This window comes from Battus philenor, unplaced genomic scaffold, assembly GCF_028537555.1.
Source record: "Battus philenor isolate CCGP_79_NKW_IND1 unplaced genomic scaffold, ilBatPhil1.0.hap1 SCAF_9, whole genome shotgun sequence".
NCBI lineage: Eukaryota > Metazoa > Arthropoda > Insecta > Lepidoptera > Papilionidae > Battus > Battus philenor.
This window is the reverse complement of record NW_027181759.1, coordinates 5350179-5494357: the sequence shown is the minus strand read 5'-3', so window position 1 is coordinate 5494357 and position 144179 is coordinate 5350179. Positions and strand designations below refer to the sequence as shown.

Below are 144179 nucleotides of genomic sequence, written 5' to 3'. Positions count from 1 at the left end.
GAAATCGCTTTCCAATATGACTGCCCGTTTTATTAATAATATATTTATTTAATTATTAATAATTTATTATTAATAATTTGTGTTTGCGTTTTAATAATAATTTGTGTATAACTGTAATGAGTGTAAAGTTATATTGTGCGTACAAGTGATAGTCGCCTACTGAGGTATGTGAAATAAAGAAAATAATCATAATTTACTCACCCAATTTTCGTTTGTTATGGTTATCCGAAGACTTATCTGTTTTTAAATATTTCGTGTATGTTGTCAATCACATCCTTCTTCGTCGCTCGCATATCTCAGGCGATAACTAACACTTCCGTGACGACCTATAAACATAATTTATTTATTTTAAATATCGATGATATTTCTTTAATTTTACACTAAAAGAACTTTATCCAGTGACATTTGATTGTCATAAATAAATATATTGAAATAATCTTACAATAAAAAGGGTGAAGGCCTACTTGTTATCGCAGAACAAACTTTAGTGGCATTATGATTAACTAATAGTAACTATTTTTTGGCAGAAACACCATTTTGTTATACATTAATGCTTGCATACTGTTTCTTTGAAATATAACAACGAACAGAACAATTTTAGCTGATTCGCCTCAAATACGCATTTTGTCTAGTAAGAATTAGCTTTAACTATTCAAGTTTTAGCATTGGTTAAATCTGATTTTAACAAAAACTAATGTGTTTAATAAAAAAATGGTTTTTGCGATAACATTTATTCAGGAGACAAATATAAAGGATGAGGATCGTTGTAAGCTTAAATATTTGAAATTACAATCCGCTTTAAACATTTTGAACGGTGAACAAATAGTCTTTGTGCAATCTAGGCTTAAAAAAGCACTTAAAATCACAATCCCATTTTACCTTTGTATCCCAAGCACGAAAGTATGTTAAAATTATTCTTTTTGTACAGTCTTTGAAGGTAAAAGGTCAAAGTTTTCTTTGCTTTATAACGTAAACATTTAACATCATTATACATGAATACATGAAGTATATACAGGCATGAGTGGACGGTATGTGGTCATATAGAGTTATTACTTATTGCTGACAAATACTTTACATTCACTGCTTTAAAGCTTTTATAAAGAGATGAATGTATAACTCATTTATCAACTAAAATCTTTAACATATTTACACTATGAAACTCTATAGGAATGCTACAGGCCAATAACTTTTGCAGTATAAAGTCTGCAAGGACAGACATTAATTTAAATATGTAGTAATCTTAATTTTGTTAACGCATTTTCTCATTATGTTATCGTTAAGTTATTTATTATTTTTGAAATCATTGGTGTTTGTATAGTGTGTACCATACAGTAATTGACAGCCAATGAGATATGCATTCACCCCCTTGAAGCTTTTACACCTATAATCAATCACCACCATTCATAATTTATGTCATTTACTTCACCAATTTTGATCAAGTATATTTTAGGAAAATACATCTTACATAGTTTGAGTCAACTAGTGACAGATTAATGATTAAATCGTTTAACTTATATATTTCAATTTTCTTACCGTTATCCTTTTGACATTTACGGGTTCACCGCGATAAGAAATAATTAAAAGTTCCTAAACTTATTTTGATCAACTAAGTTTGAATCCCCCTCTGGAAATTCTTCTCAAGTCATCGCTTTATTTGTTCAACGGGATTTGAAGACCGCCAAGCTTATAGATAAGTTAGGCTGACGCCTCATAGAGAGTCCGGGAAACCGACTTGGACAGTAACTCAAATTACTTTTAATATTTCCATACGAGGACGCAGTACGACTCAATCAGTTGCAATTTTATGATTGTACTTGGTATGGACGCCGACATTTATTCGATAGTACACGACTAGTATCTGCTACACTAGTAACTATCAGAATTGATAGTATTATTTACAATTTTTAATACCTTTAATTATTTGTTACCATTTATTTTATTGAAAACAAATATAAATGTTTTATAACTTTTTCCCTCTATATTTTATATTTTTTTAATAATTAAGCAAAGTAACAAATTAAAATGAAACTCACTATGTCAACGCTTTAATGTCTCTGAATTCATGTTATCTGAGTGCAAAGCAACTCCCACTTGGCAAAACTAATTAAGAGCGGTGCCAAACGAGGCCAGATCCTTTAGTCAAAGATGTTTGTGTACAGTGTAATTACTTCCTTTCAAAGTTTAAATGGGATAAAGATTCCTTTCAAACTGTTATTATGAAATATCGAAACGCTTCTAGTACCATAACAACTTCCTTTGTTTAATGTTAAGTTATTTGCTGTCATTGATGACTTGTAATTGATCAATTTTAAATCATCGAAGTTTAAAGCTTGATAGGTATATAGATACCATAGGATTTAATATTAGAACTTTTTTGTAAACCATAGACAATAAACAGAGGGACAAAAACAATTCATAAGGTATAATAACAGGTTTAATACGTGTTTATTAATTAATCAAAATACATAGAGATCGTATGCTTCATTGTCTCTAAGTATACAACATTTCTCAGCAGAGCAGTAGTAGCTCAGCTGTAGAGGATTGTGATGTGCGACCCCAGGTCGTGAGTTCGATTCTCGGAATATAATCTAATATAACTCACACTTTGTTAATTTTATGGGATAGCCACTGCTCACAAACAAATTTCTCTGCCATATTGCGACCGCCAACTCGCTTGTCAAGCATGTCGACGTAGTATGTCCCCCATAGATATTTTTGGCGAATGCCTATGCCTTACAGTGGGTATGTGGCTTGTAGTGAAAGCTGAAGGGTATATAAAAGCATATAAGCCTTTTAGACATTTTTTTATCTTATTCTGTATTCAAAGTAGTGATCAGTTTGGCAATAGGTATCGGTTCAATTTGGAAAAGGATTGTTTTAGTATCTTTACTCTCTTACAACCGTTCTGGACCGATAAATTGAAGTAAAATGTAGTTTTGTACATTATTTTATAATTTGTATAATTATACAATGAATGTGTATATATATAAACATGTGTCTGTATATCCATATCCAAAAATATTTAGGAATTCTAACCGTAAAATTATCTGTCGGTATCCAGTAGTAGCATTTTAATTATCTAAATTAAAGATAGCTTTAAACAGACACTTACTTTAAAGATGATAGAAAATAAATATAAAGTACGAAACGTTTTCTGTAAGATTGAAACAACAGTATTTTCTCTTTTACCGTCAGTCACGTATTCAACAGGTACTCGCTTTTCTATGTAACTTCGGAGACAATACGAAACGGTACAATGAACAATAAAAATACTAAACATGCTGTCTCAACTTGTTTAAGAAATGTAGAGGTTTTTACAAGCGCTGCCATTTTTAGGTCTTCTAAAAATGCAAATAGTATTTTTATTTCAAGTTTAGAACAAAGTATAATCTTTCGAATGCGTTAATTGAAAATGTAGTATGTTATAATCGTTCAATACTAAAAACGTTCTAACATTACCAAAAAATCACAGTAAATATATTAAGAGCACTCAATTTAGGTGTGGTCGTTGTAAGAACAAGTACAAATCCGGCTCTAAAGTAAAGTGATTAATGATTAAAGCGTAGAACGCTAACGTAACTATTGTTTTGACTAGTTGTTTGATATTGAATGAATTATGCTTCGACTAGAAGCTGGAAACTAAAGTTGAAAATGAAAATCCATCGAGTATTTAGTTTAAACGATAAATTATTATATCTATAAATTAATTTTAGGATGTTAAAGGCACCAATGGTATCGTAGGCTTTAAATTAGTAAAACGAAACTACTTTTAATTATATTGATATAATAAGAAGTAACACCTGATGCCCACGATAGGAATTAACTTAATTACACCTGCAATATATACATATATATAAATAACATACATATATATATATATATATATATATATATATATGTGTATATATGCATATATACGTGTGTGTGTGTGTGTTGTAGCTTTGTATCACCACAACCAGATATTATTTTGAACGTAATCAAACTTTTGTGTAGTTGTGGTTCTGAATATAAAACATAATAATTTGGAAAACGCAATATATATTCATGTGTAGCCAAAACTCGATTTATAATAGTAAAGAACAGAATTTGAAATTTTAACATTATACCACGTACATATGATAATGTAAAAGATTTTAGTGAAGATTGCCTAATGTTACGTTTTTATACATATGCAGATAAAAGCCTTCTTTTCAGACTCCAACGAAAGTATAAGGAGTAGCGAGCACAACTTAATATACAAAAGTGGTAGAGGGAGTGCGACTCGATCAGAGTAACAGGAGCACCTTATCGAAGCAAAAAATTCAACCACGGAAAAAGTTTTAGTTTGTTCATGAAAGAATCTCTTACTTTAAGTTTTTTAGACTAAAGGTAAAACAACCTTTGGCTATCCTAGAAGATAAAAGGGGTGTCAGCTGCGAAGAAGTTGATGATAAGGGCCTTTCTACTTCACCAAAAACGAACCAGTGGAGGGTAGCTTCATGAAATGATCAGGTGTTGCTGTATATATGGTGTGTTACGGTTTTCATTTGTTGTGTAAAAGACCAAAAACATTTGATGTAATTTATAAAAGAAACAATTTAAAACGCGAACCGCCACTGGAAATCTCATTGAACGGATAAGAAAGAATCTTCTTCGATAAGTTTATATTTAGAAAGCTGATTAATTTTCATAAATACTCTATCACTCGCATCACCTTACATCAATCTCAATACGGAAATCACTTGATGACAGTTTGCAAAACAAAAAAAAAAACAAATCAAATAAGTTAGTAAGGATAAAGAGTTCTTTCTACCGATGACCAAAACAAATAACAATTGCCAAAATGAATAGTCTTTTCACACAGCTCTAAAGATAGTAACACTACTTAGTTATTAACCAAGGTCGAAATCGGTCAAGGGAAAGCCGAAAACTAACTAGGTAAATTATTAAGACCCATTTTAAATTAACTGACTCTTACGTATGTTTATTATTTAACAAATATAACATATATAGACCAAGAAGATTCAAGTAGATTTACTTAATACGCATGGAAAAAATCACGGCTAAGGAATAATTTACTTAGGCCTAAATTGAAAATTTTGGTGTGAAAGTTTTCGTTTAACCTAATTTATGTTTTGCGTAGATAAAATCTCGCATTCCTGCAACGAAGGGTAATGTCGCACTTTTAGTAAACAAAATTCCTACGACACTCCACGAACATTGCTGTAAGACGTACCCTTAGAATTTTTTCACAGGTCCGCAGTCCCGTCGACGACGGCCGCCGACGCAGTTCAGACTAAGAGGAGAAAAAATTTCCCTTACGCCTTCCAAGTAAAGGACCACCGAAAGCTTTCGCACCTCCCTTGTCGGTCTCTTCCAGGTCTTCACCTAACGCAAGCAACATATTCCCTGGAGCCCGATAAAAGCTGTAGTGACTCTTTAAAAACCATGTAACAAATCTGGTCCATGGCACCGCCGCCACTCAAAATTCAATTGTGAAAGACGATTGTCGTCCAAAACCCAACAAAAACAAAGGATAATTTGAGTTCTGTAATTTTCTTCTTCAACTTCACTGCGAAAGCAAGATAGACGCTTCAATTTCTGCTCCACAGTTCATGTACTGGCAACTGAAATGTGCTCGTTCAAAGCGTTCGCCTCCGGTAAGCCGGTCGTGCAGGATCTTCTTAGTTTCACCCTTAGTGACCAGGATATTACGGCTCCTCCTCATGGCATATGGGGATTGGTTGAGGACGGAAAAGTCAAATTGATATTTAACTTAATCTTACAGAGAAAAAAAATATTGTCACCATATTTGTCATAATATTTCTATAACAAATTTATCAAAGTAAAAGAAATAAGAACACAATGAAATAGTTTATTTCTTTACTATTATAGGTTATAGAAAACTTAGTTTTTTCCGGATCTATCTTAGACTAATTATAAATTTATTTTCAATATTTTTCTTTCGTCATTTACAGTTTGCTTTTATATTCAGTTATCATGTTTTTAACTTTTTAATTAAGGAAAAGTAGTCGAAGCTTAATTTTTTTAAAATGTCTCAGATAAAGGTAAATTTTATTCTGCCTTGCCAGAGCCTAATTAAGAGTTTCTGTTAACAATGAATAAAACTTATTAAGGTCCACGGATAGTAAGCTGCGACTAATTAATATCGTCGAGTAGATATAAAAGTCGAGAGCTAATTATTAATTAATTTCTTGTTCATCCTTACGTCTTATCCTTTTCATCTGTTTTTCAATTTATTTGATTAATTTACTATATCAATAAGGTCTAAACTAGCAAATCAGCCCGTAAATATTCTCTTATAAGAGACCTTAAAATTTAAGGTGTTTTAGAAAGAGAAAAATGGAACTTATTTGTAAAATCAACAAATCAAAAAGTAAATGACTGTTTTGTATATTTAGCTTCAACTATAAAACTTAATATTTTTATAACCAGGTGCATCAGAATTTTAATGTTTATAGTTCTTGATTGTACCATTTTAAAGGTAGAAGCCTTTTGGTGTTGTTTTCTAAGTAAATAAACATTTCTGTTCTATGTACATTTTGAAATAAATAGAATTTTAGTAAACAATTTGTAAAACAATAAAATGATTACTTTACACGACAAGGAACCAATTAGTTTTTAATTGATTGTGAAACTAATTGTTCTGTAAAACACTCTTCGGAGAACAATTAATAGTTTCTCTTCCAATCTACGCTTCGTAACTTAAACATTGTAACTGAGATGTACCTATTTTAGCATTGAGATAACAGTATATTCGAGAAGTTTTTCCAGAAGGTTAACTTTATAGATAAAACTTATTAACGACGTTACAGTCTACCTGAAAATTTGTTTTATAAAATCTTTGATTGTTCTAATGATATATATTCAACCAATACTTTATTCATCTATTAACATATACATTTATATACTATGATCATATGTGTACGTTATAGAAGAACATTGGAAGAACCCGATTTCATATAAATTTGATTCTAAATCAAATTGAGCTCATCTGTTATTGTTCCAAACTCGTCTCAAAAAGATTCTACAACATACAGGCGGTATATTTGGTTTTTTGTTTTTTTTTTTTGGTTTACTTTCTCAATATCTTTTATACTGTAGTATAGGTATCATGTCACTTAAATTTACTTTCCAATAATTTTTTTTTTAATATTTTGTTGTGTAATCATCTTAAATTTGTTACATGATATTTCATAGACGTAATGTAATTAGGAGTATATAGTAATAGCATAGAAAAAAAAGTAACTATTTCTAACAGAAAGTATAAAAAAAGAAAAGGGTATAATAAAGCAATCTCTATTTATAGCTTATGAATAATATGAGTAGAAACATTAAAAAGATTTAATTTAAATGTATATATTTGTTCTAAAATAATATTTTTTTAATTTTATTAGTTAAGGTTTCGTATAACGTAAATGTTCTCTACTTCGAAGTCAGAATGACACATTTTGGACCGGATATAAATTTTCCTTCACTTCGTATTATGTAACATGAGATATTAAGCTCCTATGATTCTACATAGTGGGATTTTTGTACCTGAATGGAAATTTTGTTAGTAATACACATTATTTGCAGGATGATTAGTTATACATATAAAAGCTATGTAAATACACTCTTTTCAAAAATAAATCCTATCACAATTAAAAAAAAAACGTTATTTAAAATTTAAAAAGTGTTTTCTTAATTCGGATGACTAAATATTAAAACTAATAATAATGTACTATCTGTCCTAGCAAACTTTATTCTGCTAGAAGTTATTGCACTGTAGCACTCCAATAGAAAATGTAAATTGTTACAATAAATTACAAAGTGATCACTTCGTACAGAATAATTTTAAATAGGTGTATATGCTTTAAACCTTTTTACTGACAAATAAGCTTTCATACCTTTCAAGCTTGTGCACCTATAACCAAACATTCTTTATATAAAGATGATTATACTAAACTTAAGATCTGGACACGCGAAACTAATATCAACTAAAAACATTCTCAAAGTTGAATTGCTCATTAGGAATTTTAATGTCTACTGCGTTCAAATTACATTGTTAAAAGCAAATATAAAACACGTAGACTGTATACCAGAGTTAACGAGCATAATAGTGAAGTACGTTGTCTTCACAGACAGAATTTTTAATAATTACTTTTTATTTCTGTATAATATGCTTCCATATTTTAGAGTACAGGCTTTAAGTTGCAAAAACATAAATTTTTAATCTAGAGTCACGTTTACACAACGTGGTTTATAAAATGTTTTGTCTCACTCCATGCAAGCCCACAGACGCACAATGAGCAATTGAGAGGGCCAAATAAAGAGACTTATAGACTACTGAAAAGGACCGATATAGCTCAGTGAATCGGTATGTTGGAGTGGAAGAAAGCAAGCCACGTAGCACATAGAACAGATAGCTGGCTACAGCTGGATAAGGCCCTAGGCCTAGGTTCGAGAATTAATACTTCGGCCCGGGAAACCCAACGTAAGACGTCTGCCCGCAAGGTAGGCAGGCGACCATTTTAAGGTCCTCGGAAGACACTGGACGCAGACCGCTTCTTACCGGTGCTATTGGAAATCTCTTGGCCCATGTCTAGTCGTGAAAGTCTTTGGATAATATTATAATAATGATGATTACGTGAAGAGTAGTTGAATCATTTTTTTCCCTCAATTGCAACTGACAATTTTAAAACACGTATATTAAAAAATAATCTCATTAGTGGTTGACGAGACCAAGTAGATAATTGATCCAGACTTTTAACATTTCCACGCAGTAATAGAAAAGCAATACTTAACTAGTCTAACACAAGTATGACAGTATTTTAAATAATGAAAGTAAAAAAGATATCCTTAGAAAATATTTCTGTTCGTATTGACTTAAGACTTCATTGTGTAATAAGGATTGTCATATATAATAATGACGAGTGCTTACAGTTGAATTAATGCGTACTGAAGAATTTTTATCTTCACGTGAATGCCCCTATTTAGGACATATCAACCCTTGTCATCGCCAAATCGACCGGGTTTTCACCCGCTTATACTATTTCGAATAGCTTCCGATATTTCTTTACTTTAAGGAAAATATAACGCAATAAAATAATATTTCTTAAATAATATATTAAGTTTAAGAAGATCTGACGTTTGATATACGAGAGACTTTTATTAAACCATTAAAAAGCAGAATTATACTCCCTCATCTAATAAATTGAAGAAAATAGTATTTATCGATAAAAGATTTGTGGATTGACCAGTTGCTGCGGATCTAAATATATCAGTTAGTTCGTGAATTTTGTTTTTTACCAATTATTTATGCATGAGACGGGTTATTGCAAAATTTAGCAAAATTTCTCAATTTAGACTCGCGACGAATAATAAGTTTATTTTATTATTTATTACTGTGGTTTACGGTATGTACGGTATGATGTGAAAACTCAATAATTCCAATGAGTCATGACCAAAAAAGCGCACCAATTTCGGTTAAAAGATTTTGCACAATTTCCAACCACAGACAAAATGTATGTCCGTAGATAATTAAATTAAAAAAAAACTTTTTTAGAAAAAAAAACCTCATATATTATGACGCAGTATATAAGAGATAACAAAATTATTATCAAAAAGATAAACATTATGAGCGGGAAATTATTGAAGATTATTCGACAGTGACTAGGATTTTCCAAGATAAAATATTAACAATTTAAAAAATTATAATCCGCAAAGTCAATAACATATTAAAAGTAAGACTATGACACATGCAGATAAAATAAGCATTTCAAAACTATTTTCCTAATTTTGCATTTAAGCAAAAACGCAGAGGGTAGCATATATATAATAGAACAACTGTAGTTAATTATAGGTAACTAACATATTCGTTATATGTTCAAACAGATACAGACTAAAAATAGGATGGACCAACACAAACATCTTTTATTTTTAATCTATCACGTCTTTAGAATTGTGACTAAATAAGCATTACAGATCCAGAGTGTGTTTTCCTGAATGAAATGACGCTGCAGTATCTCAGATCTGCAGAATACTACTAATATCATGATTTAAATTAATGTATGATAATATTTTTTCATCCTATACTCTTATTTGATCTTAATGGAATAATTTGCGGATGCCAATGTTTCTGTTCAAAATAACATAAGAAAATTATGAATATTTTTATTAGACCAATGAATTGAATTACGCTACAATATCGACTGCCTAAAATCTCTTAGGGCGTCATTAAAAACAAACCGATTTAAAGTCAATTCTGTGAGAAACATCGCGTCGTTATTTCGATTGAAAAAATCGAAACGCTAAAACGAAAATCTTCGCTCGTTGCCCAGTCATCAGACACATTAGCCAATATCCGTTCGCGAACGAACCTTCAGATCGACAATTACAGTTCCATTTCCATGTTCTGCTTTCGAATTCCTTTCGTAAGGCTAAAATTTAAAGTAGCGTTATGTCTTTTATAGGAGCGTATGTGTTCTTCATATTTTTTTTAGTTAATGCCTCAGGAAGGTTTTAATTTACATTGGTCTTGTTTTGTCGAGAGCACCTAGAAAACGAGTTGCTGTATATATACAAGGTAACTGTAAATTGTGTAACTCATTTGTAAGCAAAAAGACTAAAGCTTTTATACTTATTTTCAATTTATTACTAAGATTAAAAATGGATAAAAGAGTTCTTATATATATGACTGACCGCAGTAGCTTTGGACACGTCCCGATAGATGATGTCAGTAGTCGATTACCTAGCGCTACACCTGTAGTCGCACAAAAGGACACTACTCCTTTGAGCAATTAAACTCTGCAAGTGCAAACACACCCTCAACAATAACCACTCCACTGACGAATACTCTCCGCACGAAACTTCCCTTCCGTTCCGTGAACTCATTTCTGATGAAGCTCTTAAAACCTTAGGCCTAACAGCAAAAACATCACAGAAACAATACAAACGAGCAATTAACTATTAAGAAATTGGGCGTTCATTCGTAGCAACAGTGTTTCAGAAGATTGATTAAAACTAGATTCATAACTTACAGATACAGGTAATAATAATTTTGTATCTAATTAAAAACATCGTGTATAATACTTTTTATATTGAACAAGATAAGCGGGTCAATTTTTACTCTATTTCTAAGTAAGATAATTATTTTGTCACACTGTCTACAGTAGGACCTTTGCTTTTTTGACGAAAAATGGAATATTGTAAATATTATGTATAAAAAACATTAAAAAGTGAATATTAAATTTGCTGAAACACTTATAACAAAGGCTTAGTTCTGTGGTTTGAATAAAGCAGAATTTCGCTATTTCGGAATTTCTCACGAAGTATAGATTTTTATTACGAATATGTCCTATTTGACTGTAATACTACAAAATTGATTTTTACCTTAAAGTGAATGTCACAAAAGCTGCACAAATCTTGGGATTTATAAGTTTTATATAGAGAAAATATAGTGATAGAAAATAAGCTTACCGAATACCAAAATAACTTAAACAAGTCCAAAACATTAAAGTGTTTTTTTGTGGACAGAATGACTTTGTTGTTTCAGCCCATAGAGGTCCATTGCAAGACATATTCCTTCCTCAAAGTTATCTATGGGGGGATATAACATAATCGCCGTGCTTGGCAGGCGGGTTGAAGATCGTAGTGTGCTGTTATGGTACTTAAAAAACGCTGGTGCCCACTGGTACTCAAAGTGTGAATTATTTTGAATTAGACTATTCCTGGCCAAAGTGGGGGGGGGAGTTACTTTTAGTTAGTTAATAAAATTTAACTCTCCTTAAATAAAAATACGCGAGATGGAAAATTTTATAACAAAAAGGGCATATTCAATACCCTACGGTTACATAATATAATACAAAAAACTTTTAATGACATTCGGGAACGACGCTTGGCCTACATATAAAACAGGTTTCAAATATAAACCTACTTGTACCTACAATTTTCATTTGTTTTTAGTTTATACTTACGTAAAGCTTTGGTAGTTTATTGTATAAAAGTTAGGTGAAATTAGTAGTAATAAAAGAAATTGGTAATAATTAGTAAAATTGTATAAGTAGTAAGAAAAATACGTTATCTTTTATATGTTTTGGCATTAAACTATATTAGTAAGTAAAAACTTATATCGCTTTGTACTTAAGCCTTTACATTTACTTCTTTATTCGTTATATATGTTCCGAACACACATATTAATATGAATATAATGAAGGGCAACATTGCCCTTAAGCCTGTACACTATTGCAGGTTTTACACCAAGACGACAATATATTACGATAGATTATAACAATTATATTGTAGTTCTAGTCATTCTTATACAAATATGCGTATAGATACTTGCATTGTAAGCCCATGGAACAATTTATTTGTCAACCCTAGTGAAGCAAGATCTCTACACGCCTGATAAGCACGCCCCAGCCCTCGTCGAGAACGGCCCAATTTTCTACGGCAATGCATTTTTAGCACCTTCCTTTGATAGTGTATCGAAATATTTAAAACCGCTTTTGAAGCACCATTACCAGAAGCTTACGTACTTGCCTCGAGAGGTCTTTGTTGTTAAGATGTTTGACCTTGGTCGGAGTAACAGCTTTAATTCGGTCTTGAGAAATGCTGTTTTTAATATGAACAGTTATGTTTTTTAAAAGTAGAATAACAATAATTAAATAGTTATTTAATATCCCACCAATACTTTATTATTCAACGAACGAAGAACTTTTCTTGTTACAAATAAAACTAGTATACGTAAAAGAAAGACTGTTGTGTAAAGTAAGCCGCATGACTATTTCGTACGAAATGGTACAATGGAATGCATGTATTTTTTAAAAATACTAGGCTATTTTTACATCTACAGGAATTATATCACGAAGGCTTCCCTCAAACGCGAGGTGCATGAGTGGCTCGTTCGGACGATTTCTATTAACATCATCCTGTTGCATTTTTGGCCATACACTGGTTACATTGTTGGTCAGTTACACCAATACAAAAAATTTAAAAATGGAACAGCTATTTTTAAATGGCTCACTATATATATATGGTAAATGACGAATAAATTTTATTAAAATCGAATTTATGATCATCATAATCTCTTATATAATCAAATATACAGCTGCTTGTACGGCTCTCACGTATCAATAGTTATTGTTTATCAGCAATTAATCTCATATTATCTGCCAATATCAATTTCGCCAGCGGATCATATAGACCGATATTAACATTTAATATACATAACCATATTAGTTGAATGGATATTATTTTCCTATTTATTACTATATATAATATTAAGTGTTGATCCAATCTAAAATAATCACAAGAATAAACGTCACATAGCCTGCTGATGTAAAATAAAAATGTTTTTAAGGTCAGTAGAGTCCATGGACCATAATTATACTGCAATTAACAAGATATTAAAATTATTACGTGCGCAATTAAATTCTCGCTGTTCGTAAATAGATGGCTCTTGCAGTAAATTTTAGTCGATTTTGACATATCCAAAACGTCATGAATCATTGAATTAAAAAACGGGAAAACGTTTATTTTCAATAGTCTGTAACTTCTTTAACAATTTAGAAGACAGTCGCAAAAGAAATATTTTGTAAGTATTTGTGAAAGATAAATAATATCCTACTAATCAAAGTGCATAGTATTTTTATGCAAAATGAAAGAAGTACAAAGAATAGCAGAAAATGTACAAATTATTAATCGAAAATTCAATAGATACTTAACCACTGTCTGCATTTCGTTGAGAAAGTTAACGAACACAAAGTATAACAGAGTCTAAATTTTTATAATGCTATTCCAAAAGAATTATATACACCAAAAACTCAATACATAGTAAAACATTATTTCCTTTTTTTAAGAATATTAACCAGTACAAATATCACAGTAAAAATCTAAATTCCTAAAAAGTCCTGTAGACAAAAAACTTTTCAGATACGAAAATATTACATTAATTTTTAGAAGATGTTGAGTATTTTTTGTGATACTATTCCTAAATAATAATTTATACCAATAACTCGATAATTACATTAACATCATCTACATATATTAAGAAAGCTTAATAATTACCATCACCAGGTAAAAGTTAAGAAAATAATGTAAACAATTATTTACGCGAAAAAAAATTTGCCCGGTTTAATCCACTTTGGATTTAGAGACTACGAATGTCGAACTTAGTTTCAATTAAATTTCGTACCTGACGCTAATAAAATCGTATTCACTCGGAGCATGCCGAAGTAGTTTACAATTTGCATCGTAACTAGTATTTGTGGTTTGTGCATAAGACACAGACACAGATGTATCTATGACGTAATATCCTAATTTCTAATTCGATTTTGATGAGAAATCCCGAGCATAGCCCTTTTCTTCTTCTATTCATGGCTCGTTGGGTGACCATGAGCTTTTCGTTAAGACCCGAGGAGCGAGACAAAGTTTCTTTGTCATAATTTATCACAGGTAACACAAATTTATTCTAGAACTTACGTCTTACACTTGGGGATATTAGACGAAAATATGTTCAGTAGTTGCCCTAACGCTGCCCAGTCGAGTTGGATTGAGCGACTTTACTTTTCCTCAAAGGTGGTCGCCTAATGCTCCGCATGTAGACCCGTTATCTCCACTTTAGTATTTTAAAGTCCCAGCGGTCATCTGTTCTGCGCTCTATCTGACCTGCATACCACAACTTCACTTCGTTCGTCTACGGATATCCTCATTCCTGATTAGATCTAGCAGCACTTCCTGTGACTTGTTGAACAACTGTGAGCTTGCTAATAGAAAAATAAATTAGCGACAGACAATTAATCTCATAGTATCTTCAAAATATGAATTTTTGGTAACAAGATTTTCTTGAATTTTACAGAAAATATCAACTTATTTAATATTAAAAAGCAAGTTGAACAATGTTAAACTAAATTTCACTTAAATCCGTACCTGACGCGTACAGTATTACATTCAGTGGTGAGTCCAGAGCATGCTCTAGGAGTAACAGTTTGCATGTTAAGCAGTATTTGAGGTTGCTGCATAAGTAGTTTTACCTCAACACTGCACACAATTTTGCGCTCACTATAGTTGCTCACACGAAACTCGTTTCTGGTTAGAGGTTTTTTTTTTTACTAGAAACAAATTGAAATATACTGACAACTAAGTAAATGCCGATTTGTTCTAGATTTTATTACTTAAAATAAACTTGACCACAACCTGTAGGTATTTTACATTTTGCTAGATATTTTTATCCAACTCTCGGATAACTTTATAATTCAGCGCTCGTAAAAAAGTGATTCGTGTCTGTAAAAATCTGATTAAGTTAAATTTTGCAACGGAATCATCGTTGTAAGATTTACCATAAAGGGGGTTGAGCATCAAAAAAAGTGCTAGTCCGCTAGCGAGCAGGGCTATATTGTGGAGCCGGTAGACGCGGTGTGGGTCCACCTCTGGATCTCTTAGTCTGGGAAATTCGCTACAAGTGGGCAGCCCAATATCGGTCAGCGTGGCATTCGTTGCCTCCTCCATTGATCGCTTATGCCTTACCGTGAGCCTCGCTTGGCGGGCAAGAAAAACAATAAGAACATCAATTTCCAACCAACATTCACAATTTTTTGCCGAGTGATCAATATTTTAATCAATTAAACGGATAACCCCATTTACCGTAATTATTATCTGTATGTTATACATTAAAATTATGTGACTAAATCAGTATTAGAACGTAAAAGAAGAGAAATTACGAAAATTTATCATTAAAGCAATTTTGATGAAGATGTTATTAGACAAACGTTCGTTATCTGATTTTTATAATGTTACGACTGTTAACATACTTTTACCGCTTATCTCAATGTTAAGGATAATTGCATCTTTTTCATGCTATTACATCGTAAAGTTTTATGATAAGACGGAGTATTCTCAAACGTTCTATATTCAAAAATTTCAAATTACTTTAAATTATATAGTTTGGTGTACAGCTTAAAAATATAAGGTTTATTTTATTAGTAATTGAAAAAGCTGAAATTATAGATTATTCAGGAAACATTGCGGAGATTTTCCTACCAATATGTAATTCAAATGATACTCTGAGAACATGACACTGATTTAAGTTATGTTTAATCTTAATATCAACATTTAATTTCTTTGATATCACCGACAAAGTGCTGACAATAATAAGAGAGGAAAAGATTGACTAAATTCTGTAAATTTATTGTACATGTAGACATTTAGTTAAACAAAAAATAATTTTACAGTACAATATAAATTACTTATAAACAGGTTTCATCTAAAGTATGTTGTATCAAGTATGTTCAACCGAAATCCATAATTTGATTTATTTAATAAAATTATTTGTTTAAGTTTCTGTACTATTTAATAAAAGTACTAAACAAGGTCAAAATTATAGCATGCCGAATATTATATAATTTAATATTTTAGTTTCTTTTTTTTAAAAAAAAAAAAGAATTTTTTTACTTTTTTCTAATTCAAAAATTTTTATATCATCTAAATCACATAAAAGTACATTAAATCTCTTTTATTCATTACCTTTAAAAGTCGTGTCGCTACAAATTTACTTAACAGCGGTAAGGATTATTAGCAACAAGTTTATACAATGCCGTAATTAAGTAACAAAAACTTAACCATAAGTATGTAAATTAATCTCAGCGTAGAGATTCGTGTACACGCTGCCGGAATATCTAATAGACAAGTCGACCCGGCCTGAAGGTATCACTAATTATTAATTAAGCCAACTCACCCTACATCCACTTGCAATATCCCGATAACATACGTTGTAAATTCAAGTCTAATTCTCTTGTTAACTTTTACATTAATATAAGAATTCTTGACCATTATAATAAATCTGGAAACAAAGCTTTGGGTTTTCTCTTTTTTTTTGCTTTCCAGTGGTCGTTTGTCAGCTTGCATGATGATAAGAATAATACATTACCTTTCATCTTCATTAGCTTTAAATTCAAGTCATGTTAATCTAACTTGGCTTTTGCGCCATATTAATGACCTATCTGCAATATAAACTAGAATTTGAAATATCATTGACATTCTAAGGCCAAATTTAACTATGATATCAAAATTACTGATATGTACGCTTTGCTTATGTTAAAGACATGTATCTTCACGTAAATTCTTTTTTATTATTTTAGGATTTATAACGTACACACCGTAAATATTGTATTTATGAACATTTTTATTTCATAAAGCTAAAAAGTAATATAATTTTTGTCTTGTATCAATTTGTATGCCAATATTAGTCCGTAACATATTGAACGTATTTCTTTCAGCCTTTATGTCACAAATTTTTTATGCTATACTTATAAAATACTTATAATGTCATAATATTGGAAAACTTTTCATAAGCAAATCTTAAACTGTAATAATTTTATATACGTACATGTCCTGGTTTGATTTTAAAATAATGAATAAGTAATCACGTCTTACAATCGCCGGTTGCTGTGATTTTTAATGAAGAGTATATATTGTCGGCATTTTAAATAAACAGTAAGCAAGAAGCTGCAAGATGCGGGCAGTACGAGACCGATTATCATGGCTACTTCTGACAGAGGTCTATGATATGCAGTTGATAATAATCTGCTGATATACTGCTGACATAAATGAAGAAGAAAGACTTCGTAAGAAAACCAATAAGTTTTAGGAACAACATTTTAAAATATACGTACCATTTACCAATGGAAACCAGGTCTCGTAGAACTGTAGAACTGTGTCTTAGAGGATGATAATATCGCAACAGAGACATTAAAAAGCAACGTGTATAAATTCCTACACTGTATACCTTATTCTTACGCATTAGAATAAATATATGAGGAACCACAGTAATTCCATTTCAACAAAATACTGTCACATTCTGAATACAATAACCTCAATACAATGATATCCTAAACAATACGGAGCTCGTAGAAAATATCAAATTTCAAAGTAAACCGTAATGGAAATTCACCCATTGTTGATTAAAATCGATAGATATTTCTCTAATTTTGTTTTGGAGATAATCCTTTCTCGAAACTTAATGAAGACCCGAGTACAACATTCAAAACGAACACGAAAAGGATTTATTATTTATGAACACGTAAAAGTTTCTTTAAATATTCGGATAAAATAGATTTTTTTTGAAAAATAAATTATAAATCCTTAATCAAAATCTGTACTGTGCTTTAATACTTACAGATATTATTACCAATAGTCCATCATTGACTACAATTTTTTCTCATCTTTCTGGCAGAGTTCTTTTTTTTTATGACCCCCGCTATTGGGGGCCTCTCGTACCCCTATTTATGGTGGGATAGGGACTTTATTAGCATTTAATTTATTCACTTAATTATTTTATTTTCATTCTCTTCTCTTTCTTTCTTTACATAATCTTTCATTCTGTTCTTTTATACCACAATTCTGCTTTCTTTCCCTTTTGCTCTGTTTTACCATTTTTTCATCCTCTTTTCATTTTACATTTTCTTAATTTCTAGTTTTGTTGTATCACATTTTTATCTTTATCTTTATCACAGTTTAATATTATTTATTTTAACATATCTTTTTTGTTTTTGTTTTTGTTTGTTGATGCCTAACTTTTATTTTTTTCTATTGCATATTGTATAATTCTTTTGCAATAACCGAGGAATTCTTTCATGGTTTCTTTTCCGCCTATCAGGGAGGGTATTGTCTCCTCCCTGATTTCAACGTCTGGCAGAGTTCGAATATCATCACTATAAAAGTGTTCACCTTTTAAGGCACTGCTGACGGCAGTCAGATCATGTGTCATCGATCGGCATAAATAATAACCGAAACAACGAAAAAAAATAGTTCCGAAAGTATTACTATATTTATTTAAATTTAAAATAAAATAATAAATTAGGGCCATCAACAATGGCAGCTAATACAACTCCAGGTAAACGCTCACAATTTGTAATTTACGAGTACACAGAGTAATCGGGTAAACCGATTTTTAAGCCAATTTTCAATTACCATGTGTAAAGTAAAGTACCTTTTTCTATTGGAATGCGACATGCCTCTAACTTCTTGAAATACAAAGTCTGCAGGAAAGACAGCAAGCAATAAATAAAATTAATTTGTAGTAATAGGAACTTAGAAAACGCTTTATTCAATAAATTATAATTGCATTATTTACTATGCCTGAAACAAATTATTTTTGAATAGAGTGTACTCATTTATTGAAAACTAAACATTTTCTTATTTAAAGCTTTTACACCTATAATCAATTAACCCGTTTATGCAGACATTGCTAAACAAAGAAGGAAAACATCATGTAGAAATCAGCATATTCTACGACCCTAAACTCAAGAGGTCGTGATATCCACCGAACCGCACTTTGCCCTTGTGGTGGATTACGGCTTTCCCTCTGTCCGAAGGGTCGATTGTGGAAGAACATAACAAAGCTTGTAGAATCAATATACAATAAAGGTACTAGTTATATAGTTTATGTACTGTATTACACCATCCATTGATTCCATGAATATGAAATATTCAAAATTATATTTGATATTCCATCAATTTCTCATCAATTCAAAGTCGGAAATAAATATACACTTTAAACAGTATAAAGTCAATCAAAAGTTAAGGCTTACTTTTATATGCGGGGCTAGGATCTTCTATAAGGAGAAATAATAAAACTTTATGTTAGTACCTAAAAGTATTTGTGTAAAGTTCTCTTACATGACTAGTTAGTAGACAAAGTTGTGATTTAGGTGTTTTTTTTCAATCGGGCTTATGAATCAACCGATTGAAAAACAATATATTTATAACGTCTTTGTAGATTGATATATTTCGTTATAAATTCTAGGTGTATATTTAAAAAATGTAATATATAATAATATCCATATAATTTGTAATTAACTGTTATTTAAACGTCAATGTAATTTTAAAATCAAATGCGACACGAATTATAATAATAGCCTTTATTTAACTTTATTATCTTATTCAAATAATCCTTTTGTACGAATCCACATTGTCGATGTGTTGTTGGATAGTTAGAACTTTGTTTAGCACGCTCGTTGTTATTTATTCAGCGGGTCTAAAGCAGGAAATTTCACGGGCACTGTATTTATTCTGGCGAGTGAATGCAGGCAAATGATGCGCGGGTACGTAAATCTCTTCAAGCTTCGTTCGCCACATTTACATAGAAAATAGTGTTTTGATAGTTCAATATAAAGCATGGAGATAGAATATCTTAGCCATGGCTTATGAAAGTATGAGAAGGGGATTTTTATTAGAGCGGATCCTCTCCGATCCTTGTGCTTGCGTTGATGAGCATTACGTGACTTAGCAGTTTAATGGATACTAATAAATTCATAACTAAATTAGTCACCACACGTAAAGAGTAAATTTAATATTCTGAGGTTTCAAATTTATTTCTCATTTTGAAACTATGATTATTTCTATTCTGAGTAAATTTTTGTTATAGTTAAATGCTTTTAAGGCATATTCCATTCCTTGACTTTTGTTTTATATTGATTCTACGATATAAATTCATATATAAACATATCATATATCACACAATACATTAAATTAGTTCCAAAATGTTACATACAAAGATTGATAGTATAGACAAAATAATCAACTTTTTAGCCGTAGAAGGTAGATGTCCTATGGTTAGCTGGATATAGAACTCCTCAAATTTCCAATAAAGCCAATTGAAGGCAGTCTGCATCCAGCTTCTTTGGACAAAAAAGTCATAATTATTTGGATTTATTTAGATTATAGGTATATAATCTACGCTGCTCTTGCCAGTCCATGGTCTAAAAAACCTTAAGGCTGCAGTGGACACCTATTCTGAGCACTTCCACTTCAACCTGGCAATCCGCTGGGCTTTTTCAGTTATTTTTGATCGTCTACGAACCTGCCTTTCCTGATTTCCTCTTATCAGTCTGCCTATAAACCGAAATAGAAGTTTACGTTTTGATTTCAAAAGAGCAGATGTATTACATTTATTAACACATAATATTAAGACGGCTCTGTACGGTAATAAGTAATGCAATAAATACTATATTTCATTTTTCTGTTAAAATATATTTAAGTTGATTTAACATTGATATTGACATTTAGCATTCTGTATTTTTATGCATAAAATATTAGTTTATCTTTGTATCTACGGACCCATCTTATGTGAACCATGACATAGCCATAAAAGCAGAGGCATAATTAGTAAATCGATATATATATATATATATATATATATATATATATATATATATATACATATTTATTATTCTTAGTAAGGTAAGGGAGTGGTTCACTTCTAGTAATAACAAAGTAATAACGTTCTTTAAATTTGGACTGGAGAAGCAATACGCATTCAAAGATAAATATTATTATTCTGTGAAAATCTGAGAAGGTTATAAAAGTCATTATATATCTCTTCCTTTAAATTCGTACGTTTAAATGATCTCTATTTTACTAAAAGATGAGTAATTACTTTTTCCTCATAAGTAACAGTATGTTTATCTTTTATCTTTCATCTTCATTCTTATCAAAGCAAAAAAATATATATATCTTTCTTTTTTAATTCATTGATTATATATCTTTATGTCTGGTAGTTTTAATAACGATTAGGGGTTTCCAAAGAAATCCGTAGACTGATTAGATAAAATACACAACGTCGTGGGTTTTTGTTATCTAATCATAGTGACAAAATAATTAAAACTTTACGTGCAGATATTCCTATGAGTCCATTTAAGCACGTGTTCTGTGTGTGTTTTTTGTAGTGATAAAATAAAAATATGTTTCAATTTTTAATTGTATGGTACACGCTATACAATTATCAATGGTTTCAAAAGTGATAAATAATGTTAATGATAATATAAGAGGGACCGAAAAGTAATGTCGCTTTCTCAAGTTAAATTCAAAAGACTACATTTTTAACGTGTGTTTATTTCTAATCAACAATATATTCACCATTATCTACAACCATCTAGTATACAAATTCATTTTTTTTTTAATTTCAATGCCGGAGCGGTAAAAATCAATCGGTTTTTCTGTAAAATATGTCTACAGGAACGACATTACTTTCCGGTCCCCCTAATACATTAAGAAAATGTATTTTCAAAATAAAGATCATTACATATTGAAATTATTATTGCTAACATTCCTGCAGACTTTTTACTGCCAGAACATTTTGGCCAGTCGCATTTAATTTTCGCAATAACCACTTTATACAGGTTGATTAGAAATATGTGTAGAAGCTTTAAAACTTTGTGTTAGTAAATGGTAAGTACATTTACCTCTTTAAATATCCTACACAATTAACCAATCATCCTGTATATGTATAGTTTCCATTGTAGAACATTTTCCATAGAATGAATAAATATATTATACAATAAAATTGAAAAATACTTGACTATTATAAAACGATTTGAATATATATTTACGATGATGTAGATGTTGTGTTTGTGCCTTAATTAATATACACGTGTATTTCAAAATCCTTATTCGTGTAATTTTAATTTGAACTAATTTAGTAATACTTTTTCCTTTTTCTATCGTACTGGCTCTAAGTAATCACAAAGGCGAATTTTCATATGACTCTTATGACTTATTTCTTATAGCGCTTATTTTAAAATTCTTTCAGAACACGATGAAATTTTGTATTCATAATCAAAAGTCATCAAATAATCTAGTATTATGCTTATCTCGTCATGCGATAAGAACGTAAAAACCCTCTTTATTGGAACGCGTAACGCTTGTATTGACCTTCTTACTGTCAATAATTTTTAAAAATTACTATTTTATTTTGTACTTAACATATACGCAAGCTCACAGTTATTAAACGATATATGAAGTGGTCTGTGCTAAGGATTTCTCTACGAGGAAAAGGGATTGAGGAAATTCTTAAATGAACGAAAGCAACCGCCTTAGCAGCGGATTCATAGCGTAGCAGTGGGCAGGCCAAATAGCGAGCAAAAGTGATAGTCGCTTGGGGCCTTACAGTTCCGGAGGGTCAACACACCAGCCGCGGTGGAGAGGTTACCTTGGTAAAGCCATCTATTTGATACCAATCATTTATTATTCTTATTATTAACTATGGGAAATATCTCAAAGCTTTGTGGTTTTGGGTATGGGTTTAAGTAATAGTTTAAGCATCTTTACCTAAATCAACTAATAACAAAGGGTAAATAAACCCGGACTAAAAAGCTGATCTCGTACTGCGATTAAATTTCTAACCACAGAGTGAAATTCCTTTATAGTGACGATTAACATTTGGGGTTTATTATCGTGTTGTTGGACCTTTTCGTCGTCCTTTGTGATAGATTCTTGAAATATTGTTTTAGAACCGCATAATAAGTCATCGTACTGTGTATATATGTTATATGTGTGTGTGTGCGTGTGTGTACATACTTTGTTTTCAGAGATTTAGACAGCGAATCTTATTCATGAATTAAAATTACGAAACGAAATAATAATGATGATATAATCATCCATTTTGATGAATTATGGTGTAATAGTATAAACATCATCATTTTTTCAGCTGCAAAACGTCTACACTGGCCATAGGTTTTCTTCATATATTTTAAATAAGAACGCTTGGAAGCGCCTAACATGCTATAGTTTTAATTATTGTACTAGTAAAACTTAAAAAAAAAAACATGCTATTAATACCAATGGTTCAATCTCGCAGCGATATTAAAATTTAAAACAGATATTTTTAGATGTTATTAATATAAGGTACACATAGTCTAAACTATCTTAAATCTTAAGTCCAAAAGTTTTCACTTAATCAAGTATATCTGATACTCTGAACTACTTTGTTTATTAATAGTTAATGGAATTTACTTCAACCTTAATGCAGAACACGTGAACATCGACCCTTAATGGTAATATAGTTTCATTATATTATAATAAAATATTTATTTATTCGTATAATGGATTGGCTTTCTGAGAACTACTTCAAGCCTATTAATAAAAACATTGCTTTTCTTCTGAGTGATTTTTGATTATATTTCCAAGTAAGTGTTTCGACAATATTACCCCTGTAAAAGCTTTTCAGTAGGAAAGTTTAGCTTTGTTTTGTGAAAAGTTTTGGTTAGTTTGTCGGCGGTATTGTTCGGTGTTTAAAACTTCAGGTAAACAAGTGAAAAAATCCGCCTTTATGTTAACATGTTTGTATTTGATGTTATATTATTTATGTATCGTGACATTTTATACTACATTCAGTCGCAAAAACTTCGCGATATTTTTTTAAAATTATTTATTTGATTAACTATAAGAAACGTAACTGTTATAGATTCAAAATAATTACAGAGTTTTACAGAGAATTAGACAACTTAATAATAAAAAGTAACCTTGTGGCTCATGCTCATGATTTTTATTTCAAATTAGCTAAATACTAGGTCTTTTATAACTTGTAACCGTAGTTAATAATTCCTGTATAAAATTTAAAATAACATTATAATGATAATTTTTTAACAAAGTTAAGGTACTAAAATAACACTATATAGAAACCATATCTATAGAAAGAATAGAAAAACAATACCTCTTTTTTTTATCTTAAGAACTACTAGGTTTTATGTAAATACTAAATAGATATAAATAGTAAATTATTTATTTACGTAAGTACGAACTTATGTATCGAGAAAACCAATTAAAAATCTTTAAAAACTGCTTAATCTCTTTTAAAATAAGTATTTTTCCTGAACCTGCGATGAAAAATATGAACACACTCGTATTCGCAGTTAACATAGCACTACAAACGAGAAGCTCTTTTAATAAACATTTTTCTCTGAATAAATTGGCAGCACTCGTGTACTAAGGACATCGTATACTTAAAAACAGAAAACAAAATGAAACGATCTCTAAAAGATTTTTTCTAAGCATTTTTCTTAATTGTAAGTTATTTAATTAGCGATCAAGTTTCCTTTTTGGACATGAAAGTATTGACTTTCATATTGATTTACAAATCACGTTGGTGCTAGACAACTGAAGCGATTTGTTTACTAACATATTGAAGATCGTTTCAAGAATCTAATCCACAATCCGATTAGATTTTAAAACAGAAAACGTTATGTATATATTATTATGTACAATAATTATTTATGTCGTCGTTTAAGTCTTTAGAGGTCCACTATAATGCATAGGCCTACCCCTAAAGAATAATATGGGTGGATATACTATAATCGCAATACTTGGGAGGCGGGTTCGCGATCGCAGTATTGTATTAAGTGAATTATATTACATTGTATCGCATAAATCGAATCCGCGACCTACAATGGAAAGTGTCAGTCCTGTACCATTGTGGCCTCACTTTTCAATTTATTTTTGTATTTATTTTATAATGTGGTCAAAAACAAACAAAGTGAATTATGCAAATAATCATAGTAATTTGAATACCCAGTTTGCTACACATATGAACTTCGCACTACGCAAGACCGAGTATTGCTAAACTTTGTTTATCATCAACCGCTAACAACAGCGTTTGTTGAAAATGTATTCAATCATGCCCCGCAATTGTTGTATTCACAGTTCTCTTGAATTCTGAAATCAGATGTACATATATACATTTATGAGCGGAATCTATCAATTGTATGACAGTAATTGAAAATTTAAATGAACAAATACATGGTCTAGAGATAAAAATATGCGTAGAGAAATATTTGTTTAATGATGAAAAATAGTAAAAGGTAAAAAAAAAAGTAAAAGGTTCACTGGACGAAGCAAACATTAAAATCTTAAATAACTAATTTAACAAAACAATAAAACCTACTGTGCTTTCCATGACTAGTTAAAGAAACCTTTAGTAACTAAGAAAATTACAATACAAGCAGCGCTACCAAAGATTTTTCTTCCATTACTTAATTATATATTTATGTATTTAAATAAGTTTTTCGTATCAACAGTATTACATTCGTATACCAACACGTACACAGTTTGATTCAATTACAGAAAAAAATAGTGAAAATTTTTATAACAATACATAGGCAATACACATACGATAACCTGGTCATCGTGCATAAGAATATAGTATAGTACAACATAAATAGCCAAGTATATAAATAAGGACAAGAAATAAAAATAACCCTTGTATTACATTTTTCAGGGCTCCATAGATTCAACTCTTTCGCGGAAAACTAAGGTCGGTTTTACATTGCACTCCATTTTAATAACTCTGAATTATAATGTTCTGAATTAAAAACGTTTATTGGACAAATATATCACGTAATGATGCCTGACCTAAGGTTGAAAAACTTAGGCCTTCGAACTCAGGAACAATATTAAAACTCACAGAAAAGAATGGAAAAAATTTTTTAGGTGTAAAATTGAAAGATAAGTTAAAGAATGTTAACATTGGCACGGATGGACTGAATGGAAGTGGGAAGGTTACTTAGCTCGTTATAGGGACAATAGATGGACTAACGTCAGGGCCAAAAAAGAACAACCAAAGGGAGGTAAGGACAAAGAAACGTGGCATGCCTTAGAAGGTTTTTATCCGAACACGCATATGAAACAAATAATCAAAAATTAAATTTCTCAATCATTTAAATTTAATTCAATAATAACTTAAATTAGAATATAATTAAATTATAATGTAAGTAATTAACATCGGCTTCATGTTATATTGCAAAAACGTACGCAATTAAAGAAAAGCTTTATTTTTATTATTACTAGACAAAATTATGTAAAAAAAATGAATCTAATCAAAACAAAAGACAGGTGAACGAGCTATCTCCGCATCATAAAGTGCTCTAAGACTGACCCAATTTTTTATAATTTTATCAACACCTATTAGTATTGAAATATTCGCTTCTTACTTAAATTATAAACATATAGCTCATTTTCGTAAAAATTATCTATATATTAACGCCTTCTAAGCTTTTTTATTTATTTCCAACCAACTTACATCACTTTATCAATATCAAAAAAGTATATTAATTTTTTTTCTATTGGGATGTCTGGTCTGTCTGGGAATAATCTGAATTTTGTACGTGCTTTTTCTTACTATATTACCTTAATATACAAAAAACCATTCATTTTTGGATACGGTGTACTATTCATTAACTGACTGCAAATGAACTATATTTTAACTACCTACACCCTTTTTCACCTATTTCTTCGTACTCTATATTGAACGGGATTAAATTTTAATTGTGATTAATAAAAAGAAAACATGTGACAGTATCAGCAAATATTTTACGTGTAAATATTAATATTGCTATATTTATGTGTAATTCAAAATCATTTGGAACAGCAAGATATTTTATTGTACAAAGCCAGAGATGATGAACTCTTTGTTCATTACGCTATGATTTCAAAACTAAACTCTTTCCATTATAAAAAACCGAACGCAAAGAAAACACGAAGTGATGCACATATTTAATTATGCATTTGTTCATGTGTGTTTATTGCGCGGCCTTCTTTGACACGTCTATAAATACCGTTGTATTGACAATGGTCTTTTTGAATGCAAATGTAAAACGGAAACGTTCTATCGTGTATTTTCTCAGTAAACTTTACAGTATTTCCGTAAAATATTGTCTTTATAACGTAAATGCTTGTATGAACTTAAACTGTTGTATATTTTAACGACAAGTTCTTCTTTATTTTCGCATGCATAATTTTACTTAATATGTTTATTAAAACCGGCAAAAGAATCCTATCTGTCGTAAAATATTTACCTTATATATCAATTTAAACAGTTTAGACCAGTATTCACAAGTACGCGGAATTGAACCCGCGATTTGTGGTAAAATATCAGAACTAATTCACTAGGCTAACACCATTGCTCTACACTATTCACAAGTGGTCTGCTTACGAGTATATTGACAAGTGCGATAAACAATTCAATCAAAACAATTACATACTTTGTCTAGGTTGTAAGGCGATCCTTCTTATACGACCCGTTGCTAGAAGTTTTGTGTTGTCGAAGATATTTAGTAGTTCTACCTGTCCATTAAATAATGCTTGATAATAAATTAATAACACATATCTTGTCAATCGTTATTATCATTTTAGCTGTGAAACATCTATTGCTAGACATAGAAAGATTTTAAGAGATTTTCAATTTTACTGGTTAGAACATATTCTGACGATCTGTATCTACAAATTCTTTCAACTTGTCTGTGGACGAGGTATCCACTTCAGAATCTTTAAACCGCAGCAGCAATCTGTATTTTTAGCGTAGCGATTTATAAAAACTAGAACAATTTAATTGGCGCCCAGACAATTGCCCATTGAATACACTTGAACGATTACATTCACCAATTGTTAAAAGTATTATTTCAATCGTTTCTATTTGTGAACACTTAAATTAAACATACCTAGCCGTTCGTCATATCATTCGTAGACGTCGCTATTTTAAACGAAGATGTACAATTTTCATCAACATCGTAATAATTTCAGCCGTAGGACATCCACTACTGAACACAGGTCTCTCTTATGGATTTCTTATAAAACCTTTTGGCACCAACCTGCATAATATAGTTTTCTTTAAAAAATATATAAAAAAAAATAAAGAATATACATATATATATATAATAATAAATTAACAGCTATCGTTTTTCGACATGACCAATTGGAAGCGGCTTGCATACAGCGTCTTCTTAAAAACCTTAGGGTTTGTCCATGGTTTAGAAGCTAAAGATCCCATTCGTTCTGTGCGCTGGCCCTACCACCATTACTTCAACTTGGCAATTCCCTGGGCACTGTTAATTTCGTTCGTTTACGGATCCTCCCTTTTTCCCTTATATTCGATCCAAGAGCATAAATAAGAGCAATATAATAAATATTAATAATTTATTCTGATCGATGCCTAAATCAGAATATCTAATGTCATAAGTTAGGTTCGTAATTTGTGCATTGAAAGGTTACCTTCTGGGCTATGTTGATTACTGGTTCATCTCATTTATTCCGTTTAATGTAAATATTAATAATAACAATAAACACTTTATTCTGGTATTTACTTTAGTATTACTTTATTATACTAGTTATGGTAGTAAAAACTTAATTAATAGAATAAAAATCTAATGGCGGTCCATTAGAAAGTACCTATCTATGCTTAGGAGACGGGCCTTGTCTAAAATTTTATTGTCTTATCTTAAGTTACCTTTTTTCAACAAAAATCTTCCTTTAGTTTAATTGCCTCTTCCCATTTGTTTAACACATTTTATTGTTAACACCAGTCTTCCAGGGTTTTTCTTGCCTTCCACAGGATACGATTTCGTCATTATTTGGCTCTATTTTCCTTCTTTGTCTCATATCATCTGTCATCTCATCTCAATTTCTGTGTTTCTTAGTATATTCTTGTATTATATCCGAGAATTTCGTTTTGGTATGAAATTATAGTTTCCGATTCTATATTTCGTATTACTTGAGGTGTTCTCCTCCATAGCCATCTAGCTTTTAGCAAATCTTTCTCTTAACACATATCTCGTAGTACTTTTTAATTCTTTTTTAACTTAGTTAAAGTTCATGATCTTCTGAAAAGGCGAGCGTAAATAATTTTCAAAAATTGTAAATAATCAACATAAAGTTAACAAATCTATAACAAACTTCTGTAATGGAATATAAACTGAGTAGTTCAATATTGGTTAACTGTATTAGAATAAGTAATATAGGTTTCTGATTTCAAGGATTACTTCTTATTCTGAAATAAGCTTTATTCTCAAGTAATAAGATTGATGACGGCTTAAATAAAAACATACTATAAACACTACGGCGATAAATTATGCGTGCGAAATAGAAATAGTTTTTACAATTTTATCACTTATTGCATTGGTACATGTGTTCAGTACTACCGCAGTTAATTCTTGTTTACCGGGTATACACGAATTAACAAAATGATAACAAACGGGTAAATAGTTAACAAGAATAAGGTAAATAACTCCAGTTCTAATGAATAACAATACATTTAACATATCATATGTGCAGTTCGTACTATATACTACTTATAGATTAGGAGAATCACTAGGGAATCGACTACAAAATCAAGGTCGCGGGTAGACCCTATATATATGCGGCCAACGCTAGACCGATCAACGAGACGACGTTTGGAGGAAGTCTATGCCTTGCAGTGGGCGTATATCGGATGACATGATGATAATTATGATGACTTCAGAACTAAACTAAATTTTCAGCAATGTTTCATTAGCAGAAACTTGTGCTGAAACAGTAACTTTGTAGCCGTTAAAGTTTCAGGATAATAAAGTTATGACTTTGTTGTATTTCTATATATGCCGAAAATTAGTTAACAGATTTGTGTAACGTTTTTAGACAGTAAATGCGACAGAATATTTTTCTTGGAATACAAAATAAGGCATTTTTAAAGCTAGAATCCAATTTAAAATTTCACTAATTGTAGGGAAATATAGGCGCCCGTTCTTTTATATTGATCAAAGTACTTACCATTCAAATACATTAATTATTATGACGGTTATCATAATTTCTGCTGCAGGACTTCGATTATTAGACATAGGCCACCCCATAGTTTTCCCATAGATCCGTTGTTTCTACTATAGAACACACACAGCAGCTATTCGTTCTGCACAGTATGTGACCTGCCCACTGGAACTTTAACTTACCAATTCCCAAGGCTCTATTGGTTACTGTCGTTCGTCTAAAGATTCCATCTTACCCATTCTATTTGATCCTATAGAGAAATCCCAAGCATAAATAATAGCAATATCATAATGATAATTAATTTGTTTTGACAAACGCCTAAACTATTATATAAATATATTATAAGTTACGTTGACAATTGTAGTATTGAATAGTTCCAACAAAATGATTTCCCGTGCCAACGAGCACATGTAGAACCTTCAGGTAACCGATATAAAGAAAGTTCATTCACCTGTTACGGTCACCTATGTGATAATTTAATTATGACTTTTATCTTGTAGTTTTTCCTTGGAATGTGCGAGAGGTACGTGTCAAGTTCACGTGACAGTAATAACTGTTTTGGTAATTTTTTTTAAAGTTTTGTATTGGAAATGTAAATAACTGAAAACCCAACACGAATGAATCAAGATGCCTAAAAGATAACGTTAATCAAGCTATGAAAATTAAATACATTTTACCATTAATAACTCAAAAACGGCTTGACCAATTTTCAATGATAATTTATTTTAAGAGTCGGAAAAGAGTTATAAGCATTATAACATGATATTTATTAATAAAAAATATGTAAATTTTAAATAACGAAATTTATTTATTCATTGACAATCGGGAAGAATTTCACAGAGATAGTTAGTTTTTTTTTTATAAAAGACAAAGATAAAAAGTCTATGCCATTTGTTTGCTAATCAATCTACTGTGTTCATTCAAGAAATGAAAATATTAAGAACAACATCTCTTTGCCAACATGCTCTTCCATTGTCTACCCTGACCCATAGTACCATTCCATGCGTACTACAAACAATCAATTGTTGTTGCAATAAGAATTACAATCGTGTAAACAATTCATCTGATAGTAAGAAATGATCTACTCAACTAACGATAGAAAATAAAAATTTTATGTTTTCATAATACAGATTAGGAATTGTCTCTTATATTCGGCCAAATTTAAAAATCTATTCAACTTACAATGGTTACATCTCTTGTTGACGTCAAGTTAAGTTTTCTACCTGTTCGAATAATAAACGCTTCGGACTTGAGAGGAACTATTAAAAGATACTCGGATGAACATTTTTTTGATGAATATTTTAATTAAATATTTAATAAATGAAATAGTCTGCAGACAAACACGTCTTTTCCTTAGCGTTCTATCTACTCTGAGTCATACAATATATATTGTAGTAACTCACAAACCTTTTTTAAGAAGTTTTTGAATCTCTCTGCACGGGTAAAGAATCATTTTGCGATTTAATTGAAAAATTATATTTAAAACATTTAGAGATAGCAACAGACAAACCGATTTTTTTAAAACAGGTCTTGATGTGACTTAGGTACAATACAGTTAGATTCATCTTCTTGTTCTATCATGTTTTCAGGGCGTTGAATATGACGACGTGTACCAGTTATGCTTCATGGCTTCATATTACAACTTATCTATGTTAACAGCGTACGATATGTATATCAGATAACACAACACGCATTATTGTTAAGCTTATCTCTTCGATATAATCGTAAAGAAACTAAAATACATCAAAACCGGCAATGCTAATTAATATTGTATTTACCTTTACCGCTGCAAACGCTGGATCATGTTTGATAAAAATATCTCTATATTTTTTCTCTGGTCATTGTTCGAATGTTTCGTATTATCACCATCATCATAATTATACAATGGCTTCCCCCACAGGTTTCCAATAAGACCGGAAGCGCCCTAAATTTAGCGTCTTCCTACGACCGGAATAAGGTCGTTTGTACATCTTTATGTAATTGTTCTACGCTGGGCTTGCCGATCCGTGATTTCTCCTCCAGATGCTTGAGTCCCTGCAGCCATACGTTCTACGCGCTGTAAGACCTCCCATCTGCTACTTCAACTTGCCAAGCCTATGTTGATTACACTCATTCGTCGTCTCGTTTTCGTTCTGCGGTTCTCCTCATTTCTAATCCGCGGTCTCCAAAACAAATTTTTTCACACAACTAAATTATTTATTTTATTTTACTTAAAAAAAATTATTACAATTTTTACCATTGTAATTTACTTTTAAGTTTAAAATAAAGATATAATATTTGGATAAATGTCTATCTGCGATTGCTTTACAATCTATCTGCGATTGCTATATGATTAAGAAATTATAGATGTGACTTCGATGAGTTAAGAAAAGAACTAGCAAGTGTAGTTTTACGTCTCACCCGTACGAGGTGGAATACCTCACCAAAACTGATATAGAATTGTACAAGATAATTTATAAAATATTCTTTTTAGAGCCACATTGGTATAGATGATTATACGTTAAGCTACTGTCTAGTAAAATATGCTTTGCGGAATTCTTAAATTGAAAATGTATTTCATTGAACTTACCGCTCATCGAAGTAAAATTCATGACTTGTCCGTTACTTCCTTAAAAAGTAATTACTTTATAAAGTTAACGTTAGGGGCTAATTCCTATAATTAACAATGCCTAATTGTAATTAACTGTTTAAGGGGATATTACTGATCCATAACAGAAGCTTAAACCACGGGACTCTCCTATGTGTTAAGGTATTTTCTTTAATTTGTTTATTTTTATTTATTTATTTCGTTGACACGTAATAGTGGGTTTCTTATATAAATATACTACCATTCAAAACTATTTTCGAATAATAAATGTAAGGGCGTTTAGTTTAGCTTGTAACAAGCGCAATATTAACCGTTGACGTTACCTTCATCCATCTTTAATAAGGAATCATTGTTGCTTGAGGACAAAGATGAAAAGCTTTGTTACGAGTAATTGGATTCCATTGTTACTCTTACCTTAGGAAATATAGTAGCTAGCATATATACCATTAAAGAAGCTGTTTTTACGGTGTTTTCACAATAATCACATCTATTCGTATTACGTTCCACTTTGAAAAATACTAAAATAGACCAATTTTATAGACACTGCAATCTAATTGAGGTACTCTGTAATGGAATTTCAAACCCTCATCTTAAAATACTATATATTTTACGTGCTCTAATTTGAGTGAAGCCCAAATGCATTCTTTGAATTTTATTTAGAGGAAATTCATTCTGAAATAGAAAACCTAAACCCTCTAATTCCATACTTCAATTTAAAATGCAAGGGTATGACGTTTAGAAACGCGCTTTGGTCTAAAATTTCATTCCAGATCTAACAATTTATTCTCTAGCTTTATTTTTAATTAAAAATCCTTTACACTTTATTAGCATAATTTTGCGGGTTTTTCTAAAAAAAAAATTTTTTTCAATTATAACAATAAAGCCGCCAAAATGACTGTTTTGATCATTTAGTCATTTCGTTCACCTAATGGGGGGATTACCCACGCCGCATCTACCGGCTCCTGGTCGACACTCGAGAACCTTGCAGTTCCAACGGCCGTCAAGTGCAGGAAGGATGTGCCCACAGACAAGCAAATCTTTTTAAATTTGATGCTTTTGTGAATCTGTTAATTGGGCATACTAGTTAAATATTTCGTCAAGCAATATCTGTTTTTAATAATTTATATTTTAATTGACCTTTCACTGGTATTAATAGATGTTTAAATTATTAGAGAGCGGATTTTGTTTTATAAATATAGCAACATTGAATACCATTAAAACATTGGCAACAATCGGACAATACTTTCATAGCAAAATCTCACACCGTATACTTTACACAATGAAACAACCTACATGTTTAATGTCCCATCAAATCAATCTAGCCTATTTCGCTACGTACTCGCGGTTTAAAAATTTTACATGTTCTGTATTGAAATTATTTGCCATGTAGTAATATTCTTTCATTATTATTTTTTATTATTAAAACTAAAAGTCTTCATAATTGTAACTCAAAAGGCATTGTAACATTCACATACAGGATGATTGGTTGCAGGTATTAAAAAGTTTGAAAGGGTAAATACTTTTGTCACTTTTTCACTTTTATACTACATCTGTCAGCCAAAAATCCTTAAAGCTTTTACCCCGATAGGATTTCCCCACGAAAAAGGCCAATAACTAAACGTTTATTTGACGTACTAAGTTTGTACAGACAAGTAGTAAGCAATAATGAATTTTAATTAACCTAAATTACTGGACACCGGGGGTCCTCCGAGTACCTTCACAGGTTCAAGCTCAAGGAGGACCCATCGTGTTTTTGTGAACCTGGCGTGGACCAGACCGCCCAGTCCCGCGTTCGGAGGACTCCGTGTGGAATCCGAATGCCGGTTAGGCGCAAAGATCGATGAGGCCACGTTCACCTTCATTTTGGAGGATAAGAAAGGAAGAGAGCGCTTCCTCAGCTTCTGTAGGGTTGTAGTTAATAGTGCAATAAAAAAAATTAAGTGGTAAACACATAATGTGAAATGAAAATGTAAATAGAAATGAAAATAAATAAAAACTATAGTAGGAATAAATTAAATGTCAACAAACGAATTGTGATGTTAAAGCTGTGATAAATATAGCTATAAGAAAGTAAATATACAAAATATGTGATAAAATTGTTAATAGTAATAGACTGCAAACCGCAGTGATTGAGGAAGGAAAAGTAAATAAAAAAGTCCCTGTTCCACTCCAGATAGGGGGAAAGAGAGGTCCCCAATAAAGAGGGCCAATAAAATATATATAAATAAAATAAAAATATAAAAATGTAAATAGAAAAACATTAAATGTAAAGATATTTTGTTCAAATTCACTTTGTCATTGTTTCAAGTAGTATATTTATATATACTAATGCTATAGAAAGATGAACACGAACAATAAGGAATTGGAATTTGTTATTATAATAACATATGCATTACTGAAATAAATCGTCGTCAGTTATTCTGGCATTCGATTTTAATGCATTACAAACTGCATAGGTAACTTGATAGGAGGCGTTCGTTGTATCACAGATAATTGTTAATAAATCATATGACCGATACAAAGTTAACAGTCCGATGACCCTTTCATTTCTTCTATTGTTATATATTATTAGAAAGTTATAATAGTATTGTATAAAATAACACAAATTTTAAAAAATTAAGGAAAGTAAAATAAAAATAGTCAAATGGAATTATAATAATTAAAATTTCAAGAAATGTGGCCAGGAAGGGGAAGTGATGCATGAATGTAATGTATATAATTGCTGTAAGAATGATAGAGAATATAAACGACGAAAGAAGAAAGAAAGAGAAAAATTGTGAAGGATGAGAGAGAGAGAGAGAGGGAGAGAGAGAGACAAAATAGGAAAGTTTATAAAATATATGTCCCAAAAATACGATAAGGTAACACAATGTCCCCAATAACGGGGGCCGTAAAAAACAGGACTACCTTATATGTGACTGATATCTTGTACGCGTCCGCATATATATACATAACACCTGACTTTTATTTTCCTCGCCATCAAAGAAGGAACAAATACATAAACGAATGCACGCCGTCACCCGTATAACGCGTATAAAATTAGGCGATACTTAGGATTAGGAGTATCAGAGCTTGTATTCTATAAAGAAAATCATAGAGAATAAAGAAAATCTATCGCCAAAAAGTATTCCTGAGTATTAGTTTGGGGGCGTTATACCTAGTCTATTTACAAGGCTAATGATACTTACCATATAAGTCTCAAGGTGACAAAAATAGATATGGACTTACAGAAAATTGCGACAGAAGGCTTGACCTACAATTACCATCATTACGCCCACTAAAAAAAGGTTCCATTACTTTAAATCATATATTCACGAATTTCAGTATTTAGACTATAATAAATTTTCAATATAGTTTTATTATTTTACATCAACATTTTGAATACTCTGCTATTAATAAATCGCACACAAACATGCGAGATTTTTAGTTACATATACTCTATAAAAACATGCAATGCACAAACACACTCTTCATATACAAATTGTCATTACACGCCTTTTAAATATACATAACATTAAGTAAACAGTATGAATAAACAAATGATTCACCATTTAAATATATGTCGGAATATTTAAACATTATGCTAGTAGTAAAGGAACGCCGTACAAGGTATAACTAAATATATGCAGTATATATCACATGATTAAGTTTGTACAAATTATATTACTAGTAACATTTAAAATAGTATTTATAACAGTCTTTAAAGTTATATCTATTATACGATCTAACATCTGTTAGGTGGATCCCACCACTGTCTAAAGTTTTTGTATATCGAAGTTTTTTTCACTAAATCTTCCTCATTGAGAATTGAACAAAATCTACAGTAGTCGTCGGTTTCTACACTTTCAAATCTCCTATGATATGTGTAATGATTTTTCCATCGGAAATAATCAGCGTACTTCACCGAATCGTTGATTAATTCATTCATCTTGTCTGCTAATTTTTCAGCGCCAAGTTCCCTTGCGTTTAAATATATACCGTCTGGCATAAATCTGAAACAAATAACATATTTGTCTCTACGGTATTTCATTCCTATAATTATAAAAAATATTATTTCAAATAATAACACAGATCAAGTTCGATTTAACTACGAACGTAAAATAAATAAATAGTTTAGTTATTCTAATTTCATAGTTTTTATTGTACTGTTATGTTCCCATAAAGAGATACGACGTTTTTAATACTGGAAAATATTTATCATATAATATCTCGCTTTTGGCAACATGCCTGAATACCATTCGATATTAAAGGCATTTAGCACTTGACTTAAATAATGCTATAAAAATATATAGTCACATTAACGTAATGAACGATTGAAAATTCATAACAGATTTATCATCTTTCGCAATGTTAATAATAAGGAAAAATCAATAGATCGTTATCTAAATGCAAATGTTATTTAAAAATAAAAATACCTTGTATAATTAGCGCCTCCGTAAACAATTGGAATGGCATCATGTTTTAATGCGTGCAGCAATTTTTCAGTAACATAATCCTCGCTAAAAGAATTTTCAAATGATAAATAAAAATAATAATCCTTTTCAATTAGCTTATTACATTCGTCTTCTTTATCCCGTCCACATTTTAATGGTCCGCACTGACCATAAATATCTACATTCAAATCATATTTTTTTAGATGCTCTTGCAATTCCTTGACGAACCTTTCGCGCCCACTTCTGGAATAGCAGTTCGATACAAACCAAGCAGCTGCTTTAGATTTTGTTTCTAATTTAGTTTTAAATTCATCTTTCACAGGATCCATTTCCTGTAATTTCGGCCAATGCATAATTGTTTTCGGACCTATGATTTTATTTTCTTTATCACGAATCACAATATATCCCCATTTAGCTTCGGATTGTAATTTATATGTCCAAGTCCAGTTAAAGAATCCATCGAATTTATTAGAACACACTGGATAATTATCAGCCGATTCAATAGTTGCGAATACAAATTTCTGATGAGGAGATCTTTTAGTCGGCAAATTATGTTGATTCATCCTTATGACTTCCGGTCCGGCAAACGCAATGACGTCAAATTTATCATATTCACCTAGATAAGACCTATCCCCTGTGACATAGCAGTTCGTATACGTGCAATTCCTTTCAATAAAACCATTGCGGCCTTCACCCATGTACACAAACGGCACGTTTTTAGAAGAGGTCCATCGCAGTATATACTTCATTTCTAACTCACTCGATACCGTTGTTTTACTTTCATAAGTTTTGACATCATATTCTATAACTTTATCTATCAAATTATCAATTTTATTACCTATTTCGTGTATTTTAGTATTGATCAAAATATTTTCGCGAGTGTACCTCAGATCTTTCAACGATAAATATAAAAACACTAAAACGGAAACCATTGTGCAACCAAAAAATAATTTTATGTAAATATTATTTCTCATTTTGATATTTTATTCCGGGGCGTTTGTTGTAACGTATAAGCGCACGCGCGTGCACCTTGCGCGACCGACCATATAGTCACTGATATAAAAAAAGTTAACACAAAATCACATATCTAATCGCGGGACATACTTTCTCACGCAAAATATTTTAGCTTTTCATATTTTCAACGAGATAAACCTCTGTTTTGGATGATGTTATTTAGCTAATCATTATTTTAAAAAAATTGTTTAGCTAATAATTTAAATGAATTTGAGCACCAATATAAATGATTATTTTTTTTTAGCGTGGCATATCTAAAAATACGGTCGTTTTTTATAAATAAATAAACAAACATACAATAAGATTCATTATGCAAACATATGTTCTCTGTGTCTTTTTTCTGGTTGATAATAAAAAAAATATATAATAATAATTTAATGTATGTGATCAATGCAAGGAATCGTAGCAGTATAATTTAATCAGGGATTACTAAGTCGATGTCGAGACTCCTTAGGGTCAAATTGGTTTCCAGGTGATCGACACAACACGTTTAGACTTTTTTAATATTTTTAAAACAGTTGAGAACGATATTTACGAAGTATTAAAAGTTTTCCCTATATATTCACTGACTTATTTCAACATTATTGTTTAATTAATTCATATTTCCTCATTAACGACATCGATTTCAATATTCAAACGATGAATCAAAACTTAAACGAATAAAATTATATGCCATTTTGCCTAGGTGTTTAATGTTATTCAACAAAGGTCAAAAAAAGTTGTAAATTAATACTATACTTCGCTATGTAAATCAAATATCATCGTTTCGGACCACAGACGCTCGCTGCAAGGCATAGGCCTTTCTGAAAGATATCTATGGGGGGTATACCATCACTACGCTTGGCAGGCGGGTTGACGATCACAATGTGATATTATAGAACGTAGAGGACGCTCCTGCATCCTTACGTTAACTTTATTTGTGAACAATGGCAATTCTGTACAATTAATGCACAATATGCAAATTATATAGTATTGTATCCCGGGAAAAGAACCCACGATCTACGATCGCTAGTCAAATTCCTCTAATGCTGGGCTTTCACTGCTTATAAAATCAATAATGTAACAACGAATCAAATATATCTCTATATTATAATTTGCTCTCACTTAGGTGCTTTAACAATTAAGTTTTTTTTTTAATTTTTACTTAGTTCACAATTTGGCTTAAAATGTAATAATTTCAGGTCTTTTCAGGAACACTAAAATGCTACGTATAGCCTGGTAAAAAAAGTCGAAATGAATTGAAATCCTTGACAAACATTGTTATTTTAAAATGTGGAAATGTAAACATATAAATAAATTGTAAGATGGGTGTTTGTAAGGAACTGTCCTTGCTTTAAATAGGAGATAGACGGTTCCGACGAATGCATCAGTGGTATAATCACGTAATTGTAGAGCTGAAGCGACTGTTTTTACTAACACGCGTCTGTAACGCGCTTGAATATATTGCCTTATGCATAATATGAAAATATTTTCCCATGTTCTCAATTCTTATGATTCAAAAATTTTACAAGGCTGTTTGAGTATACATTAACAACAATGAAATGAAAGTTTTATTGTTTATTTGACTGAACAAATAGAATTTTGTATTACACATATGATAAGAGTATAAAATTTTATATTATAAATATGTCTTTGACCTTGCCTTCCTTCGAAAATCCTACATTTTTATTCCCGTATTTGAAACCTTTTTTGGGTTTTTTTTTTCATGTAAAAACTTTCATACGTTAGGAACAATTTAGTTTCCTTTTTTACTTTTCTGATATGAAGCTGTCAGTAACAGAATAGAAAATTAATTTTGAAAAAAATTCTGACGAGTATATATAACAATTGAATTGAATTTTATAAGAAAAGTACATAGTTCTAATATAGTTAATTATAATTGAATTTACCTTCGGCAAAAGGCCATTGTAAAGAAATGAATACGTGATTTGACAGATATATCAATAGCTGAGTTTCAAATTATCGAGGACGTCTTAGTAAATATCCTTCAATACATACGTACTCTATCTGTGATTTTGTACGATTCCCCAAAGAATATTTCAATAACTCTAATCACAAAAGAGTCTCACTATCGATCAATAGGCTTTTAATATAATCTAATCAGATATCAGCAGTAAAATTAAACAAACAATTCCGTTAACATCGCCACTAGATATCAAAACTAATGTTAGCTCGAGGATAAAAAATTAAAAGCAATCGACCGGATCTGTATATATTGTATTGTATTGTATTGTTTCTGAAGAAGTTGTTGCTGTTAGCCTTGCGGCTTTTACAGCTTCATCTGTATGAGTTCACGGAACGGAGGGGTCCGTGAACTTTAAAACTTAACAAAGTTTGAGTGTCGGAACTCGTATCATGGACGGTGGTGAGACTTATGGAGAGCGACGAAGATGATGCTCAGGAACACGGGAACAACCTAGGAACAACCTGGTCGGCCCCTCGAAGACACAGTCGGTCGCGGTCATGCTGGCCGGTAGAACGCACGGTTAGTGCGCGTGTATAATCAATGTTGCTGAAGTGTGATGCATGAAGAGTTGTGTAATAACGGCAGCGTGGACCACTCGGCAATCTAAGGTAGGATACTGATCCTATCTCGGATCGCCCACGCTGTTCGCGGCGGCGACGCCAGAAGGCCGGCGTCGTTTCTTTTTTGGACGGTGTGAAGTGTTGCGTCTGATTTTAGTACTTCGCACGCGTGTTTTCGTGCGGTGAGAGGTTGACGGCGGAGTAGATGATGCTGTGGGGGAGTTCTTGCTTGTGGAGCTGCGAATGTCTGAGGGGTGTGGTGTCAGGTGAGTGGGTTGAGTGAACCCTATGATTGGATCTGTGAGGACATCTTTAGGACGTCTCACGAGGTTTCTGAAAGAGGAGCCGGGGTTGTAGCGAGTTGAACTCGCAATGAGCGGGTTGGGGTGGGCAGAGGCCTTCTCAAAGTATGCTTTAGAGCATGCTTGGAAGAACTCTTGCACGGTTTCTAATTTGAGGTCACTGTGGATATCTATGTTGCGTTGGAACCATCTAGCACCAGTGACAAGTCTGGTGAAGCGATTCTGCAGCAACTGTAGGGGACGTAGGATATGAGATGGAGCGTGGGCGAATACTACGCTTGCATAGGCGAAGACTGGCCTTATGCAAGTTTTGTAGAGGAGGAGCTTGTGTCTGAGGGACAACTTGCTTGAAGGGTTGAGGAGGGGGTATAATCTGAATAATATCATGCGGGCTTTATTAGCCACTTGTTTCGCATAAATTTGGAAACTCATCCTAGTGTCAAAGGTGACACCTAGGTATTTAACCGATTTAGACCAGGGGATGGGACGATCATAGAGGGAGATTACTCCCGGGTTGTGACCTTGTCTGGGTTTGGTACGACGGGACAGCTTGAAGACGATCGCCTGACTTTTGTCAGGGTTCACGTCAATACGCCACTTGCGAAACCAATCGCCCAGCTGATTGGTTGCACTTTGGAGGTGGCGTGTTTGTGTGGTGGGGAATATGCCTGTGGCGAAGAGAGCGGTGTCGTCCGCGAACAGGGCTAGTTGAACATTGGGGTGGGTGGGGATGTCACTAGTGTATAGTGAGAAGAGTAAGGGGGATAAGCAGGAGCCCTGAGGGACGCCAGCTTTGAGAGGGCGGAGGGAGGAAAAAGTACCGTCTAGTTTGTATCTAAAGGTACGATTCGACAGAAAGGCTTCGATGATCTTGACGAGCCTATCTGGCACACCTATTTTCCACAGCTTATATAATAAGCTGTTGTGCCAGACCTTGTCGAATGCCTTAGCGATATCAAAGAACACCGCACTTGTGACAAGGGAGCGGGGCCTTGCGAAGCCATCTAAGATGTGTTCCGTAAGTCTGTGTGCTTGGTGCACACAAGAATGGTGGGGGCGGAACCCGAACTGTTCGTCGGGTATGAGACGGAGGTCATGTGCAACTTTCTGGAGGCGCTTAAGAAGTAAGCGCTCGAATAGCTTACCTAGAGTACTCAGTAAGCTAATGGGTCGGTAGGAGGACGGGAGGTTGGGGGGTTTTTTGGGCTTTTTGATCCCTATTACGACTGCTTCTTTCCAGGTGTCTGGGAAGGTGCAGCTCGATATTAGGGAGTTAAATATTGCCACTAATAGAATGATTAGGTGGGGGGGAAGGATCTTTAACATTTTATTTGAGATGCCATCGGGGCCTGGAGCTGATTTGTTTTTGAGCCCCTTGATTAGATCAGTGACCTCGTCGGGGGTTACAGGGGTGATATTTGGGCCAGTGTGAGGTTTTATCAGCCGTTTTTTAACGGTGATGTTGACCTCACGTCTATGTTGAGGGTTCACAGGGGTGGATGAGAGTGTGCATTGGTTCTCCATGCTGTCTGCCAAACATTCAACCTTATCGATGTCATCGAATGCTAAGGAGTTGTCGGAGTCGCGAACAAGGGGTGGGGTGGGGACTGTTTTGTCTGCTTTGATACCTCGGGTCAGCTTCCAGAAGGCGACATGTGAAGGCTCGAGGTCTCCGAGCAGCGTGTCCCACTTTTTGTTTCTGTAATCCGCCAGCTGTTTTTTGACCAGCCTTTGTAATTTGCGGAGACGAAGTTTATTTTCGTCGGTCCTATATTTGTCGTAGAGCCTCAGTGCTCTATTTTTGGTTCTAATGAGCCGTCGAATATTGTCCGGAAGAGCGTTGACAAAATCGTTTTTGACAACTATCGTCCGGGAGCAATCTTCGGCGGCTGATTGAATATGGTCAGTGAGAGAGTGAATCGCCTGGAGTGCTTCAACTGGCGAGTTGAAAGAGTCAGGTATACTATCGAGATGCTGGGAGTTCATATCCTTGAGTTTAGACTCAAGTTTATGCCAGTTAACGCTAGTTTTGGTCACAGGGACTTCACTAGAGAACTGGCCCAGTTTTAATAAGACGGGTCTGTGGTCAGAGTCAAGTTCGTGAAGCACATCGAACGATCTGACTAGAAGTGCGACATTTTTGAAAAGGGCTAGGTCAATGGTAGATGGCCTATGATGGGGGTTATGAGTGGGGAAACGTGTGGGAGTGGGAGGAGCCATTATGGCAAAATTAAGCTCATAAGAGAGTTTAAGGAGCTTGCTTCCTTTTGCATCGGTACGACCACGGTCCCAGCTGTCATGTTTGCAGTTGAAGTCGCCTGCTATCAGTACAGCTGGACCCATAGTAGTGAGTATTTGTAGGTCAGAAGTGACCAGTGGTTTGCTACCTGAAAGATAGGCGGAAACTAGAATAAGAGGAGGATGACCTGAGAGTGTAAGTCTGCAGGCTGAGACCTCTAGGCTAGTAAGGGAAGGGGAGATAAGGGGAGTGCATTGGAGGGACCTTTTGTAGTAGATCAAGGTCCCTCCTCCTCTGTTGGGAATCCTATCATTTCTTACTAACTGATAGTTAGCTATTTTAGGGTCAGCTATGGAGGGCTTGAGGTGCGTTTCTTGCAGTAATAAAACATCAATGTTATGTTTCATTAGGAAGAAAGCGATCTCGTCTTTTTTAGTAGCGAAGCCATCGATGTTGACGAAGGCGACAGCTATGGAGGAGGGTTTGATTCGACCTTTAAACTCAAGCATGGCGACGTCAAACAAGAGACCAAAGGATGCGGATCAGTGTCCGTGTGGGTGTGGAGGAGGACTTACGGGAAGTCTTCCTCGATGGCCCTAATGAGGTGTTCGTACGCGGCTAAGACGAGTAATTTCGAGGCACCTTTGGCGGCTTTGAATTTAGCCGCAAATTCGAGTATGTCACGAGTGTTAACTCGTGACAGAAATGCACCGAGGAACGCAAGGTCGTTCTCGTTGCTGGTGGGCCTCGCTTGTTGCGAGGGGAGGACCTTGACGGGGGCAGCGGGCATGGGGCGAGGCTGAGGGGCAGAAGGCCTCTCATTAGGGGGAGAGACAGTTGCAACGCGGGGGGGGTAGAGGGGCTTTGCCCATGCTGAGACGGGCGAGGGAGGGGGAGGGGGGAGTGGGCGGGGAGTGGGGCGGGGGCCGCGGGTGGGGGGGGCCGGAGGGCCACGCGGGTTGTGTCCCCGAGGAGGGCCCGCCGGGCGCCGCTTGGGGGCCCGCCGGGCGCCGCTTGGGGGCCCGGGTGCACCCGCGGTAATTAGCGGGATGACCGGAGGACTGACATAGGACGCAAGCCGGTGGATCCGTAGCGTCACTTTGGCGTGTGCAGTCCTGGGTACCGTGGTCTCCCAGGCACTTGACACACCTTGGTCGTGCGTAACAGTTGCGGGCCGAGTGGCCGTATAATTGGCAGCGGTGGCACTGCCCGACGAGTCCCTTCTTGTGGGGGGCTTCAAAAGTAAGTCCCGTGAGGGAGCATACTCTTTTCACCTCAAACAGTTTCTTGCCCTCTGCTGAGAGCTCAACCGCAAGCATTAGAAGGGGTATGGGTTTTTTAGTGCGCGCGCTTGTCATGCGCTTGGCACTGATCATAGGGATGCCTTGCTTAGCAAGGTCATCCAGTACGGCATCGGTGGAAACTTCCACCGGGATGCCCCGAACAACTACTCGGAGGATACGTTCCTCCGGGAGGGCGAACGTGTGGAACGAGAGTCCCACAGTTCTGAGGTGCTTTGTTAGCACCCTGAAGTCATCCACCGATGAGAGGTGAATGCGAATACCTTGAGCGGTATTCTGTGCTTTCGGGCACGTGATGTTGTGGCTATCTAGCCACGATGAAAGGTTGGTCCAGGCACTTTTGTCCTGGAGGACGATGGGGGGGGGGCTTCACCGATGTGTTATTATCGGTGGTGTTTTTAGAAGGTACGCGGGGTGAAGGGCGTCCCGATATCTTTTTCTTGGCCGGTGGTGTTGGTGAGGGGGGTGAGTCATCCCCCGATGATTGTGAGTCATTTGTCGTTTTGTAGAGGCGCTGGGACCTCTTCCTCTTATCTTTTACTAAGGTGAAGCCGTCCGTGGAGTTGTCGCACTCCATGTCGGCTTCAGAATCTGAGGATGCGCGCGAACCGTCGCTAGGGACGAGGGTGGGGCACGGGGAGGGGGGGAGGGATGCGTCGTGGCTGTTTGGTTGATCCGGGGAGGCCGGGGAGTCTGTCGAAAATTTTTCCACCGAGGCAATGTGAGCAGCCCATAGCTCTGGGTGCTTTTTTGCAAATTCCGCAAGTTGTTGCAGCGACATTGTTGTGAGATGATTAGTATGAATTGTTGAGTGGTGTTGTATAATAGCTACAATGTCTCCCTGCCCGGTGGCAGGGAGTTGGGGGGGCTTTGTGGAGACTGCAGGAGTGCAGAGAGTCGTCTCCGGTACAAATGTGACCGTAATAAATACGGCACTAGAGTGCCGGACGACGGCGAGCGGCCGGGGGTTAACCCCCTGCCGAGTGTTAGTATGTGTAGTAAATTTATACTGTCACTTAGAAATAGAAACAAAAAATTCTAATAGGTAAGATATTATTACCACAATAACACTATCTCTCTCTCTCTCTCTCTCTGGCCATTTACGTACTGATGGACGTAACCGTCGTGCACCTTCTCCCTCGGACAACAAGTTGACACCAGCAGGAGCGTTCCGTTACTTGGTGTACTGTGTATTAATCGATAATAAATGAATTTCTTCACGTTTTGCCAGACATTTTTTTGTTCTGTTGGAAAATCTAGGGATTGTTTTAGGATTGTGTGAGATTTAACTTAAATGTCCTTGGTTATGATCCTCTGTTGGTAAAAGGACGTTTAGACTGCATAATAAACCCTCTAGCGCTATGCTGTTATGGATTACGGAGGTGTATTTTATTCAAGCTATCCTTAAATCCTCCGTGATATTGTGGTGAGTTGACACCACGTCGACATATCGTCACCCTTAGAGTCCTTGAAGAAAGTGGAAGTTTAGCGGCCCCACTCTTATTACCTACGACTTCAAAGGCTACCCTTTGATGTGAAAAAACATTATACACCAAATTCCGAAGGATTATCCCGAGCTGTGTCTCTACGCTGATGACGTTAACTAAGAAAGCAAACTGTATTCTATCGATTCCGTTTGGTTACATTTTTTTGGCCTGTGATAAGGAAGAAGCAACCACCCTTCATACTGATGACATGCGAAGCATAGAAACGACTGTGGGCAAGAAGGTGCCTTGACATATCTCTTTCATGCCATACAAGCTCCTGTTATACCTGGTCTAATATTTTTTGGGACTTCTTGCTTGCTTGCCTCTTAGTTTATTGTACATTACCTAGAGCTTTATTACTCTATTCATAACAAGAACAATGAAATCAAATCTCGATGTCTATCAAAATGTATTCGATGTCAGTTAGTTTACAACTGAAACAATGGCTGGTTAGTATGCGGTAATAACGGAAATCATTATGCATCAAGCGAAAGTGTCAAGTGAAACATACACAGTCGATTTCCCACCGATTTTTACTACAAAATCTGACGGATTAAAACTATTTTGATCAAATTTTTAATTATAACGAATAAAGAGATATCTTTATTGTTTCAAATCAATAAAATATTTGGAAAGGTCTCGGAACTGAATTGGCTGATTTGGAATCCTATTGTTAATATAAATAGGATCATCTATCGTTTTTAAATATAAGCTATATTATGATGTGTATATCGATGTTTTAGCCCATAGACGCCCACTGCAAGGCATAGGCCTCCCTCAATGTGGAATGGAATAGATCATCATCGCCACACTTGGCAGGCCGGTTGGCGATCGAAGTTTGGGATTATGATACGCAAAGGACTCTGCTCATCCTCTAGAAACTTGTTAGTGAGCAGTCGCAATCCTGTATAATTAGTGCACAAAGTGTAAATTATTTATGGTTGTATTTCAAGAAACAAACCGGCGACATACGATCGCAAGTCTCAGTTCTCTACCGCTGAGCTACCATAACTCGATATGCTACTATATGGATATAAAACTGTAATAAGAGAACTGTATAAAAGGATTTAATCTATATGATTGTGTATCGGAGATATTCCACCTTATGGAAATAGGTTAATAAGACGATTGAAGTTTTCCAAATGTATCTTAGAAAGAATGACCCCATCAGATAATTTTCTTCCTAATTTTAAATTTAGCTTGATAGTTATTGCTTTCGTTATTCCAATATTCTGTTAAGAACACTAATTCAATGTGGCTAAACAAAACTAAATAGATTCATATTTAAATTAAACATCCTCGCGATATACTACAATACATAACAGGATAAATATACACGAAAAATCATAATTATTAGAATAACAGGAAAATAATTTATAATTTTATAATACACGGACTATAATTGCGTAATCTAATAACTTCATGTATAAATCATTAATTATGAATATATTTACGTCTTAAAGAATGGATTTATTAATAAATATACAATACCTATAAATATAAATTACTTTACCTTTTATTCAAAAAGAACAAAAATAGGCCCCTTCTATGCCGTTGTTATATTATGCCTACAGTTGGAAAGGCTTCTTCACACAAAGTATGAATGCGCCTATCTAGACCACATCTTAAACCACATCTACGTAAGATAGTTTCTGAAATCATTTTCGCATCAACAATTATACTGTATTCACTGGATAAGGCAATAGCGTTAATAGTAGAATCGCACAACTTTTTGGTTCGTCATCATCATTCGTGGTCTTTGGACGTCTGCTACTTGACATAAGCCTTCTCATAGATTCCAAATAAGAGATACGAGTATTGGAAACGGCATGAATCCAGCGTCTTCCGAAGATCTTAAAAAGGTCTGCTTTACACCTTGTAGGTGGATCTATTGCGACGCGATTGCCGGCCATCTGCTCTACTCGGCTTGGCCAGCCCACTGCGAACTCATCTTGCTAATCCGCTTAGCTTTATCGGTTACATTCGTTCGACACTAGATTATAACAGAATGCAGATTTGAACCGGTCCTCTTGTTATTCTATTCAGGAGGCATTTGTTCAGCAGTGGACATTGTACGGTTAAAATAATGATAATCCTGATTTATCAGCATGTTTATATATGCCTTCCTCACAACAACCAATGCTCATTTACTTCGCGTTTCTACAATTCAGACGTATCTATCGATATGTGGTATTCTATAGTTTTGCATAGATAAGTAAAGTGGTAATAATTCAGGAAAATACTTGTTCACTATTGCATTGAGTCCACTGAATATTAGCCTGTTATTTACCTGTGTATCGTCAAGTTATGTAACTTTTTATGGATTGGAAAAAAATAGTTATTTACGTTTCTATACTACATAATAAAGAAGTATACCGGATATTATTCAAAAAGTCCTTAGCTTATCTTAAAAAGCTATAAAGCATGGTCACCTATTTTCAATGATTGTATAAAGTGATTACTCTGAAATAAATTCCATGAATTATTTTTCTTCTAATGGAATACAACAGGCCAGTAACTTATGGCAGTACAATTTCTGCAGGGACACAGTCAACAATAATCGATTTTAATATGTAGTAATCAGAATTTTGAAAACACTTTTTCTTATTATATTATCATTACGCTGTTTGTTATTTCTAAAAAACATCGATTTGTGAATATACCTTACCCCTAAAGCTTTTGCACCTGTCACCAATCACTACTTTACATTCCAAAGGCACAGTCTTCTGGTTTCGTTATGTGTCTTGGTTAAGACATGGCTCATTTTTGTTAACTCAATTAACATCAAGTTAATAAATATGAAACTAATTAATAGCTTCTCACACTATTATCACCAGTTATAATATTCACATTATTATAGTCACCTTTACACTAAATGATAATATATAAACAGTTACAAAAGACAATCAAATTTATGCGACGAAGCAAGACTTATTTGCAAGTGAACACAATAACATTCTGTGATGAATTTTAATGTAGAAACTATTTCTTGTGACGCGACGATAATAATGGGCTCAAGCCATAATGAGATTTTTCGCTCGAATCAAAACAAATCCGAGCGGAATAAGGCCACGGAGCAAATTTGACAGTTCCACTGAGCCCGGTGCAAATTTGATTTTGTATTTTACGTATTTGTTCCCTTGTTACTGGACTTAAAGAATGGTCTTATCTGGGTATAAGTTACAAAGAAAAGAAATACATAAAACCTTAAATGTCATGATTTAAATACATTCGATGTAAAATTAACACACCTTCGTAGTGATAACAGATAACACAAATGGGTTTAAAAAATGAGAAAGAATTATTTGTATTCGTGTAATACGACATAATTCTCTTCTTTACTTCAATGATTCTTTAACGAGAACGTAATGTGACACCAACTGTACAATAATTACGTCTATTAGTTTTGTCTTCATATAGCATGGTTTCCGGAGACTATAACAAAAAATTTTAACTTAGAACCACTTTGTCCACTACTTGAGTCTTCATTTACTTGATCGTTTTCTACTTCTTATTGAGTCTAGGATTATTACAAATCAATTATTTTTCCAACTCTTTCAAATCGTCAAGGGTACATAACATTAGAAGTGAATATCAAACTTTAAATACATTTACTTAGCTTAACTTATAAAATTTGATAGTGTTGTATTGTCCAGTTTTCTGTTTTATATATATAAAAATGTAAAAGAAAGAAAGAACGAATAAGCTTTTCTTTAGTTACTTAGTTAGTCTTTAGTTACTCTCTTGCTACACTTTTATCCTTATCGTTAACGTTATTGCTTAAGGGTCGTGTTCACCTTTACACAGACTAATGTTCATCTTCATTATATTACACCTATTCCTATCTTATGAAAGTCAAGCTTCGTTGGTTATCCCGGAGTCGCTCAACGAACTATGGAGAAGGCCAAGCTCTGAATTTTTGTACAACATCGAATGACGAAATCCTTAGACGAACGAAAGTAACCGATATAATACAACGGATTGGCAAGTTAAAGTTGCTCTGTGCTGGTCAATGATGCAGGGATTTACTTTTTTCATTAAATTTTTCACTTCCTTTTTATTATTTTAATACTCTTCTTCCATTCTTCACAGTCTCTATTATTCTGTATGGAATGAAGACCATAAATCAGATTATTTTCCTCTTCCGTTCTAATATCCTTTCATCCATCCTCAATTACTGCGTTTTAATTTATTTATACGATTTAATATATATCACAGCTTTTATAGTTAATTTTACATCTTATACCTATATCACTGTCCTCAGTTATTTTCAGTAATTTCAGTTTTAGTATTTACATATTTAATTTATTTCTATTCTATTAAGTTTTAATATGCATTTTTGTATTGCACTATTTATCTTATTATTTGTTCCTATTTATTACTGCTTTGGCTACTGTTCTGCAGAAGTTGAGGAAGGTTTTTTCTGCCTTGTTTCACTATCAAAATGAAGGCGATAGTGGCCTCCTCTATCCTTTTTTCTCTCCGGCATTCGGTTTCGAAACGACAACAGGTCTTATTGGTAAACTATACAAGCAAAAGAAGATCACCAACATAGCTCGTAGAATTGCGCATATAAAGTGGCAGTGGGCGGGGCATATCGCTCGTGCAACCGATGGCCTTAGGGGCCGAAAAGGTTCTTAAGTGGCGGCTACCACCCGGTAGACGCGGCGTGGGTAAGCCCCACACTAGTTTAATCGATGACAGTCACGGAAAGTCCTGGACGTACACAGTGCAATACCGCACATCATCGCGATGTTCGGAGGACGCCTATGCCTTACAAAGGGCGTCAGTTGGCTGAAAAGAAGGAGGAGGAGAAGCTTGTATCCAACAGCAGACATCTGAAACGATTAATTGATGTAAGCATACTCTTATAAGATATAATTAAAACTCTTAAAACAAATTTTTCCAAATTACTAAAAAAGACATCTATCCTATTGTATGAATTATTTTTTTTAAATATAGAATATCCGAACTATTTCAGTATCATTCTATTGTTAGTTGTGCTTCTGAAGTGGAAAATTGATCGGCTTAAGCAAGCACGAGCTTAATTTGAAAGCTCTGCCCCGGGGGATATTTGCTTTATCGATACGCCGTCGAGTCGGTCTCGTTACGAGCTTGTTAGATAATTAAGAGGATAGTCAACTCTGCAAGAGCCAAAAACATATTTGCGGTGACGGTATTAATGTATGAAGATATACGACTATCGTATTGTGTAAACGATTAAAACTTTTAGAAAGAAAAGAATATACAACCCCTTATAATAATCCGAGTGAGGTGAAAACAACCTCAAATGCAAGATATTACACAGTACCTTAATGTATGTGGTCCTACGAAATGACGTCATGACCCTGATATATAAGATAAGGTTGAATCACGTAGATATGTAGACGACTGCTGGGCATAGGTTTTCCTCATTGATTTCCAAAAGGACCAGTTGGAAGGGGCCTGCATTCCAACGACCTTAACAAAATCGCCTGACCTTCTTTGAGTTTACCTCCTGCAAGAGTGTTAAGCTAATTCTTAGATAAATATGGTATAGTTCTAGGGTACACCTCAAATAATAGTAGTGTGCAGTATATAAACGCGCATTTAATGTCAAAAATAATGGGCCTCGACTTTTAATAGGTAAATAATCCGAAGGTCTTCCCTTAATATTTCTTAACTGGGTTATCCGGATATGTCCGAATAAAACATCAAAAGATATTTACACAAGTGACATGATTGCAAAAATTTTGGTTTTCGGTAAATCAGTTTAAATTTTAAAAAAATGTATTTGATCCTCTTTGATCCTTTTTTGATCAAATATTGAAGTTAATAAGTTACTTTTAAGTTGAAGTAAATCGTCATCAATAAGATGTCACTACAGCCCGACGACCAAATTTCCGTCGGTATAATATAAGTAATATTTTCACGCTCCTTGACAGATTTTTGTATTATAATAGATTATAGTTTTATTTTCTATTTAAGTTACTATTCATTACTTATCTTAAAAATCCATTTATTTACGTATATAATGTATATATGTAGGATTTTATTTCGAAAATAATTTAAACATTCATTAATTCACAAACGGATTTATTATTAACGCAAGTATATGTGGTCCTTTGCGGATCACATATAATTATCATAATTTGTCGTACGTATTCAAAGGCTTTAATATTAAGGAGAATCATTACGAATAATTATGTATTAAAGCAGTTGATTAATTAAGACACGTGTCATGCGGCGGCGCTAGTGACAAGAGTGATGTGTTATTAATATCCTTATAAATTGAAACCCCAATTAGGCTTTCACCAAGATGAATTGTTTATTTTAAGTGAAATAATAGAAATTACAGCAAGTCGCTGCAAAGAGTCGTTGTGTTTTAGGTAACGGTGGAAATAAAAAGAGACTAAGCTAGACAATGTATTTATGATTACAAAATACTTTTGCAAAGGAAACATAAATACGTAAAAGCTTTATAAGAGAGATGTACATGTCATTTATCAGAAAAAAAATATTTATAAATAGTTTTTACGCCTATTTTCAATCCCCCTGTATAAAATTATCAGTTTAAAATATTTTACATTCATTTATTTTTTCTATTGGATTGCGACAGACTAATGACTTCTGGCAAATTCTATTAAACAATTATTATTTTTAATATGTACTTATCAGAATTTGAAACGTTCATTTTCTTGTTATGGTAGTTTTTTTTGACATTATTGATTTTTGAATCGACGAAGCGTATATTATTTTAACAATGAATGAGCTTTTATACTTATATGCAATTACACTGCGTACATACTTTCGATATACGCCAGTTGTTCATCGAACTCTGTTTTGTTCTTTACCAGCAAGAGGTTAGAAATAAACCGTCGACAGATGGTTCACTGTGGACATTTCAAAGGCGTTCCATCTAATGTATGTGGCCAAGTTGATACTACCGCGAAAACCTTTGTTTTAGACTAATCTATGCTAAAGCATTTTCAATTATTTCAATTTTCAACTACAAGGCGCAGAAAAAAGTTGCATCCATACGTTGTTACATACCCAAAAGTCGAACTAAATGGTTTGACAGCTCGTTTTTGGTGAGAGTCGCCAAGAGTACAAGAAGACAAACGCCTATTCCATTACAACTATATATGAAAAAATATCAAATGGCATTTAATAAACATTTTAAGTGATTTATCTATACTATCTTAATTCACGTTTATGAAAGTACACTAATAGTAAATAAAATAAGGATTTTACATCTATAAATACCCAGTATACAATGTAAGTACGATACAGAGATAATGCCAAAAATGAATGTCTAATAGAACTTCGAACTAGAATTCGAATGTGAATTATCATGTATCAAAATAAGGACAATCTGAAAAGTGGCCAGTGTTATAAGAAGTGCTTTTACAATATCACTACAGGTGATTTATATTCAAAATACGAGTACATATGCAATGTATATTTCAACTACATCGCAACTGTATTAATAAACAAAAGTAAATTCTGTAGCTAAAAATTTTACTAAACTTTTCTAGTACTATTTATAAAAAAAGAAAAAATGAACCATAAATATTATCCGTCACAACCATAGCTTCCATTAATCATTCGAAAGTATCCGGGCGGTCAACGCGTCAAGATAGCAATGCCGTACACGAGTATAGCGAAGCAAAAACTTTCACCGAATCTATTAATTATACTTTCATTAGGGCTTTATTACAAAGAAAATACTAAAACATATTCTTTTTTGACAAATAATAAATAAGTTTAAAGTAATTTTTAACATAATTGTTAAGAATCATACCAACGTATAGAGGCGAACTTCTATGCCTCGATTAAATGAGATTAGGCGGCAGTGTGTGCGCGCCCGCTCTTTTATCAATGCTCCTGCATCTGTTAAGAGTGAAGCCAAAATACTTCAGTTACCGCTTCACTATGTCTTTGTATCCTCAAACAGCAACGTGCAAGCCGTGTAGTGCCTTCAAATGCGTTAAATTTGTAAAACCATAGCACTCCGGTCTTCTTAGACGCTATGTATTACTTAAACTCACGTATTTTAGTAATGATTATTTCGATCCAAGCTCCCCGAGTAGTAGCAGACAACGTTCACTTCGAAACTATAGCTCTAAGCTATAAGGTTAAAGCCTTTTAGCTCAGAGCTATGCTATATGCACTGTATTACTACATAGCCAAATATTTAACAAATATCGAAGTAAATAAAGTAAAGCATATAAGCATAGTGTGCCCCGAGGAAAGCAGAAGATAAGGCGGCATGGAAACAGCCATTGAAACAGTAAAATATAGAAATTATTCCAGACCAATTCATTGAACCTAATAAACGCTGTGTCAGCTAAAGAGCTAAGTCATCAGATAAAAGCTGGTTTTAATAGCAAAGCGGTAATAACTAAAACTAAAGTAAAGTAAAATAAAAAATAAAATAAATCGCTGTTGGTTTGATAAATATCTTAATTCTTTTAAATTTCTATTCAGAGTTATAAAGTTGTAAATTATTCTTACTCGATCTATATAAATATGATTTAACATTAAAATTCCTAGTAAGTCAGAAAAAATAGACTGAAAATTGCTGGTAGCTTAGTGGTTAAAACTATGACAACGATCGTAGGCAGGTTCGATGCCCGACTGCGTTCTCGATTTGTGACTTAGTGAGTTACGTGATGTACTTTGCTGCCACTCGCAAAAAGTGAAGGAAAACATCCCGACAAAACACCTATATATACATATATATGTGTGTATATATATATATATATATATAAATAAGAGAGACTTTGAGACTCCCTCCCCTCCGTTTTAGAAAAGGCGTATGTTCCAGCCGTGGGAAAGATACAAGATGTGCAATAAGAATATCAAATTTTCGTGTTCAAAGACTTACTTTTCTATGTGAAATAAAGTGAAACAATGCATTTAAAAATAATACCATATAATATGTTACCCGTATCAAAGGTTACCAAAAAATTGGATTAAAAACAATGAATAATACAATATATATATTTAAATTATTTATTTAATATCTTGATGAATGACGCAAATCAGTTTATTTATATGAAAAGCTATTAAGCAAGTTAATTATTAACGAGTAACTAGGGAAATTCGTGCGCCGGATCGCTCCCTAATGACCACTCCGGCATAATGAACTGGTTTACGACACATCGCTCAAATAGAAAAAAAATGTAAGTAGGATGTAAACTTTAATTTCTAAATATTTCATGTAAATAAACTGTAAATATTATGTAAATTACTCTTCAAGTGTTCCAATTAGATTGACGGTTTGCTTTATAAAGTATGATTGAAAATAAACATAGAAACTTATAAGAGTTGAATTCATAGCTCATTTCCGATGAATTTATGGTACTCAAATATCAATGTTTTAAAAAAAACGTAGTGTTAGTGTACTGAAATATCGTTTTCAAAATCCGATAACTATGAATATATCAAAATTAATTATTGTTTACTATCTGTTTCAGACTAGTAGACTTTGCACTACCAGAAGTTATTCACTTTCACTTCAATAGAGTTTCAGAGTTATACTCTGAAATTCTATTATTATATATTATATAATTTTATACGTGATGTTTTAAAATACATGTAAAATCTATAAGGCTTTTTGCTGACAAATAAACTATATTCACTTCTTTAATGCTTTTCCACCTGTAACCAATCACTCTGTATAGATGCATAATGTGCTGAAAGTGTATAAATTGTTTTTCATATTTCGTTATTTAAGTAAAAGAAATCATTGACTTAATTCACTATTAATCTTTTTACACCTGTGAATCCAACAGGTTGTTATGAAGATCAACCACCGCAGCGCTTTCGGCATTATAGATAGTTTTACAACCATCAATCAAGAACCCTCCCTCTTTTATATCATGCTAAGCGAAAGAAATTTATTTTCGCGTTTATTCAGTCAAGTTATGTTAAATGTGTTATTTGATATCATTCATATATTTATTAATACAATTATACATTCTATAAGTAAAGGAAATAAACACCGTTATGGGCTTTTAATAAAAGTTCCAGACTTTTTGGCTGAAGAATCGTCGTAACTTTCCTAATTATTTATTTTGTTATTAATAATATATGTATATAATATATCATCCTATTTAAATATGTATTTATTAGTAATTTTACTATAAGTTTAGCATTGATTAAGTATATCATTTACCATAGAGTGTTATAAACTTATAAATATTTATTTATTAATATTTTTCTTAAATCTTTATACACTTGCCTCCTAGTTATCACTGCACCACCTTGTGGTAACTGGTAGAGAATGCCCATAAGTCCGCTATACATTGTATAAAGGGAAAATAAATAGATATATACCGAGAAAGAAAAGGACTAATATATAGCTACTTCCACCATGTAGCAGTAGTCGTGCAATAAAATGCACCGCCCACCAGCCCGCTGATACATGCACGTGCGGCAAACAATGCGAATTACAAAACTACCACCGTTAAATCACTCAACACGTGTTTCACCACTCCACGGGGCATCCTCAGGAGTAATGTTAAACCGATTAGTGCCAAACACAGAGTGGGCTATATATTAATCCTTTTCTTACTTAGAATGGACTTCCGCAAAGTAACGCCTGAATCTATTAGATAGATATATACCAAATAGTTATATCACTTATTCAACAGGTTTTTAATGATCAGACAAGCTTGACTTTGTTTCGTCCAATTCTAATATAAATCGCAATCCTTGACATACACAATTTATACTGCAGACTTACTTGGTGCCGTAAAAAATTTTGATTTAGCAACAAAACAATCAACTTAATGTATGTATATTAGGGCTAATAGTAATATTACAACTGTTCTGTATTAGTGAAACTTTTCTACCATAACTGAAATCCAAATAATTATTTTTGGTTTGAACCAAGAAATAAACTAAGATATCGCCTTTGTTTATTGTTCATGTTTCAGAATTATCAATAAGATCTAAACGAAGTTTTAATCAAAATGTATATCCTGTGAATAGACTTATTCTTATTTTTCTTACTTTCAGCCGATAGACGCCAACTGCGAAGCAAAGGCCCAAAAGATCGCAATGATGACCGCTGCCCGCATCGACTGATATCCCGCGACCTTACCAATGTCATCAGTACAATTAGTGAGAGGCCCGTGACTAGCTTATGCCACACAAGAACCTGTCAGCCCCAACGGCCGTTGATTGCACGAGGGATGTGCCATGCCCGCTGACGCCAACAACCTTGGTTCTTCTGCGAATCCCCTGATTTCTGCTCCGAGCATAGTTCTCTCTATTGCTGTATACCTTCTTATTTTAATATTATTATGGATTACATTGGAACAGTATTTACTAACGTGCGTCTTATGCTCCACAGGGAGACAATTTGATTGTTAAGGAGGTAATTCGACAATCGACTCGACACTAGTTTAACTCTTTCGATTTAATGTAAAAATCTTATATGTTACAAAGAAGATCATAAGAATTTTAAAGAGGGCTATGGTGCATATAAGGTTAGAAAACACTACATTAGAACACTTATTGTTAAGGTTATTAATCAAGTACAATAAAAATTATCTTTGTCTTGCTTATTTACATTATTTTATAATAAAGAAAACCTTTTAAAATCATTGAAAACAAGAAAATAAATAAAAATTAAGTTAAAGTTTTAAATCATTATACCCCTTTCTACGATTCCTTAGTTTAAAATCCTAGCGTCTACGCGTATATTTGCTATACCAGTGCCTGAAATGCAAACAGTATTCGCTCGGTTTCAATTTGTATATGAAGCCCTATCTACACAGCTTAATAAAGTTCCAAATAAGTTGAAAATACTATTACAGAAGAATTATTACATTGGTTCTGTATACAAACTGAAATATTTATTAAAACTTTAATATATTTTAATTAATTTTTTTTAATTTTTCCTTCCCTTTTTTCAGTACTGTCAAACGCTGCGCACCAATCCAAAATATAACTCCAACCTTTCAATTCACTTTAAAAGAGATACAGTAGTTCAGAGTGATAGGTAAAGCTGTAAATTTTATTGTCATTTCGGATGTTATGGATTTTAAAAATTATTGTTAATAATTATTCAAATCCCAAAAGAATAAAACTTTAGACGTAAAACGTGACCATAATAAAGTTACATTTAAAAATGATATAATTTTTACGTGTTAAAATATTAGTTACAGCCAACATAATATACCGATCGTCATTTCAGCTCATAGACACCCTCTGCAAGACATAGGTCTGCCTCAAAGATATCTATGGCGGGTTTTACATTAATCGCCAAACTTTGCAGGTGAGTTGGCGATCACAGTGTGGTATAATGGTACAGAGGACGTTGCTGGTCATCTTCTGGAAACTTGTTTCTAAGCAGTGGCAATAGTATATATGATATATATAATAAATACAATAAAACAATAGTATATATAATAATTCGAATCTAAGACATGCGATCGCAAAGTCTCGGTTCTCTGGGATACCACTGCTCATATTATATCATAATACAACAGTATCAATTATTTGTGAAAAAAAAATGTTTTAAAAATAATACAGCTATTTAATTTTTACATTTACTTAGTTTAATTATTGGTTTTGTGGTAACTAAAATGGTTAAATAAAAATTCGACTACAAGTTTCTCTTATCTGTGCTAAACCAATTGTGATATTATATCTATATTGTTTTAATGCATGAGTACAGAGTAAAACAAATAATGTTTAATAGGTACACACTTATAATTATCACGTTTCCTTGTGTGATTAGCCACAATTGTGTTTAATCTACGCCATCATTAGTCTTAAGTGATTGTAAATGAATAATAGCTGCGAATATTGCTCTATTTATGTTAACAGCTCGAATTATCATCCGTACTATTTATTGATATAACAATAATAGTAGACTTATTTTTATAACAAAGTATTTAAATACTAAAAAAATGCGAAAATTGTTGTAATTTATGACAGTTTTTAGTATGATGTTATAAGCAAAATTCATTCGAAATAAATACGATACAATACAAAATAACACAAATGATATACAATATATATATATATATATATATATATATATATATATATATATATATATATATATATATATATATATATATATATATGTATATATATATATATATACATCAATTCTTTGTCAGCACATAGACGCCCACTGCAAGGCCTATGTTGCATTTTTACTTATATGCAAATACGGGACACTGTAATATGTTTATAAATGTATTAGGGTAATGAAGTAGGTAATTTGTGTTCATTCGTCTTCGAGCCATCGTGCTGTTACTCTGTTCTTGAAAAATACAATTAAAAAAATATATATCTTCTTGAAGTTTTCTTTGAAAGAAATAACACGGCCAATAATCAATTAAACGACAATCTTGACGTCATGGTTCTTGAAAATATCTCTGATGTTAGTGCCTTGTCATATATGAATAAGTAAAAGCATATAAAACGAATAGTTATTCATTTAACTAATTGGTAAAAACATTAAATGACACATAAGTAGTGATTGGAGCAATTTACCTGGCCGGAATGGAGTGCCAATTTATTTGCACCGGCAACCCGTCGCAATAGCAGCACGGTCATCCATCTCTCGCTTTAACAAAGTCAGCTCAAGCGTGCGCCTTCATCAATCAAATGAAGTGGCGACGGTTTCCTTAAGCCACTTGTGGTGACAAGGACTTTAAAATAGAGCACCAAGCCCCACGACTTTTGAACTATCCTTGTGCAATTGTTTTGCATGAGCACAAAGCTCAACATTTATGATACACAAAAATGTCTCTGCTTTATTCTAATATAACTTTGAATTGTTTAAACGGATCTATTATAATATCTATATGTAGAAATTGAATTTTAGCTCTTATATATAGAGGGACAGGTATAGGTACAAAAGCGGTAAATAAACACATCTAATTCGCTGTTATAAGCTTCACAATCACCATACATAAATTGATTACTCCAAAACTCTATTGCAATGCGATAGGTGAATAACTTTCACTAGTACAAAGTCTGCAGGGTCTGCAGGCAGATAAGTAACAATAATTTATTATATTATACAGCTAGCCGAATTTTGGAAACGCTTTTTCTTACTTTAATATCATTAAATTATTTATTTTATCTGAAACCAATGACTTTTGGACAGGATTTATCAAATACAATTGACAATACACGAGTCACATACATTCACCCCTTTTAAGCCTTTACTCCTATAACCAATCATCCTGTGTCTTTCAAATAACTTTACTTATTAATTTGTGCACTTTAATATAAAATATTATTTAAGTTTTGCTTATTATTATGCCACTGTTTTTTTAAATAAAGTTATTGTTCACGTGAAAGTTTTCGCAGAAGGCTATTTATATATTCGTTTTTTTATATTTTTTATATATTATTTTTATATATATATGTTTTTATATTATTTTAATAATTTTTTTATTTTCAACCGTAAATAATTACTATATATCAATCATTTGATTAAAAAATATGTTTCTACTAAACAATAATCGATTTTCAAAAAGAAATAGATATTATAATGCAGTCAAGGTAAAATAAAGAAATAATTACGTTCATATTTCCTTCGGGTAATAGTCAACTCCTCGTATTTCTGTACAATAGAGAAACTTAATTTTCAATGCAGCGTTCTGGCATTTATTGACCTCTCCTAGTAATAAACCAGCAGAAAGTTTCCGTTGCTACTTGCTGAAACTCAAACGGCACGTCAAAGCGCAAAGTTTGGGTAGGCATAAGAGTTTATTTCATTTTTAATTCAGGCATATAAATTTGCAAATTTTTTTCCTGTACTACTTTCTGTTTTGTTGTAGCAATCGTAGTTAAAATTGTGTTCATACAATTTTCAGGAATTGGTAGCTTTGACCTGAATTTTGATAAAAAAATTTTAACTACAAATTATTTTTTAGAATAAAATCAAACAAGCAATTGATCGGAAAATTATTTACCTTTTTTGTTTTTGAATAAGTAATATTTGAAAATTATACGTGCAAATTTGCTATTTACATAAAAAGAAGCGACATTTATTCATCATTTTATTAATAAAAAGTCATTAACGTCAAAAATGTACGGATAAATAATTATGAAACGATCGTTCAAGTACGGTATCCCTGACAGGAAACGCCACGGCCAATATTTTACGCTTAAATTAACGATCCAGTTGACTGACTATGATGCTGAGATTATTTTTAAACATTACATAATTATTTTGTAAAAGATATAAGTATTATTAAAATTATTAAAGCTCCACAATAAAGATTTTTTTTTGAAAAATACCCCATACTTTTTAGTCCTATGTTTTCCAATCGCCCTGAATAAAGCGATCAATCTGAAATATTAGTATGTTACATTAATGTACTTTTTCTAGAACGACATGTCAATAACTTTTGGCTGTACAAAATCTGCAGGTATAGATAGTAAAAAATAACTTAATTTTAATATTTAGTAAAACTCAATTTTGTCTCAAAACTTTCTGTTACTATATTATCAATACTTTATATATTGTTTCTGAAATCATTGATATTTTCGATAGGGTGTCCATACATTAATTGATACATATGAGCTATACGTTCAGTTTAGATATACATCAATATAGCTATACATTCAATTTAAAGCTTTTAAATCAGCGGCATGAAAGTGACAGATATTATTCAGGCCTTAGGGCCAAATAATTAAGTAGTTATTTTAAACTATCAATATACGCATGAGTTCAATTCACAAGAAACGATTACACTCTCATAGACTCATATTCACACAGAATGTACTTTGGCTAAATCCTTTATGAAATAGATACTCCGGGACAGCGATGACGCACTCCTACCGTCTAAAACTCCATGGTCTTCTTTAACGCCTTTTGTCAAAACGACAGGAACGTCTACTACAGATGTTTCAACGTCGAAGGTCTAGATCCTCAAAGTCTTAGGGTGGAGCTGTACCATCCAAGCGATATCAGAAAGACCCGAGCACAATTAGTTCGCGCGTGACTACACGTCACAGAACAAACGCGTGGTTAGATTGAAAAATGACATGCCATAACCTCTTCTAACGTCTAACTCTTAACCTGCGAATAAAGAACTAGTTAATAAGCATATTTATATTATGAATTTGTAAAGTTGCTCATTATTTACTGACATAAATAACCTCTCAATAAAAGGCTATCTGTGTAAATATTACCGACACATCTGTAACTTCCGTGAAATATAGTGAAAACGTGTATTTTATTTTAAAAGCTAAAGTTTTCAAAACGAGTTTGCTGAAGAGACATATTTATATATCTCTACGAACACAAATGTCGTGCTAAAACAAAAGAAACACTTCGTTTAAAATTTCTTTTTTAATTTTAAATATTGTGTGTGTGTGTGTGTGTGTGTGTGTGTATAAAAAGGTTTCATGGGTGTCGGCAGAATTTTTTCAAGAATAAATCTGATATATATATATATATATATATATATATATATATATATTATAAATACTACTATAGGTATTTATTATTTATAATAAATATCTATACTACTACTATAGATATTTATTATAAAATCGGTGTTCCATCAAATAAATATTACTTGGATATTCCAAAAACATTTATAACATTCAACACTACATACAAACACGATAGAGCAATTGTACCAAAAACTTAAAGCCGTTTATCCAGAATTTCATAATGTATTGGAATCCATTCAATTATTGAAAACGAATTGAGTCAATCGAATCCGTTTAAATCCACTGCAATTAAAAAGATTACAGAGGTTGCGTTATAATTCTGGACACCTAAATCATCCTTTATTGCCAAATTAGGATAATAATTACCACTTTAATATATAAAATTAATTTCACGAATAAGCTTAAATTACTTAAAAAAAGTTAATGAATTTATTGTTTGATTATGAAACGTGACATCAAAACACATCTCATTTTTAAAAAGATAGCTTCTTTATTTGTTATAACTAGTTAAGCGGATATTTAAAAAATATATATATATTACAATTACTTGTTACTAAAAATATAATAATAGTAACGTCTTGAAATATCAATCAAATAAAGTGTTCATAAATTTCATGCCTGGTTTTCTTAATTATATTTAATTACCACATATTAAATTTATTGTTAAATTAAATAATGCTTGTAATTAATTTTATTAATAATTCTAAGTAACCTGTTTTATTTGAGTCCTGGCCCTGGTACGGCGTAAAACGTTTAATAAGTCCAATAATATTTAAAAAAGATTTGTAAAAAAATCATTTACCTGTCAATTTATTGTAAAGCGTTTGAAATAAATTCAACACGCACAAAGGAAGCTATTAATACAAAACAACCTAAAGTTTACTCAACAATTGAACCTTAAAAGCCTTACTGCCTGGGCAAAATATCGTCCCGTTATCCATTCAATTAGTAATAATGGCTTCCATTAATAAAATTCGTTGAGATTTATAAGACCGAAAGGATGATTAAAGATCCTACCATTTTTCACTCGCTAATAACTTTTTATTAGATAATTGGGACGGACTTAACTATTCTGAAAACCCTTAATGGGGTGTAAAAAGTTTTGGTGGATAGCGTTTTATCAGCTACCGAGTATTTAAAAGAATAAAATTTATTTGAAATTAATTACCTAACTTAACTACTAATTATCAAATATATATTTAGTGTTTAGTCATTCAAAAAAGAATAACAATAATGAATTTGTAATACAAAGCCGTCTCTACGCCTTGTGGATGAAAGCAGTACGCTATTCTTGTGGTTCCTCGGTCTCCATTCAAGAATCTGCCATCTGCTTCAATACGCAGCTACTTCCACTTGTTAATTTTCCGAGCTTTGCCGGTTACTTTCGTTCTTCAACGAATATCCTCAACCATTTGATCTCGTAGAGAAATGTTATATAACCCATTCCATGGCTTGTTGAGCAACTGTGAGCTTACCAATTAGCAAACCAAAAGAACCTGAAATAATGACCACGCTTCTATGCCGTAAATTATCATATACGTACACATAGTGGTATAGCGTTTTATTGAAACGATTATTTACAACTAATCTAATTTTGACTATCTGATATTTGTTATTGTTACTTGATTATCTTATTTAATCTTTCAAATTTAATTTTTAATAATGTCACACATTTTTAATTCCACAGTCCTCTAGGACTGACATGAATATATATTATATATGACTGAGGTATCAAAACCTGCCTTATTGTTCAGATTTTAATTAGATGCACAGTAACGCGTGAACAGGAAAACCTAGTGTACTATAAAAGTACATTTAGCATTTCGTTTCTCGTTATAGTGTATTTACATTGAGAAATGGTAGCCCAGCGGAAACTTGTGATCGTAGGTCACTGGTTCAATTCCCGGGATACAGTTTTATATAATTCACGCTATGTGCAATAGTTATATAGGAGTGCTAACAAACCAATTTCCAAAGAATGGGCAGCAGTGTTCTCTGGGTATTGTAATAATACGCTGCAATAGTAAACCCGCCTGCCAAGCATGGCGATTATGGTATTTTCCCCCTAGATATCTTTTAAAAAGTCCCGTGCCTGGCAGTGGGCATTTAAAGGCCGAAACGACTGCAACGAATTAATGACGGTTTTGATTTTCATAATGAGATAATACGATTTTAATTCAAACGGTTTATTTAGTGAGTAGCATGTAATATTACATTGTAATACATATTACATAATAAATAATTTAGAAAAAACTTTAAACGTTATTAGTAAATTTCCAAATAATTATGTGTATTTTAGTCTCTTAAATTATTAATTATTTTTTAGGTATTTATTATTTTTTGTTGTTTTAAAATAATCAATTGAATTATAAATACTTCTTGTTTATTTGCATTCTATCAAAGTAACGTCATCGCCTTGACGTAATAGGCAAGAAGAAAATTAGGCGTAAAATTATAAAACCATACTATGCGCCCCATTTTATTTCTTGTGAATAACAAGAAATATTCGCAATACTTCAAAAATGTGAAAAGAATTGCCTGGTATTAATATTTTTATTATTATGTTTACTGTTAGATTGTTCTATTAAGTGTTTGGTTAAAAAGATCGATTGTAGTCAATTATACTGAAGACTTAAGTATGACGAGATTTTAACACAGCGATATAAAATATGTAGTATAAATTTCAATTTATATATTTTTGGGACAACAAATAATAAGTCAAGTTGTTAACAACACTGATGTAATGTCATTGTTAGAGTTTTCACGGTAAATTACATTTATTTAGTAAAAATATGTTCCTATCAAATATTATTCTAATATTAAGAAAAGTATCAATGAATTAAGAACTGTATCAGTGTTTGTCTAAACATGAAAGACTTTTTTCGAACTTACTACAGAGTATCCGAAGTTTTATAGCAGGTAAATAAGTATGAAGCACACTTATTCACAAGTATTTTTAAAAAGAAATATCTTGGGGTTAATAGGCAACTCAAAACCTTTTAAAAAATATCAAAAAAATTGTCAAAATACATTAATTAATTCTCGTTTTAAACAACTACATCTGAATTGTATTTATTAAGATATGGCACGATTAATTTTCTTAAAAAGAACACTATCTTTATATATATTAACGCATGCTTGATAGAGCTATGCCCGGGATTAGTCAGCAAGGTCAAATCAGAATAAGGGGGATCTGTAGAACGAAAGTTAAAGAGACCAGCGAATAGGCAAGTCAAAGTGACTTTAGGCTGGCCGTATAATGCAGATAACTGATGACGGCTGGGGCCTTAAAGTTCTAGAGTCCACGTAGAGGCAAGCAGATGACCTTCTCAAGGTCATCGTACACTCGATATAGGTCACTTTCAACCGAACTTATTGAAAATTTATCGGCGAGGCCTATGTGTAGTAGTCGACGTCTTATGGCTATTATTGACGATGATGTGAGAATGCCCCATGTACTTAAGTTATATACATTTAAAAGTAAACAATTGTTTTTACTGCTTTTTTAAGAACAAATTTATTCTCATTAACCCACGAATTAAAAGGTACGTATGCGTAATTAACATAGTTGATATAATAGAATAGAAAGAGAAAATTTAAAAAGAGACAAATTCAAATTTAAATAAAAGCCTTTTTACTTTTTTCAGGTATATTTATTATAGTATATAGCTTAAGTAAAAAAAATTCTTAATGAATTCAAACGGAACTTATCCTTACTACATTGAAAATTTCTTCGAAGATGTAATTAATCGAATTGAAAATTATGTAGAAAAATCGATAATAATGATATTAATTGCTTTGGGAGTTCTGGTTACTACTTTTATGTATCTAAGGAAACCCGCACACCAGTGTCAGACATGTACCTCAATAGTTGGTAAGAATTTTTTTTTCCAGTACATACATCATTGTTGCAGCCTATATTAGCCCATTGCAAAACATAGGCGTCCGCCAAAATATATATGAGAAGATATACCATTATCACCACGGTTGGCAAGCGGTTTGGCGATCGCATTGTGGTATTAAAATACGAAGTAGATGCTTATGCCCACTCTCTGGTAGCTTGTAAGCAGTGGTTATCCTATATAATTAATGAACAAAGTTTGAATTATATATTGAAACTCGCGAGCTACAGTCTCATTCTTTTAAGCATAAATCATTAAAGTTCGCGTTTGCATCAAATATGAATGAATATATAAAATATACCCACAAATATTTCTGGGGGTGATGGAAATAAGTCATTAAAAATAAATCATACAATATACACATGCTTGTGAAGAAGAGACTATACGACTTTATTCAAATTGCAGCCTAAAAATTTATCTAGAAGTAAAGATAAACTTGTTGTATCTTTCTCTAGGCTCCATAGAATTGGTAACTCTTTTGAACACAACTGTGTTCACGAACGCAATAAATTAAAAGAAATATATTAATTAAAAACCTTTATAAAATTCAATCACAGACTAAAATTATTTTAGGTGATAAGCTTGGTAATAATAATTGGAGAGAAATCTCTCATGAAAAAACTAGAGTGGGTTTTTTGTGGGCAGGTTTCAGATCATAGCGGGTTTGGAACCCTCATAGAGATATATTTTAATGATGAAGAATGCTGACAGCTCAATCTGTTTTTAGGTTGTATTAAATATAAACTCGTATAGCATTCTGGTAATGACATACATAAGCGATTACTATTAAACATCACAGTAGATAATAATATAAATAAATAAATAATATATTTTTAAATCTAATAGAAGTCTAGTCGTATTTATACCACATTTACTATTTAGCAACCCAATGTGCAGGCATTAAGTTTTGATTTATTAAGCGCTAAAACTAGCTAATTTTTTGTTTTAAAACAGATTCTACTCATCATTTATGGAACTATAGTACTCATAGAACAAAAAAAACTTGTCTTTTTTTTCATAAAAATTTTGCATATATGGTATCATTATTCCAACAAATTTATTCTTAGATATCATATGCCCTCGAAACGGAAGATAATTATTACTAAGTTTATTTGATTATAGACATTGACGCCGAAATGAATATACGGCCGGTCTTTAGATATAGAACTACTAGTGAATACATATTATAGTTAACGTAATAGGCTTCTAGTTATAAATAAATCAAAAAATAATTCAGGTTACCAAAGTTTCAGAATCCAGAAGTTATACAAGCACCAACACAATATTGCCAGATAAAGATTCGCGTAAGTCATCGGCCGCAACTGAAGAAGACGTAGAAATTAAAACGTTAAAAAAATTTACCGATGGCAACACACTGACGAAAGTTTATACAGTTGAACAACTGTTAGAAGACGATATGGAAGCTTCTTCCCTGGCTCTTTCTGCAGTTCCAAGCGAACACAGTTTCGATGAACGTTTTATAAGAGAAATAGGTTTTTCGGGATGTTGTAATGTGAGTACCTATATCAAATTTTAATTGTTAAAGGGACCGGAGAGTAATGACGATTTCTTAAGTTAAATTCACAAAAATACATTTTTAACAAGTTTTTATTTCTAATCAACAATATATTGACCTTCATTATCAACCTTTTGCCATTTAGTATACAACGTCTTCCAAGAACTTAATCAGCTACCAATGACAACTAAATATCTATATGAGCCGAAACATTACTTTCCGGTCTCCTAATATATTTTCTGATTCTTATATACCAATTCTCTACTAGAAACTACAAATGCTAATATTAAATCATATAATATTATATATTAAACCTTGTTAAGTCTTCATAGCAGAGACAGACTTTTATCCATTACAGATTCGCTTAGAGCATTGGTCTCATTGGAAATTTCAAATTAGTGATGCGATATAGGTTATTAATATTGTAATCTGTACTGTTATCTATACTTTGTATATCTTTATACTATGAAATAATATATATTTATTACTTATCCGCGGTTTAATATTATGTAAAAAAATTTAACAACTTTCTATCTTATATTCTGTCTGTCTGTCTGTATTCATTTCTAGCGTTCAGACTACGTTATAATGTGTTAAATTTACTGGATTTATAATAAAAAAACTTGTTTAAAAAACTTATTTAAACATTAAATCTTACTATATGATATTTATGATAATAATATTTATCACATAAATTTTTATATGTTTCAGTCACAATATCATCAGCCTATAAATAATGCCTAAATACAAATGAAAGGGAAATGCGAACATTATGCAGGTGCGTACACTGTATGAACATTTGTAGTCATTCAAAAATACTTCAGGATTACTCTTGATTGTAAAGAAACGATGTACTAAATCTTTCTATTTACCATCATAAACGTATAAAACACTATATAATATATATATATATAATCATATAATAATCATAACTGTGTCAGGGGACATTTCTTTAAATAATTCAACTTTTGTTACTGGAGTTTGAAACCGATACGGGAGGACCTTGTATCGGAAAACATGGCTGGAATATCTTTATTAAATCTCACCTGTCCCTTGGTTATTTTTATAATATAACTGCCTAACCTGACTGAAGTACTAAGATATGACAATATCTTAGTTGTACACATTAAATTAAATTCAAAGTGAACTTTCAAATACGTAGCACTATCGTTTATTATATTTTTTGAAAGTTTTACGCGGTTTTCTAAGTTATTTCCACATCACTATTCTATTACTTTAACGGAAATTATTAAAAATGTGAACTGTATTCGGTATAAATTATGGCGTGATCATATTAAATAGAGATTAATTTTTATATATACACATATAGATTGTTGCAATGTAACCTCTACTGAAAATTATTTTTCAGATCTTGTTTTCATGACTACAGCTGTGACCTGTGCAATTGATATGAAAAGCAATTCCTCAATGTAATTCTAATTGTTTAAATTTGTGACTGATAGTGAATTTTAGTAATTTGCAAAAGACTGCGCATAGAATATGTAAAATATTAGCTGTAAATGTTTTATATTAATAAATTATATTTATCGTGCTTGTGAAACGCTAATTGTTAATTTATTTTTTATTTACCCTAAAGTTGTTGCTATGAAATGTTTGTAAATTTAATCTGAAATATTTTTTTTTTAAATCGCAAACTTAAAAAGTTTTTCCTAGTTTATTTTAACTTGTTTTTTTATTTTAAATGAATGATGCTTTGTTTACATATGGTACTAAGTCTGAATAAACAATCTTATTTATTATGTTACGATACATTATTTCGTAACGCGCAGATCAAATGCCCGCTGGGACCACAGTCCGGCAAGCAGATAGGAGATGGATAGTCGACCTTTTTAAGGTCGTCGAAGGTGTCGGATGCAAGCCGCTTTAAAACGGACCTGTTGGAAATATATGGGAGGCACATATCCAGCAGTGAACATCCTACCGCTTAAATAACGACACCTGGATTTTGAATGTGATATATGTTTATTTATACAAATACATTTTAACTAGTGAGGTTAAATTCTTATGGACTATTAAGCAATTAATGTTTAAAACAATTCGTTATTTAAAAATGGTCGCGATATGCGGAAACTTTTCTGCCTAGTCACGATTCTTTAGAAATAAATAATAATTTTTGATACTGACTTAAGTATGCATATATAAGATAACTAATCGTTATTGGTAATGACGTAAATCTTAGAAGAGTTTTCCGCCTATGTCGCACTAATATTCCAATTGTTAGTCTAAATAACAAATAAAAATAAATAATTCTTTCCAAGTGCAAACAGATTACCAAAGTAACATAATACATTTATTAAATTAAAAATGAAAGACTAAAATAAACACTAGGTTATATTTGTGTAATTATATATCAATATCCATCAGTGCCTTAAGACGTGGTCTACAGCTAATGTGTGTTATTAATTATGACTTATGGCTGTGGAATATGGTCTGTCACTTCGAGTATCATAGGTAAGCTCATAGTACCGAGCCACGTGGAAGTCAACGCTCTGGATTTATCTAAGAAGTCCAAGGAAGAATTAGGAGATCCACAGACGAACGTAAATAGAAGTAGCAGTGGACAGGTCACATAGCGCGACAAAAATATGGTAGCTGGGTCTTGGAGATCTAGATTGGACATCAGGAACCGGAGAAGAATACCTACCATCAAAGTGTACAGGCGTCCTTTTTAATATCGTTCGCTGGATACAAACCGCTTTCAACTGTCTATAAATGGAAGTCCTACTGCTGAAATACTGATGATAATGATGATGAATAATATTATCTATGGAGCACTACAATTGTGATCATTTGAAAATCAATGTATCATTGTACGTACCCATATATAACATGAATATTCTCGTTATGTTTAACGCCTTTTAAAAGCAATTGCAATTATATTTGCAAACACAGTGTTCGTATAAGAACCAGGCGCTACGGTAACGAAATCAAACAATTTATTTCGATCTCTTTACGAAAGTATGACTATAGGTAATGGTTTATAAACACCTGATTTTTATATGTATTATATATAATTGAGTAAACAATAACATTAAGAAGCAGCTACGGAATATCATAAAACATTTTTATTTCACGTTTAAACATTGACTTGTGTAATAGGGTATATTATCAAATCGTCATAGAAAATGCAAAGGATAATAATAATGTAATAAAAGCCTCTAGTTTGTTTTTTTTTTTCAAAATTGTCTGTGTAATATTGTCTATGGGCATGCATTGGCATATTGCAACTTCAAATTATCATTTGACGCTAACAATAAATTGTATATAACAATGTAAATAAATCTTGAGTATGGAAATCACAGTGGAACAATGAAAAGATTTAGGGCGGACACAGCGAGGCGACGTTGCAATGTCTATACTGGTGAATAGTAAATTATAAATTGAAAAATAAAATAGTAATATTTATATACAATAAAGGAAACGAGAAAATGAGTCAATTGCAGAATAAAGACTCAAGAAAAATTAATGCTGGTACATTAGTAAATGCAAGCGTGTTTGATAAAAACGCCTACACCGTATCCAAGGCGTAGTGGAGACAAAGTTTCTTCTTCTTATATAAGAAACAGAGATTCGCGCGCTTACTTTTAAACATCTTCAAGTAAGTTCCGCGCTGAAACTATCTATTATGCGTATACGTAAAAGTTTACGCCGGCTCTCGTATACACTTTTATCATTTATTAGTATATATCCTAAAATAGAGCAGCGGTAGAGGACTGAGATTTCCTATATTAAGTCGCAGGTTCAATTCCGGGATACGATCTTACATAATACACTTTAATTATATTGGATTGTAACTGCTCACAAACAAGTTTACATGATGATGGGCAGTAGCGTCCTCTACTTACCATAATACCAAACCTAACCTAACCTACCCACTTACCAAGCATATTTCGCCATAACAGAGGAAGGCCTATACCTTGCAGTGGGAGTCTATGGACTGAAACGTCTATCCTATAACGATTAATACAAACCATAAAATATATTATGTGGTTTAATATCAAAAAGCAAAATACTATGATGTTCATCAGGTTTTTCTTAATTTAGTTACAATTTTAATTGTGCCAATGACTGGATATTTAAATTAAAATAAGCAATTATTATTGAAATTGTTTCATCATCATCATTTCTTTTGTAGGTTGTCCAATGCTGGGCATAGGCCTCCCACAAGTATTTCCTATACAAACAGTTGCAAGTAGCTTGCATTCAGCGTTTTCTGACAACCTTAACTGAGTCATGTGTCCACTTTTTGGGTGGAACTCCTGCACTGCGCTTGTGAGCGATCTTCACTCCAGAACCTTAGTCTTAATTGTTTATAGACAAAAAAGTTTCGTTATTTATTCTTGTTTTTTTCTTTTTATTTATATTTTAAACGTTATATTATTATTTTTTTAATTAAACTATATTTTTCTTTTTAACACCACCATATAATGTGTATAAGAAAAATATATTAAAGTAACGCAAATTTTTTTAATCAATATATTTTCTATGCTATTTCAAATATCAAGATCGTTTTTCTCATCATTTCGGCCAAAGGTCAACATAGACCTCTCTCATAGATATCCAATACGACCTTTTGGAAGCGGTCTGCATATCTGAAGATAAGATCGATTAAATTAACAGATCTCTGTTAGCCAAGACGAGATATTTGACAAGACAATTATTTAGTTCGTAGTCAATGGTTTACGTAGCTTTAATGCCGTCCAAAATTTCTCAATTTTCCATAGATTAGAATTTCGTAAATAGAGGAGATTCTCTATTCAAGAATTTAATGAAAAGGATCTCGTAGTCCGACTAATTAGTCAATTTCTACGAAGGCTAAATTTTAGATTCGTGTCTATTGTTTTATGGCAGTTTCTAATGTCTGTGATGTTTGAAATAGATAACAAAATAATTGATTCATCCAATTTTTTTTACAGGTGTATATACGCCACGAAATCAGATTATGATGCCGGTTGCTAACAGAACACGAAAACTGAGTATGAAGATGCGTCAGTTATGGAGAAAGCTAAAGTGTTACCTATTGGATGTCATGGACGCTATGATAGATCATTACAGCATCACAACTATGCTTATGGTCCTTGTACTTTGTTTATTTATTCCAATTGTGACGAAAGCTGTACACGATTATTCAGAAACCAAAGCTTTAAAAAAAATCGTGAATTCAATGACGGTAAGTCAAGTTTTTCTTTCTTCTTTATGCGCACTAAGAAACTAAATTAATTAAAAATATAATTTATTAATATATTTATGTATATGAAATTAAGTATAACATCAAATATACATTTTGAACCATGCGAATGGACTTTATCATTTTCATTGTTATCTTAGCTGTTAGACGTCCACTGCTAGGTATACACCTTCCACAGACATTTCCAATAGGACCAGTCGAAAATTATCTTGTGGATTGACTAGGACGTTACTTGGTCTCCACTTCAAAACCTCAAGAGCCCACCGGCCATCTGTTTTGTCTGTACACTGTCTCTTGAATTTTCCAATCCGCTGAGCTCTGTCTGTTACATTCATCTACAGATTTCCTCATTTCTAGTTTGATCTCGTAGAGAAATCCCAAGCGTAGCCCTTGGTGGCCCGATAGTTATTGCTAGAAGAACCAAATTTTTGACTGTTAACTTTCAAGATTGCTCTGCTAGACATAGGCTTTTGCTGTGGATTAGAAGAAGCCTGTATCCAGCTCTTAAGAACTTAACAAAGTTGTCTCTTCGCCTTATAGACTTATTAAAAGCAATCTTAAAACCTATATCGATCTTAAGATAAGAGACCAGTCTTATTTTGTTTTCCAGGATGTATTTTCAGAACTGGGCTAGAGAATTACACGATTTCATTTTCTCTTATTTAATCAGAACACGTTTTGAATCCTCCTACCTTTATTTTAAATTGAACAATGCCTAAGAGTACCCCAATTTGATTCTTGTTTCTATCAAGTTAAACTCATCTTACATTCTCCTGCTAACGTACACGAATAATGACTATAATTGATATGAAGTGCGTAATAATAATGAATACGATACATAGACAAAATAATACGAATGGATAAACGCGTATACCTACCGTCAGATAACCGTTTAATTAATATAAAATTGTAAATAAACACAACTTTTGAAAAGTAAACTGAATATTTTAACAGATTTTGCGTTTTTCGTTTGTATGCTCGCGGTTTCTGAATTGTGGTTTGTTGCGCCCGTATTGTCCGAAACCCACTGATCCGTTGTAGTGAAAGCTTTTGTTAAATTGCTTATTTACTTACTTAATTAAGCATTAATAATTAATACAATTATTTTTTATTTTACCAGAAGGAGGTTGCACAAGCCCAAACCAACTACGAAGAACTGGCTGATGAATTGTGCTCAATACATTGGTCAATAAAAGATGTCGAGACGGGGACGGTAAATATTTAATGTTTCCAGTACACCCATATAGCGATTTCTTTGTCTAATACAAACATCCACGTTTAATGGCTTCATCGGTGGAAGGATAATATATGTGCAAGATTCCTATTTTGCTATGCTTGTTTATTTTTATAGCCACTGTTATATTTATTGAGGAAAAAGCTTTCTAACTGGTAATGTCTTATTTATGATAGTATATTGCAATTCGGTGCCAGATAGAAGCTCACTATTCCTTAAGTTACATCCCTTCTTCACACAAGCGAAGAAGAGTCTATAGAAAACCGCTAAACCAAAAAAAAACCTAGAACTCTGAAAGATATAGGAGTGCGAAGTATAGGGCTGATATCAACAGCTGTTTAATCATAATGAAATGGATTTCGGATAATCATATGGATTACGGATCGGCAAGTTCAGCAGGTAAGAGCCACAAGGTGACAAGTGGCAGTGGACTCGCGCAGAATAAACAGCTGCTAGGACCTTACGGTTCTGTAGTGGAGACTATCGACCGGGAACTGCAACGCAGGACGACCACACAGAACGTAAATGCGCAGATGACATTGTTGAGATTGTCGAAAAACAAGGTATACAAACAAGGTATCCAATCTGTCCTGTTTGAAACCTTTGTAGAAGGCCTATGTCCAACAGTGGAAATCTTACAGCTATGTAATGTTGAAATTGATATAACATGCTCCAACCGTCCATTCACCACATTAAAAAGTCATCTACGTCTGTCATTAAGTTTGTAAATTTTCTGAATTTTCAGGCGACGAGCCTCTCACTCTGCCCTAGTTGTGAACGAATGGTTAGGGCACAGGCGGATCAAGCTGAGGGCAAAAAAAATTTCTTTCAACGGCTGTTTCGATCCAATCGCACCCCGCTATCTGCAACAGATGTAAGTATCTTCATTTTACTATTTGCGTCATATTTGACTTGAAACTAGTAGATTTTTTTCATAAATAAATAAAATAAAAAGGTTTTGCATCATTTGCAGTAAAATGGGAAAGTGGTTTTCATTTATAATTTTATTATCTGCCCTTGCAGATTCTGTACTGCCGGAAGTTATTGGACAGTCGCGTTTGAATAATACAAATAAACTTATGTGTTCATGAAATATAATAAATTTCAGTGCGATTAATAGTAGTAATTTTATGATCGATAAATACTAACCGACTAAACTGCAATATTAATTTGCTGTGCGTAACCTGTCAAACGCGCGAACTTCAGGACTAACTTTGAAATGCCCAAAGTTTCTAGAGGCTATTTCCTCTGCTATTTTAAATTCTTTACAATTTTCATAAAAAATATGAATGAAATGGATTGAATAGTTCTCGTGTGGTTACGGGAAAAAGGAATACATTTTATGCTCCAATTTAATCCGACAACAAGAGATAGCAACCTCAAGCAACAAAGTATATACATCACCACAAAGAAACAGTCTTTACTGGTTTCTGAAAAGGGTTTTCGCTTACTATTTCTGAGCATCGTTGATATTATATGGTTCATACAAAGTGTGTGGGAATTGAACCAGCGACCGTGAATGTAAAGTTACATTCTCTGAGGTATAAAGGATTAATATTATAGTATTAAGGATACCAATCATCAATAAAGTCATGAGAGAGTAAAATATCACTAAATATTTGACTAAAACAAACTAACATTTTACTAAAAATTAGTAAGGAATCATTCCATATGGACTTCGTAAAAAATCCTTTCGCAACTGTATTATATAATTGGTTTCATCCTGTTCAATTACAGTATCTTATTGTAAATGAATAATTTATTGATTTGTTTTCCTTTTTCAGAGAGCAGCTAAGTCGTCCACGAAACTATCTGACTGAAGTGCTGCTATACCACAGAGCCGATTGATATATGATTATTTTTTTTAAAAAAAAATATTTAATTATTAAGACAAATGGTATTATTTTTCATATTAGACAACACAATTGATTTTTTTTACTGATTAACAGCAAAATTACTTATTTTACTCATATTAAGAGTAATGTACGAAGTGGCACAATCTTAGTCGAGGCTAAAAAAGCAAAATAAGAAAATACTAATAAATGAAACACCTTCACCGTTCTTCCTTCTCAAACCAGCAAAAACTAAAAATTTAGCAAATAATATTTGACAAAGAAAATAAAACATAGAATTCAATTTAATAAAGACAGACTTTATGAGCAGCTCATATCGTGATTGTAAAATATCTTTAATTCTTCATTTTAGTGCCAATGTGATTTATATCAATGTATCTTACATAGAGATACGTAAATTCATATTTAGCAAATCTTTATTTACTTTAGTTACGCTGTAACTTAAGAACGTATTTGTTGAGTATATTAAATTTTTAATAGGTTTCCAAAAACTGTGAAGAAAGTTTTATAGAAAGAAATTAGGAAATTGCACAGAAACTAAAATTCACAGAAATTATAAAGATTATTGAAACTTTACACAAAGGAGAAAAATAAGCTTATTAAAGTTTTCAGAAGACACTTGACGTAGACCGCTTCCAACAGGTTCTATTGGAAATCTATGGTCGACCTGCGTCCAACTATGGACGGCTTAGAACCAAAATGAAGATGAATGAAATTTCGAGTGTTTGACAGTTCACGGGTCACGAATTAATATTGTCGTATAACAGCGGCATCAGACAATTTAATAGATCACAAAATTTAATCTATTTTATATTTTTTCAATAAACAAAGTACTTATAAATCCGTTACATAGTATTTTCTCTACTAGAATGGAACTGAAAGAAAGATGCTGGTAGTACAAAGTCAGTCGGTATAACTAAACGAAAGATTATTACGTCATTAAGTATTTTAAAAACCAACAATAAAAACCATTGTAAAAGTAAAAAAAATGAAGATGTCAAAGCATGGAAATTTAATAGAAAATGTCATGAGAAATATTTCAAGTGCAAACCAATAAAAATATAACCAGGTTAACAAAGATGCCTCTGAAAAAGTCACTGAAGGCGATGTGCGTCGAAGCCGGAATATTTCTCGCAGTTTTAGCGATCGCAACACATCTGACAGTAAACGTGTGGGAGTATTTCGTATTAAGATCTGAACTCAGCCAAATTAACACTACTTTACACGTACTGAAGGTAATAAAAACGAAAATGGTAATTAATATTACATATAATAATTCCGAAAAAGTCATTTGAACTTTAATATGGAAGAAAATGACATGATACTGCAACATAAATATTTTTATTTGCTATTTATTAAACCAGGATAGAAATAGGCGTTTGATAAAACGTTGACGTCAAAAATATGCAAATGATGACCTTAATTGCAGATGTTTTCCTCAATGTGTACAGTATTTACATTTTGCATTATTATTCAATTTTTTTGCAAGGAAAAAGAAACGTCTACAATTTAGTTTAATATTAAAGATACGCGTTATTATTAGTTGTTATGATTTTCTAAAAAAGATATTAACCATTTACCATTCACAACTGTAAATCATTTAAAGTATCTCACATAATGTACCCGTCGATTGTGTATATAACACACTACTTATCTTTCCTTTGTTTCCATACTATGGTAGTCTCTTAGAAAATGTCTAGAGTGATGAGACCCTCTTTTGAACTTTTTATGTAACTATAACTGTTTTTCCAGTTACATGAACAAGAAATTGTAACAACTATAAAGTTATGAATATTTATCGAAATAATTTTAAAAAATCATTCACTGTTACAATGAAGAGTTGCTTGAAGTTTTTGCCGAGCTTGTAGAGTGCTATGGATAGAAAAACCATAAGCCCAAATGTTCACCGTTTTACGTTCTAAAAGAACGATGGCTATCGGACTATTAATTGTTAGATGTCGATGCTAGACTCTAGCTTCTGTTAGATGTCGACGCCTTACAACGTTAGCCTTATGGGGCTGTTACATCTTCAACAATCATAGGGTTCATAGCAGATTGGAGATATTAAATACATAAATTTCTCTTTACGGTGACCTTCTCGCCCACTTAATATTCAACGTCTTCAAATGCAAAACTAAAAATGCCTGAAGTCAATCTTTCACGTGAGTTACTTGAAGACTTACGACTCGTCTTGAATACATCGTTTTGTTTGATTTCCTTGTAAATCTATGTAGCCTACGTTACGTATAACTTTATACAAGTCGGCACCAACTGTCCCGGTTTCATTATATCAAAGCAAAAGACAATATCATATACTCTCCTCTATAATTAATAAACATATTAAAACATAATAAGAAGTACGACAAATAAGGGATGTAATGAAATATGTCCGATTAAAATGATCCTCGATACCATGTCTATCAATATGTTGTAATACTTTGTAAAGGTTACGTTTTTAGTCTGCGTCCATAATGCTGCCTTTTCAGCATTTCTAGATTCCGTGGACTTGAGAAGACAGAGCATGGAAGGCACTTAGCCTAAACCTTGTTTACGTTACATCGAGACTTCGGCCTAGATTGCCACTCAATAAACGATTAGCATTTCGACTCAAGGGCGCCCGAGAGGGTTGAACCTCTTGGTCGATTGCTATTTTTTATTCAACGAACACCCAACAGTGCTATAACACTTAAGAAGTAACGATAACTTTTTTAATTTTCCTAAGATAGTTTATAATATTTTTTTATTTCAAAATCCAATTTCATCTTTTCAGAACACGCTAAGCTGTATTAGTTCGGAATATGATAAAGTCAATAAAGAATTAGATGAAATCAATGCCGTCACGTCAGAATACTTGGCAATAAACAAAGACGAATTGGACACAAAACCTTTAAATGATATAAGAAAAATTCCTAAGACGCATTACACATAAAACAAGCCTAAATATAATTGTTTGTAGGATAAAGTCACATATCAGAGGCGTCTAAAATAAGTAAAAATAATAAAACTAAATATCAGATACAAGTGTAAACGCTTTATAAAATAAAAACAATGATATTAGGACTTCACAAAAATTGCAGAACTTTAATAAATGCGTTAAGATAATTGTTTTATCATTTAACATTACCCCTAAACTGATAGTTAATCCTTTTCATCATCATCATCATCACTGTAAACCGTAAGATATCGACTGCTAGATATAGACTTTCTTGTCATTACCAATAGCAACGGCTTGGAGCCCCCTTTTGTGGTTCCATGGTTTCCACTCCAAAACCTTGAGCACCCTCTGGCCATCTTGCGCTCTATGTGGCCTGCCCACTTGACAGTTAAAGTGATAACTTGTCAATCCGCTGAGCTATTTCGGTTAACTTCGTTCGTCTACGGATTTCCTCATTTCTGAAATGATCTCGTAGAGAAATCCGAGCGTAGCTCTTTTCATTACTTGATAGTTAACCTTATAAAAACAAATTTCTGACGGGTAGCTTTCAATCTTAATCTTGAATTAACAGCGTGAGATGTTTCTTAACAAAAATACTTGCAAAATTTCAAATTCTAACTTGGAAATAAGTTAAAACGCCACAATATTATTATATTTATCTGCTATATGCATTGAATAGTCTTCTGGCTTAAAAATACATGTAACGTACTTCCTATCGGAGATCGATGTAAACATTTATGACCTACGACGTATTTTAACAGGCTGCTTTGTGATACTTTGAAATACGTTGTTAAAATGGAGGTAAAACAAAGTAACTACAATATATGGTATATTGTAGTTACTTTGTTACCGATGGAACATTGTTGTTAGGAAAATAAATATTTAATTCAAACTGGGAAGAATTATACCTGATTTTTTGTAAGTAAATTCTCAATGGACCACGTAAAGACGATAAATCGACTAAGTTCCGTGCATGTGAATTATGGATACCTTCCAGAATAAATTTTATTTTTACCGTTACCGGTTGATGGCCAAACTTGGGAATTGACTGTTATAGATGAAATATTAGTCGGATAAATATGCATGAGCCAGTTCCATTCAGATCTAAAATAAAGAAAATTTAGGTAGACTGAAGATGTTCCACTTCAACATCATCAGCATGTCAAACTATAGACGCCTACTGCAAGGCATAGCCAAAGATCGTCACAATCTTATGCATCTAATGATTTCCCGCGACCTTGAAAATGACAACGGTCTATCTCGTGAGACCCAACGCACACCGCATGTATATTGGCTCACGGTCGCCACTCTAAAATTATTAAAAAAATTACTATTTATCAACTTTCCCAACAAAATATTCGAATAAATAGACCGATGAAATACATTTGTCATTTCACGGTTTGAGCGCTCGGCTGAAATCGTTAGGTTGACATGACATTATCGTGGGTGGAATCTCCCAGTTCCGATAATGCTTGTGGTGTAGGCTACGACTCAATCTAACTTGTTTACCATCAACTTGGCTTAATATTTTTTTTACTAATGATGATTTACCTAATGACAATAAAACACAGACTTAGATTCTTGTAATATAGATACCGATAGCTAACTTCAATCAGCTTGGCAACATTAGAAAATTTAAAATAATATTTAAAAAAAATCAATATTTCTGAGTGCTATGAGCTTGATAGGTTTAATTATAAAATAACTCTTGCTATTTCGCTACATACTTGTACTCTGTCAAAGATTATTTATAGAAGTGTGATGATTTATAAATCACGTTTGCTCAACAATGTTTGGCAGCAGAAAAATATTTATGTGCTTAATAGAATCTGTCTCCAGTAAGAGGAATCAACCACTAACCTACTGATAGAAATAAATATAGTTTTTTTAACCTTTTATTAGTTTACTTTTTTTAATCAATATCAGCAAAACTTATCCTGCTCTTGGTTTGATTTGATGTCAAATTTTCCGTTCTTCTTGATTTACTCAATGATACACCAACATATGGCAACGGATGATGCTTTCTAGGATCCCATCCAGATTCGTTTGAATCTAAAGTGTTCGCCAGAGCTTCCAGAATTTCTAATTGACCTTCAAACTTTGGCAATTCATGTGAAAATTTCATCACTTGCTTTTCTAAGTCTCGATAGCTGTCTTTCATTAATAATAAATGATTCTGAAAGTACAACAGTTTTTTTTAATTTTATTCAATAAATAAATAGTAATTCTTTATAGACAACCTTACGGTTAAAAACAATAACATTGACAAAGCCAACTTTGTCTCTGTAAAGACGTGTATGTTCAATACCACAACGCTCATGAATTATCCAACATGAAAATTTTGTCCTACCGTTTTAGGTACTTGTTCTCTACTTTACTATGTTAGAGTAAATCCAATGTAACTTTTGTATCTGCTTTTTGGTAAAGTCAAACATAGAGATTATCATAAAGAGCGTTAACGATTGTGAAAAAAATTAAGTTTCGTTTACACGCTGCTACCTTCATACATAAGAGCGCCGCAAACGCTATTTATTTCTTATATAATATAGTTCAGAACTTTATTAATTACTCATTCAGTGCCAGGTCTTCCATAAATAATTAAATATTCAGTCCTTGTTTGCAAGTTGCGATCCATAGAATTAATTTTTATTTCTACTACATACAAAACATGATCCCTAACTTTTTTCCACGCATCGTTTAATAGAAAAGTTTTGATTTTATTCTGCAAAATTAATTAGACTAAGCTCAAATCTGATCTATGGAATTGTGTTATAATAAATTCGTTGACGATCTAACAAAATACCGCAACGTTTGAAGACGAAGGTCTTTGACTAATATGTGTTGCCGGTGATGACAAACGGACTGGAAATGTGGTCACTTCATACGAAGCTACAAGGTCACCAAGTGAGCAATGGAGAGAGAGCTATACTCAGAGTTTCACTGCGAGATAGTATCAGAAATGAGTAGATCCGCGACATAGCACAATGAATTGCTAGTCTAAATAAGCAGGGACCCGAGCACATCGTTCTTGCAACCGATCGACGTTGAGGCCTAAAATTCTCAAGTCGCTACCAAGAGCCGGTAAACACGACGTGGGTAGTAGGCCCCGCATTAGGTGGACCGACAACATAGTTAAGATCACGGGAAGTCGCTAGATGCGAGCAGTCATCGTAGAGATCTTTATGCAGTGGACGTCCATCGGCTGAAAAGACGAAGAAGACAATCAAAAAAAAACTGACATAGCTCAGCGGATTGGCAAGAATCATTAGTGGATAAAACGCGTCGATTGCTAGCTACTGTGATCTTAAGATTCAGGAATGGAGATCACGGGGTGGCAAACGCATAGTGGGATGCGCAAGGTATACAAATGATCTTGTTAAGGCGGAGGGAAAGCGCGAGATGGCCGCTTTCGAGTGGTTTTATTGGAAATCTACAGAGAGGAGCTATTTCCAGCTGTGCATAGTATAGAATTATTCATAAATTAATTTTAGGACTTCCATGTAATTTAATGTGTATCATATATGACCCTACTACTGTAATATTTTTTACATATAATAAATAACTTACTGATATGTTCTCGACGTGTTTAGTGATGCTATTCAAGTCGCACTTAGCCATGCACGTGTTACAGTTGTATTCCAGTAATAAATATATAATTGCAATCAAGCTGCATAGAATCAAATAACTGCAAATAGTGCTTATGTAAGATGGAGCCCTCGAGGATGATGATGCAGAGGTTCCAATTGGCTGGGGTGGTAATCCAGTTCGACCTTTTCTTCTACGATTCCTTCTTTGACAATCCATTATTATCAATTTAATTTCTTGTCAAAATGATACCATTTGAACCAATTTTGTACATAACTTTTGTAACTGCGGGCCCCTAACTTATAATTTTATTAATTAATTTATGACATTTTGTTATTACATAATCTTTTTAATTACAATTATGTTATTACGGGATTTTAAAATAAATTCATTTTATTTTAGTTTTGACGGACTGACAAATTGAATGTCATTTTTATTTTTTAAATGTCAAGTCTTGTGATTAGTCAACTAAATACAAATAAATATAACAAGTATGCATAATGACTTTCATTTATTCATTTACTAAATTTTATAGTAATCTAAAAAGAACGACAACAGAGCAGACATTATCGTCTTCAAATTTTTTTTTAATTTTTGTCTCGAACGTTTCACATAAAAGTCAAAAATATTTATATGTTAAAAAAATATTTATATATTTCTGCCGCAAGCCGTATTGCTGAACATAGGCCTCACCCGAAAATGACTGTGTTATGTCTTTTGAAATTATACTATTTTAACATATAATTTATTTTAAATTTCTTTTAATAAAACAAGTACAAGTAACTTAAACTTATGTAAATAATGAATGCTCACGAGTCCTTTTGGGCAATCCTTTTATTACACACAATCATACTCACTGTTATGAAAACAGCTTATGACTGAAAGTTTAGGTGTGTACCATGTAATATATGAGTATACATAAAATAAATACAATTCAGCAAAAATGAATCGATTTGAATGAAGACGTAAACGCTGTAAAATATTTTAAATATCTTTTAATATCAAAAAGATTTACAGGTGTTTTTACTACGTTAAAAAGTTTTTTTAACGAACTCTGTGTATTTATTTTAAGTGCTTTTACTTTATGCATTTTTATGTATCACCTTGTAAGCGGACAGTATTCTACATTTTATTATTTCAGTGTCATCTAACGGAAAAACGTTGAATTAATTCGAATTAAGGCGCAATTGGATAAATTTTGTTATTAATTATGCAGAGTCGAATATAGGTAGCGCTTTTATACATTTTTATTTATTTTTTATTAATTTTATTTAATTTTTATACATATTTTATACCTTTAACTATCAAAAAGAACAAATCAATGAATATAAATAATAACTAATAAATACAAATCATATAAATTTTTATTTCTCTATAAACCTTAATATTTTCTGTTACTTTTGTTTAAAGGTAAAATTTTTATACAATTTTTTTCGCTATAATTATATCATACGTAAACAAGACTTTTTAGGGTATAAATAACAATTTCTTTATAGTTTTAAAATATTTTTTGTTGAATAAAGTCACCATTTCAATGTAGAAATAAAAGTAGAAACTTCATAATACTTAAGACTGTTAAATTTTACTTAAAATATTTTACCATAGATTCTGAATTTCTACATAGTAACTTCCAAGCCATCATATTAACGTATACCCTCTACTTAGTGAACATGGCTGTATCCGTACAGCCTCCATGGTTTTCGGGCCGCCATTCTGTCGCGACGTTCGAGCAGTACAGATGATACTGTTATCCCTTTTGCCCTCATTGTACTCCATACTTGGTTTTCATTTTACCATTCGAACAACCAATGTTGTATTATCGATATTTTTAAGTATCGACTGGAAATTTTAACACCTGGTGTTTATTTCTAAAATACAATACGTAATTATTCACACGTAGCATTAATATATTGCTTTATAAAAATAATATCTTTAAATATTTGCATCAACATTAAAAACTATTTAGGTAGAATGATACGCTTCGCACAATGAGCTAAACTACCAATATATTTCTTTTAGCTTCTGTAACTTTAGAACATTTATGTTTTTTTTAATTATTTATTTCATAAAGTACTACGTCGGAATAAAGATAATAGTAATAACAATAATGATATTCACCTTTTTGGGTACAAAAACATACATTAGAAAAACAGTTACAATTGTTAAGATTACTAAAAAACATTACATCTAAAACACAGAAAATATCACATGATGAGTCTTTCTAGGTTTGTAAAATAAGACAGGAAGAATGTTAAATAATTTTTAAATGTAAAAGACCTTTAATAGCAAATGTAAAAAAATCCTTGTATGTCTTCAGATATGTTGACTAATAAAAATAAAGCTAATAAAACAATATTAGATTTATAACAAAAATCATACGCAAACTGTAAAGTTAGGAGTTAGTTGGATACATTATTAAAGTTTTGGAGTATCGATAGTGATTGATAAGCTACTTCTTTCCAGTATGATGTAACACTTATCAATAAACGATGACTTTGATTGTTCCTTATAGTTTAACAACTATGCCGTTTAAACAAGTATTTACCCTTATACTTTTGAAATACTGTTTGTAGTAAATAACTTATTTAAAATATATTAAAACTAATATTCCAAATGGACAGTAAAGAAAAAAGGTTTAAATGAGATTATTTTAACAAACGAAATTGTAATTATAATATCGATAGCTCGTCCGTGCACCCCACTATTCTTTACCCGGGGATCGCGCGCTGGCCGGCCACAGTGCATGATGTCATTCATCAGCACACACTCACACATAGAAGTGGTCGGCAGTCGACCCGCGCGCCTGTTTACATTTTGAAACGCCAGATTATTCTCTCTGCTGCACGCAGTGACTTCACGGCGGCAAACCGTGTCTGTGATTTAATTTATTATATATTGTATAATCTTAGTTGTTAATTAATAATGGCCAACAACAGAGCAGCGAAATCTGGATTGGCAGCGGAGGCCCAGAGGAAGGTAAGTCAAAGTTATTATAGTCCCGCTTTAAAAATTTTGGTTGACGGTTATTATGCGACCGGTTTCAAGTCAATGCACAGAAAACGTTTTAACTTGAACTAGGTCATGCAGCTGTTGGTATTGATTCGGGATGCTGAGGTCCAGAGGCGGTACAAAAGCTTAGCCATGACCTATTTAAGAGCACGTGTGACGTGCTTAAATTCAGCAGAATTTTCTTATCAGATTCTATTACATATTTTCTGGTTAATAATCATTAAAATACATAGCACGTCGTGTGAGATATGTAAAATTTTCCGTTTGCGGTTGAAACGAACACATTTCTGTTAATGTACACCTGTGTGTGTAATGTAGCATACGCATATAAATACTTAGTTAGGTACCTACTGAGATATAACCTAAAAGACGAAATAAACAGGTTTTGACGCATGAAAACTTATCTTTACGAACAACCTCCAAATTGCAGGTATATTCATTTTAAATGTCCCCAAGAATTTATTGAATAATTAAAATTTTTAAAATTGCAGTGGATAAAGTAATAAAAATTATATTTTATACATTAATTGTAGAATGTTCCTTATCCTTTTTACTTTAATTTTACATCGCGTGTTCACGTTAATTTTGATGCATTAGTATCAACTGTTTATAATTAATTGTTTAAATATGTAAAGAGCGTTAGATAATGGCCAAGTTGTTTACAGTAAAAGCAAAATTCTTTTCATTTAAATTAACGCGTTAAATTTTTTTGGGAGCGAACAAAATGTTTCTAACGTTTTTTTTTATTTTAAATTTTTTTATTAATCTGCTGCGTTTGAGTAAACGCGGTTGGATTTTATACGTAATCTTCAAGATCACTACCCATTGAGTGTCATAATGAGAATTTGGTTCATAAATAATTTTTTTTAGACTTAAATGACGCTTAAAAAACTTACCAAATCCTAAGTACTGAAATCTAAGTATCGTATGGTTTTCATCTTTTTTTTTTTGTTATGGTCAGTTGTTGTTGATGTCGGCATCAACACCTTCACCGAGTGGTGGTAGATTCTTTACGGTGACTAAGATCAAAGGAACCTTGGTTCGGTCGTTGCTTTATTTTAACTGATCCGGAGCTCAACAAGTTTTGAGGCGGACCCTCCATGGAGTGATTAATACGATCACTTGCTATTGTCGGGATAAATAGTCTCTATTTTTTCGCTTGTTTTAAACTAATTCAGGGACTTATGTCCCGAGGTAAGACAGTCAAGTCAAGATGAAGTTATGTATTTTTTTTTGAAGCGTAAGACCCGAAAAAATGATATTATTTGGTGACAAAATATCTCGAAGATAGAAAGATTAAGGTTACTGTAAATAAGCCTATTAAATCACAAGCAATATTTAAACTAGATGGCTGTGTCAACTCTGCTAATGTCAGTTCTGCATCAGTACGACTTCTTTGTACGTTTCTCGTACCTTTATTAACCTAGTTATACTACTAGTGGTTTTACTGGTGGAGGTAAGATGCCCCAAATGGGTGCCAACTTAGGTGGCTATTTCGAGACCTTCGAAAACGTAAAGTATTTAAAACAACTAATAAGTTGTCTTAAACACTTTTCTCTTCACATACAAACTAAAGAATTCTATTTATTAAAAAGTATTTACTTGGCTTTTAAAATATGACGTAATAAATACAAAAATGCGTGATAGGAAACAGACTTTTAAAATTTAAAATATAATCACATTATTAAGACTTAAATTGTATTAAATAGAATGTTTATTTATAAGTAGTCGTTAATTATTAATGAAATATTAAAATAATAAATACAGTGAAAGAATTAATTTTTTTTCTACTAAATTGCGAACGGCCAGTTCAAATAGTAAGAAGTCTGTAGGCAACTAATAAATTTCGTTTAATATGATGATTACTTGACCATAAAAAGAAAGTCTTCCACTTAATGGGAGGCATGACTCAATTTCTATAACGTCACGATCTTGTGCAAGAATACATTTTATCCCTGATAAAACATTTACTGCCACAAATGGCATTTTTATGTTTGTAATTTCGATTTGTTTTTTATTGGTTTATTTTATCCCTTCGTTTATAACTTCACATGTTATTATTAATAATATTAGTTGGAAATAATTGTAAAAGTTTTAAAGGGGTAAAAGTACAGCTCATTTACTCTCAATTAATATATGGTACACCCTATCTAAAATCATTTTCAAAAATTATAAATAATATAATGATAATGTAGTAAATATAATGTTTACTATCTGTCCCTGCAGACTTTAAACTGCCAAAAGTTATTGGCCTGTTGCAATCCAATAGAAAAAAAATTATTAATGTAACATATTTCAAATTAATTACTTTATCTTGTATAATGTGATTATAAATAAATGTAAAAGCTTTTATTGACAAATGAGAGCAAATGTATAGTACAATTGCTTTTACACCTATAACTGATCATCCTGTATATTTAATTAGTTTATCCCTTGATGAGTAACCTTGCATGTTATTGATAATAACGCAGTCATGCACATATATTTGTAATTATTATAACATAAACAAACTACGTATTAACTATACAGGTATCGAAGTAGAGCAAAATATAAAACATGAATAAAGAAAACGTGAGCAAACAATGGAAAATAGATACACAGCGCGCTATAGAAAGAAATTTGTATTTGTTCTCATTTCAACCCCTAGACGCCCACTGCAAGGACTTCAATAAGCCTTTTCGAATATCTGTGGGGAAATATACCATAAGAGCCACTCTTTGCAGGCAAGTTGTCGATCGCAGTGTGGTATTATAGTATGCAGAGGACGCTGCTGCTCATCCTCTGGAGACTTGCTTTTAATAAGTAGTAATTCTATTTAATTAGTAAAAAAAAGTGTTAATTATTTAGGATTGCATCCCGGGAATCGGAACTCGCGACCTACGATCGCAACAAAGTCACCTACAGTAGGGTTACCAATGCTCGTGCATAGATGGCTTAGTTAATAATTTTTAGCTATACATACAACTTAATATAAGACTAACAGTAATGGAACACATACACAGCTATATACTGAAATAAAGCTTAACCCTTACTGCAGCACTAGTATCGAATAAGGGACCCAGTTATTAGAATTGTTTTAATTTTTATTGCCGGCCGTTACAGCTTACAACCGGTTTTAAAATAAATGACATGATAATAATAAAAAAAACACAATGAAAGTAATCATAAATCGAATTTGCACAATTGAAATATTCGATAGAATAATTCCGCGAGCTCGAGGTAGCAAAGCGCAGAAAGCGCCTAACTTAAAGACCTCTTTGAAAGTAACCAAGTCCTTCGGCTCCCGGGGGAGACTCGGCTCAGGCCACAACATACTACTATTTTACCGGATTGGAGTTATATGATTGAGGTAGAATATATACAAAGTCATATGAGTGCAACGCGTCTTCCCATAACGCGGAGCTAATCAACCGTATTATAATGGAGAATACTATAATTAAATTTTAAATCGGTTGTATTCATTCAATTGTTAAAACCACAAAGTTTCCGCTCCACTCCTAACAAGGCATTCGTCTAATGTTTAGTAATATATAGACCGTAAAAAAGGTAGTTGTTTGAATATAAAGTCTCGATCGAAAATATAATGCGTTTATAAAACAAGGTGTTTCATTAGCCAATTCTGCTATGGTACTTTTATGACAGGATAGCAATAATGCTAACATAGTTCCGTTACAAAGACGGCTACATAACCAATATATCAACTGGATCGAGGCGTCTTGCCGAGGATACCATTCAAGGGATTTATTACAATCTGAGTAATTATTATTCAAAGTGTAATAAATACTGAACTAAATAATGTAACTATTTATTTTTAATTAGATAGCTTTCAAAGTTACGCTACAATTCTTTTAGTAGTGTTCAATGGCATATGCATTGGATTTTTGTACTCGTACGGATCTCCGTAGACGAGAGAAAGTAACGGACATAACCCAATGGATACGCAAGTTAAAATAGCAATAAAGAGCAGTGCACGGTACAGATTGCCGCTGGGGTCTTAAAGTTCGTTAGTGAACACCATGTATAGGCAAGTGAAACTTCGGACGTCCACCAATAAGGTGAATAGACAGTTTTGATCATCGGAAGACACTAGATAAGTCGCTTCCTTGGACTGCGTTGAACAGTCCACACTCTACGGCGGAAATAATGATGTATTCAAACCTATCTCAGAACATTCGAGGTCATGGAGACCTTTCAAGGTCTTTCGTACGAAATAATTTAGGAGTCATTTCGCGAGAGTTTTTTTATCTATCATAAAAGCGTTCTTTAAATCTTAATAAATTTAGTGTATTTAGTGTATATCTCACTATATCGTGTTCAAAGTACATTTATTTTTGAATGTGTAATTAAAACCCATATATAACCCGAGGCTGTTCACTTCCATCACTTTGCCTCAATTTTGATTAATCATCACAAACACGTTACATATCCGCGTTATCTATCCAACAAAAAATATTTATTCATTGCTAAATTTATACAAAATAATACATGATGTCATTTCTCGGACCATACACAATTTTATTATTTGATATTGTTTTTCATTGTATATTTAAAATTGTTCTACACTTATATCGATGACTTATGATTCTCAAAGTGTCTGCGGAAATTCCATTGTGCTTCCGCGGTAATATAAGTAAGGTTTTGCATTGTAATGGAATCATCCTATTTATTTTATCTCGAATGTAGCCTAGGTTTTATTTATAAACTAGTTCGGAAATGTTTAACTTAAAAATAGTTACAATATTTAATTCAAAGTGTTGTTTTCATTTGTATTTATAAAAATGTCTAGTAGTTTAAAACTTATTGTCTTAAGTTTTGAATTGTCGGATATTCTAGAATTGTGGTATCTTATCTAATTGTCATCATTTAATAATGTGGGATCTTAGAGCTTCATCTCAGGCGTGTATTTACTAACTATTATAAGGGATACGTATATAATATCTAAATTGAAATTACCTACAGTAAGGTCGCTAAAGCATTTTACAAACGTAACAGTTCACCGCCGCCATGTCTAATTATATTGACCCTTTTATCAACAGACATATAACATGAATCTTGATCATTTAATCGACTTGTAGATTGTCTCAACGATTTACAGACACAAATATAAAAGTCTTTTTTTAGTTTTCCGGTACAAGAGAAATATAATATTTATTAGTTAAACATTTCAATACTACCACTCAAAACACCGTTGAGCTCTTTTTGCGGCATTATATTTTTAATTTATATTTATAAATTCAAACGTTCAAATATTTGACCAGACTAGGTCATAAATACTGCTAGAATAAAAAATGAAAACTATTTTTAATTTGGAATTTTTTATTTTTTTATGAGTATATTATTGTCTTTTCGGACTGCATCAGAGCTAAAAACTGAAACCAACTTCTAGTCATGACCTTAATCAGCTGGATGATGATTTATAGCTAGCTTTAGACAGTATGGTATGCTCTAAATGCCATAATAAGTCCCTAAAATATCCAATAACACTGGCAGAAAAAAACTTCAATGAAAAGAGTTGAGTGAGTGACTCTATAGATAATTATCCTCAACGTTTAAAAGAATATTTTAAACCTAATTTTACTTAATTATTATAATAGTAAATAGCATTCTAGAAGTCTTGTCAAGTAACAAAATATCATTTCTAACTTTAATATGCCTTGTATAAAATCGGGACAAATTACCAAATTCTATAAATAGTGTAACACTTCGAAGATCTCTTCCCAGCGAATCTCTGAAGATCTCACTGTTGAAGATTTTTAAACAGATCTTCAATAGTGCGTACCACAAACTGATGAACCTGTTAATGCCAACGAGCAATAAGAAAACAAATAACATACAAATAAAACACCAAATGTTAGAACTGAAGACATAAATTATATTAATGTATATTATAAATAATCTAAGTAAAAATGTAATACATCGTAAACAATAAAATAAACCTATACTAAAGGACTGAGGATAGGAAGTAAGGTGATGAATAAAAGGAATAAAGATAAATAAATAATGTATAAAACAAATGTTAAAGATCGAAAGAAAATGTACAAAAATAAAAAGAACTAAAAAAATGTTTGCCCTCACAAAACCCTGTTTCCAATAAAATAGGTGGTCGAACGCGAGGTCTCCAATAGCAGGGGCCAAAAAAATGCCAACGAGCAAAAAGCATTCGTAAATTACAAGAAAAATTGTATTTCTTAGAACGACCCAATAATTACTAAAAATTTGCAATCCCCGCTACAATTCATTAATGTATGTGTCAGATTGATATTCTGTTACACAAAATATTTTCGGTTCAAATATTACAAATAACAGAATTCCGATTAACATTTGTCATCATAGTGATGATGTCAATATTATATTGCGTCATTAGAAGCATTAATATCCGCATGAGAAAGCGTCTGTCATTATTGTTACAACATATTTTTTGTTACAATAATTAAATCAATTGCCTTAAGATAAAAGTCTACTACTAATATAACACACTAGTGATGACATACAGCAGTGAAACTCTCTTACTCCTGAAGTCCAACTCACAGTCGCTCAAAGAGCTATCTAGAAGGCTATGCTCGGAATTTCTATGAATACGAAATGAGACAATCCGTAGACAAACAAAAATGACTGAGTCCAGCGGATTGGCAATTTGAAGTAGGCAGGCCAGAACAAATTGATAGTGGGACCTTAAGGTAGAATGAAGACCATGGACAGGTAAGCGCAGCTTAGGGTGTCCACAAAGTGTACAGATGATGTTGTTAAGTTCGTCGAAAGACGCCGGATGCAGATCACTTCCAATCGGTCCTATTGAAAAGTCTAGGTTTAGTAGTTTGAAGCATCGTTTTGATTGAAGATTGGGGAACTCGTATATAGTACAGGTATCTCTATATATACGCGCCTTTGCGAACAGATGTTTGAAACAACGAAATCCTGTTTCGACACTCATTATTAGAAATGTGATATTGGTGAATTACACGTATAATTATCCGGAGAAAAAAAAAATAGGTTTCACAATAATACAATACTTTAATATATTAATAAAATAAAATGCTGGTCTATTTTTAACTAGCGGTTTATTTTATTTTTTTCAGTTCATTTTATTAATATCTTCACTTTAATTTCATTCCCTCAATATGTATTTTACTTTCTATACGTTAAAGTGTTTCGAAATTTACTTATAAGCTTTTTAAGAATATTTTCGTTACTCTCTAATAAAAATATAGTTGTCCCAATCATATGTATGAAAATGATATTGGAATACTTTGTATTTAGTAAATGAGACTATTGAATGATTTAATTGTATGTGGGAACTAAAATGAGATAAACGAATATTCAATACTAGCATGAACATACGAGCTATGATGGCGTTGAATATATTTTACATAAAATACTCTTCTTGTACAGTTATAACAGACAAGCTTTCTTCCTGCCGCGTACCACATGCCGTTTCTGGGTCAAGGGGAATTAGTCGACACCTTTCAACCGGTTCTTGCTTCAACTTTTCTGTAAATATTACCGAATATGTATAGCTTACATAAGAAATTGTTGAATTCGAATCGACTTTTTCATACGGCTATTTTATATCCCGTTTTTTTTTTCTACATTCCATTTTTTTATTTTCTTTAGTAGTGTTTTAAAGAAGTTTATAATTATATAAAATCTTCGAATATTGTTTGCAAAGAATTATGTTATTTTTTTAACTCGTCATTAAAGTAAAATTTTTATTAAAAATATTTGTGGTTAATTTATATATGACTTCATTTAGTTGTTACAGTCCTACTGCAAGTTTATTACCAATTTAATGGCAATGCTTAAAATACTTTTAAATTCAATTATAAATTTAAATATTATTTTTTAAGTTTTCTATATAAATAAAAATTCTATATATTATAAAACCAAAATAAATAACACTTCGAACGTGTAAATTAGTATGTTACATAGAAATAATAAGGCGCCTTATTCATCTTGATCATTGTAAACCTTGGGTAATCAACTTAACCCATAGTATTGACCGGGGCATTGACAAGGTGTCAGTAGCACGTAAAGCTCTGCTTTGTAAACCAATATACAAATTAATGCTATTACGGGCAACGCCTTTTTGAACGCAACAAACATTTGCCACTGGTTCGTTAGTAACCCAATCTTGGAATCATATAAATTAAAAATTAATGTAATAAATGCCGATGGCACAAAAAGAGACGAGATTAGAGATTGCTTTTTTATCGATTAATTTTTGTTGCACTTTTATTTATTTATTTATCCAATAAACTCTGTTGTATATACGCAGGTGGATATATAATACACACCAAGTTCACCCACGAAAATGAACTTTTTTTCACTTTTATGTTACCGTGAGAAAATATATCATCATATATCATATCATGATTTAAAAAAAAATAGTACTTTATGTCTAAATACGTACTCAAAACTAATACTTTATTCTAGTTTAAGCGACGGAGCTAAAGATAAGTGAAAATCTATATATCAATTATCTGTGGTTAACCACTTCGTTCCTTACGAGATTTCGATTTGACGTTGATTTATGGGAACTCTTGTACATAAAATACGATACATACGATCTAAGACAAAAGAATAAAAAAGGTGTTAATATAAACTAATAGTTACTATTCAGCCTCCAGGTCCAGATACAATACATATATATACACATGTATATAGATAAACACATATATATTTATACATATACATATTTATATATATATATATATATATATAAGTGTGTGTGTGTGTATGTCTGTATACGTGTGTATGTAAATTGTAAGATATTTACTGAAAGAACTGGGTCGATAAGAAGAATCATTAACCGAACAATTAAGTTAAAACATTTTAGTCGCGTTTATGACGTTACATTGAAAGAAGATGAATTAGAAATTCGGTAGCTTTAAAGTCTGTTTATACATTAAGTAATAATGATTTTTTTCCCTCTTCGTCTATGACAGTAGTCAATTAAAAATTCATACATTAAAAGCATAGAGAGAAATTAAAAATTGAAATAGACCCATTTTAATAGACTTATTCGTATTTATGAGTAGATTTTGTATCTTGTGTTTATAAATACGTTATAGAATTATATTTAACTTTTAAGGATTCTTTTAAAAAAAACTATCGATAACTGATGGTTTACGCGTCTGGTGATAGTGGTATTTTAAAGTTAATAAATTTTAATCAATTCATAGTTTATTATGCTATTCGCAAATATGCTAAAGTATCTAACTACGTCTTGTTCATAATATATATTTTTTCATACCAATTAAATGGTTTATTGCTTTATGCAACGAGATTATATTAATGTACCAAGTGAAACTAACCGTTGTTTACAATCACCAGTAACTGCAGTAAAGTACTTGCAGCACAAACAACTTATCGCTTGCTACGTGACGGTATGCGCTTTATCTACAACGTGTTTCTAACTATTTCACCCTTTAAGTAAATATATACTTAACCGGTTGTGAGAAATGTTACTTTGATGAATGATAAGGTTAATAATTATTAAATATATACTGATTATCGGAAGTAGCTGAATATGTTTATATTAATAATAAATGTTATGTTTTTTTTTTGCATAGTTAGACATACAATTATACCGGTTTGGAAAGAGAAACAGAGCGCTAAAAATGTTTACATGGTCACCATATTCCAGAGCTTCCATAGGAACCTCAATTCAGGACTTTACGTGATATTTATCCGGATTGGCCGCTAATTTCTTAGGCCGCTTGGGTGAAGATTTTATTAATTTACCACGTGGCAGTAGGCAGGCTACATAGCGAATAAGGTTCTGGAGAGGGCTCCAAGGACCGAAGCACGTCCACCAGCAAGGTGGACAGTCGACGCTGAATCCAGGCCGCTTCCATAGGGTTCTATTATAAAAATTATGAACGAGGCCTATGTCAAGCAATAGACGTCCACGGCTGAAATGAGTACAGAAGGACCCGACAGAGGAAGTCGAGTCTATTCCCATTTCAAAAGTACCCGAGAGAACCGAACATGATTTATTATATTTGGATTCTTCTAGAAATATTTTTCCTTTTTGAAATATAATTACTGGATGTGGTCAGTTCAAGATCAGTTTTGGTGGCGATCTTTACAAGAAGCCAGTGGCCGTCTTTCGGCTCGTATGATGATGAATATAGAATATAACTTGTTATATAATAAAGCTTTTCTGTCGATTTATTTTAAGAGTGTAATTCTTAAATAATATCTTATAGTAGCGTAACTAGTGATTATAATAGTATTTTATGACAACAAAACCATGCGAATTTCTTATAATTTTTGGCTAGCAGAACTTTGTAAGTAAATGCAGTAATTATTTGTGTAAACTTATTCATTCTTGAACTGTTTCGGCGAATATGATAGCAATTCAACGAATACATTTGAGGGCATCGTTATCAAGAATATTTTCTTGAAATAGAAATATGAAACATCCGTTCATTTATATTAAGTATTGTTATATTCGCGTAATATTTAGATCTAGTTATTTTTATCCCGCGGTGTTTAAAAAAAAAGTGATAACTTCATATTTACTTACAATAGATTCGGAAATGGAAAGAGAAAATAGTTCAAAAAGTTTAAAATTTAGTGACAAGCTTTAAATCGTAATGAGTAACATTACAAAGGGCGTAGCATATACCTTTATTCGAAGTAATTTAATGTAAATTTATAACTAAAACGACCTTGACTAAACCAATTGTCTTGAACCGGAAAGTTAGATGAAGCGAAACGCATTGTCCCTGGCACAAGTTTGTAGATATATCCTATTATCTATTTAATTTAGGTGGATTACATTGACTTTTAAATATCGTAGCAAGCAATGACATTTTGACGAGATTCCAAAATTTAATTGCGTTGTTCATGATAGAAAAAAAAATATGGTAAATATGATCTACGATACCATTAATGATGTACGTATATTAATCTTCAATCTTAACGAGGATCTTTGAATATAATGAAAGGAGTCCCATTAAGAAAGACTAAAGAGTGTGTGTAGCTTGTGAAAAGGAACGCCTTTTCAATCTCTAATAGTTTTTTGATCTATGTACATAGATACATTATCCAGGCAAAAGCCTAAAAGTTGTACGCATAGTTTTAGTTACTTTTTAATAACGATATTATAAAAGGTTATTTTTGTATAATCTTTAAACAGGTAAATGTTTAGCTGTTTGTCAGCAAAAATCATTAGTTCTTACATCTATTTTCAATGACCTGTATAGAGGGATCGATGGAATGCAACATGCCAATAACTTATGATTATGAAACCGCGTATTCTTACTTTATTATCATTACGTTATTTATTCTCTATATTTATATAATTTAGTAACAATTTACCCTTATAAAGCTTTTACACCTATAACCAATAATTTTTTATGTATACATGTGTAGAATATGATGACTTACAAAATACTGTACCTTGTACAAGAAAATTAAGTCGTCATTAAGTCGAGAAAGGGGGCTTGTAATTTCTTAGTACCACCTGACGTAAATAACACAACTTTCTCATTCATTAATGCCACACATGTTTCTCCTTGTTGGTTAGACATGAGTATACCATCCGGTTAGGTACGTTGAATATACTTAATGCTTAAATTGGTTTCTGGTTTATTCAGATTTATCCTTTATTTACCTCCTATGAAGTTCTTGTTTAATAAGACACTTATAATTTTATTCTTATGTGAATAGAGACGGCTATGATTTAGAATTTTACATTCCGACTTGATGACTTTTGTACACTGGATATTAATTGATTTGAAACAATATTTTGCCCCTAAGAGGAGTTTTTTAAAATATCTGGTTCTTTTGAGTAATATGTATGATATAAAAATAACGAAATTGTTTGAATAAATGTAACAAATCGAGTCAGGGTTCCTAACGAAGGCCTGTTTTAAGCCCACAGTGTGTAACTACGAACTCTTAACTTTAATGTAAAGATATTTAACCTAAGTACTATGTGGTCTCCTGCCTATTTCTGATGTGAAAATGCCAGCAGAATTTACCAATAAGTTTTTTAAAAAAACTAAATAATACACCAATGATTTTCTTTTTTAGTAATAACATCGATATTTTCATAGTAACATAAAAATAGATGTCAAAAACATAAAAAATCATTAGTAATATTAGATGTACATACTGTATTCTGTTGCCCTAATAACGAAACATTATGGTTGTAATGAGATATCGAATACGTAACCTCTATAAATAAATATGTTCGTAGTAACAGATGTTCAATTAGTGTGAAAGAATTTATTTCATACTAATTCAACGGGCAATGACTCACAAGGCACAGTCGGCAATACACGCCGATCCTCGCCTTATACGGTATGGCCTTTACGCCTTGAGTATTTATAAGGCTTAAATATATAGGCTACTTTCAAAACTACGCCATATGTTGGAGATTGACATTTGACTACATTTCTCTTTATCATTGTTGCAGTACGCTTTAATATTTTGTTTTAAATAAGTAAAATAAACATCGGAATATTTCAAAATTATAATACTTAATAAATTCGTAGATATTTTTTTACGTAAATAAAGGCAATTTTCTTTTCCACTGATCAGCAGGTTCGTGTTTGAAAACCAATGTTTCGCCTATTCTTCTTTTCAGCCGATAGACGTGCACTGCAAGGCATAGTCTCCCCCCAACGATTCAAAAATGACCGATCTTGCACTGCCCGACTACCTGATCAGGGGCCTATCCACACCGCGTCTACCGGCTCGTTGTCGCCACTGGAGAACCTTTCCCCTGCGGGTTGCACGAGCAATGACTCCACCCACTGCTACTGCACAAGAGTAACTCTTTGAGTCGCGTCTGAACCAATATACACATACTAGCTGATCCCGCAAACGTTGTTTTGCAAAAAAAATTAAAGTTTTTAATTAACAAATGTAAGATAAGGGTTGATCGTAGAGAGGTGAAAATTTAGGTTTGTATGTATTTTTGTATGCTGTATCATAATAAAATAAAAACCAAAAAAATTGTCTAAAAAAAATTAAAAATAAAATTTAGGGGTGGACCACCCTTATCACTTAGGGGTATGGAAAATAGATAGTAGCCGATTCTCAGACATACTGAATACGCATGTAAAATTTGGTAAAAATCGGTCAAGCCGTTTCGGAGGATTTCAAGTTCGAACACCGTGACAAGAGAATTTTATATATTAGATTGTATTTGCCAAAATATTTTTATAAAACTTAAGTATTTATTTCGTTCTCTTTTATTCTGGTATAAAATACATTTTAACGCATTATTAAAAGAGGGTTTACTACTTTAATTGTGTTACTATTTTTGTTATTGTAATGTTATAACTATTTATTTAAATTGATTTTGTGCGAACGTACCCACTAAACACCACGGACTTATGAAAGACCAGCGCACCGCGGCATGAAAACAGTATTGACGATATGTCTTTTATTAATTATTCAAAATAAGTTTTATTACTTGTTTTTTGGTTTTCTTAATTTAAAAAATATATATTACGAAGTCAAATCCCGATACATTGAGACATTGTTGTAAATTCACATTTTATTCTCTTGCCACAGACTAGGATTGTTTAAATGTTTTCGCAAAGGAAACACTCCTAATGTATATTTAATTCGCTTGAAATTCCTATGTAGAAATCTAAAGCGTGGTTTTCTCACACTTCGTAACCTAATTTGTACGTTAGTGTCACGAGATTTGCATCAAATGTATACCATACCTTATAATGTGACCATAATAGCCCTTTAAGTATTTGATTAGATGTTTACATTTTTAAAAGGTTTTAAATAATTGCTAAGCTATAGATAGTAATATTGTAAACGTTTATCTAAGAAATGTTTGCCATCTGATTAATTATATAAATTATTTAGTTAAAGTATTTATTATTACTATATAAAACGTTTCTATATAATTATATAGGTGTATATTTATAAAAGTAAATGTATATATGTACTTGCCTTTTTGAGTACATTATATATTTATTATATTGTAAACTATACCTCTATTTTTCCATCAATTTCCATACTATACTTGTTTGTAATTACGTTGAGTTATAGTATTCAGACTTACGATCTTAGGTCGCGGGTTGATTCTCTACATCTTACATAGGATTTCCACTGCTCACAAAAAAGTTTCCAATGGATAAACAGCATCGTTCTCTGCGTACTATAATACCACACTGCGATCGCTAACTTACCTGCGAAGCATGGCGATTATGGTATATACCTCCCTAGATATCTTTGGGACTTTACCTTACAGCGGGCGTCTATGACCTAAAACGACGATAAGGCCGCCTACTTTTTTAATTATTATATGTCTATGTTTTGACAGTATTAAATTTAATACACAGGAAGATTGGTTATAAGGATAAAAGCTTTTAAAGATCGAAAGTATAGCTCACTTGCTGTCAATTAATTTATGGTAAACCTAATAAAAAATCAACGGTTTCAGAAATAATTAACAACGTAGTTATAATAAAGTAAGAAAAAGTGTTTTTAAAATCGTATTATGATATATTAAAATATAAACAAAAATATTTACTATCTGTCCTTGCAGATTTTGTACTGCCAGAAGTTACTGGCCTGTCGCATAAGGCTAAAAAAATATAGCAATATAACATATTTTAGAGTGATTATTTTATGCAGAGTAATTGATAATGGGTCTGAAAGGCTTTTGAAAAGAAATGAAATATACTATCACCTCTTTAAAAGATTTAGTTAGCCAAGTTTTACACCAATAACTAAACAACCAGTATATAGAAACACTAGGCAAGTATGACTTCCCAGCAACAGTTTAATGTAGAAAACATCACTGTTTATTTATATCTAAATAAAATATTACCTTTTATTAGATTGCGTGCGTCTCGCAACTGACGATTAAATTCGTCCCCTTCTGCCAACCGACTGCATTGCATTGACCCCGTCTGACAATCGGCTCTTAATGACCCCATTCCTAACACCTTATTTGTCATCACGAACTTATTACTTTTAAGAATTTTATGATTTATACCACTTACGTCTTAATTTGTGTTATTAACATTCTTTCAAAAATATTGACAACTAGCTGTCTGACGTCTGCTTCGCGTGGCCCAAAATGCCTTTTATAGATGTCATTTCATTAAATAATTTCTTGGTAATTTTTACACCCGTGAAAAAACAAATTGGACAAGTTTAATACCTACCTATAAAAGCTATGTTTTGAAAACATTCGATTTTTAAATTAATGCCCCCTCAACCCCTGTTGTAGTTAGAATTTCGTTAAACCCATTGTTAGCTTACTTCTACTCGGCAAAAAAAATATTCGTACTAAACTTCAAATCACTATACCATACCATTCTAGATAAATCGTGATAAATTAGTACGCAATGGTTTACGTTTATCAAATTCTAGGTTGTCACTCTGAAGTTTACATAAAACCTGAAATCCTTTTCCCCAGTTTTAGACAAGTATAACTCAATGCTAAACAATTATAGTCAAAATAACACATACCATTTGACGGTTTATTCATTCTTGAATTATTTACATTTTGTGAATTTTAAATTCTTGTCTGAAATGCTAGAGTAGGACTCTTTAGTATGCATAAAATTATAATTTATATATATGTTTAAATTATAATAATAACCTCAGTTTCCTTCAATCTATCAGATAGTAATAACATGAGTTGTTATTTATTAATTTTAAATATATATGCTATAGCGGATTTAATGCCTTATAGCAGGAAAAAGCTAAACGCGGACCGCTTCTTGCCCTTTAAACATGTATATGCGGCCCGCTAAGCATTCCGAAAATTCGCTTTATTTGTCGACTTTCTCCCATCAATATATTGTAATTAATTAATTATAACAAAATGGTAGTGCATACTAAACCGATCAATTTATTTGTGATGAGTTACTCGCACAGCGACTTGTTCAAATATGCAATACAAACGCGACGAGTCTGCGCGTTTTTTAAGTATATGAAAACTTTACATTTTTTAATTCCAATGTTTATTATAAATATTGTTTTGTAGATTATTAATAAGTGTTACATCGTGTGCGGCCGACCAAACAATTTTAACACTTTGATTGGCCCGTTCGGTAAAAAGGTTGCTGACCCCTACCTTATAGGCATTCTCTACTAATCCTAGAGTAGGTAGGTAAATAATAGAAAAAAGTCGTTAATGCAAATAAAACTTGATTGTATGTAGAGTATTTGTCTTCATAAAATTCCGTTAGACAATCTCTTCGCGAGATAACAATAATATAAAATAAACGTTTAAATTCACAACGGATAAGATGATATTGAGTCATACCTATTCGTGGCTGCAGACAGTTTTTGTTGCTAACTGTTATATGGTCATCTACATACGGGGACGATGAATGATGGATTATTTCGGCATCAGTGATACAACTGCAATTCTTTTACGTATAAGTAATAGAACTTAATAAGTTATTTATAACTATTTTACTTAAATACTTAAAACAAATAGTATAAAAACTTAGTACTTCGTACTATTTGGTCTGTCGAAACAAACGTAAATAAGGTTGTTCACTTTATTTATGGTCTTAATAATAAAAAAGGATTAGTAACAAAATTGAGTTTTCCATTTCGTACACTGTAAGACTTTGGAACATGCGTTTTTGTTTATAATAAAAAAAGTATTTTTGTTACTATTTTCCTTATAGGTTAATTTTTGTAATAGTTTTCATACATTTATTTTTCTTCTCGTGAAATATGATAGTTTTGCGTATGGAAACATCATAATTAATGATTTTTTGTTAATTTAATTTAAATCTATATTTATTTGCTTATTTATGTGCTTGCCTTAGTTTAATATTGAGCAGAATATATATTCTTTTTTATTGTAATATAGTGCATGAAAAATAATAATAATATGTAATCTACAAGCGACACATTCACAAAAACATTTTATCATTTAAATTAACTAACGAGGTTATTAGTTTTTTTTAATACGACCTCGCAGTATTTAGATAAGGGCTTTAATTATTTAAAGCTGATTAAAGAAATAATTACTACAGTTTATCTTTAAATTCATTTAATTCCTCTCCCGCCTCTTCGCGTATTTAACACAATGTAAGTAGTAGGTAGTCCATCAAATTATGGCAGGTGTTACAATACCGTTGAAACAGGACATCGCAAACTATAATAGAAACCGTTTCCTGTCACCGAAAACATATAACGCAACGGAATAATAATTTAGTGACCGAATAATCGTGCAAGCATATCAGAATAAACTACTTAACCCAAAGCGTATTGGATTGAAAAAGAATTTTTCAAATGGAAATTTTTATTTATTCATTGAGATGTTTTGCAAAGTTGTCAATATAATTAATAGTGCGGTATTTTTATTACATCTTGACATGTTTAGTTTTGACTTGAAAATTATATCCTTATACGTTTATTTTAACGTCTGTTGGACTCGATGCGAACAAACACTGAGTCATGTTGAATCCTTAGCTGATTACGTCATCCCGTGCGTGAGTTGACTTTTGGCTGTCTGTCGACCACATATATACTGAACAGCGTGGTTAAATTCCAACTAATAAGTTGAGTCGACGACGCTCTGCGATATTGATAGTTATTTGTGGATTGTTCTAGATTTTATTTAACGTACGAATTGCCAATACTGATGCAAAACATTTCCTATGAAATAATTTACGTGTACTTAAATTATTTACTTAATATATATATATATGATATTAATTCTAAAGCAACATTTAAACTAGTGACGATAATCATATACCGTATTGGCTTAAAATTATTTCTATTTAAGTTTTTTTTTTTTAAAAACAAACCAAATTTATATACGTTCCTTGAGACGTCTGCTATTTTAGATAATTAACTTCTTTGATGAACAAAATACCCAGCAAATCTGCGGCAATAAGTTTAACGAAAGCTAAATAATTATTACCTCCGTTAAATATAAATAATTTCATATAAATATTTACAAACTTAAATAGGATATCCAAGTTCAATAATACACATATTAGGAATAATTGGAGATTAGCTTGTACGAATACACCAAGGAAAACATAGTAAGGGTGTTACGATAGTGAAGCCGATGTAGTGAATATATGTCGAAGTAAACAATATCTAAAATTACATACAGATTACCCTTTGACCTTAGGATTGTCCGTATGAACTTATCATTGCAAAATTCATTGGTGAGGTTTTTTGCTATCTGAATGGAACTCTTCTGAATGTTCCCCGAAACCCTGCCATGTGGAGGAGGACAGGGTTGTTTGGAATTCGTTGTCAATAAAACCACATCGGTGGTTGTTCTCTGCGCTCCATTGGGAGATTTATACATTTATTGAAAACTGGCTGTCCCGCGCCATACTGTCTTTTTTGAGTGTAATTTCTCAAAAATCCATTCTTGGTAATTTTATCATCATGCAAAATAATGTTTTATACGTATTGTTATAAAATATGCATTTTAAATGCGGGTGGAATTCCATCAACTCACCTCTACACCGCGAAAGGAGACGCAAATTTCATTTCTCAAAAACGTATAGTTTCAGGGATGTCGTAGTGAGTAAGAATATATAAATATAATATATGCATTAATATTTTTACCTTTACCAAATTTCAGGTTGTCACCCTAAAAATTATATACAACATGAATTCCTTAACCTCTTTAGATAATGTAATGTTTGACAAAGTGTGAACTAGACAGTGTTGTTCTACTACGTTGTGCATATCAAAAACTCACGTTTCATTTTCAAAATAGCGTGATGTTCAATGGCTTAGTTTTTGGAAACATTGATATCCTCTTTTGTCTCAAAACCCTTTGTATACGAGAAAATATATATTCTACAAAACCATAATTAATATTTCTTTAGAGAAATTTATGGATAAAATCATCATTTGTGAAAGTTGATTTAAGTATGGTCAGGACTAAATATTGATTAAAATTATTTCGAGTAATTCATTATTTAAAACACGCATGCACCAACCGTTACTGACAGGAAGTCGCTACTTACCTACATCGCGTCTTACATGACGTGTGAAATGCTTATGACAACATTCCCGGTACGCGGTTCAGTTTTATAAAATAAACATGGTGATTTTACAAAGATCTTAAGTTTGTTATTCCGAGAATTTGTCAAAAAACATTAAAGTAAGGCACTGAATTTCGCTGAGTTTTTCAAGAGGGAATTATTTCTTGAAGTCATAATACACATAGCTTTTGATAAATGTACAAGGTTGATTGGTTATAGGTGTAAAAACTTTAAGGAGGTGAATGTAATTGTCTCATTTGTCAACAAAAATCTTCAAAAATCTCACTCCCATTTCCAAACACGCTATATAAAATGGTCATTATGAAATACGTTACATCTATTTTTTTTTATGAGGCTACAGGCCAATGACTACTGTAGTATAAAATCTGCAAGGACATTATATTGTAAACAATAATTCATTTTAATATATAGTAATCCGAATTTTAAGAATGTTTGTTCTTATTATATGAACATTATGTTGTTTATAATTGCTGAAGCCATTGATTCAAATTGATTTATGGTACACCCAATATTATATATTAATGTACAGAAAATGTTCTATTTGTACCAATATACATGGGGTTTATACATTTATCAACTTAAAATTAAGATTAGGTTTAGATCAGTTCATAACGCGCCACCTACTGAGAAGAAATGATAATTAATTCAATGGCGTTTGTAACTTTATTGATGTTAGTATTAACAATTTTTTTTCATAAGAATATAAATTCTAAATATCTTAATCCTGAATACACTCTGAAAAAGAATAATAAGCGTTTAAGCATAACCTGTGATTAATAAACATAAAGTAGTTTCTTTTTAGTATTTACTTTAACGTTATAAAATTTTAAATAAAAAAATACCCCTGACTAATGTGTTTGTGATGTTATCTAAGCGCGTTTGCGAAACTGCCTATTCGCCCTTGCCTTATCACTATGACCTTGTGTGGCGTGGCAATATATGCAAGCATTAGTGTTAAATATTATTGAAAAATTTTGCTCGCATATTTAGTTTTATCTTACTTACATATATAACTTTAAAAAAAAGTTAAATCACTCTTTTTTATACATGTACATTATCGTTAAATGTTTATTCCAGGTTTTTTTCTTGACTATGATGTTTCAACTATTTTTTCAGGATATTTTCACATACCGTTTACATAGTATACATAGTTATATACATGAGGTCATTAAAACACTTATTCCGGCGTATTTTCAAGCGTGTAAACATCCCATGAAGATTTTTTTCACCTCTGCTAAAACCAGTGACAACCTTTCTGATATATTTTTTTTATTCCCATTGTTAAAGTAGGACTGTATTGCCTTTTAGTTATAATATCACATAATATGTACACTGAGGGAAACAAAACTTATCCCACTTTTTACAAAATAACACTAGGCTGACCATGTTCGTTCGTTTATAAATAAGGGATTTAGTTACTTTGGTAATAAGGTATAAAATAACACATTACTAAGTGTTTTGAAGGTTAGATATCTAATTAGTTAGTTCATTGACTAATGACGACTAATGACGATGACTATCGTCACTATCATTATTTCAGCAGGTAGGACGTTTACTACTGACGTGTGCCGGGAGTATTTTGACGACTTTAATAAGACCGTCTGTCCACCTCGTTCTTGTCCGTGCCACGTTTACGTTTTTGTTATGTGAAGTGAAATAAATCACTGACCGCATTTCTACATAAGAGACGTTTTTTCACATTAGGATATGATATATTTTAAAAAATCCATGATGGTCACCATAGCTTGCTCTTAATAACAGACGTATCTGAACCACCCGATCTCCTTGATATTGGCTTCGTCACCCAACTCGTATAACGGGAACTAGATACGGCTTTTTGTCCAAACCATTTGTATATTTATAGATAGAGATGCTTCAGGTTTACAATAAATTGATGAAGTTTTTTATCCAATCAGTCATCATTGTCATTTCAACCAAAGGACGGACGTCCACTTCCAAAAATATGCCTCCCCTGTCTATGTTCAATTAGACTTATTGGAAGCGGCCTACTTCAAGCGTTTTGTTCAGTCATTCGTCGTTGTACTTGTCTTATAACACATTCTGTAACATTTACAGATCAACAGCAAATACAGCGAGGAGCTGGCAGAAGAATGTTTGGTGTGGATCCGGCAGATCACGGGCGAGCCCCAAGATACGTCGGGTGATATGGATAATTTCTTCGAAGTGCTGAAAGACGGCACTCTTCTGTGCAAGTAAGTTTTATCAATCACATATTTCCCCCACCAATTTTTTACTACCAAAAATTATTAGCCTATCGCAGTCTGTACAGTATAAAAATGTATTTAAAAGTGGTGACTTAATGTCTTTGTAATAAACTAAGATTACAAAAATAAGGTTTCAGTAATTATGTTATTTTTGCATTTTAGTGGTTTTAATCGATATTTTAAACGCTTTTTTAATCTTAAGAATCCTTTCACATGCCTTAACGAAGATATGAATAAAATTGACCGCATTGGAACTTTGTACCGAGCAACGTATTTGGCGATTATTTTTTTATACGCATCGACCTGAATCTATGCGATAATTCTGTCACTGTGGCTGGTATCATAAATCATGTGTAAACACAAGTTTCTATAGATCGAAAGAAAAGACATAAATGAAACACAAAATGGAAATGGGTAGAGAATTTAACGAAAAGTTGCATTTCCCACCAGGATTGTGTAATTTAAACAAAAAATCCTGAAACTTTATGTTTAATGCCTCCAGCTCCTTGCTTATTTATATGTAGTCTATTAGGTATTTCTTAGTTATTACATTGGAACTCTAAGTTAATAGTATTTAGTTAGTACATTCTGTAATATCCTAAAGAAACAATAATGTTGATATGATTTCATAATGCCAGTATACAAAATAATTTATCATTAATATTCACTGTAATAATGTATTTGTTTTACCTATTATAAACCACATTTTTCTAATTATTTTTTGAGCTACAGGGGACTAAAAATAGGAGCAGAAAAGACTAGAATTCATAATGTATTGTTCCTCCGTTTATATTCGCATTTGGGTTTACATTGAAACTGCACCCCTTTCCTTTTAGTTTACAATGGGGTGTGGATATAGGAGTGCCTTCGCACGAGCGCGTCATTTCAATTCGTCAGTCACCCACAGATACCATACCATATATTATTTTTATTGCAGTTTGTACTTAATTACATTGCGCAGTGGTGGCACAGCGGTAGAGATCTGAGATTAGCAATTATAACTCCCAGGTTCGGTTCACGGGATACAATCTATTTCACATTGTGAGCATCCATTATATAGGATTACCACTGCTCACAGACAAGTTTCCGGAGGATGGTCAGCAGCGTCCTCTGCGTACCACAATGCGGCGACCCGCCTGCCTGACGATTGTCGTATACGGCTTAACAGTGGGCGTCTATGAGCCAAAATAACGACTACTAAAATGTTGTTTGTCACATTTTTTCATTAAATATGTTAACGACTGCGATTCTGTTAATTTGTGGTTTTGTCTAATATCAACGACCAATCTTTTCTATCACTTAATGACCGCTCGTTCTATTTAATTATATAAACAAAGTCCATTCGATGGCTGTTTATAATAAATCTACATAGAAAGAATTAATCACATTAGACTACCGTTTGTACTTTCTTCTTTTTACCTATTTTATATCATCTAATTTTTTATACTGTGTCCTGATAGATATTAAATAGATAAATAAATAAAATAACTAAATAACATAAAATTAATCTTTGTTATTATCTTTCAACCTACAAGATAATTGGTTATACGTGTATAAACTTTAAAGGAGTGAATATTTAATTTTAAATTGTAGTATAAAAAAAATGTTCTTGCTACATGTAATTATTATATGTTTCATTATTTCTTTATGTTGAATTTTAGACTGGCTGTACTATGCATTAATTGATATCAAATGAGCTATATATTCACACCAATAAACAAACCCCTAAAACCAATTTTATTACACCTATAATCAAAGTCAAAATAATTTTATTATGTATGATAACAACAACATCAATAATCGTTAGTTTGTAGTGCCCCACTTACTAAAAACACCACCACCTACGGTCACCTGTACATTCAGTAAAATATTGTTAACCTTTTTCAAAATTTTGGTTTACGCTTATAGTCTTAAAGTTTGCTTAAGAATCGTATTAAAATCAAACGTAATTCTTTTTCCAGACTTGTGAATAACATCAAACCGGGTATGGTGAAGAAGGTGAACGAATCCAAAATGGCGTTCAAATGCATGGAAAACATTAACGCATTCCTAGAGGCGGCGCGTCAGATGGGCGTGCCCGCACAGGAGACATTCCAGACCGTCGATTTGTGGGAGCGACAAAACCTGAACTCCGTGGTCATCTGCTTGCAGTCTCTTGGCCGAAAAGTAAGTTGCACTGTACAAATTTCACCTATATACTTATCATATATACAGGACGAGTGGATATACAACCTTTATGATGAATAGAAAGAATATATAGCTCACTTGTCAGCTTTATAGCTTGTACAACTATTTGCAAACATCCCTTTATAAAGTGATCACTTTGAATTATGTTATATTAATTTACCTTTTCTATTGGAATGCGACAGGTCAATGACTTCTGACAAACAAAGACTGCAGCGACAGATAATGGTTTAGAATCCATATTTTAAAAACCCTTTTTCTTACTACATTATCACACCTCTATGTATTATTATTGGAACCATTGATTAGTGGAGTATGTACCATAATTAACTGACAGCAAATAAGCTATTCATTTACCCTTTTAAAGCTTTTACACCTATAACCAATAAGCCTATAGACACATTACTAATAGAATGCAATCCTCTCTAATCTATTGTTAAGTACAAGAATAATGACACTCTTTATATAATACCTTTAGTACTAGTTCGTGACTTAAATAGTTGACCAACTGTGTATACAAATATTTATTGACATTGATATATTATTTTCCACGGATCCGTCACAACGTATTGTTTATACAGACATTTATATTTAACAAAAGTAAAACTTATAAGTCCAAAGGTTGCGGAGAAATCCTTTCCGTTCTGTTTTCTGCGGTACGTAAATTGAAAGACTAATTTAATCGTTAACGGTGTACATTGCGACTTTAAGGTGACCATAGATGTGTGAGGCATTCCTGAGAAAAAAATTCAAAGAAAAACTAAAACTATCATCAGTATCATTGCAGCCGTGGGACGTCTACTGCGCGATTTTTGCCTCTCCTACCATAAAGTCGGTTAGAAGTATTCTAGCGTCTTCCAACAACATTAACAAGGTCTTATCCGCCTTGTAAGTCGACGTCCTATTGTATGTAGCTTGCGAGTCGTAGGCTCCACTCGACCCTTAAAAACCAAAAAAAATACTTTGCTTAATTGCATCAATATTCCAAAAAAAAAAACATTTCGGATAGTATTTTTATGTAATATACCTACGTGTTTAATAAATATTAACTTAAACATTATTCTGTTGTATGTTATGGATTTTGTTAATAAAGTTTACGATTTATCCATTTCTATTAATTTTCAATTTGAATTTAGAAAATTAGTTTTGATAATCGCAAATTTCACACAAGATTCGTTTAATTTGAATTTGTATTTAAAATTGTTAATTGTGTAATTTGTACGTAAGAATAGCTGTCTATAGATGTTGCATGTGATGTAACGGCTCGAGCCGAGGTCCCCGAGGGAGCCCTTGAGCCAAGTCACACAAACCTTAGTTACTAAGCTAAGTTTAACGAATTCTTCATAAAATCCGAGTGTACGCCTCAACAAATCTTAGACCTTCCACTTCTAAATTTTAAGTCTAAAATGAATAAAACAAATTATTAAATATTTCTACAGTATTAAAGGGTCATTTACAAGGTTGATTGAAATTTTATGTATGCAACAAACACTATTAAATTTCATTAAAAAAAGAGCAACTAGGTAATGAATGTCTTGTCGGCTCTTCGTAGCATTCCGGAGCAGCTTACTATTTATGAAGAATAATTGTCGATTTAAAAGTTCGCCTATATACCTTCTTGATTAACGATATTTTGAATTTTGGAACATGGTTGGGGCGAAGCACCTTCCGCACTCTTTTCTCACAAATCTGTATCTTTAAATGCCAATTAGGTTACAGTGTAGAACAATATTTTCCAACCTTTTTGTGCCGTGCCCCACCTTAGCTTTAAAATTCTTACGGCCCCCTCTGTAACATACAGAAATTTTGTATTAAAGCGAAAAGGTTAAACTCATGTCAAATCCACTTTCAAATTGCTCCCTTTTAAAGTCAAATTGCCCATCCGTGGGGCGTGGAACCCACGTAGGAAAACACTAGTGAACTAAACACTAAGCCAAAAAAAAAAGCACTTAAAAATATAATTTCCTTGATCATGTGCAATTTATGCCCAATTTTTTTATGCCCATCCATTTTATTAACCGTGTGTTTTGTGATGTATTTGTTATAAGCATATTACAATATATTTTGTCATTGAATTAAAACTAACCTTCTGTTCTCACACGAAGATATAACCCGGAAAATTCTGTAAAATTTCCGTAGGCTTTTGATGATTGAATCATTTGTTACGTTCAATAGTATTAAACAATAATAAGATTAAGGTTTACATTGTTCGCATGTTTATGTAATTTGTTACGATTAATCCCGTATCGTAACCTTCAACGGAATATGCAGTAACCTTACATTTGTTATAAATACCACCAAACACATGAATAATGTTCATTTACACGATTTTATTTTTAATTTAATTACAGGCTCATAATTTCGGCAAGCCATCAATAGGGCCGAAGGAAGCCGAGAAGAATGTACGTAACTTCACCGAGGAACAACTCAGAGCTGGTCAAGGAGTTATCTCACTACAATACGGCTCCAACAAGGGCGCCAACCAAAGCGGAATTAATTTCGGTAACACGAGACACATGTAGAAGGCGCCGCCTTTAAAATCGAATAAATTCTTAAATTAAACGGACGAAGAACTATGCGGTTCCTTTCGCTAGTTCGTCAAATTATTAGCATTTCATCTACATAGCTCCGTACTTATTTACATAGCTAATAAAGTCAATAAAAATAAGGGTATAATGAAGAACCAATATTATTAAGCCTCTCGAATCTCTATTTATGATTGGTGTTTTCTAAAACGTATCAATATTTATTCCATTCCGATGTTCAGTTCATTCCATATTTAAAATTTATTTTTATATTATTATTACTTTTTTAAATATTGAAATAAAGCGTAAGAATCTTTTGAACTTACTGTTAGTTTTAAGTCAGCCAGCATTTTTTTAGTAGTAATTTTGTGAAGTCGTCATATATTTTTTTTATTGAATTGTGCCAATTTTGATCACACACACAAATATAATTTAGTTGATTCTAGTACAGTACAATTATTAATTGTATTTAAATATGTATATGTCTTCTTGAACTTCTATTGTGCCTTCAAACTCCATAGGAGCTTTGAAATTAATTTTTCTAAAGTAACTAACGAATATAATATTTGTGTTTAAGTTAAAGTCAAGGAAGCCTTGATGATCTTATTTATTGATATTGAAAATCTAATATTTCATTCCACATTATTTGTTAGTACATACTGTGATTAACGATTTTATAAAAAAAAAACATCTTTATTCTTATATTTGTGTATTCCAGGACGCGTAACTTTAGAGTTGTAAGTTACATAAAGTACATTGTAACTTTATGGAAGTACGTAGAATAAAAATCATTTTAAAAAGATTATTTGTTTCATTATATCCCTTTGAGTGTCGCAAACCGTCTTGTATAAACTAAGACCCATAGTTTTCTTTTTTTTTCAATTTTTGTTATGAATGTAAAAAATTAAATAGAAACAATAAAAATAATAACACAGAACATATCAGTCTTTTGCGATTTATAAAAAAAAATGTTTGAAGATATTAAAAATTCAGTTTAATGAAAAATAGAGATTTATTAACAATTATAAATTTAAACGGGTACTTACACTATTTATTTGTTTAATCATCATCATCATGTCAGCCGATAGGCGCACTGCAAGGCAATCCAGCGACTTCCCGAACCTTGACAATGTCGTTGGTTTGTTCAGTAATATCAAGCAATATTATCCTCCGAATTTTGTAAATTAATGATGAAAATAAATAGCAAAGCATCATTTACAGTCACTTGTGTATGTCATGAGAACTGTCAAGAGTCTATTTTGACAGAAACTACAATCAAATTAAAGTCAATACTGGCATCCTTTAATTTATAGCTACCAGGATTTTAAACAAGTCTTGGTCTGAGAAGAGCCCAAAAACAAACAGAATTATTTCACTTACAATATTCTAAATACAGTGGTAAAGCAATTCTTTCCCTTTAAAATCACTTAAAAAATACTTTATATTATTAACGGGTAATTTAAAAGATTTTATTTAGTAAAGTTCTCAGACATATTGACAGATGATTTAAGCACATTACATGGGAGCTACACAGTTGCATACAAGAATTACTTTATGAAGCCCAGATATACACAATGTAACATATGTGAAGTGCTATGTATTATCAGATAGCTTCATAATGGCTGCACTAATCTAGGCCCTTGTTTTAGAACAAGCCAGGTGTTATTGTTACCTTTACTGCTGACTTACGTATATTTTGCTTATGAAAGTCAGTTAAACTAGCTATTAATTTCAAAATAGTAATAGATATCAAGTAATACATAAAACATATAAAACTGATTTGCTACACAAGTTGATAATTGCCATGTCAATATTGTCATTTTAATATTTAAAATAGATATTTTAATTCCTTACTAAAAACCTATATTACAATGTCAGGCTTGGTTTTTTTTATTACATTGTCCTTATCATGATTTAAAATAAAAAAAAATATTTACTTAAACATGAAAACAAATTGGGGTATTTAGTTAAACTTGAACAATGTGGAATGATTTCAAATACAAAATTAAAATAATTTTAAGCATTATCATAATGTCTCCAGAACTAAGTAGTACATTTATTTACAGCCAAATAAATAAATATATATTTATATTTATATATTTATATATATATATATATATATATATATGTAATATACATTAACTTTAAATTGGTTTGGTACATTTTACACCAGTAATTTTTTTCTTTTGTCTTTTTATTTCCTTATCATATATAGATAAACGAAAAATGTTATAAAACAGTTAATAAATCTATAGTTTTTTGGCCCCCTTTATTGTAGGCCTCTCATTCTTTTTAATTACAAATAAGTTTTTCACATTTTTAATATTTATTTCAGCTGTCATACTTCGCATGATCTTTCACTCGTTCTACTGCCACACATCACAAAATCTGCCACTCTTTATCATTCATTGTATTCCGTTCTTTCATCTTCTCTCATACTTCACCTGAGTTTTTAATTTTACATTTTCATCCTAATTAACATTTATTTTATTCTTTTTATTTTTCTTTATTTTTACAATAATAATCTTATTCTATTTTCTTAAACTAGTTAATGCTATATAATATTATTTAAATTATATCATTACTTAACTTATACTACAGGTAAGTTAGGTCTTATTATTACTAACTACATTTTTTATTACATATTTACAAAACTTTAGGATTTACCGGGACTGATCATTGCTTATTAGAAAGATGGTTTCCCTCTTTATGCTTGCACACACTTCTGTCTCAGTCATATCTTAGCTTTCCTATAAATCTACATTTAATACTAATACTTCATTTCCTATTCAGCAGAATAGAGCTAGCAGAACTTCTAAGCTAATTATTGTTAAAAATAAGTTAGTGGTAAAGCAGTTTAGGTACTGAGAATTTTAGGAGTAAGGAGGGGGTTTCTATCCTAACTGAAATAAAAGATGATATTTTAGGTAAACCACATTTACATCTACTGGAACAATATCAAGAAGGATACAAGATGTGGGTACAAGTGTGTGGAGCTTTAGTTAGTTCTGCTGCAATTTAACAGTTACCTAAGTCTATAGTCTGTCAGCAACACAACTCTTTGAAGTGTGATGTTGTTCTAGACTCACAGGTTAGCAATTAAGCAATAACTTATGGAGGTTCTAATGTGGCAGCTACAGAAACTTGCACTGAAAAATAACCAGAACCAAATAATCAGAAATTTTAACAGATCATGATTTTATTAACAAACATCTGCTTATTTTAGATGTTATGGACTGTTCTTTGTGCAAAGCATGTCTGGAAGAGGAAGAGACCACTGCATACTTGCTTCTTCAGTGTAAGAGGGTAACACCGTACAGGGCTACCCTTCTTAAATCACAGAGGCACCTCATTGACATCATCGGGGATGTCGAGAGTCTGCTAGGATTTCTATTATTTCCTATTCAGCTACACTTATTGACTAGCTCCATTGAGTACAACGTTCATTTTCATTAGCTCTTTAAAAACATTTTTCTAAAGCCCGTACTTTGCTTTAAATTGATTTTCATTGTAATGGTCTAAGAGATCAGACCTTAGAATCATAACTTGGCTAGGGTACTGTTGGCTGTTCCTCTTCTTTGTTGCTCGACAAAGATATTTTGTCCGTAGACAAATCTAGTCTGTCCAGTAAACAATATGTACTTACGAAAAAGCCGGCACTGACAAGAAACCACTAATTTGTCGACATAACGATCCTTTCTAATACCCAAAGCAGGTTAACGACACTAATTTTAGCATTTTATACATAACCTTATGTGATTGCTGCTTTGTTTGGCATTTCAAAAGCTGACTGATAACATTTCAAGTAAAACAGATTAAATATTTATTTAACAACGATAGCACCAATATCTTCATCTATTGTTATCGACAGATAATGTTAAACGTCAATAATAAATTATATTTTGTAGGACATACCGGATCATAGACATTTTTAATTCGTTTCATTTTCGTGATGTGTAAGTTAATTTTTATTCGAATGTTGGACTTTTAGTGAAATTTTAGAATTTCGTATTTTTAATTCTGAAATTACTCTTTTAAACATATAAAAATGTGAATTCCAATTGCTTTTAGGTCTTAAGAAATTGTAACGCGTTCAGTTTATTAAAGAAACTACAAAAGTTACCGTTAAACAGAGAATATAACAAGTATTCAAAAACATAACTATTTGGTTATAATTAAGCGCAAGCTGATCAAAAAAAAAAATACTTATCTGTTATATGTTTCGTGTATTTTTAAAATAGTTTATATGCAACAAAGGAGAACGTTCGTTTCTTTGCGATTTGTGTACGCGGATATTCTTCTGTCCCGATGTTGAGATGAGAAGTATGTATTCGAAATATATTATTTTATAACGTAATTATCCAACTAGATGACATTTCGTTTGTAAGTTTAATAATATGACTTTACGAACATACTTCTCTGGGATTTTTCAAATTTCTAAGTTATCAATTGCATTGCTTCGTTTTAGTTGACATAAATATCTTTCTGTGTCAAATTTATTACCCATTTTTTTGATTGAACAATAACTTTTGTTTTTAAAAACGTTTAAGTAATACGCCAGGAGAAGCTAATTCTGTCGAAAGTGCCAAACCGTAACGGTGAACATTAAATTTAGGTTTGAATTTAAAGCAACAAGAAAACATGACTTTATAATCAATAATATATACTGTAGTATATACATAAATGAATTTGTAATATTAATATGTAGTTTTTAATAACATTACATTATTAAAATTATATCAAAAAGATTTCTTACAATGTTATCTATTAGTCTATAATCGGGAATTCCTTCGTAAAGTCTCCATCCTGTGTATATAAGTACTTGTTTTTTCTTCGCTTAATCATTCCGGTTTGTGCGCCTAAAGAGTAGAGTGATTATAGTAATCTGTAATCTTTAATTGATTATAAAATGACTAACTGCATTGCGCTGGACTGTGAGATGGTGGGCGGAGTATCTAATCGGAGCATACTGGCGCGGGTATCACTGGCTAACAGTTCAGGTGTTTGCGTATATGATAAATACGTGAAACCTACTGAGACTGTAGCTGATAATCGTACTTCTGTAAGTGGAATACAGAGACATAACTTGGAAAATGGCGTGGACTTTAATGTGGATAACATTCATTTAAAAGAGAAGAGAAGTTCAGAATTTGATTCATGGTAAAATTTTAGTAGGGCATTCATTGAAATTTGACCTTGATGCCTTAAAACTTTCCCATCCAGCACGGGATATTAGAGATTTAGCTACTTACGAACCATTCAAGAGGGTGAGTTTTACTAAATACTTTCGACATTTTTTATTATTTCCATGTAGTTTTATTATTTCAAAGGCGATAAATCTGTATCTTTATGTAATTAGTATTTTCCTTATTCCTTATTGTGCTGCCATTGCTTGAAAAGCGCAGCTCTAACCCTGTAAAGCCACTTCCGAAGAACCATTTTATAAGCGCACGACTAATAGATGCGTTTCAAAGGGTTAGCGTTAAACGCAGACTACCATTATATTACATTATCTTGAGCGTATGATTATTATATAATTTTATTTTTCTGTGATATTTTGTCAAGTTGGCAGTCCAGTGCACGCTGGCCTAAAACTTATCAAATTTCTTGTATTATGGCATTTTATTGCAGCTCAATAATGGGCACCCTGCATCACTGCAGTTACTGGCTCAACACTATCTTCGCCAAACTATACATCAGGGGATGCATAACTCTGCCGAAGACGCCACGGTCGCTATGAAAATTTATCAAAAGGTAGCCAACAATTGGCGTTAATTATCAAAAGAAGAAAGAAAGAACTTGTATGTGTTATTTGTAACAATATATAATCAAATGTGTAAGAAATCTGAATTTTATTTAAAATACTAACTCCTTCCGATACTTGTTAGGTCTGAATAAACTCTGGTTATATACTTAAATCTTCAGTTAAATATTTTAACGAAACCTTGATACGTTCTTGCTTTGCTTTTGCAACCGGCACTTGCAGATCTACTACGTTGACGATACGCGACCCATTTCATTAGCGTTATTAAAAGGTGCATGTTTGATGAAGTTACTCAAGATAGCTTAGATCTTACTTTTCCAAGTTTTAAATCTATAATTAACAGTATTTTATTAAATAAACCATATTGTAGCATTTAAGAGTTTTTGGTTCATCGAAAAATTGTCGATTTACATTATTGTTATTATAATTTATACATCAAACGTTGTTAAATGTGTTTGTGCTTTTAGAAATTCAACACTAAAGACACTGCGAAAAAAAATCTCATCATCGTCTTATCGGCCTCTGTCTATAGCTGCCATCCTAGTTATTTATCACTCGATTGTGTTAACCCCGTTTTTGTTAACACACTGAAAGAAGATAGTTCAGGTCTACTGCAAAGATAAAAAACCTGCTTAGTAGTACTTTATAAAATTAAAAAACATAGCCGACTTTCTTGTGGAATGAAACACGTTACAATTCAAAAGCAAACTAATAAATACATTTATTAGTTATAACGCACAAATTAGCATAAAATTCATAGAAAGTAATTTACTGCATTGTCTCTTTTCAGGAGCATTAAATATGATTTTTTTTATTTTATTTAATATAAAATATCAACAACAAATTACTTTATGTATTTAATAACTATTTGCTATGTTTTACATTATAATTATAATATTTGATATCAGCTTTATTAAAAAAAATTAGGATAGAGAATAGAAATACAGAATAATAACTTCTCCACTCCAGGTTCTTTACTTCTAAATACTAGTATATACCTAGTACCTTGCAACATTTGAAAGAAATTATCGCACTTTCTCGTGGGATACTCAACGTTATTAACACATAAGACAACTACAACTGATGCATACTGTAATGAAGCAAAACGCTCGAGGTATAAAAAAATAATATCATTGTAATATTGTCAAGGAACTTGTTATTGTTTTTGAAGATATATAATAAGCCAATTATTTCTTTTTATTATAATATAAATTGCGTAGTGACCCGTAGGTGCCCCTGTACGCTACGCGTGATATTGATATTAGGTACCCCCTGCGACAAACTTATCAAGTCCTGACCCGTGATAACCTCCCGTTCAAAGGAATAACACTGTATCAATATATCGTATTATTATATATATCAAATTGCTACCGCCTAGCAATAAACTGTTTGTTTTGTGCGTATAATCTTGCGTAGGTAATCATCAGCAACAAAAAAAAATAAGATAAGTTTTTGGAAATACTATCGAAATAAAGAAACTAATCGTCACCCGTCCGGTTCGGGAACTTAATGAACGCCTTTTTAACCACCTTGCAGGTAAAAAATCACATAATTCTTAGCTGACATGTACTCGGTGAAGGGAATAATCCTACAAAATTTATTAAATCTCTAATCCTTTTTCAGAAATCTTTTTTACACAGAATGATTGTTTATATATATAAAATATAAGTCATTTGTCAACAAAAAGCTTTAAAGGTTTATATAAAGTGATCATATTGAAATATTTACGCATACAATTCTTTACTTCTTCTACGCGACAGGTTTATAACTTCGGGCAGTACCAAGTTCGCAGGGATAGACAGTAAACATCAAATGAACTGATCTGCTAAATTACGTTTAATTTGCCTTCTTTGAAAGTGGATTCAAAAACTTCATTTTCATAATATGAAAATCTTAATTAAAGAAGACATGTACCTGAAAAAAAATTATATCTAATCTAACAAAGTATCATAAAATCCTGTACAGCATTGTTTGCATTTCACATGTCGTGACTGGATGACGTCAGTAGTTAACAAACATAATAACTTAACAAACATAATAACAAAAATAATATATATGTAATAAATAGTTCTTTGATAGAATTAAGTGAAGAATGCTTCGAGTTTCGGAATGGCTAATCACTTTTATTTTTCGATTAAAATCAGATTAATAGTCGTGTAATATGACTTGGGCTAATAAAATCAAGTAATTTTTTTAAAAAATCCTATTAATATCAAAATAACGTTGGCAATGTTCAGATGCTCAAAGACATTTGTCTATTTGAAACGAATCGCATTTCACGGGTCACATATCGCAATACGTAATTCTTTTGTGCAATGTATTTACATCTCATGCATTTAATTTATGTGAAGATTTAATAAAGTATAAAAAAACGTATGTATTTTTTAATTATAAAGTCCGAAGAAATTTCTTTAATCAGAATCAAACGGAATAAAAAAGACAAAAAATGTCTACTCTCGAAGTTTGTCTGGAATATAACCTCCAACTCCAACTACAGAATCATTATATTATTTTTAAACGGGTAATGGTTGAACTGATGTGACGTCACCCAGCGTAAACATGGACCGTATTCTATTATTGACAAATGCTATTTTCTCGACGGCATTCCCGATGGCTTCACTAGGTTTGTGGCAGCAGAACGCTGAAAGCACTTACCATAAAATTTAGCGGAGTAGAGATATCTTTTGTCCTATCGAGGCGGGTTAACAATTTTACGATTGTAACTAGCTTTTGCAACTACAACCTACAGAAATCTTGATTCAGGTTCATTTTAAACATAAGACTAAAAAAAGAAGTCTAAGATAGGTTAAGTAACATTATAAACAAAAATAAAATTAATTTCAGCGACACTCCACTTAATAAAATACCGTAAGACAAAATGCTATGAAAATATACGAGACGAGCCGTGCTAACTCTACAGTGTTTTAGTGCGTCATTGTGGCACAAAGGGCTTTTGCAAACTTTTTGAAACAAAAGCTTTTTGAAACTTCGGCTTGGGTTGTCACGATGTGTGTCGATAACGCCCGCTTAGTATTCCGATATCAAGACACCCAAAGGGCCGAAAATTATCTTACTTTTTTAATTGCAAAGATGGCGAGTGTTTTCGTTTGTTGAGAGATGGGCCCCTCGGGTACTTTTTATCTTAGGTTATGTTTAAGAAAATTATTGAGTTTTAGGAGCTAAATTACGTCATCGTCAACGACGCGTCAAAAAGGGGTACTCCCTAGAAATAAACAGAGCGCGCTACAAAACTTGTCGACATGTGATTGGCTGACGATTTTTATTGGATTTTATTGCTTCCAAGATCCTAACATTTCATTATTAAAAAGTAAGTTTGACTTTTTAAAGTCAAATTTGACTTTTGATTAGGAAGTGTCAACTCATTTAGTTTCTTAGCATTTAAGACCAAATTGATAATTTGGAAGCTATGAAGAGCACATAACAGAGCAATCTATATTTAAACTATATTTCGCTATAATTACTCCTATTACGCCATTTTAAAATCAAGTTTAGTATTATAACCATATATGATGTCGCTTATATGCTTCATGGATTTGGCATGAACTTCATGGAGCGTACACGATCGACTCAGGGAACTATTATATTAATAATAAAAATGGAGTTAAATGCGAAGTTTAATAAAAAGTCCTTCACTCTTTTTACGGAACTTTTTACGCGTTAGCTGCGGTTCGTTAATCTATGGCGTTGAGTAATCATAATCGATATATTAAAGCGAATACCGTCTGTGAATAGCTCTTCAACTTTAATTTCGTATTTCGAATGTAAATAATGTAGAGTATATGTTATACTGGTCATGTATACCATAAATACCAATGTGTTAATATTCCTGACGTGAAACCCAAAAAGAAAAAGTCTGCTAAGTACTAATAAGTTTTGACTTGAATGTAAGTTTGTTATGCTGAGGTTTGCCAAATGCTTTTACCTCGTCAGAGATAGGCGTGTGTCTGTTATAACAATTTTTATAATAGAGATTGCGCATTGTTAATTTTGGACTAAATGGTTGTTATCTGGAAATTTTCTTTAATCACAAGAACTTGTCAATATTATATTCTTTCTCGGATGCGGTCTGAAAATGATTATAATTGCTTAATATTAAAGTTGCCGATAACCAATGCGAATTACTCTATACTAAATAATTATGCATTTTGTTCAAAATAACAAACTGTTGATAGTGTTCTAGAATGTAATTCTATACGAAAAAATCTAATAGGCCTTGGTAAAACTAAAAAGACACAGTGTTTTTTTATTATACTTCCTTTATTTATCAATTATATAAGCATAATGTACTTAGGTAATATGTTTTTAAATAAAAAAAATGGAATTAAGTACATTTTTGTTGAATATTTTCAAAGATTAATCTTATATTTGTAACGACAAACACCTAAAATTGTTATAGTTAGATAGTCAAAACACTTATTTTAATAAATATCATTAAAATTATACATGACTTCTCGGTAACTTTGCTTAATATTATAAATACAAAGTGCAGTTCCGAAATTAATTTCTCAATAAATTACGTATAAAACGCATTACCAAAATATCGAACGCAGCAAACTTTGTGAATTGTTATCAAATGTGGCAGGTGAAAACTGACAGCCATTGGAAACTGTCAGTGGGGTCGTTAATGTGAAATAATATTGACATTTTATTTCATAACATATATTACGCATTAAAAGTCATTTGTTTTAAAAATGAAAATGTTATTAATTATTTTTAATCCAAGTTAAACGGATAATTTTTAGTATAACACGAAACACTTTAATAATAGTCACCTTGACTTGTTTTTAAGACAAAATAAAAATTATAATGTAGAACAAAAACAATATAATTAGGTTAAAGTGATGTTGCAGTCATCGACGGCTTTTTCGAATGGCTGGGCAATTGATACAACTGCGCCAGTTGACTTGACCGACTCGAAAGATAATGTAAGTATGTTAGCCCCCTGCAGAGTTGTTTTCGATAACAACCTCTTTTCTGACCTTATCTCTATAGGTCGACTCCTCAGTGTCGTGCGTCCTCAGTTATCAGAGCAAAGATCCTGCAACTGTCTCCAATGTGTCATCAATGTTTACTAAAGTATAAATAAGACTCAGTAAGTATTGTTCTTTTAAACAATTCTTCATATGTAATAACAGATCTATTGTCAATTTATAAAATGGAAGCTTATTGCCAGGTATGTTAATTCAATAAATTAACAACATATTTTATACTTGCTACCAAATATTTCAAAAGCACTTTAGTTAATATGTTACATAAATATGTTTTTACTAATATTTTACACTAAATTTACACCTTTTACACTAATTTTACACCAAAATGCTGTTTTGTGCTTTTGTATTTATTTTTATGAATTATTTTTTCATCAAAAATGGATAAATGGATATGGTTCATTTTGTTGAATTTTGCTTTAACAGCATTTACCTCTGTCTAGTCTAGTAAAATAAATAGTACAATGATCTGAAAGAGATGACTTTTTAAGGAACTATCAATTAGTTACTGCAATGATGTTTGTGACTGCAGCACTCTCCAACCAGCATTTTTCAAAGACAAAAAATCACCTCTTTTCTTAAATTCATTGCTTACTTTCAACCAGCAAAAGATTATTAATATTATACAAGCTTAATACTAAATATTGAAATGTATATTTTTAAAAACATTTTAAAATAATGAATGATAATTCTGGAAGTGTTTAATTTTTATTTTAATTTCAAACCACTTTTTAATAAACGGATTAATCATTCATAGTGTTTGTTATTTTGCATAGTCATTTTAGTCTTATCTTTGTTTAATTAACTGAAAATTTAGCCACATGTGTAAGATGAATAAATTTTTAAAATTATCACGCTTGTTATGTGTGTCATTCATATCAAGATATGTTGGCATATTATTTTACCTTTGATTCCATAATTTTAATTAATATAATGTTAAATGTAATACAACTGACATGATAATGAAACTGGTATATTTTTTAACCAAAAATGATGAAGATACAAATAACATGAATAGAAAAGTAACTTTAAACATAGCTGTATTTAACAAAAAACAAACACTGTAAAAATCTGTTACTAAATTACATAAAGCTATTCGACCCAATTTAAGAAAAATGTTCACAAAGCTAATAGCAATCCTATTTTTATTTCATTAGTATATTAGGTGAACAACTAGTTTATATGAGGCTAGTGTAGTATTTATTAAATTCTGATGTGGAATGTGAATATCTTTTACATAATGTTTAAGTACAAATTGTGTTTAAATTAGAGAATACCATCGCTTGGTGAACTACTGGACATACTACTTAATTTTTTCAAGTACTCAATATTTTTAATTATATTTGATACTGCTAAGAACTTTTAAAGCTTTGAACTTGGAAACTTAGAACAAAGAGGCAAATGTGGAAATTTAGCTTATTCATGTATTTATTATTTTTACATTTTGTGTAAGGGCAGACTTAAGAAATTGTCTACCAGAAACCTAAAGTGGTACATACATAAAAGTTAATCTTCATCCGCTCCATCAGTTTCTATATTAAAGAAAAAAATTGGAAAAAATATCATGCACAGTTTTACTGCACATGCTCTAGTTGTGATAAACCTTATCACATTTATTTGTTTATTTCAGAAAAAGAGTATGTTTAATAAGTAATTTCTTTTTTTACGACCTAGAATACTATAAATTTGTTGCTTCTGTCCCAGCGAGAATTCGGCAATTTTATAATTAACAATTGGAATAGCTTGTCCTGCGTTTTGATAAGAATCTAAATTGCTTTGTGTAAAAAAAAGAATTTATTTGTTAAGCGTAATTAAAGACGCAATTAGAATAATTTGTTTGCAATATACGTCATTTTATGTTTGCCTATTTACGTGCGTATACTAACATCAATCTGAGAGTGAATTTGCATCATGCTATGATAATAAATAAATTAGCGTTCATTATTAGATAAGGATATCGTTCGTAATCATCAGACCATTGACGTCCATTAAATATGTATTTCATTTATTTTCAAACATGTGTAGTATTTATATCAAATGTAGCTTTTAATATAATTATTTTCCGTACTTATACCCAATGTGTTGATATAATCAACTGTCAATGACATTTTGAACCTGTCATTTGCGACCACAGAACAAATTATAGAGAAGTCACAGTCATGTTGTTTACAGACTATTCAAGTATTAATAAATATGTATGCTTAAATATTATATATATATATATTCAAGCATATATATTTTCACAATGATTCTTACGTTAAGCAGAATTTTGCTCTTTTATGTTAGGGTTAAATCTAAAAAAAAAATTGTGCTTGTAATTGGTATACGGGCTTATTATGCTCTGTGAGTCTAGACTTAATATTCATTACCCCCTAGTTAGCACACGCACAGATAGCATTTATCAGCTGGGTTTGTTGAGCATGACCTTAGACCCGACTCACCCGTAGACTGATAGTGGCTGCTATATATTATCTAACGATATCGCTCGGTTTGAACTATAGTGGCCAGTTCGTGTTCTGTCGCCTATCTGTGTACTTCTCGTTATTTTAGACTTCAATTTTTTAAACTATATCCTGAATCTAATTTAGCATTTACATTTCTTGCCTTTTCCTAATGGCTAAATTTGATAATTACAATAATTTTCTTTCCCCTTGCTAAATAATTTGTGAGTGTAGAATAAAGACAGAACAGTCTCAGTGTTACAGTGGTGTCAGGTTTTTTTTAAAATTCTCACTGGCATCAGCATACATGCATTACTTTTCGAGCGAGCTCCTTCAAAAAATGACAATTTCTTTAAAATACCGCGTAAACCCAATCTATTATTCGGACTACTCGGATACGATTTAAATTCTTTGTTTAAATTATTTCAAACAAAGTCATACCTTTGTCATTGGTTGTATCATTTCGAATATTACAAATTCGGTGTCTATCCAAAAGATATTACCTGACGTTTATTCGAAAACCTAGTAGCAAAGGAAGTAACAAAATGGATATAGTTGCAAATGTAAGTTTTAATTTAAATACACTGTGTGTTGTCATGTGTAACTTTAGTTCAAAGTTTATCAGTCGAAATATTAAAATAATTGTATATAATAAATCTGTATGACTATTACATTGTTTCAGTACCATCCTGTCTTCAAGGCGTTCCTTGCGGGTTCGTTTTCAGGAACATTCAGTACTATACTGTTTCAACCTTTGGACTTGGTTAAGACGAGATTGCAAAATTCAAGTCAGCATGTTGTTGCGGCGACCGTCAAGTGAGTGCTCTTGTTTATCAATTCCGTTTAATTATGAACAACTTTGTATTGCCATGTACTATTATTATCGTAAGTCTTTGTTGTAGTCTTGTTCTGATTAATTTAATTTAAAAAAGTGTCTATTTTCACACACATCTTTGCAATAAAGTTATTTGGTAGTAGATAAGTGTTTCCCAAACTGGGGCCCACGCTCCACAGGGGAGCAATTTGAATTCGATGAAGAACTCGATATGGGTTTAACCCTTTTGCCCCGCGCCTTGCCCCCACGTACCAGTGAAATCTACAAATGCCATTAGGACAGCATTGCATGTCAGGTTAAAAAAAACTTTAGGGCAGTATTACAATGTATTTATAATTCATACCACTTCCCATTAAGTGTAAGGTTTCCTTTTCTTGTAAAAGGCGTCATCTATCGTTGAACCTTAAATGATTAAGTTTAGTGCTACCGAGACCGCTGTACCGCGCCTAAAGTCCGCTCTCAACGATTGTGGAAGCAATGCTCATTTTCTTTTTTTTTGGAACCTACCTCACCGCGTTTCTTAAGACGCGAAACAACAGTTTCGGCAGCTCTATTGTTGTTTTCCTTCTGTTACTTACATCATATGCTCGGGACTACTAAATGCAAAATCGTCATCTTATGGCGACTTGATTTTGTATGTTTTGTCATTTGTGATTTCTTAGTTTTAAAACAAATCACTGTTAGAGATTTTAAAATACTATCAAACTCAGTTATATTTATTGGGATGTTTTTGTTTCGAATTCGCTTTTGTTATGAATAAGGTATACAGGGTGATTGGTTACAATATAAAGCTTTGATGGGGTAAATGTATCGATGTTATTAGCAAAAATATTTAAACATTTTACACCCATTTCCAATTACCTAATATACTCTGAAATATGTTACATCATTTTTTTTCTATTGGAAAGGCCAATAACTTCTAGCAAAAGAAAGTACAGGAACGAATAATCCGAATTTTAAAATGCTTTTCTTTGCCGTATTATATTTGGATGAAGTGTCTCCTATACTAATTGTTAGCAAATCACTTTATACATGTATATTGTAAGTAATTAAGTTTTATTGTTACCCCAGCAACAGAATCCAGCCTGGTATGATAGCGATCTTTGCCAACATAGTCCGTCAAGAACATATCGCGGGACTATGGCGTGGTATGGTGCCCTCGATCGCCCGCTGTGTACCAGGAGTAGGCCTATATTTCTCATCACTACATTGGCTGAAGTCAAAGCTAGGAAAAGAGAACCTCGGGCCCATAGAAGCGGTGTCACTAGGAGTCCTGGCCAGGACTATGAGTGGAGTTACCTTAATTCCCATCACTGTTATTAAGACCAGGTACGATTTGTAATTATTATCACCATTATTTCTGCTGTACAATGTCTACGTCTAAACATAAGCCTCTCCTATAGATTTCACATTCAGCGTCTCTCTAGAAACTTATCAGCTTCGTCTCTTATAACTTTGTCTAGACGTTTTACATTGAGTTTGCCGGTCTGGACGTTTTACATTGAGTCGCGTTACATTCTGCGCGTTTTGTGATTTGCCCACTGCCACTCAGTGGGGAGACCAAAAAGGTCCTATATCCACCTTGTGAACCTAAAACATACAGGAAAATAAAAGATTTCCTAGTTTTGTTCTTTCCCATGCTTTTAAATATAATTAGATTATGACTAGGATTCCACATGCTAAACTAATTTTTAAAACGAAATAATTGTTCGCAAAAAAAAATTTTAATTATTTCTATGTTATATAACGACACGATATGATTTTTTTTTAATTGCTTAAAAGTTTTCTTACAAAATATTGCATTACTCGTAGATACGAATCAGGTGTATACAAGTACAACAGTTTAAGCGGGGCCTTAAGGGATATTTACAAGGCTGAGGGCGTTCGTGGACTAATTTGCGGCCTGGGACCGACTCTGGCAAGGGACGCACCATTCTCTGGCCTATATCTCATGTTCTACACACAAACAAAACAAGCAGTACCTAAAGGTAAGTTATTCCACAAACATTGTGAACGGTTATCGGTGTAAAAGCTTCAAAAAGTTTAATGAATGAAACATTGAATGTTGAATGAATGAAACATGGTACACTTAATTCGATAAATCAATAGTTTCAGAAATCATTAAAGCTTCACACAAATTTCCAATCACGCTGTAAAGTGATCGCTATGAGTCATAGCCTTTATATATACATATGTTAACATATGTTATCATGACATATGTTAACATATTAATTTTTTCTATTTGAAAGTGCCATGCCAATAATTTCTTCTTAGCCCTTACCTTACTCGATTCCTTACGACAAGGTTTTGCGGTTTTGGTAACAAACTATAATAGTTCTCTTAATATGCTAAGAAGACAAAGATTTTGTAGTAAGTATTATATTATTGTTTTCTTTTTCCTATAAACCAACGGCAATGTATGGAATGATTAAAAAAATAAAAAATATCATGCATAGGTAATGACCGCGGTAATTGGAAAATTATTATGCAAAATTTTGCATCATAAACGGATATTAATTTGTAGATGTTCTATAAAATTTTTAATATCGTGCCTTGTATTAAGTATTTTTTTGTTATTCTTTATTATTGGTTATAATTACTTTACGGTAGCCCAGCAGAGGACGGAGACTTTATCGATTCATACTTTGTGCATTAAATATTATAGTGTTGCCGCTGCTGGCAAACAAGTTTCCCACGGATGGGCAGCAGCGTCCTCTGCGTATCAAAATGCCACATTGTGATCATTAACCCGCCTGCCATGTGTGGCGATGGTATATCCCCCATAGATATCTTTGGGGGAGGTCAATGCCTTGCAGTGGGCGTCTATGGGCTGAAAGAACGACTACAGCCATTCGTTATTAAGATTCCATTTATATGAATTACAAAAAAAAATTAATCATTCTAATTGTCGTCTACTTTTCGATATTTTTAAAGCATTGTAATTTATTAAACAAAATGACAATGAATTTTTTAAAGTTTAATCTACGAAGCATGTATTAAAGATTATATTGGAGAGAAAAATGCTTGAGATTAGCATATCGATGATTTTCGCGTGATTATTAGAAATTATAACACTGTTAAGATATCATCATCATCATCATCTTTCGACATAGTAGATATAGAGATCAATGATGACTTATGAAAGTCACTACCTATTTTTAATGGTTAAGAAATATTTGCTAGACATTGGTCTGTATGATTACAAATCTTTTAATTCTTTTTCTTTCTTTCTCTGTTTCTTGATTCTTTCTGAGGCAAGTGCGATCCAAGTCAGTTTAATGTTTTTACCGTATTTATTATAAGTATATGTGCTGTATATGTGTGCATGTTTGGACATGTATATTTTGTTTATAAGTACACGTTCACTACACCGTTATTTATACTTCTACTGTTTCCATACTAAAGTTGTACAGAAGATTTTACCCCGTGTGATAAGACCGTCCATTGTACATTTTTCTTTACTATTAAGTGTACAATAAAAAATATTAATTGACTAACATATCACTTTATTATATTAGGATATAGGCAAATATAATTTATAAAAGGAAAAAAAATGGAAAATCGGTGTCAAAAGAGTAGCTATTGAGTTTTTTTGCCAGGTTTTTCTTGTTAAAATCAACATTCCGAACCAGACAATACTATATGGAGAAAATAACACTGGGTATAAAATATGTATTTGACGTATTATTCGAAGGTGCTTAGGAAATGATATTCGAAAGAAAAAATACTTCTTTCATTATTAATATACGGTTTAAAAAAACGGTTGCGGAAGTTTGTTTCGACAATTTGATTTGTAACTATAAACTGGATACTCTTTTTAATCTACGCTAAATATTTCCTGATATTAAATAATCTATTACGTGTTATGAATTGTATCGGTCGACCCTTTTTACGAAATCTTACAATATGGTTACTCATCAGCGTAATGTTATCGTGTGGTTTATATAATACGATATAAGAATCGATACATAACATAAACATTGATAATCAATAAATATAAATAATATAATGTTTCCTTATATTATTGCCGTTTTTAATTATGTGATAGGTTATAAGCGTGAAAGTTTTAAAGGCCATGTTTAGTTCATTTGTCATCTTTTACTCTATTTTAAATAACCCTATATGGAGTATTTACTCTTAAATATGTTACATTATTTTTTTATTTTATTCCCGATAAGCCAGTTATTTTTAAGTATAAAGTCTGCAGGGACAATTAATTAATTTTAATAAGTAGCGGTTCGAATTTTGAAAACAATATTTCTTACTCCGTCTTTGGATAGGATGTACCATATTATTATTAATATATTAAATCATACATTATATTAATTTACAGCAAATTCTACATATTCACCCCTTCAATTCCTTTATACATCAATAAACAATCATCATTTACATTGCGCAGTGAGGCAAACCTTATATTTTTATTTATATATCTATTAGCATGAATTAATGAAGCTGTAAGGGATTATCGCAGTTCTTTTCTTAGCGAAAATTAATTTATACGTACGTTAATCTGATCTCTGATAAAACAAGAAGAATATAAGTATCTTTTTATTAACAGAATTGCTTCAATCACCAAGCGCGGCCAGTGTAATCCACTTCTCGTGTGGAATTGTGGCTGGCATTGCCGCCTCCTTGGCGACAAATCCGGCCGATGTTCTTAAAACGAAGATGCAACTCTACCCGGAAAAGTTTCCGAACGCTTTCAGCGCGGCGGTGTACGTTCAACAGGTGAGATTTAAATAGTCATCTCATAATCAATATCCCAAAGAACCAAAACAAGTCGAAAACTATACTATACTAATGTATCAAGATTTTAGTTTATCATAAAAAAGACGAGTTGACTCTTCACACGTCAGAGCGCATTTGGAATCCTCGTATTTTTTAAGGATACCATTATAGAGAAACTATCATCATAATTTAAGCCGTAGGACATCAATTGCTAGACATAGGTCTTCCACATAGAACCGACGACATTTTAAAGGTCTGTTCACCATGTGAAACCTTCACTTCCGGACCATGGTCTTCTCTCTAAAACTTTAAGGTCCCAGCAGCAATCTATTTCGCGCGCTATGTGGCCTTCGATTGCTACCTCATCTTGCCAATCCGCTGGGCTGTTAGTTACTTTTGTTCGTCTACATATAACTTAATTCGTGATTCGATTTATTAAAGAAATCGCAAGTATTATCCTCTCAATGACTCGTTTCCGAGCCACCATTGAGGCCAAGAATGAATGACTATATTTAAATACCGTATTTCATCATAAAATTTTCATTCTACTTTATGTCAAATTTGTCGTTTTGACATTTATCTTATGACATTTACAATTATATAATAATAAAAAAATAACGGATAGACGGCAAAAAGTATTCTTCTGACTCATCAATTATTGGCAAAGCAGCTATGATCATCGGTATTTTATTTCTAAGTAATTTAAGGGCATTTCCTTGATGGCTTTCACTTGATACATGCGTTCATCTTAAAGTAACGCGTATCTTTAGTCATTCATTCATTCATTCATTTGAGCAACTAACGTCTTTATAGAGTCCTTTTCATTTGCTCATAACGTGGCCTCGTACTTTATATTAAAAAACATGTTAAAACGTGAAGGTTCAAGGATTAAGTGTTTAATAATACATTTAACATAGCTGGTCATACAACTCAATTTGTTTCAGAATACCCATTTAAAATTAATTGCACTGACAGATCTTATCTGGATCAAATCGAACTTTATATTCAGACTATTTATCATAGTAGTTAAAGATAGCATGTAATTAAGCGACAAAATTAAAAATTTAAAACGGGTTTCATATATAGAGTCGTCATTAAAATGGACAGCTTTGCAACATACGGTGCTTTTATAAGCCAATCGTAGATACCTAAACAATATATATTTATATTAAAATGTTTCTTATTATTATATAATAACGTATGTTTGTAATGCGAAACATTCTTATTTTAGCGCATACCATGTTTGCCTATAGTTGTGGCAACATTTAATATTCTTATAGATTGAATAGTACGAAATTACATTAAATATTGTATATACATGGTCAATCTGAAGATTGCTTTTTCGGTGTGTTGTTATTTTTATAATTATTATTATTATAGGGCTTCTACATTATATTTATTTGTTCATGATAATAACTTGATATAAAAATATGTCTAACCATGATCATCCTTTGGTCTTAGGCGTTATCTAACGTTTTCCTTTGCCTATTAATTTGTGAGATTCTTCTCTAGTTTAGATCTGCTTTTAATTATGCCTTCTCATCTAGTGAACCTTCTTCCGCGATTTCGCTTCTGATTGATTTAATTTTTCTTTTGATCTATTTAATTGTAATAAAAATCAAATATTCCACACGAAAAATTTTTGATTTACGACCATGACGGAGCTAGTGACAGGCGTCTGGGTTAAGCTCCACACAAGGTGGTCTGACGATATAGTTAAGGTAGTGTGAAGTACCTGGATGCGAGCAACGCAATACAGGTGATATGATGATGAATTGTATCCTTGATACAATTTAGGTACCAAAAGATTCTTTAGTTTTACTACATATTTAATATAAGAGGGTCACTCGTTTATGTATAGTTTGAGGGTAATTATATATCACTTGTATAAATAGTTAATTATAACAAAGCGAACAATGCTGCGCATTTAAATCACACGTTACCCGCGTGTGGTGCGAGGGTCATGTAAATACGTATTTTTTTTTAACAATTAATCGCTAATTATTCAACTGTCGGGCACATTAAGACCCAACTGGTAGAGTTTATCGTTCGTTTGAACAAAACTGTGAGTCGGCCAACAATAATGTTATCGCTCTGCGAACTTTGACAGGCACGGGTTACAAAATACTAACATATTTCTTGTCAGAATAGTTCGAATATTAAAACTTCGACTGATCCGCTTGTCAATCATTACAATGTATTGAGAATATCTGCATGTATACTAGATGCCAACAAATTTATTCTTTTGCAGTAACTACTCATTAATGTTTAAGCTGTAAAAATATTTCTAAAATAAAATAAAACAGCAGTGTAAGTCCGGCCATAGTGGCGATTTCACATCACATGCGGCTCTTTGAACGGTTGCTTTTGGCTCCGATTGTTCATCGAATTATTTTAATATTTATATATATATTACCTATGCCAGCGCCTGGAAAGTCGAAACAAATTACTGGTGTGAATAATATTATTATTCCACTATAAAACAAGCGAAATTTAAACACTGATCATAACTAACTAAACGGCATCTTAAGTATTATTAGGAGTGCTGTCATATACGTGTGCCATTATATCTAATTAATACACATATTTTTTACTTTTTTTTAAATAATTTCATATGGTTTTTGTAAAAAAAAAATATTCTTCTGCGTGTTCAATTGCGACTCGCAAAAAATTTTAAATGTTGAAAAAATTACTCGCATTATTAAAGAACTTACAGATAGCCGCTAGAGCTTTAAGTTTTAGGAGTGGAGATCACGGAAACGTTTACCTAAAAAGTGGACAGACGACCGTGTTATGGTCGTAAGTCACTATATGCCAGTCGCTTCCAAATGGTCATGTTGGAAATTTATGTGGAAGTCATGTCTAGCAGTAAACGACACCCAAGAGAAATAATGAAATATTCCTTTGTTCGAAAAATATTAAGTGTATCTTCAATTTTAGATATTAAATTTAGATAATCCAAGGGACAAAGTTTATGAATTAATATCACAGTTTATTGTTCTTAATCGCAAGATCACATTTTAAGGGTTAGAAAAAAAAAACTCAATCAAATTAACAACATTCATGGTATTTATTTTTCATGATTAAAAAAGGCAAAAAAAATTAGTTAAATAATTGATCACAAGTTTATTAAATAAAGAACAGATTTTAATAAATGATTTTATAATTAAACTTTTTTTTTTATACACATGGGTAGTAACAATAAAATACGATAATTCCATGATTCTAAATTTTCACAAAAGCTCCAAAACATTGCTTTTGTACAGTTAAAAAAAATCTGACAATTTCTGATGAAAACATCACAATTTGTTCTAAACCGTTTGGAAAAATTATGTTTTGAAAAGGATAGGAAATAACATTATATGCTCTGGATTCTTTATTTATTAAATAGTGAAATTTAATATGTGGAAAATACACAATTAATAATGAAAAATTCAAGTCTTACTTCTTCTGTATCCACCTCAAAACAAATACATGTTCCGTACAGTAAAAATGTATGAAATGCGCCATGTTTTGTTGCAACTTTGTTAATAATTTTCAATCATGGAAATATTATGATTTGCGTCCCAACCTAACGAGTGATGTAATTTAATGGTATTCTGTGATCATTATTTTTTTTAACAACAAGTTGAATTATCATATTTTGTTCTCACTCCAAATATTGTTTTTTTACAGACATATGGCGTTAAAGGATATTTTAAAGGTGCCGTACCAAGAATGTTACGCAGAACTCTCATGGCAGCTATGGCTTGGACGGTATTTGAAGAGATAACTCGATCTATTGGCTTAAAATGACGTCACAGCCAAACTCATTGTTAATGAGCATTATGGGGTAATACTGAGCTTAACATGTATGAAGAAGATCATATTCCTTATAAGGAATTTGCGTTTCATACACATATGTAATAAGTGTGAAAAAGGTTTATTGTTTTAGAATTTAATTATTCTGGATATATATATATATGCATTACATTTAGTCATTAGCCAATAGGTTGAGTTGCTATTTTTTATAAGATGTTTATCAATATGAGTTCCAAACTATGTTATATTGTTATAATTTTGTTAACTAAAATAAAGAATAGAAAAAAATACGCTTTTTAATTGACTGAAATTGCTTAGTAACAAAACTTTATACATATTTACATAAGTAAAATTAATAAAATTTGTCTAATAAATCCAATATCATATAAATTCTACACCTTCATATTTCAAATTTTCTATAAATGTATCCGGCATTAATACAGTTCCGTCAACTTTAAATGCAGTAATGTATGTTGCCGTCTTTCCCTCAAACTCTGTAGTTTTTAAAGCTACTATTGCTTCGTCTTTTGAACCAGGAATAAACTTGAATGAAGAGAAACCATGCTTCGGCTGCAGTTTTGTAACCTAAAATATCAACAAATTATTTATTTATATCAGATAGGCATGGAAACAGCAAAGCTTAATATATAAGTTTACATTGATTTTGAATAAGATAGTACAAAATTAAATGATTGATTGACTATAGTAGTTGTACACATCCCTGGTCATAATCATGCTAGCCTTTATCTAAACTTTATTAAATGAATAAAACATAGAAATGAACAGCCTATGCTACATGAATTATAGACAAGAATGTATAATTTTGTTTCAGTGATACTATAGAAAAAAAAATTGAACTTATAGGAGACAATCTACAACAACTTTAAGTAAATCCTTAAAGTAGTTCTTGCTAAGAATTGTTGGAAACGTCTATGAGTTACTAATGGAGAAATATCATAATTCATGTAGGTTCCAGTATGTGGTCCCACTCTTACTAGCATGTACAGTTAACCACTAGACTCTCCCATTCTTATTCCGAGATTTTTTAATACAATACAATCTTTGATTATCATTAGTTAAAGCATTTGTATTTCTTTAGAACGCAATAGTTATATTAAAAAAAAAAAACAAGCACTGTGACAATTGGAAAGATAATTTTTCTTACTTATTATTGTATGATGTTAGATAAGCAATTGTAAAAAAAAGGTAGCAAAGTTCAATGGCTCCTTAGACTTGGGCCGTTATTACAATTTCAACAGATTGGGAGGTCGCCGATGTCTTAGATCGCTTAAGTGGACACTCCGGAGAGTGACTAGGCTCAAGGGCTCCCAGGAGTGCACCTCGACTTGAATTGTCAGTCGTCAATAATACTTGTTTAGCACTCAGAGTCAAAGGCAACTGAGAGGCTTAAACCTCGACAGTGTTGGTTGCTGTTGCCTGGCTAATATCATTACTACTACTTCAGAAACCGTTAGCGCTGGAAGATGAAGTGGTGGACGAAATTAGTTAAAATTAGCTTGAAAATGATCATTCATAAATATGTTGCTAAATAATAGGTGGACACAATTTTTTATTACATAATATTACTATTATGTTATAATAAACACACAATTACAGTTATCACAGCAGAAAGTCTTGATTTGTATAAAAAATATGTATTACCTGTACAGCGTCAATGTTCTTAAAATTGCTGTCTGCAGTTATTAAATAATTGCAACCCTTAACTTCATCTTTTGTCTCATTATATGGTTCATGACTACACCGTCTAGGCAAAAAATGCCACTTCTGTACTATGGATGACCATACGGCTGACTCATGTATCATATAACCTGGCCAACTTATTCCAATTGAACTTCTTACAGCCTTGTACTCGTTAACCCAACTTAAATGTTGTACCTAAAATGTAATGATAAGAATAATTATTTTGTTAAAGTTGCTATTTTGTTTTAATAAAAATCTTAAAGATATTACATATTTAAATACATTGAAGGTCATATTGAATTTTATAAAATTTTGGTAAACTTGGTATAAAATATCATACTGTAGCTGTCCAACAACTTTAGACATTGGATCAAGTTAAACAAATCTACACATGCATGCGAAAGCAAATAAAAGTATGTAATGAAATTTGTACTGAATCGAATCAATTATATACTTTATTATTTGTTTGTCCAATAATCTTTACTGTACATTTTATCTATTGTTTTGAAATTATTTAATATTGTACTTAAAAAGGGTAATTTAATAGTACACAAGACAGAAAGTTATATATAGTTATAATAATTAAAAAAGTACATTGTTTTATCATTCAAGGCATTTTTTCATAGGCTTGTAAGAACATACAATTTTCTATAAAGATAGGCAACTTTCAAGAATATTAGATGACGGCCTGTTAGAAATTTAAGGAGATTTCCGCCCAGGAGTCAACATCCTATGGCTAAAATAATAATTATGAATGATCAATTGGAAATAGAAGAATAAGTGGCAGAGATAGTTTAGTATCATCATACTCAAAATGACGTAGATATATTGATGTAGACCACCTTCCTTGGTTCCTAATCTTTTCTTTGTAATGCCCCGCCTTTCTACTTAAATTCTTACGCCCTTCTATGTAACAACAAGTTTTTTTTTATTTTGAATTGCTCCACTTAAGATTCAAATTACCTCCATGTGGGGCGTGGGCCTGACATTGGGAAACACTGATTTAGACATTTAAATCAAGTATGGCTATTAGATGGAAGTAGTAGTACATTAATTTATTCATAAAACACACAAACACCTGACACATATATTATTTTTCAAACTTCAAAACTATATTTGAAAAAAAAAATATCAGAATTTTTCCTTTCCTAGTGTTAGATAAATATTTTTATCAAATTTGTGGTATTTTCATACTAACAATGTGTTAACAATAAAACTAACAAAGTATTCAAATATATAATACCTCCCCATTTATGTTGATAGCTTTTACCCACATTGGATCATAGCTTTGAAATTCACCACTAGCAGTTGTCCATTCTTTGCCCATTGAACCAACATATAGAATGTCATCTTTGACTGTTGCCCACTCCGACTTGAAGCCTTTTTCTACATGTCCATTTCCATCAGACAATATAACCCAGGGTACCATTTTGTTGTTGACAATTTCAAACACCTGGAATTAACAACTCTAGATTAGTTGATATTAGGAGAGAAGTTGATTTTATGAGTTGATCTTGTACACATATGTATTTTCATCATGAAAATTCACTGTCAATTCGCCACGTGCGGTTACAGTTGTCTTGCCTTTACCTTGCCTGCCCCTCAAGCCTTCTTTAATTTTTATCTTCTTTATTAAATTTGTATATGCATAGTATACTAAGGATAATCTGTATCTTTTTATAATTCATGATAAGCATCTGTAGTTTAGTGCAGAAAAATTACAGCTGGAGGTACTTGGCTGTTGTATTGGTGGGTAACTTTGTCATGCCTTATACAAACTCGCACATAGGAAACATGCCATGGACAAGAGGAAGAGCCTTTAAAGCTTGTCCATGACATTTATTCATCTTCTCGGTTATACAGTTATTAGGTAAATTTTGCTAGAAGTATATATAGGCAATATATGACCTTGTGTGTAGGTGACAAATATAATAAATGTTATTGTGAGGCTGATAATTTTATTAAACTATGTGTTGACATTAGAGATTTAATAACACTAGGTATGCTTTCTAACATGTGTTACATCGGTTCCGATTTGATTATGATGATAGGTGTTAAGAAATTGGTATTGTGTTTAATCCTGCTTACTATTCTATTATTGGCATTTAAAAAAAGTCTTTACTTGTTCAGTCTTTATTCTTCCATTGTTTTATTAGATTGACATGAGCTTGGCTATATCAAACTTATAACATGTTATTTGCATGCTTAATAATTCAGTCTTCATCTCAAAGTTTAGATGAAAAACTATGCATACTTTAGGAAATATCTTTTGCTTTTATAAGTTGAATAAAATATTTAAATTACTTCACTTCGTTCTTATGTATTTTACACCCATAATTGTAATTCTAACCCTATGCTACAACCTAAATTTCATATGAAAGTTAATTTACAAAACTAAGCAATAACATTAAAAATCCCTCACCAATTTTGCAAGTTCTTTTAGTGGGTATAATTTCATAGAATTCATTGAGTCATTTTTATTCTATTCTATGCAGTTTTTATAAACAAAACAAACCATCAGTCAGTTGTGAGCTATTCTCAGATTAGGTAGCATTTGGGATCTTTGTAGTTTTTTGTTGAAGGATGTCATTATAGGTGAAATGAATCTGTTCCTAGTTTCTATCAAATTAAGGTGGATGGCTTGACACACATAAGCAATAGCTAATAAAATAAATGCTTCTAACAGGATAACTTTAGTATATATTTATGTTTATGCTAATTCTATAAAAATATAACTCACCATCCCTGATCGGTCATCAAAAGTAAGTAATCTCCCATCATATATTATGAGTTCAGAAAGTTCCATCCCTCTACCCTTGTGAGAAAATGTAGATGAGAGCAGAGTTGTCTGTGTGTCCCATTTTACAGAAACAGATTGTTTCACAGTGTCATAAATTAAAAGTCCTTTTTTAAAATAACTATTATATGTGTACTCTTTAGATTTACTTCTAGAGTTAGTGTCTAAATCAGCGACTATCGCTATTCTGTAAGTTATAGTATCACCAGATTTCATTGGTGGAGTAAATGGATAAGTTGCATTGTAAGTTCTCGCGACGTTTGTCCACTTATGTGTGGTGTGGATTTGGCTGCTAGTCCACCAATTGTAGTAAAATAAAATTAATAAAAATAATCCGACTAGTCCAACAAGAAAGACGAATTGAGGTTGTATTCTTACTGCATTACCAACCCTGTACGTGGCAGGTGTACGGAGGGCCTTCCGCCAGTCACGAAGGGTACCTTTCATTTTACGATCCTCTAATTCGTAATAGTCATACATAACGTAAAGTATCTTAATTCATTATTGTTATATTTCACTCAAATGTCGCGAAACTAAGAGACTAACAACAACTAGTAGATGAAACATGTACTGATGAATTTTGACTGATAAGAGTCATTTGTTTTGAGTCAAATCCGGTGTGCGAACCATTGATATGAAACATTTTGGAAATAATCTTTAAGTCACTAAGAATTCTTTAAAGGAACTGACGTCTGACGATAAATGACTTGACACATGGTACTTAATTTTTTTTGTTATATCTACACCACAAGCAAGGAAGGAAATTAAGTTTCTTTAGAAGACGATAAGTTTAATTAAATACTGAGTTATATTTTCATAATTCTTAAAAAAATATTTACCGTATAATTATATAACATAAAATGTATCACGTCTTTTATATTTTATGAGAACTAGTCAATTGAATAGATGGTTAAAACAAAAAATACTTTATTTTGGTATAAACAAATTAAAATTTAAAAGATTTTATACAATAAATTACTTTTTGCAAAATCGACATAAGAACAATAATATAATACTTAAAATTTTTATAGTCTATATAATGACAGTTGATAGTGGCAAAAGGCGGTAAATTTAAAAATCTTGGTGTGTCTCAAAGTATAACGCGATAAACATTTTATTAACGAATTAACACACCTTAAAGAATAATATAAGAATACACACAAATTATTTTAACAAAATCTAATAACTTTAAAAAAAATATATTATTTAAGTATTTTTCGTTTAAGAAAATGAGCACCTAATTAAAATATTGTTTAACTAGTGATGGGTACAATAATAATATTTTACCTTTGTAATTTACGATTCATCGTATATTACACGTTTTAATCCATGGAACATTACTTTTCCGTTAATACTATAATAAAGGAGATGATAATTTAATAGAAAATTATTAAGTAATTTCGTAAAACATTTTGTGAGCTAATTATGTTATATATTATGTTTCTGACTAAATTAGTTTAATTTACTCATACCATTGGATTTTATTGTCTGCGCTTATAATGCACAGATAATCCATGGCTAGCAAATTTTTTAGGACTTTAATCAGACATATAATATTCAAATTCAATTCGGTTTAAGTTAAAAGACCATATTAAGAAATAAGAACATTAAAAAGTTAGTTTTACAATAGTGTAGATATAAAACACTTAGTGAAATAATTTAAAAATGACATAATAGAAGTATAAAAGTCAAGTAGATATGTACGCCGAAATTAAACCTAAAATTTTTATTGGAGAAATATTCACTCAATTGCATTTTAATATGTGCTACCGTATAACACTGATGTAGAATATCTTAATAATACCAATTTTAATATTTTTGTACATTATTTTTTATCAAATTTTCATATGATTTGATTCTTTTTTTCAGCCAATAGATGCCCACTACAAGGCCTCCACCGAAGATCGACGACCATCGGTTTTGCGCTGTCCACATCCAGGATTGATTTTATTTTGATAGAATGAGCTCAAAGAACAGTAAATTTTAACATAATACAAAATGTTGCCACTATCAATAAAATTCAACATTATTCATTGCTTCAGCTTACGTTGCACAGATTATAAAAAAATCCCAACTTTTCATCTGTTCTATTTAAATTGTAACCAAATGAAAATTTTAAATGTCACAAATTTTAATAAACTTTTTTCACAAGCATTTTTCGACGTACACAAATAAATATTTTTTGGAAATGATGTATGTTTTACTAACAATTTTAAATGTTATTTTTAAAGAAATAAGGAACTAATATAATACTTGACGATTACACATAAACAAAATATTATATTCAATATATGACAATCTATGTTGTATCTTATGTGAAAATCAAAACTGAGTTTATAGAGAAACAATGTAAAAGAACCACGGTGATTAAATAGTTTATCTCTTACATATTTATGGTTTAAATGCCACTGATTATACGGCTAACAGTAACTAAAAACATGAAATGTACGTGTAATTGTAAATGTACGTGTTCGTGCAAGCACAACACAGAAACTATTGAACCATATAAAAATCAATACTCATCATGATCATGTAAAAAAATAATAACAGCCTGAACAATATTTTATGACTTAAAAAAAATTATCTTATAGATATTTATTGTAAAATATACGTGAAATTTATATCAATAAAAATGTGTACTCACACATGTAACAAAAACATAAATCAGACAGCTATATTATATGTACAATTTTGTTTTATTGTAATTACACTAATTGCATTATTATACAAAGGAGTTGTTGTCGGTCCCACATTAATTACACAAATAAAATAGAGAATATAGCACGCTAACTTTCACTAACGGACGAAATTCAAAAGTGATTATTGCTCTCCTCACGGACATCCTGTACAAAAAATGTATTAGAAATAAAATTAAATTGAACGGCTTGTAGTCTGTCAATTTTTGTTCTGATCTTTTTAACAGTCGATTCAGCGAGAGTCAGGCATCCGCTTGACTGAATGTTGAATGTATTATGCACTTTCATAATAATTCATAAACGTTGATGGTTCATTAAAGTTGTGACCTGGCGAATAAAATTATTTGAATTTGTAATTGTGTTATTCGATAGGTAATTCATAAAACAAATCGTCAAAAATATTTTTTTGCTTAACATTTTGATAACTTAAAAGTAGACAACTATATTATAATAAATCGAAAAAGTACGTGGCTTTATGATCAGTATGTACACATCTTAATTAATTCAATAGAAAAAAATCTAAAAATGTGGAAACAGTTTAATAAAGAGATACGTTGGAAATATTATATTTACCTAATTAGGTAATTGTAATTGGTTTGTCTTCTTGATTTTCCAAGTTGTATTCAAAATACAATAATGTTATTAATGTAATAAAATTGAGAGTACCTTGCAACCTATTTAGAGGTATTAAAATTAAAAACAAATATGTCAGCACAAAAATATAAACTATTACTAAAACTATGCGCTTTATAGAGCGACCGAAATAATGCAAGGATTGTTTACTAATTCCTTATGGTACATTGAATTCTTTGTATTTGCGATAGTTCTGATTGGATTTTTTATTTTATTCCTTTATATGGCTAGTACGAATTACGTTCAATACAACGTCAGATATGATATGAGACAGAAGTAAGTATGGCATTTTATAGTTTTATGCAGATACAATATATATAGGTTATATCCAGATAATTGTTCATAGGTGTAAAATGTTTAAAGGTGAATGTATAAGTTATTTGTCAACAAAATTTTTTTGAAGCTTTTGGACCTATATTAATCCTGTGTAATTTTATGACTTAGAAAGTGTATTTAATGCATTTTTTCTATTAAATGCAACAGGACAAAAACAGTACAGCCTGCAGGGACAGATAGTAAACAATAATTAATTTTAATTTATAGTAATCCCTATTTTGATACGGATTATCTTGACTATATTATCATTAAGTTATTTATTACCTTTGAAATCATTGATTTTTGATTAGGGTTCATCGAATATAAATTGAGAGCGATTGATCTATATAGATATCTGTGTAAAATCTTTTACACTTAACCAATATACTATGAAGATGGTCATTGAAACATATTCGTGTCTAAATTTCTCTGTCTAAATATCATTTAGTTAAGAAAATATAAGCAGCTTATGTTTGAACAACAATCTTCAGCTGTATTATAATAGTGCAGGAACTGGAAGTGAAGTAAGCAAGTAATAAAATACGTTCTTGTCAAGTTTAAGGAAAAAATATAGTCTAATTGGTCCGTGTACTCGCGATAATTTCAAATGTTCATGGGTTCCAATTCGGTTGATCAGAAACGTTCGTGTTTTCAATTACTTTCTAAATGTAGCGGGATTTTAATACGTGATCAGGTGGCAACACTTAGTTATTTCACTTGTATATCTCATAGAGTATAAACGTTCATTGTAATGTTTTTTTTAAAGGTATATGGCCGACGGAACTTGGTTACTGCAAGCCTAGAGTTATGAACAAGAACAATCCGAAACTAAAGATAATTATGTGAGAAACTTTCATTTGTTACTAAACCTGTTATCAATTACTATTATTCGGTTATTAATATTTTTTTAATCCGAAAGTGATAAGACGCGCAAGGCGTTCACACTATGGTGATATAGTGACCCCTAAACTTTGCGACCTTCTGCGATGGCATAAACCTTGCGCCTAGAATTGTAGGTAAAGTGTACTTAAGTTTAGAAAATGGTGACACATAGCTATCACTTAGTTGTTATATACAAATAAGATTATTTGAATTGTGAATGCACTACCAGGTGCAGCGTTAGGTGATGTCAGGTGGTGGTGGGCAGGTGTAGCGTTAACAAAGCAATGGCTATCCATCACAGCGCGAGGGACTGTGGGTGATTTTTAACTTGGAGATATCGGAGTCTCCCACACAGCGCAGGCTGTATAGCTGAGTGACAAACATACGTTTTTATATTTTAAAGTAAAATGATGACACTAGTGGCAACGCCTTTAAATCGGAACTCTGTGAAGCCGAGGCACAAGTAATTAATGGCGCATACATCTGTCGTACCTATTTGTCTTTTTATTTTCATTTTCTTAGAATCAATCTGAATAATTACTAATGCATCAATAAATAAAGCTTTCATTTGATAGAAATCAGCGTGAAATTGAGATCATCAAAATATACGTACGGGTGACCCAAACACAAACTAAGAAGAGCCTCAAAGAAACTTAGTTGCGTTTATTATTTACGATCACTTTCATGAACGAGCCTTAGTAAATAGTCTTATTAGCAATAATTCCGTAACTTTAATAGATGTTTTACAGGATATTCAAAGAAAT

At 31.9% G+C, this 144179-nt stretch overlaps 4 protein-coding genes, 2 long non-coding RNA genes and 1 pseudogene across 7 annotated transcripts; 5 read left to right on the top strand and 2 right to left on the bottom strand.

The window, feature by feature from the left end:
• Positions 1–36300: 36300 nt before the first annotated feature.
• LOC137932242 (alpha-(1,3)-fucosyltransferase C-like) lies at positions 36301–38382 on the bottom strand. Its single transcript, XM_068775843.1, has 2 exons — positions 37327–38382; positions 36301–36903 (listed from the first exon to the last, which is right to left on the bottom strand). Exons 1-2 carry the CDS (start codon positions 38316–38318, stop codon positions 36636–36638), a joined length of 1260 nt encoding a protein of 419 aa, XP_068631944.1. The 5' UTR covers positions 38319–38382; the 3' UTR covers positions 36301–36635.
• Positions 38383–66310: 27928 nt separating this feature from the next.
• Positions 66311–69604, top strand: LOC137932444 (uncharacterized). The gene is made up of 4 exons (XR_011109083.1): positions 66311–66515; positions 67791–68056; positions 68771–68837; positions 69429–69604. It is a non-coding gene; the product is annotated as an uncharacterized lncRNA (long non-coding RNA).
• A 4814-nt stretch (positions 69605–74418) lies between these two features.
• On the top strand, positions 74419–76347 carry LOC137932445 (uncharacterized). Its single transcript, XR_011109084.1, has 3 exons — positions 74419–74481; positions 75248–75376; positions 76287–76347. It is a non-coding gene; the product is annotated as an uncharacterized lncRNA (long non-coding RNA).
• Positions 76348–85628: 9281 nt separating this feature from the next.
• Chd64 (calponin 3) lies at positions 85629–112566 on the top strand. The gene is made up of 4 exons (XM_068775644.1): positions 85629–85851; positions 106953–107089; positions 109063–109267; positions 111637–112566. The coding sequence occupies exons 1-4, from the start codon at positions 85798–85800 to the stop codon at positions 111805–111807; spliced, it is 567 nt and encodes a 188-aa protein (XP_068631745.1). The 5' UTR covers positions 85629–85797; the 3' UTR covers positions 111808–112566.
• A 4096-nt stretch (positions 112567–116662) lies between these two features.
• Positions 116663–117654, top strand: LOC137932383 (RNA exonuclease 4-like; annotated as a pseudogene).
• Positions 117655–122206: 4552 nt separating this feature from the next.
• Positions 122207–134623, top strand: LOC137932506 (mitochondrial glycine transporter-like). Of its 2 annotated transcripts, none has more exons than XM_068776153.1 (6): positions 122207–122520; positions 125707–125840; positions 126931–127188; positions 127672–127847; positions 130421–130590; positions 134266–134623. In XM_068776153.1, the coding sequence occupies exons 1-6, from the start codon at positions 122437–122439 to the stop codon at positions 134383–134385; spliced, it is 942 nt and encodes a 313-aa protein (XP_068632254.1). In that variant the 5' UTR covers positions 122207–122436; the 3' UTR covers positions 134386–134623. The 2 variants fall into 2 exon arrangements, with proteins under 2 accessions (XP_068632254.1, XP_068632255.1); XM_068776154.1 differs by lacking the exon at positions 122207–122520 and adding an exon at positions 125079–125587.
• LOC137932505 (soluble calcium-activated nucleotidase 1) lies at positions 133792–139580 on the bottom strand. The gene is made up of 4 exons (XM_068776152.1): positions 138833–139580; positions 137336–137545; positions 136054–136287; positions 133792–134976 (listed from the first exon to the last, which is right to left on the bottom strand). Exons 1-4 carry the CDS (start codon positions 139367–139369, stop codon positions 134773–134775), a joined length of 1185 nt encoding a protein of 394 aa, XP_068632253.1. The 5' UTR covers positions 139370–139580; the 3' UTR covers positions 133792–134772.
• Positions 139581–144179: the final 4599 nt, after the last annotated feature.

Coding starts and splice junctions, on each gene's coding strand:
- LOC137932242 (XM_068775843.1), bottom strand. CDS start 38,318: ATGAGAAATAATATTTACATAAAATTATTTTTTGGTTGCACAATGGTT. Junction 36,904..37,326: donor GGAGGCGCTAATTATACAAG/GTATTTTTATTT, acceptor TATTTGTTTCAG/ATTTATGCCAGACGGTATAT.
- Chd64 (XM_068775644.1), top strand. CDS start 85,798: ATGGCCAACAACAGAGCAGCGAAATCTGGATTGGCAGCGGAGGCCCAG. Junction 85,852..106,952: donor CAGCGGAGGCCCAGAGGAAG/GTAAGTCAAAGT, acceptor TAACATTTACAG/ATCAACAGCAAATACAGCGA. Junction 107,090..109,062: donor GACGGCACTCTTCTGTGCAA/GTAAGTTTTATC, acceptor TTCTTTTTCCAG/ACTTGTGAATAACATCAAAC.
- LOC137932506 (XM_068776153.1), top strand. CDS start 122,437: ATGTTGCAGTCATCGACGGCTTTTTCGAATGGCTGGGCAATTGATACA. Junction 122,521..125,706: donor TGACCGACTCGAAAGATAAT/GTAAGTATGTTA, acceptor ACATTGTTTCAG/TACCATCCTGTCTTCAAGGC. Junction 127,848..130,420: donor AAAACAAGCAGTACCTAAAG/GTAAGTTATTCC, acceptor TTTTATTAACAG/AATTGCTTCAATCACCAAGC.
- LOC137932505 (XM_068776152.1), bottom strand. CDS start 139,369: ATGTATGACTATTACGAATTAGAGGATCGTAAAATGAAAGGTACCCTT. Junction 137,546..138,832: donor TTGATGACCGATCAGGGATG/GTGAGTTATATT, acceptor TGTTAATTCCAG/GTGTTTGAAATTGTCAACAA. Junction 136,288..137,335: donor CTATCAACATAAATGGGGAG/GTATTATATATT, acceptor ATTACATTTTAG/GTACAACATTTAAGTTGGGT.